The following is a 118,839-nucleotide window of genomic DNA, read 5'->3' on the forward strand; positions in this document are numbered from 1 at the left end:
TATCTTCGACCTCAAATTGCCTCACCATACTGGCTGAAAGGAAGAATCAGTCATGGCGTATCAGCAGGCCACATCTCCAGTGCACAGGATGCATGTATGTATATCATTATCATGACATCAGAATGCATCAACACCATGGAGCTGAATAATGACTTGACTTACTGGCAACTGGCTTCATACGCAGTCAGTCAAGCGCTGGATGATGGACCAGGTGCACCTATAGAGAAGCCCATATGATGGGCAACTCATCATGCATGCCTCATTTTGCACTGAGGAAAGTCCAACATGGACTGAAACGTCTGCACTTTTGCTCATCTTTTCATTGTCTGCACAGCCCTGTAATGTATTGAAGAGAAAATCCAGAATCACAGTTGAATTCAGGTAAAAAAAAAAACTGAAATATGAGCATGACACAGGAATGCTGCCATCCTTATGAAAAAATCCACATCTGAGATGGAAAAAACAGACTGGGAAAAAGAGCTCCATTATTCAAATTCATGTGTGCTACAAATAGACAGATGCATACCAGTCAGTGTGATCCCTGGGCTTGCTTTCCTTTGCAGGGCCTCATTATCTGGCAGTCATATGTAGTCATTTTAAATTGTACGCAAGCTTCAGAGTGGTCAGTTGTCAAACAGCTGCAGGAACACGCTGTTCGTGTGAAGAATGATCTGCTCTCAAACCAGCTTTTTTGCTGCCGTGCAACATTTTCTGTTATTTCTCTTGAGTCACTTAATTTTTTTGTCTGTTAAACCTCTGAGCTAGGGAGGACAGCCTCCTTAATATATTTGCCCTCAGTCAATGGCTTTCCACATTTTGCAATGCAGTGAGCAATGCGATAGCTTGCTGGGGTAACTTGACTGATAGCAGGACGATGAGATGCGGGTGTTTGCTTGCTTTCCATACCTGCACATTTGAATTCAGCCTTGTCTGCCTCATCCTTGACAGCATTCCATGTTTGGTCTCAAAATGGTTGGAATGCCAATGCTTTCTTACCTAGCATCTTCTACCGAGGTGGCTCTAGCAGTGTTATGTTTTCTTCCTGGGTGGAGTAAAGCGGGTCTTTGCAATATGTAGGGGTAGGGAATAAACCCTCAAAATACCATCAATAATAGGCTGCAATGCTGCAGTTGGCTGTGAAAGAGGTAATTTGGTATGCAGATGAGAGGGCTCCAACATTACCAAAAAACTCTCTTGCACACTTATAGACTATATTCACATGATGGCCATTTTCCCACTGATGTCACAATCTCAGTGGGAAGCTCAAATGCTGAAAATGGCTGCAGTGTGAATAGGATCAGCTGCTAGTGTGGCACTGGTCAAGCTAAAGCATGCTAATGGTGGCATGCGTGTCTAAGGCTGCTGACCCGTTACAGACATATGATCACATTAGGGTCCAGTTAACTCCATGAGCTGACACACCACAAAAGGCTGGTGACAAAGAAAAGTAGTGACGCTGTGTAAATAAAAACAGAATGTAATCATTTGTAAATGAACTGTAGGTAAATATATCGTCTCTGTACTGTTTTCAATTCAGTATATGTCGAAAACAATTAGCAAGTTTTTATTGTTTTACACAGTGTCCCAACTTTTTTGGATAAAAAGATAAAAACAGGTTGTGTTCCTTTAATGGCTTCTAAACTGAGAGCCTAGAGGTTGTCCAAAAGTGAAAATTACAGCACTCTGTCAAGGACAAGGACACAAACCAAAGAGTAATGGCTTAGCACCAACTTTGCTTTTCTTCTGCCAGAGCGGATTGAATTATTATGTTCCATAAAAGTTTAATGGGATTTCAGCTGGCCTAATATATAAAAGGGGGCTGCAAGACTGAGTCGCTGTGCTTTGGTCCTTCGTTTATAGCTTTGTGCTTTCTGTAGCATCTGAGACAGGATTGCTGGGCAGGAAGCTGCCAAACAAACAGCTGAGTGGACACAATGTTTCATCGTTTGGATTTTGATTCACTGGCTGAGGCACATTCAATCACGCAGCAAATCACATTTAGGCAAACATAAGCACACCTTTTAATCTATGGCGTCTATCTCTGCCATGAGCTCTGCTTTTCACATTACGATGCTGAACAGTGTCATTTAGAAATGTTTTTAGTGCAGGTCAACGTCTTAGGGTTGCAAATTCCACTTAAAACTCTATAGTCCAAAGTGCATCTCTTTAACCCCTAAACCCACTCAGCTCATCAACATTTTGATCCTACAAAGACATCAAGTGAATTGAGATTTCATGCACTTCTGTATTTACAGCCAGGCATTTGAGGAGCAATGCAACACAGTTGAATAAGCGTATTAGTTTCTTGTTGGATATCATTTGTAAAATTCCAATAAAACTGTCAGGAAACACTCACGTCATGCGGTACATCGTTCGGCTGTGATGAAAAGGCAATAGGCCCTCACCCAACATAATCAAAGTTTCTCAGTGGTCCTTATTGTACCCATATACTTTGCTTCAAACAGTTTTTCTCCAGGGCTACCTCCTCCCTTGTATTTTGAGTCCTGCATCCAGTCAAGAGAAAATTACACTGTGCAGAAAGGCTAAAGGTTCTTAGTCCTGAGAAGCCTGAAGTCAGGCATGTTGATGGTTCTGGAGGATGACCCCTGTTTAATGAGTACCCAGTGGATTTTTTTTTGTGTGTGTGTTCAGTTGTTCTTTGAATATTTAATATTTCTCACTATTTAAAGCATATTTCTCTTTTAACTGCACTTTAAAAACAAAAAAAGAATTCCAACAAAAAATATTTGCAAAGCCATTTGGGTATTTTTCTGGAACCTGCACTGTTGCCTTGCTGCTGCCTTCTTCACCTCTTTTATTAGCTTTTACAGCTTATTTTCCACATAAAAGGCAGTAATATAGTGAATATTATGAACTTACTTCTGTGTTAAACTTGTTGCCGCAACATCCTCAGTGGGTTGAATGTGCAAATATATACAGAATGAATGAATCTTTTGCAGACAGCAGTGGTACAACATATTGGTCAGAGATGTCTGAGTTATTGGCAGTTCTTTACGCAGCAGTTTTTCTGTCTGATTCCTGATGTGCTTCATCTACATTCAGAAGCAGAGAGTCCCAATTCAATCTTAAGTAAAGTGGCTAGGTATTCTAACTGCAAGACTTCTCGGAAGAAGTCTCAGAATTGTGTTATATATGGACTAGGTAATATATAATCATGACGTTTTAAACATTATCGCCTCAAAACACAAAACTCTTCAGGACATTTGTGCATTTTGATTAGTGTGCTGCTGACATCTGAAAGTGATTGATCAATGTGGCTTTTTTCTGTTGCCTACTTACAGTATTCAAGCTACAGTTGGATTAATGTTTAATTTGTGCCACAGTAACTTCAAAAAGTTCAGCCTTTCACTAATGAAAGTGTACACAAAGTTTGTCACGATAGTGAAAAAGAAGACGCAAAGACAATATGTTTGGCAGCACTTCAGAGTGCTCATTTTTCTCTTTTCACAGTGATCTTTTTAATTCCAACTAAGCAGAAACGAGAAGTCACATTTCTAGAAATGGACAGCACAGACACAATATTACAATATCTAGCTGTTAATGACTGCAAAGTAAGTGGTGACACGTGGATATTCTGTATCGCTGAAAGCAGCTTGCAGGATCCCCCAGAGTGCACTTACCTTCAGCCCTGTTTGCATGATTAATGAATCGACCAGCAGGATGGGAACAGGAATAAAGTTTTTAAGAAGGAGGCACAAACTAACATTTTTGATGTCTCTCTGAAAGTCACAATGCTGAGCAGCCATAACTGTCTCGACTTCTACATCATCCGCTAAATGCTAACCGCTTTTCAAAAGCTGTGAGATGCAAATTTCTCTTGCACACGGATAAAAAATACAACAGCTGTGAAAGATAGCCTATCATTTGTGCCTGTGTGCTAGCATGGCTTCATTGCCTGGTGGTTTTCTGCTGCAGAATCAGCAGTGCTTTCATTTGACAGGAACACCCAGAACCACTGATATGAACCACATTTAAATACAGTATAAAATATGGGTGCAGGGGAGGTGCAACAGTCCTCCTCAAGTCGAAAAAGCCTCATATAGCGCTTGTCCAAAAGAAAATGATCCCATTCAACTTCACTTCTCATTCAGCCTGCATTCACATTGCAAGTGAATTTGCATTTGGGTGAACAGATGAAGCTGTTTTCTGTAAACTACCACAGAAATGTCTGCATATATATGGACTGTAATGTGGCAACATAAGGCTGAACTGACAGAAACACTTCAAAAGAGAGAAAAGAAAGAAAGAAAACTTGGTAGCCTGTTTTTCTGTTTGTCTTTCCACATTTCCGATATCATTGTGGACTGGGACAATGGACAGAAAAGTGTAACGAGAGAATGAAAGGTAGCAGGGCTCACAACAAGCCATCAGACACAATGAGCTCAACAGCATCACTTATTTAGCGTCAGTGACTACATTTACCTGCACTCTAGTTTTCCACTATTGTTCCAAATACGATTATATTCCGAATTTGAAGCAGGTCATGTAAACAGCATATTCCCTTTGGATATTTCAAAAGTAGCATTTTCTAATGAGTATGTGCCTCAGTCGGGGGTTTTACCGCACACAGCCTCTTGTCTGTTTACAATCAGCTCTGCGTGTTGCCTTGCCAACAGTTTGCAAGGGTTGGATAGCGATGCATACACAAAAGAAAAGCCCGCATTTCTGGTCGGAAGGAGAAACACAGCTACTCGTAAACATTATGAAAGACGTGGATATCAACAGGTGCGGAAAACAGCTGCATGCAAACAAGATTCATATAATATCCATTAGCCATGCAAACAGCTTATCCCTAATATTTTATTTTTTGGAATAAAGGCAAGAAGCTGAATATTTGTGCATGTGAATGTAGTCTTGTGTGTCTGCGGCTGGAGTTATGTGAAGCCAGCTTGTATCTACATTTTGGTTTTTTTGGCCCTTGATCCGTTTGATGGTATTGCAATACCCCTCAACACTGCTTTTCCTCAAAAACAAATAAATGAATAACAACAGCAAAGACATACCATCCAATCTGTGGACTTCTAGATTCACATGGTCATCAAAAACATGAACCTATGACATGGTGATGGCTACACCAGAGTCATAGTGTCCCTTCATCTGTCGTATTCTTGCAGCTAGCATGAGCAGCAGGGCAGTGGCCACCTCCAGGCTGTAGGAGAGCCAAGCTGCAGCCAAGGACCAGCCGAAAGACACGTCCACGTTGGCGAGGTTCTCTGGGGACACAATCTGCTTGAACTCTTCCATGGCCTGGTTGGAATATCTGATGTAGGTGCTGACCCCAGTCAGGGTAAAAAGACCTGTTGGTACACAGAAACAGACAGATGGCACCACTGGAAAAACCCAAATTCCCCTGCACCTGGAACATGGAACCGGATCCATTTTGACGAATAAGGCAGGAGACCCTCGAGTTGCCTAATTACACACCATAATCACCATGATGTATTAAACGTAACCAGTTTTTACAGTGAGGTCATTAAGTTAATAATGCGATAATTAACACATTTTTGCATGAGTCAAGGATGGCATTCGATAATAAAGACTTGCTAGTCCAATAATGAGAAACAATTAGTATAATCTCAAAGCATTAAAGATTTAAAGCAGTTTTAAGAAACATTTATCTCAATCACGTCCATATTAATCCGACATGGTGCTTCTGAATTTAATCAGATCATTTGCTCCACAGGAGGAACCTGTGACATAAATATGAAATTTCTACTGTGCATCGTTTTTGACTTCTTCTTCTTTTCTTCCCGTACAGACAAATGAAGCCTCTCGCATAACCATTACCTCAGAGGTGGACTGAAAGGAATGACACACTGCTGAATGTCAACTCCAGAAGACCTTAAATATCGAGTAGTCGCCATTACATGAATAGTTCGGACTGACCTTTACTGTGGCAACCACTGTGGAAGGCACAACCACTACAGACTGCACAACTGTGTGCTGGAATTAACCTCTGTTAATTACTGTGGGCTTCTCTCTCAATGTCTATCAAGTTGTGGGCTTAATTTGCATGTCAGCACACCAGAGAAGAAGAAAAAGCCAGAAAGAACAGTCTGTCTTGCAGTCAGATGTCCATTGCGGATGATTATACCTCCCACATGGGCAAGATCTCACCTCTAGTTCTGGTCTACAGTACATTAATTATGTAATTATGTGAAGGCTTACATATACAGTTCCACTTTTATAGTTCCATTGCACTTTAAAGCCTGAGCTGTTCCTGCTCCACACAGTGGATCTGCGAAACATTTAGTATTGTGCTAACTTATTAAAGCAAAAACATTTGGAGTGAAGGTGTTTTTTAAACAACCTTGAGTTGTAGGTTCACGGCTGTTCAAGCTGAGGAAGAAGCAAATATTGTCCAAGATGGAAATGTCAGTTATGCCAGATGTCCAAAGAGACAGATTAATCAGCGCTGCAGTACGTGATGTGAGTGTTCAGAGTGGGATTTCAAAGACCTATTGGCACAGAACTCAACATAAAACTCGTGTTTGGACATGTTATCTCTCTTACTAACATTTTCAAACTCAGAAAAAAGGTTCTTGTGTGTTAAATAAGAAAAAGGGGAAAAAAGAGCTGAACAAAATGTTGAAATCCATTAACCCATTTGCGTTTACTTGATGTCAGAGGTGGTTTTGGAAGTGGATGAGCTTGCAGCTCTTTTGATGCAGAGATGTGGACAGGACATTCGGTGCAAAGCATGAATTTAGCTGTCTTCTCTGCGTCACATGGGAGGCCAGGCCTGTCAGCACAGATGATGAAGTATATACAGTAACACTGCCTTCTATTTCCATGACAGATTCATCCATCCAACGTCATCCACACCCAAATCCAAATTCAAGCTCCTTCCCTTTGAGTTCAAAATGCATCATTTGATGGATATTCTACTTATTGTGGCTGGTCAACAGCTGAATTCGTCATGGTGAAGGAAAGAAGCAATCTTTCTGTTGCTGTGCTGCTTATAAGCGTGTCCTTCTAATACTGCCATTTAAGGGTTCCACAGATCAGGTCTCCTCGCTATATAGACCAAACCTAGAGCTGCTCAGAGGTGGACTCTCCAGGGTGATACTCAGTTCTACCTTTGAGCTCCTACAGTGATGGACAGTGGCAGACTCAGGTTGTCTCAAGGGTAGGGGTGAAAAAAAAAAGCATGCTGCATGAGGTGAGGCACTAGTGCACAGAAAGTGGTAATGCATTTATGGTGAAGCAGTTTCTAGCCTTCAGATTTCAATTTAATGATTTTAACATTAAATACTAATTTTCTAGCATGTAGGCCAGCCTATATGGCACTGCATCAGGTTTTCTTCACTGAAAGGGCACACCAGGGGGCTCTTTATCACATTCTAACTACCACAGGTTGTTTCATTCATTTCATATTTCTGAGCAATAAACGCTGTCTTCTATTGTGTGACACATAAAAGTGTTCGCAATCATAATCTAGTGACACTAAGAGTCTACAGCCATGCTAGCAGCTCTGCGAGGCAGCACTCTTGCACAGTGGTGCCTTGAGCTGAATACAAATGCTAGCATGGTAACATGCTCACCAAAGTTATTACCATTCATCCTGAGGGGAGCATTACATGTGTGTTCCAATTTCAGGCCAATCCATCCAATAGCGGCTAACATATTTCAGTCTTGACCAAACAACTGACACACTGACATTGCCTTCCTTAGAGCTGTGTCGCTAGCATGGCTAAAAAAAAAAAATGCTCAGAAACTCAGTAGCGCGTCAAATGTCAGGACTGCACCATTACAAGATCACAATGATATTTTAGGAAGATGTTTTTTCCTCTTTTTTTCTTGCAATGACCTGAGAAAGAGCCTGCCGCTGATTCCAGGGAGAAATCTGAATGACTCGTTTAATCAGGGACAAATTCTCCTGCAATTTCGTGCCACTTCATCATGATCAGCAATCACTGCTGTGATCAATACTGGTAATTATGTCTGTATTCATAGAAAAAAGTGTGGTTTGATGTCTAGTTTCATGTCAAGACTCATCCGGAACCAGCTTACAATCATAATGTATATTGTGCACAAAAAAAACCCAATTACATCATAAACTAATTATCTTTATTCACACCTTTCTATAGCGCTGTAGTGTTTGAAAAAGGTGTCAAAACAGAACCCATTTAACATACGGGAGTCCCTGTCAGAGCAGCACGACTATCGCTCACAGCACTGCAATAATTGTGTTTGAATGCAGTGTTTTAAGGTGTCCATCTCCTTACTTCCTTAGAAAAACCCCATATCCTCCCACTCTAATAACACTGTGAGTGAAAAGATCAACTCGCCGAATGGGATTTTGAATTTAAAATGTAGCTGTGGGTTCTACCTTTCCCAGCTTTCTCCAGGATACACAACAATGATCACAATTGTCTCATAGGTCAGAAGGCTAAAATGACATTTTAGCAGTAGACTTAAGTCAGAAGGGAATCAAAAGTGAGAGGGAGCACTTGAAATAAGAGATTTCAAGGTTTTCTAGGATAGTGTAGTGTGATTAACACACACTAAGGCACCTATATGTGTACAACGCGCCACCCACACACTATTCTTACACACTGATGATTCCCGTTAGAGCTGCCTACACCGTGAGCACTCAGAATTGCTTCAGATGAGAAAAAAACAAACAAACAAATAGTAAAAACAGACTTACTGCCGAAGAGAAAGTAGGATGCTGTTCCAGCCAGCAGGTTGGGACGGCTGGCAAACGAGCTGACGAGTCCCAAGATCCAGCCAAACACCAGCAGGACCAAGCTGAGGGGCAACACGATGACCACCACCTTGTGCAAGCCTGTAAAGCACATACAGTATGCACACACAAAAGCATGATGGTTACTGTGCTTATAGATTTTAAAGGACTATGCTTGTTACAGAGCCTTCATTACAAGTCAGCTAAATTAACACTGCTGCTGAGTACAACCATTTTCAAAAGCAGTTCTGATTTTCAGATTGATTTCTGCCGTCCAGGGAGGCGTTGGTTTTCATTGTCAGCAGGGTGTGAAAATCAAACATCAAACATGTTAAGATCTGCTAAAGAAAGCTTCTCACAGTCGACAACTTATTGCATTTTATCGACAAAGCCGCAAACAGGGACAGTTTCAAAAATCACACCATCCTTCGTTAAAATGTTCATGTTTGCTTATTGTATGCCTTTTGGATTAGATTTTCTAACTGCAAATTTCTGCTCTAAATCCACTTCATCCTGTCGTGCCATATCAGTTGATAAAGAAAACCAGCACTCACCAAGAAGGTGCCTTTCTGCCTCTGACAGGCTGGACATATTTGCTGTGAAAGAAGGGATGACTGAGCTCCTGTTCACTCCTGAAAATGCCAAGGGAAAAGGTTGCACACGACAGGACGTGCGGTACTGGATACCAAACAGTGTCAGTTTTTACCCCAGAGTTGCACAATTAATGATATATCGAAATGTAACAAACACATTGCATGAGTAAATTAATCAAACCAATTAAAGACATGACACAGAAGACACACTGTATGACATTTGTTCTCAGCCCTGCATGTGTGACAGTTGTGTGCCAAGAATTTCAGTGCATCCTCCATTTTTTGTTGATACTTCACTGCAGGTGAGTGCTGCGTAAAGAGCTTCAAACTATGAGGTGTGTCATTAAATGGTATTTACTGGGTGAACTGTTGGTTGCACTAGCCACAAACTCAACACCTCTGGGAGCTGTGCAGCCAAGTATATTCTATTGCAGATGTATCCAAAAAAAAAAAAAAAATCCTCTCTGCAGTGTCTGCAGAGTGGCTGATACAGGTGTGAGGGGTTACAATTGCTAAATTTATACTTAAGAAGGGGAAAACTGCAATATCTTACACATGTGATTGTCCTGTGTGGTGCAAGGCTCACTGAATGTAAACTGAAATATTCAATAATCTAAATGAGGAGTTACTAATCCAGCTCCTAGCCGTGGTTATCATTTATTCTCCAAGATAAAAGCACAGAATTGAAATTTACCACAAGCAGTTTTTGCACCTGAGTTCTCCAGTGGAGTGATGAGGGACAAATCAAGGCAATCGCTTCTGCCGCTGACAATAAACACGGCAACGGAGCAACATCACAGACCCATGATCCATGAGCAATGTTCAATCCCCACAGCATCACATGTAATCCACTACATCGATTCTCCTTTTGTGTCAACATTGGCTCGAACACGCCTGATTCAGGAATTACAGACATTGTAAGTTCATTCAAAAATAATTCAGCTTATGATTGAATCTACGGTGTTTTTTTTACGTACAGTAGTGTTGATGCGACATGATAAAAGCTCCTCAAAACGACTCTATAGACTGAGAAGCGGTGCAAAAGTTATTCAGCATAAATGAGGGCTGTATCCAATTTTGTTACAGCACAAACACCATGCTTAGGCTATACAGACTGTCTGAATAAAAGCTCATACAAACTACAGACTATAATGTGCAGGCTTGGGTTGTCCTACCTTCATTAATTCTCCACAGTCCAGAATGTGAACTCAGGTCGTCTGGACCTGTGTGGTTGGGTTTATTCACATCGATGATGTACCAGTAATCAGTCCCAATAGCCACAGCGAGTAGGCTAAAACTGAGCAAACCTGTAAACCCAGCACCGAGGACCACCAATTCGTACCTCATTATACGGAGTCCACACGCAGAGCGCAGGCACTGTAATACACAGTTAAGTTTTTATTTATTTTTTCTTCACTGTAGTTTACATCGACGCTCCAAAATGCGCGATGCGTAAAAGCTCTCCATCTGGGTTCATCCCTGTAAAATGTTGGTTCTCCATGGCTACCACGGTCCTAAAATGCAGTTTAAGCTGGAAAGTGGGAAAAACACCGCAATCCATTAATTGTTTCCAGTTTACTTTAAAGGGAAAAAAATGAGAAGAGAGATGTGTCTCTGAGCATCGGCTCACGGTCAGGCAAAAGTGTCCGCCAGTGGCAGCTGCGCTCCTGGACTGATCCACAGAGTCAAGTTAAGAGGAATAAAACACCATATTTCCGTTGTGGAATTCCAAAATAAAACCACGACCGGGAAACACGCGGTGTGAAGGTGCTTAAAATTTATTTTTTTAATGCAAAATTTTCACATCCGGCCCTATTGTAGTTACCTCATGTTTGCGTGACTGTACCGTTAGCCTATTTTCAACATCAGTGTCCGGAACTGTTATATACACAACTGTAGGATCACACTCCTGTCCCTGTCATTAAAGTAGCTAGTAAATGAAAAAGCAACCTAAACATGAGGTAAAATACCCAGACTTCCTGAATAAAAGTCGAAATTTAAGGGTTTAGCACATCGCCTCTTATACCTACACTTAATGAAATAAACATAGCAGTTCATCGGCTTATTTGAGAAATAAATAAAAAAAAAATCGGTTGGTATAAAATCCTGAATCAATCAGATAATAACTTAAAAAACTCCGCACTTTCTGACCAGGCACTTAAGTCACCTGTCATACCGGAGGGGTCCTATAGGTGGGGCAACTCAGGTGATTGACGTTGTGCGTCCAAGTGGAAGAGCGTGCAGGCTGTATCGTGTTGGTCGCTAGCTGCTCTGTGAGCGGGTGTGTCAGCTAACTTTTTAATTTAAGAAGTTAAACAACAGTTATTGTTAGACGACTCACAAAAAGGTAGAACTATGAAGCTACGCAGCGATGGCCAGCTGAGCTAAGCTAGCTTAGCACCGGTCTCTGAGGTGGGTGTTTGTTTTGTTTTGTTTTGTTTTGTTTTGTTTTGTTTTGTTTACAACTAATCCCTGTCATATGTCAAACAAATCTCGACAAACTGACAAATTAAGCCCAACTATCAAATAAATGAGCATTTATCTCTTTCAAGTGAATAACAGAGGCACCTTTGGCAACATTTATAGCCTGGAGGCAGCGGGCAGGTCTGTCAGCCTCACACGTTTAGAGAATACGTTTTTCACCCCCATTATTCCTTGTAAAACTGCCCAAGTGCTGTCAAGTGCCACAGGGGCCATGAGTGAAAAGCAATTTCCAATTCCTGCCACAAATTCACAATTGGACTGAGGACGTGGCTCTGACTTGGCCACTACTCCAGGATATTTTGAAGCCATTCCTGTGTGGCTTTATGGCTGCTCCACATTGTGCTGGGTTGTTGTTCTTGTCTCACTGGAAAATAAATCTACCAAGTCCTGTTGCAGACTGCAGACCAGAAAATATGTCTCTAGCTGTATCGTCAACGTGTTTTGATGTTGGAGTGGTGTGAAATAAAATAAACACACAAAAGGGAGGCAGAGGAGGATTTTCAACATGCTGTATATCCCTAATAAAGTTCAGTCTACCACACTTTTGGGTGTAATGCTTTTTCATGTTGAAATCAGTGCAGTAAGTCATATGGAAGGCCAAAAATAGCCAAGTATGTATTTATTTCAGGAGGATGAAGGGTTATCCCTGACATTTTTGAGAGTGACATATGGCATTTGCTGTGTTTGAGTCAACCACTACGATGCAACTGAAAGAGGATGTAGCAGCTGTCTTGTTAAAAGGCACAACCAGTTGCTGTAGCACACATACGTACCGGTGCCAGAAACTACTTTTTGACGTTATCATTCCATACAATGATTGTAGCCTTGACAGCCTTCCCAGAAGTTCTCAGTCAATGCAAAGAAAAGGGTGGACAAAGGTAATTTGGCATCCCGATTGCAGCGGCTTTTCATAAAAGGCCTCATTTTACACATAAGACATCAAGCTGAAGTGGTTTTGTCAAATGTAGGATGGCGAATAAAGTTCCTCCAGATTGCTGCAGTTTTCCGAGCCATCAGAACGATTTGTGGCTGACCTGCCTCAGTTCTGTTTGCTGAAGTGCATGTAGAGAAGTCAGAGCGTTGATTGCATGTGTCATGAAGGTGACCCCTCTGGGACATGCCGATGCTATCTTTGGGACAATCCATCATGATTATTGAGTAGACAGTCTTTCATCAGACTAACATCAGTTCTGTTCTTGAATGGATCTTTTTAATGAGGTGGTGTTTTTCTCTTTATCTAAAAGTTTAAAGATGCATGACACATGAAATATAAAACTACCTTATTGTCATTTATACAATATCCATTTAGTTGAGACGTAACTTCAGCGCCTGATTATCACGTCACCAACAGAGACTGATGTCTCACAAATGCAGACAATGATGGTTTTATATATTTTTAGTGTGCTGCAAAAGAGACAGACCACACACACGTATCTTTTGCACAATTTCAAGACAGACATGTTTTTATCCGGAGGAGAAGAGCTGGCTTTGATTGTAGCCCAGTTGAATAGCAGACGTAATTGATAATCAAAGAGATTATGTCTCTGATCCTCAGCATCTGTTACATATTACAGAGACTACGCTGCACAGATTATGCCTTGCATTGAAGACATGCCACCAATTATTCAATCCAGCACTTTTACAAATAGAGCCTGCACCTGTGAACCTGTTTATTTGCAAATTCTTTCATTGGAATTACTGAAATGCCATCTGCGGTGGAAATCAGCAATTAAATGTGGCCGTGGCTCAATTAATTATTTAATCCTTTACATGTTTTCACCTTGAACATCACACGTGTGAACACAAGTATGTTTGCACCATATTTTACAGGCTTAAATCAACATGTTTGAATGTAAAAAGCGTTGCATTTGAATTAACAAGCGTTTCAGTTTAGTGTATTATAGCTAAAATGCTTCATGCTTGGTGCGAGCTGTGCAACACTTCTGCTGGCTTGTCATTAATTGTTAGCAAGACGAAGAAGAGTTGCCATGTCTGTCTCTTAAATTTGAACCACAGATGTTTTTCCCCACACAGTTTCCACAGAGGAGTCATAGCATTGATTTTGCTTTGTGGGAAGTAACATGCAAGTCAGTAAGGGGCTCACCCCTGCTCTGAAACAGCCCCTAGTTTGAATTTATTGAGAGCCTTTTGAAAATTTTGCACCATCTTTCCACGATCCATCAGCACATAGGTGTTGTGCACATAATGCCAATGTGATATGCGCTATGGTTGAACTAGTGGGTGTTCTTGTTTGAGGCTTGTCTTGCTGATGTTATTCTTTGCCCAGAGCTAACTATGGAGCAGTGAAGCATTGCTAAAATGACACAATATGCAAATTATCTTCTGATGCATTTTGTAAATCACATGTTTTTTTCAGATTCATCAAATAAATGCAGCAGAAATTGACCTTCAGCCATATTATATCCAAACTGTGGAGGATAGTATGGAGATGTGTGGGCGGTGTGATGAGCCAACTGAGCGCCAGAAGGTAGAAGGTAAGAATGGGAAATGTGACACCAGAACCAGCTTTTTCTCCTGTTCAGTTTTATCTTTACACAGGGAACCAGTGTGTCACTCTGGCTTTGTTCATTTGTTGTGGGCAGAACTGAATCTGAGTTGCCAGGTTTATCTGTGTCCACCAGTCTCAATGGCCAGCCTGTGGTCATTCGCTGTCGATGAGCTCAGCCTCATGATCAGCTTCCTGAAAGGACTTGTCTCCGTTTTCTTCTGTCTGCAGCTGTGTAATGGCAGGAGCTGGGCTCATTGGCTTTTAGGTGTTTGTAGAATTGTATTGCTCGCTCTTGGATCCTAATTTAAAGTGTAAATTGGTCTATTTTTCGAGGTTGCATCGATTGTGTGTTGTTTCTGTGGACTCAGTACTGTGTGTTCTTACCAGTTTCATCCCGTTTTCAGGAAACATCACTACCACATAGTTGAAATCTGTTTTATTATGGATTTGAATATTTGTAGCGAGGCTCAGGTTGGGATAGGTGCTGAGATTGTTTTATGGCATAGAAAGTCCTCCTTCCTTTGTCTTTCAAAATAAGAGGCCCATAGATGTAATTTGTGTTCAATAGATTTAAACAATAAAGTCTTATCATGTGTTATCTTAAAATATAAGAAAACCTCATCATGTATTTAATTATATTTTTTATTATTACCATATTTGCATCTAAAATAAGATAAGATAAGATATGTCATTGCGTGCAAGAAAAAAGTAGCAGAAAATTTAAATATTATTTTACATACTGAGGGAGCTGTGCAATGCAAAAAATCTGGTGGTTTGTAGTAAGACAGAATTGAACTTGAACCAGATCTCTGTAGCCCACGCCTCACCTCTGCTTGAGGTTAGCAGCTCGAGGCTACATAAGCTGCTATTAGAGTAACACACCTGCATATCCAGCTGAACTGTTGGCCGTTGAGTTGTATTGTGTGAAGGTTTGGTGAAGGAAGACTAAAACATGGGATAAGACAGATGATGCCTCTGGTTCTGCTGCATCAGTTTCATTCCTTTTCTTCTTTTACTGTCCATCATGAGTCTAAAAACTGTCCACTTCCACAAAGCATCCACGTTGACGCCTGTGTATACACTCAGCACTTCTGTGTTATGTGTGTATTTGCTTGTTTCGTGTGCTGTTATGACTCATCCAAGGTGTTGGCTGAACTTCATTTAAACATCATTTGCATGCGAGCTTAGAGTATCCAGCCACTTGTGTAAAACAAGCACCTTCCCTGTAATCCAAAAGAAATCACACTGGACTTGTGTCTCAATGTCTGTATTTCTGAGATAACCTCCTTGGAGGATCGAATCAAGACATTTGTTTGATAGTCCGAGCAAAATGTTGGTATTTTTTGTCCAGAACAAGACTGGCTGCAGCAGGCAGACCTAGTGTTGCAGTGCAGCACACAGAGGAGGAACAGTGCCAGTAATACATATTGACCTCTAGCCATCCAGTTCATCAGAGCTCTATAGCTTTCTGGTTTAAACACAAACAGAGACTCGGGTCAGACAGGTTGGTTAGTCAAAACAAAAGCATTTAATTCAGTTTCAGCGTTCTTTGAGACGTTGTTTACAAATGATAAAATCTTTGGTGCTCTTGTGCTCATTGCAGACATTGCACAATTAAAATGCTTCACCACAGGCAGAGTGTGTGTCGCGTTAAAGGCAAGTTAATCCATTAAAGCATCTCCAGTTCAGTGAGTGGTGTGTAATTATTAGGGCTGGTGAGCACAGCCTTTATGGACTGTGACTCTCTCAAAGAAAAGGTTGTCAGTGTAATCATGTAATTAAACAGAAGAGGCAAAGTGCCAAAGTGGAACGTTTATTGTGTGTGTATGTGAACTGAAACAGAAAAAGTGCTGTTCTTAGTTGCAGATAAATAGTTTGAAACATTGTGAAACCATTGGAGACGCTGATGGTTAGGAACTTCCTATGCATGTAGTGAAATCATGTCTCGTTTTCTTAAGGGCCCAGTGTTCTGCAGGTGGCAGCTGATGTCAGTTCCAGTTTAAAACGTGACGATGTTGAAAGCGTTAACAGATGTCAGGTGGTCGGTTGCAGTTTGGTGGATTGCTAACAGGTGTTTGTGGTCACAGCAGCAGGATATGCTACTTTCAAAAGACATGTCAGTGATTATTACTCCGACAGAGAGTGAACTAAGAGAGGTGCACAATGCCCCCCAGTGGAGTGAATGGGAAAATTGTCTCAGTAGTACCACACTGAGCAGAGAGTCCTCTCTGCCTTTTATTTATGATGAATGTGGAATGAATGGTTGGACTGTGTTCTGCGTTAGCACATTAAAATTCACCAACCAAACAGCTGGCAAGGGTACATTTGACCTTTTTGGTTACAACAGGTCCCATCTTTTTTGAATTGCGCCATGTACTGAAAGTTTTTTCCTGGGCTTATCTGCCTTTTTCAACAGACAGTATGACTCATAAAAGCAATTACTGACAACATTAATGATAGTTCAGTTCCATTTATGTCCCCCAGTGAGCCAACATGCACTGTATCAGGACCCTGGAGCTAGCAAATGTAGACTGAATATAGTAATCATTAGTCATCAGTTATTAATTACACTGCTTTTCTTTCTGTGTCAAAGTTGGCACTGTGAGATAAGATTATATTTTCAGCATCACAATTATTGTCATATTACTGAGCCCTAACTATAATATACCCTTTTCACATACAATAGAAAAAGCCTTGATGATATTAATAATATGAATGGTGGCTGAAATCATTCATTTAGTGTCAGGGTCTTGGTATTGTACAGGCTGCCTTAGTGTCACACCATCATGAGTCACGTATCCATATATCCAAAGGTAGTGTGGATTTTAGCTGAATTTCCAGAAAATCTGAGAAAGAAAAACATGAAGTAACGTGTATTTCCATCCACTACAATTATGAAAATGGTAGGAGTTGAGCACAGTGGGATAAGTAGTAATTCTCCAGTTGGGTGGGCACAACAAGATGGCGCTATTAAAAGAACCCAAGTTGAAGCTCAGGCAGTGGAAAACCATGTAGAAAACATGATTAAAATATGGCTTTACTGTTTGGTTCATCTGTTAATTTGAGGACTGTTAGAGTTTCCTCATTTGTCTATGCATATCTGATGTTTTGGTTGCACAATATTTAGTTTCTTCACTAGTGCCACTCTACTGGGTGAGCTACCGGGCATCCCTGAGATATTTCAACTTTTTTTTCCAAATGTCCTGTCCAGTGATTTACTGAATCACAGATTTCTTTCTTAGATTCATTAGCATACAATTGTAGTCCCAAAGTCAATAAAGATCTTGTCAAGTTTTTATTATCATCAGCATTTTCAAAAATCATATCAGAAAACAAAGATAGTAAAACATCTATATATATTAATACATTCTAAAATATGGCTGGAGGCTCTCTACAGAGCTGATGCTGGATGCATAGGTGACCAAGCCTTTTAGACCTTGCTTTCTAAAATGTTCCTCTATTAATTGTTGCACACATCACAAAACCATTGCTTTAGACGTTACTCGTGAACTACTGCAGATTTTATTTCTTCCTGGGAAATAACTGACAAAAATCTACAGGAGAAACTGAAAACAGGTTCAGGTGCTTTGTGCTGCACACCAACATCTGGGCCAATAAAATCTGGGCAGCTTGTTCCCCTAGCGATTTAATGAGTGTCAAGAGTCTCTAATCAATACAAAGTTCTCCCTGAAAAGGGCTGCGCTGGAGGCTACTGATCACATTTTACAAAAGCAGTGTTGGGTTGAACACTCCAGCATTTTGTGAAACACACTTGTTTGCTGTCACATCCAAAGTTAGATGAGAAGATTCACATCAGTTTCAGTGGGAAGTTCTTGGCCTAGCAGTGCAGAAGAACTGGACACAGAGAGAAGGCAGATCGCCCTGCTATGTAACGTGTTTTCCAACAACTCCATAGCTGTCTGAAGGAGCAGTTTGCTGACACATTGAGGAAATGTGTCAGCAAACTGGGCAAAGGGAGTGCACATAGCATTCATTTCACAAATGAAATTCATGGCATCCTCTCATCTGACTGTGGGCAAATAGACGGAAAACAAGCATTATTTTAAAGCAACATCATGTCACTATTTAATCTTGAAGTAATACCTTCAGTTGTAACAAATGCATGCACAGTTGTCCACATTTACAACAGTAGTATATAAGCAACTTGCACGAAGAAACTGTCTGGGCACCAAATGGCAAAAATCACCAATTGTTACATAATGTTGCTTTAAGATTTGTATTTGCATGTGCATGATGTTTTGTGGGATGTCACTGCTGTAATGGCCTGATTAGTTTTATTTTATTATCTGTTATCTGAACCCATTATATTTTCTAATCTTACCACGCAACTCTTAGCATGAGAACAGGGTATAAAGGGATGTAGAGTGCAGTATGGTTTAAGGCCCCTAGGCAGAACGTCAGAGAAGCACTTTCTGAGTTACCACCTGGTACATTAAATTGATGTATTCTTCATCAAATGCTTTAAATATGCTCCCCCTTTGATTTCTCACATGTCCCTGATATGGATATATGACATTTCTGCTGATAGTCTTTGTTCCCGAACAACTGTCTGATCTCTGTAATACTACATGTGTTACACATCTATCTCAAAGAATGTACTGCAGTGTTTGCAGTGATGTTGGATTTTGTCCTCTTTGCTAAGTATTGCAGAGGTGCCTGAGACAGTACGGTCTGTTTGCTTCAGTCCACTTCATTTGCTTCATATTGTGCCTTTATGGAAGCTCTAAATGGTCTATTAAGATGAATGAAAACACCGCTGGCAGCAACCATTCATGTCTTTGAGGACAATGGTGCGTTACCTCCGTGGTTAGAGTGACATCACTGATGGTTCTTATAGAACATGTCAAAGCTGTAAACAAACACGATGGGATTGTTGATGCAGGTTACAGAAGTAAGATCCAGATAAACGTAGATGGCTACAGTCATCTAAACCAAATGAAGTTAATTTTGTGTCTATAAATATCCTTTTTTTTAAAAAAAAGAAGAAGCCAAAAGATGCAGCCACACTGATCCATCATTGTCTGTGTTTGTGTTTCCCTGCTTTGCAATCAGAGTATGTGAATGTTTTTCAGGACTGAAGCGTCCTTCACCGCCAGATTTATATCCCATCTGATAAAAAGACAAATTGGAAGAGATCTTCTCAGATTTTGGAGATATTTGTTCTATTTAGCAAGTGGAGTTTAGCAGCAAACAAAGCACTAAATGCTCCTTTTGTCGCCATTCATGGCCATGCTTTCTGAATAGGCTAAACAGAAAATGTGTCATGCGGCAACACTCTTTAACACAGTTCCCGGTGAATGACTGGGATAATCTTTCAGGCACCGCTAGTCATTTTCACTATTCACAAATGAAGCTACATTCAGGAACATTTCCATCTTGCGCTTTTTCACACATGCCATGGCAATGCTGCAATAGATTGGGCAAGGGAGAGTCCAGCAGATGGTGGTAATGCCACACTGTTGGATGCCAGCCACCATAAAATTTAACAGAAGAAGAAGATGGGGCAAGGATGGATCTACATGTACACAGCCCAAGACATCTTTTGGTGGAACATGGTGGACCAGGAGACGTTTTTGTCTGGTGCTCTTGTAATGGATTTAATATTCAACAAGTTTGCGAGACAAGTTATCTTTTTTTGTGATATACTTGGAGCGTCGCAGATTGAAATGCGTTATCAGTGGGCTCTGGTGATTGGTTAGGTCGCTCCACATCAAATTGTCTTTTGTCAGATGGATGTAATCTTTTATGTGCTTGTCCCTGCAATGTCTCTGCTTTCATTCATAACACAACTGTACTGGCACTTTCCCTAAAACTGTACTAGGTGGGAAATGGACGGTACAGATTTCCCTGAGTATCGATCCTTGCTCACATTCACACATGACCCCATGCAGGGAATGTTGACTGAGCAGTGTGGCTGCCCTCAAAGATATTTGGTACAATAGCTATGTTGAATGAAGTGTGCCTGAAAGATTGGACGGCCACTGTCTTAATCCGTAATCACACATTTTCGCCTAGTATGTGTTGTTTGATGTAGGCATTGTCATTTGAAGGACAAAACATTTAACATACATAAGAAAAACCACACATACAGTATCTCCCTAAAGTGTTCACTTCTTCCCAATTAAAAAAAGAAAAGAAAACATGGTATCGGGCACCTGGCAGCTAGTATAAAAACAAGCAGGATAATGTAACCCAGTCAGTCCGCTTCATTTGAGCTGATGGAAGCCAGTCCTACACCCCGTCCTTCTTGCTTCTCTTTGAGGACCCTGATTGAAAGGGATCAGTACTCCCAAAGAGAAGATGCATCAACGGTTGTACCGTCACCCATGAGCGTACCCCCTTGGTCTCCACGAAGGTACTTGCCATTGGGGCCCTTGATGGCGATGCGTCCATGTTCCAGGAACTCAAGGAAAAAATCCTCTGGTTTTTCTCCATCTGAGCACACTAGGCCACTGCTAGAGACATACCAGAACTTTCCATTCACGCCTGCAGGAGGATATCAGTGGATAATATGTTAGCCATTTGTTTGAATTAACATCCATTGCTATTAAAACTGGATACAGATATATTGATTGTCATGCAGAAATCCAATCAAACTGCAACAACTTCACAACATTAATTGCGCATTAGAAAGGCTTTTTGGCAGAAAGGGTGTGACAAAAAACGTTGGCATTTAAAGACCTGGGAATGAGAACAGATTTGAAATTCAACATGTGAGAACACTAACTTCTTATGTTGTAGGCGCCATCGTTGAAGATCAATGAGAAAATGTCATAGACAGATCGATTTGCATCCAGAGTGTTGGAGTTTTTGTGGTGACACACAAAGCCATTCTCTCCACTAAGGATCAGCATGGGGCGGTTGATGAGTTTCATCAGGAATAATTCATCATCACCTGCAATGAAGGACAAATGCTGTTCAATTATTGTGCTTGTGGTACAGTACTGTACCTGTGGTGGCATTTTGAACTCAAGCATTGAATCTTTAGTGGCTCGCCTGAAAACACTTACCCACTGTGTCGCTGACAGCTGAGAGCTGCCCGTTCTTCTTTGTACACACATACTTTCCATTACTTGCTTTGAGTGCCACCCTCTGTCCTCGCCACTCGATGTCAAACATCGTGTTGACCTCTCTGGGAAAAAAAGACATGGATGGGCATGTTGGGGAGATTTAGGGAAGACGTGTGTGAAAACATGGACGAAAGCTCCTCCTTCTAAGCTATAAAAGCTACTTACACCTCTGTGGCAGTAGACTGGATCTCTCCGTGAGTCACTAGAGTCCAGTAGGATCCACCATTGGTCCTGAACATAGACTTTTTGCTCTCCTTATCAATCTCCATCTGAAAGGTCTCCATGTCTGTCTCCACATCCTGATTGGCTGAAATGCTCACTCCTGGTAACAAGGGATCACAGAGACATCCTTGATAACTGTGCTTGTGTTGAATAGAAATTATGAATTACAAAGTTGCATCCTCTTGAATGTCATTTACTCTCCCAGGCATTGCAGAGGAGACTTGTATGCATAATGTAGTAACCCAATGTTTGATTACATCCATGCCTTGGCTGTTGTGCCACGTAATATATCGTGCTACCTAAAATGAGTCATCCAAGGCTTCTGTCTCCTCCTATAGGCAGCAGGGACCATACATAAATTTCCCTTCTGAAACTGTGTGTACGCACAAAGACAAAAATATGCACATGCATTCTTGTTTCACAGATTGTGTCGCACCTGCAAGGTTCTTCTGTAGCATCAGAACAGCTATCATTCAGCACGACTGTGCCAGTGACTGTGCCACTTATTGAAATAGACTTTAGAAAGTGCTTCACAATTCAGGATAAAAATCTAAATATTAACAATATAATACTAATTCAAAATCAAATTTCTGAATCACCTTTGATTTGACAGAATGCTGTGTAGACTGCAAAAGTAATGATGCAATCCATGAAATTAAACAGTTTTCCTTCAGATCACATCTCTCACTTTATATTTGATCTCTGTGTTATATCAACTGCTGTCATCTCTGGAAAAGTGTGTGTACTTTTAGTGTAGTATGTGTGAGATACGCACATTCTCACTCCATATTATTCTTCTATAAATACCAGTTTTTGTGTGGTAAATGGCATGTTTTTCTTTTTTTTTGTGCGTATTGTTTATCTGGCTCCAGGTGCTGTTAGGTCACACCGCATTTTATTTGGCAGATTGATAAAATGTGCTGATGCTGTCATGTATGTGTTAATTAAAACCTACAACAAAAAACACATTACATCTTCATCCATTAATTTATTCAGCGTGTGTGCTGAATTATTTTGGTGCTTGATTTTGTGCAGTGCGAGTCAACACAAGTGTTAAAATTGTTATCCACTCCAGTCGGGGTGTCATAATGTGGCACACACAAATGTATGGTGCTATGGCATGGTGTTGCTTCAGGGCTATTCTGATGAGTCTCTAATTAGTGATCTAATGTAAGGGTATGGCCAAGTACAATAGCTAATGCTGAGATGACACACACTTTGACCCAATTTTCAGTTTTACTTTCATAGATTTATGGCATTTAATTGTACTTACTGAACACATTGAGGTCGCAGTGTTTTTCTCACCCTCATCCATTAATCTTGAAAGGTAATGATAAAAAGTTGTGTTTGCACCGTCACAGAAAAACTTAAGTTTTGGTGAGGTTGCAGTGGAGAAGTGAATATGCTGCAGGATTGGCTTGGAATTTGTTTTGCTCTTTTTGCCCCAGCATGAAAACATACCATTATTGGAACATGTTCCACCTTTCAAGTCTATAAGGTGTATAGAGTTTTTCGTACTGAGAAAAATAGATTTTTGGTTGAGGATCACAGGATAAATAGCCTGTTTTGTTGCCATCTTCAAGCTGTGGATGTTTCCATGCGTTGTATTATGAGCCTTTGCTCTTAAGCAAATTCCATGGAATTAGCTTGTGTGATTAGTTTTGCATATAACAGCAGTTCTGTGAATAAAGCTAAAACCAACACAGAATAACATCCAGAATCTTTCCAGTTGGTCAGTTAGTGCCCTGTTCTCCAAAACTGAGTGCCTCACTTCTAGTCAACCTAGTATTATATACTTAATCCACATGTATTACCTCTGTCTGGTGGGGTGTGTCAGGTGGGGGAGAATACACAGACATGTATAACTTCACTGTGTCTGCTGTAGTTCAAATTAGATGCCACAGAAATATCCTTCAACCTTTCTCTTAAGCCTGTTACAACCCTAATCCCCCACAGTCACCCCTCCACCCTTCCCGTTCATTCGCTTGCTGTAATTCCCTGAGTGGTGAAATGCAAAGCTGCACTGCAGGGCCCACTAAGCAGCTTTCAGTGCCTTGTTCCTTAAAAAACGAGGAACTGCCACAAGGCCAAACACTGCAGTTATTTGATTATTTGCCCTATATTATGAGGATGGCATGCCAGGTTGTTGAAATATTGCCAGGAGAGTGACCTTTTTAATGCAGAACTGTATTCTACAATATGGCTTGTAATAACTGCTAGTTGATTTAATTGAATTTTAAAACCTTAAAAGCTGCATCAGAACACCGTTTTCTCTCCTGTCCCCCCACGTTGTTTGCTAAATTTCACAAGGTGGAGCAGATTGCATCACGCAGGCTGACAAGAGACCTTGTAACTGATCTGTCTGGTAAGACTTGGCTGTAACTCTTTTTGCAGCTTATTGCCACACTGGCCAACGACAGATTCACATAATTTGGAAAAATTCGCCTGATGGGTGATGGTGATAGTGAGTAGCTGCAAGCCCTGAAGTCCATTGATGGTAATTGACACCCAATGGGGCACAGATCTGCCCTGGAGTCATTTGCACGCTGCTTAATCTTCAATGGACACACAGTGGAAATGACAAAGCCCATTACCACAATTACCTCCCCAGTATGGCTGTCAACCATTCTGGATCCAGCATGTAGGCAGCAAAAGCAACGCTTTTCTCTTTAGTAGCTGATAGATGTCACTGGTTAGCTTTTTTGGTTACTGTAATGGAATTCACTTTATGTCCACAACACCCAGCAATGATACTGCTCCATTCAGGACTGTACTGTATTCTTAGTTGGCAAAAGGCACACTGTGTACTCTACTTTGCTATGTTGTTTAGATATTTTAAAGCTAGACTCATAGCTAACCTCAATACCTAAATTGAGTAAGCTAGAAAAAAATTACACAACAAAAAAAACATTTATCTTCGCAACTCTATTTTAAAAAATAGTGCGCTGATTTCTGAAGGATCTGAAAGTGGTCTCGTCTCACATACTAACACTGTGGTAAAGAGCACAAAGACTGCAGCTGCATAATGATCGCCAATTCATAGTGGTGGAAATTGCTGTCATTTTGTCAAAAGCATCCCCCTATGCATTAACCACAATGTTATATTCATTCAAGTATGAACTAAGAATGAGAAGCAGATCTGGCTATGTTTAGAAATATTTTTTCGTGCCTATTTACTAACATGAACAGACTTTTACCTTACCTCATTTTGAATAGATTCAGGTTTCATTAAAATGTATTAGCACACAATCAAATTTCATTCTTTTGCCTTTCAACAATGAAAATCATTTCTGTTTTAATATTCGTGAATGCTCAATACTGGATGGTGAGCGTCTTGTCAAAATCAAACTCTCTCTTCTTACCATTACACAAGAAGGAGATGTGATTACATGAAAATATGCTTTTTTTTCTGCATCACTGGCTGATTACCTTGCTTGACAGAGACAAATCTTTTATTGGCGGCTTGAAAAACTACTTGTGGGTGACTCTCCTCGAGATCAAACAGCTCATCTTTTCCGGGCTTGGAGCATCGGCCAGATCGCAGCGTTCCTGTGGGACCCACTGGGGTCAGATATTTCCCATCACAGTCCTTAAATGCCAGCTTCCCAGATTTCAGCTCCAGTGTGAAGCTAGTATTATTGGTGTTCTCCTTCACCAGTTTGCCATCATTGCTGAGAAAGCGGCTGTCACAGGTCTTCAGGCTGTACTTGCCGTCCATGTATACCAAGGTAACCAAGGAGTCCACTCCCCAGGGAATGTTGCTGTCCACTGAGATCTCTCCATCTGAAGCAGACAGATGGGCATAGCGCTTCCGTGCTACACTGAGCAGACTGGCCTGTGGGTGTAAAGCCAAGTGGACGGCCCACAGCTCTTGTTCTCCAATGGCTTGGGCAAAGCAGGACAGGTAGTCAGCCGAGCCTCCAAAGTAACGCAGGTAAGGCTCTGACTGCAGTGCCCAGCGACCATCAGATTGGGGGACAATAAGGAAACGACAGTCAGGGTCAGGCTTCTCTGCCCCACATGTGATCTTCCCATCTTTGTCAGAAGCAAGATAGCGTCCCAGGTGGCTGCGGAGGAACACTACTTGACCATCTTGCTCATCCTGCTCTAAGGTCCAGATCTGTTTCTTCTTCAAGCTGATGCCCGAGGCATTCACCTTGAAGCCGAAAGCCTCAGCCGTCAGGTAGCGGTTCTCATAGTTGATGAGGCCAAACTGCAGCTTCAGGGCCCTGTTAATTCCGTTTGGGGGCATGCTTGAACAGGCCACACGTAAAGATTGCCAGTAAAGAGGTTTAGGACAAACAAGGGAACGGGTAATGAGGGAAAGCAGGCATGAGACTGAAAAGCAAAAATAAAATGCTTGATTTCTCTCCTCTTCTGTCTCTCAAGCCGTAAATTAGCTCCGCTGATCTCCCTTGACAGATTGTGCAGTGTTCCTTCCTTCTCCTGTCACTTTCTCTCTTCCCCAGAGGGTTTGCACAGGCACTTGCTCTCTGTTCCTTAATGAGTTAGGATTAAAATCAGCAGGACAAAGCACCTCAATCCAACAAGCCGCTGACGTCACATGCCAGTGCACCAACCGCGAACCTCCCCTCCTCCCTCTCCTTCTCCAGTACACACTCAGCACAGATTCATTCTCTATCTATTCCATATCTTCCCCCTTTTCTCCTCCACCCCTGTCTTCCTTTCCTGTAACTCACACTGACACACTCATTTGTCAACCTGACTCCCTATTTGTTGTTCCTCTCATATTTAGGTCCACATACTAGTAGCCACACCATCCAGCCCAAGGATTATCCTAGCTTTGATCTGCTGCCGAGCCACAGCCTAATTGGAAAATGTCCAGAGAGTAGAGGTGCTTTTGGTCGCTCCCCTGCTTCTCCTTCTCTTTTAAGTCCCTTTTTGAGCAGATTTTGTCTAAGATTGAGTTTTTCATGATTCAGTTCTTGTAAAGATGAACACATTTTGAACATTTCCCATCAATAAATAAGCATTCTGCTTGTTAGGATGTAAAGATTAGAATTGGATTCACAAAGGGCCTCTTTCACATTGCATTGGACCAAGGTTAATGTACATGGTTGACTGATTTAGAAGCATAGTCTTAACTCTCAAAGTAACACAAAGGTTTCTTTCTGAGAGATATTACAGCAGTTTGCCACATGCTGTTCCAGAGAGACTATATGAGAACATTATATTTGCTTCAAGTGTGCCCTGCGATCGACTGGCGACCGGTCCAGGGTGTACCCCGCCTCTCGCCTGTTGACGGCTGGGATAGGCTACAGCACCCCCCGCAACCCCGAAAGGGATACGTGGTATAGAAAATGGATGGATGGATGGATATTTGCTTCAAGTCGGCAGAGATATTTAAATATTTTCAGTCTGCAGGCTTAGCTGAGAGAAATTTGAATAACACACATTTGAATGTGCAGGCATTGCCCATTTGCCTTTCCTCCACTTTCACCCTATTTGATTCTTAACCTCTGTCTTTCTGATCCTTCCAGACCCACCTTTGTTATTCCGCCAGTCGATTGATAACAGAGAGCATGACTCCATGTCACATGACCTTTGTCACACTGTGCACGAAGATCAACCTTTGTAAGAGCATTACCACCCTCTTTCATTTCCTGGGGGTGTTGAAGGTAATGCCAAGGAGAACTGTGTTCAAAAGTGTTCAAACTATAGCACTAAGCAAAATTGTTAGGGTATTATTTCTACTCCATAATCTGTAAGTGCTGTAATCTATTAGCCATAAGACCTCAAAGCTGAAAAAGAAGCAGTTTGTTAAGCACAAACATAATTAGGAGGTCGATGTGTTTAAAGTAGCTAAAGTTTTGTATCCCTTTTGTTGCGGTTAGGTTCTCAGTGTTTAAATCACTGTCATTGTCACTTCTTTGAAGAGAACATCTGCTGTTTTGTATTGAAAGCCAGTCTAGGTGGGTTAGCAGCCAGTATGTGTCATCAGAGGTGTTTGTAGCTCAGATCCCATCCCATGACAGCAGAACTTGGCAGGGGGTCATGCACCATGTATCTTGGTCTGTTCCAAAAGGCCATACTCAATGGTGGGCTGAAAAGCCTGCCGTCATAAGTCCCTTTGACACACGCAGTCAATCCAGTCGATTCAGGATCAGTTCCTGCATGGTCATGTGTGAATGGGAGCAGGGATCGAAAAATCTGTATCACCAATCTCCCGCCTCAAGACCTAGTAACATTTCAGAGAAAGTGCCGTAGTGGCTGTATTGTGAATGAAAGCAGTGACACAGCAGGGGCAAGCACAAAAAGGCTTACATCAGTCAGACAAGCGAACCAATCACAGGACTCCGCTCTGGAGATATTTGAATCCACAACGCTCCAATGCTCTTTTAATGTAGCCAGTGTGTTTCTAATTCAAGCCGATCATGAGAAAACATAATACACAACGTTACAAGAACATTGGCTCCACACAAAAACAGCTCCTCGCCAGCTTTGTTCCTGAAAATCTTCTGCCAGGTAGACGTACGTACAGCCTGGCCCCATTTTCTTTTGCTTCTGTTGAGTTTTGTAGCCTTTGGATTTAGTGAAAATCTCGAATGGTACCTTGAACATTATCCCAGTAATTTACCAGCAAATGTAAATGTGAGCAAGAGGCAGAAGAGAGGGTTAAGACACAGTAGTGACACGATGAAAAGAGACAGAAATGATTATGTGAAGAATCATAAAGAGACCTTGACACGTTTAAACCGTATCTGCTTTCTTTCCCATGCACACCTGTCCGCTGGCTGGGTGATCATGGCTGTTGCATTGTTTAGAGAGAATTGTGGGACTCAGCCCTCCGATTCAGATGTCAAAAAGATGTGCCACGAAAGTAAGCAGCTGTAAATGGATAAAGGAATAGAAATCATTGTCACACACATAGTACTTCATAGTTACACTCCTGATTATACTTGACAGCAAAATATATATTGTTATAAAAATTGAACATAAAGAAAGATCCGAGTTCTTGCAAAGTCGTACAGTGTGAGTGGAGATCACAACCTCCCTATTGGCATTGTGATCTTGACATGCAGTACTAATTCAGTACAGTACAGTTTTAAGTTTATTGTGGGCTGTGTTAGCTCATATTTCCTTCCAGTGACCTGTGTGGTCACTGTTGGATCTTAAATCAGTGGAAGTGGCAAACATTAAGGGTGCTCACACTGCACTTTTAACCTCTTAACTGTCATTTGAAACTACTTTGTTCTCTTCATGTGAAAACATATTTCTTTTTTCCCAAAGCTTAAACATATTATATTTTTACCTCAAACAAAAAAATGTCACGAAACATTATTTTTCATGTGTTTTCACCCAGTGGTCACTGGGGGGCAGCATTGTCTTGTGCCAGTACACAACAGTGATTTACTATTGCAGGTAGAAGACTGAGGTCTGAATGAGTGTAATACAATGCTGCTGTTTGTTTGTTTTGTTGTTTTGCTTTGTTTTGTTTGTTCCCATAGTGACATTGTTAGGTGTGTAACTTTTTTTCAACATATGACATTGCAGTCCATGCTTCTTAAATGATTTGCAAAGACTCAAATCAAGGTGAATTTAGTAGTCACACACTAGAAATATTGCACAATCTGTGAAAACCACTGAATTTTGAATTTGAAAGATGTGACCATTTTCAGGCACCATCTAGTAAAGGACAGTATAGAAGTTTAGGCTCCAGTCTTTGTGAAGGTTGACCCATACCAGGAAATGAAAGTCAGGATATCTCAGCATCTGATTGCAATGATTTTGACTATTGGTTTTTTGTTTTTAAATCTTGTCTCTTACAAGTCCCCTACCTTTCTGGAAGTGCAATGCTAATTTGATCACTTTATTTGCCAGTCATGGGAATTTTGAAAAATACCATTCACCAGTGAGATCACAATCAATACTGTAATTAATTAGTACAAACACATTATAAGTCCTTGTGTGAGTGGTATTTGTTTTTGGATGTCAAATATAATACCTAATTATCTATTTTGGTACACGGCCCAGCTTTCAGTTATTTTTGCACTTCTGTGCATATGCGCACCATGCTTACGTGGTACAATTGATTCATGTCCAGTAGATGGCAGTGTTTACTGTAAATTCTAACTTGTTTTCGCTCACAAATTTGGCCTCCTGTGTTCACTGGGTTATGCTGTGAAATGAGAAACATTTCATGAGAAGAATGTCACTCATTTTCTCACAAGCTTCCTAATAGAAAATAGTTGCTTGGCTGGGTGAGCACAAAGCAAAAGCTGAATTAATTCATGACACAGTGCAGCAAATTGATTTCTGAGGGTGCAGAGGAGAGAATCTCCTCGTGTCTTCCTTTGCTCTTCCTGGACAGGACAGTAACTCAGTCATCCAGTTCATATACTTATGTGTCAGTGTGAGGACACCTGAGCAATTTTCTTCATTGACAGATGATAGACTATTAGAAGAGGCTCAAATAAATGATCAATAGTATTGCAACTTTTTACAAATTAGTGCTTGAATGGCATTTATATTTGAAATACAAAGTGTGTTAAATTGTAGCAAAAATAATGAGTTGTGAGACTGTAAAACATTTTTGTCTATACTTTTTGGGTCCCAAATAGATTGATCCAGATTGAAAGCATTATTCTAAGAATTGAAAGGAAAGTCTGAACAGATTTCTGTGCCGCAGGTGTGATTTGATGACCTGGTTTTTGAGATCTTTACTCAGCTGCCCTCTCCTGCTGCTTCTTACAAACACAAATCAGAAAAGAGCCAGGACGGTGTTGAGAGGACGTACTGTCACTGATAGGCCATGAGTCTCTGATGATGGAATTAATATGCAACAAATGAGGACAGTCTTTCGTCTGTCCTTCAGATGCCCCCACTCCTTTGCAAGTCTGGGTTGCCTGGCACTCCAGGAACCTTTTGAGCAATAACTGTACGTCATTTAAACCGTGGTGGTCCAGTGCCCACGCCAAATCGCATATTGCGACTCAAATGTCTTTAATTTCTCTTCATCTCCATCTTTCTCACTTGTCTTCCTGTCTTCAGATCTTTCTCTCTCTTCTTCTACTATTTCTCTCTCCTCCCTCTCTTTCCCTATGTCGCATCCCCCGCTGGATTTCCCAGTTAAAAGCAAGTCAGAAAGAATAATAAAACCTTTGCTGTTAGCTCTAAAAGAAAATGATTGAAGGAGGGAAAAAGGGGAAAAAAAATGAGTCAAAGGGGCTGGTTACTTGCAAGTACACAGAGACATGCATGTGCACGCACGTAGGCATACTGTATACATGCACTCACACACAGATCAAATGGTGAGCTGAGGTCTCCCCCTAGGGCATGAACATGGATTAATGTGTCGAGCGCGATTATTTCATTTATAACTGTCCTGGACCTTTTCAGATAAGACCATTTTTCAGGTTGCCATCCAATAGCACCTTTACTGCATCTATTAGCCTGCCAAGCACTCAGAGCTCCATTTAAAGGGCCAGCACCCTCCCTGTTTGTTAGCTAGAGAACAGTCAAGGTTGACAATAGTAAATTGAGCCCAACTAATTCCCAAATGACTCAGGCACAAATGTTTTAAGTAATAAGAATAATGACACTTCGGTACACAATACATCTCTTCACAATGAAATATAATCAGTACCAATTCAGGTGAGCTTCTGACAAAGTAAATTCTTTTTGCTTTTCTTTAATATTTGTACAAATTATGGCAAACCAGTATAAACCCATTGCATTTTGCCTTCTGGGGTTGTGTCCTTGAAGTGGCTGAGTGTTCATGAGATCTTAACTGTATAACTACCACCCCCATTGCTCGTGTCCTGTATACAGTACACAGGTCCAAAAAATGTCCTTTCTTTGCTCTCTCATGCCCCCTTGAAACCCCCCTGCTGCCCCCTCTAAAACCAGCAGAGGAAAACAGTCCATGAGACATGCAGTAAAAATAAAATATAAAATGGCTGCCTTGGCTGGGATTCTCCTTTCTCAGCAGCTTGGTGCTCGCTGACCCCATTAATCCAGGTGTTCATTCATCTACAGGACGATCCTCCCACAGGCCGTTAAAGGCTCACCCCACTGTGTTTGCCCAGCCCCAGCCCTTCCCAGCCCTAGCCTTCTCACTCCTGCTCTACCCAGTGTAATGGGGGCTGCCAATGAGCTAAGTATGGGCAGCCATATAAATGAGCCTTGGTAAATGTCAAGCCTTTTAATACTCAGTTGTAATGCCACATTTGTTTTGTAGGCTGTCATTTGTTTTTAGAGTGAGCCAAACTTGTTAAACCTCCCCCTCCCCTGCTCATTTTCCAAGGAGTGAAGACAGAGCTGGTCATGCAGAAAGAGAAGGTGGTATAACTTCATTGGAGGTTACATCGTTGTCAGTGCAATACATTATTGACAAAGATACCTCAACTCTCATGGAAAGCAGCCTGGAAATAGGTAAGCAAAGAGGGGAAAAAAAAAAACCCAGTTTCTCATTGATTAAACTGCAGACTGCTGGACACTGAGCGCAGCCGTGCACAGACTGGGCTCTCGTTTCGATGCAGACAGGGTGAGCTTTAAGGGACAGGAGCGCTCATGTTAATGTCATCCTTTGCTCACTGGCTCTGACAGCAGGGCAAATATGAGGCCTCAGCTTCTGCCACTCTGACAATTCCCTGTCTCTTTCATATAAAGAGAATGATCATGTGAATTGCAATGACAGGTATGTGTGTCTGTCTGTAAAAATGTGCTCGTTTGTGTGTGAGCTAATGTCTAGGTGGATGTGAGCTTGCATGCGTTGCTAATACCCCCTACCCATGTGTGTGTTTTTTGTTTGTGCCTGTGCGTGCATGTGCATGCATACATGGTAATTTATGCGCAAACACATGTGTTTCAGCGTCTCCACATGTTGGTCTGCTCACTCAGAGGTTTATATACAAGGTCTTCCATTCTGCAAGAGCCAGACATACGTCACACTGCATTTCTCCTCCTTCACTTTTTACTGCATTCCCACACGCAGAGACTGTAAAAGAGAGTGATTTACACAGAAGTGCATAAATACTGTGAGCTGGCGATACAGTCTATGCACTATACCCCCTTCCCATGCTAATTCAAAAGCTCCAGTTAGTCCCAGGTTCCTTTAAGAGGGTCAGAGGAGCATGTTTGTTTAGCGTCCCAGCAAATTCTGTTAGCAGGGTGGTTAGTACAGTAGCCAGGGGGTAAGAAAAGAGGAATTATCCAAAACCTTCGGGATCGTCACTGGTTTTTAGATTAAAATCTTCACCTGTTTGTCAGACTTCTACTATACACTACTCATGGCAGCATGTGAGTTCGATATTGGCATATAGGAGACTGGCTAGAAGACAGCAGTTTAGACCAGCAGTTGGAATAGAGGGGACAATGTGTGGGAGGAGAGACAACGATGAAGAAAGGAGAGGAAGCCCTTATTATGGAGTGTGAACTCAGCCAAGCTGTATATCCAACGTCTGTCTCCATAAGCCCTGAGCACTTGCTATGTGTTCATCTGCACAGAGAGATGCCATTTGTCCTTGCGTGCACACTCACACACACACACAAACAGACTACGGTAGCTTGTCTGACAAATTGAGCACATTTGTTCACTGGAGAAATTTTCATTGAGCAACTGGGTCTTCTCTACGTCTCCTGTTGTTTCTCATTCAGAGGTTTCCTCCCCTCTTTCTCCGTCTGTGGGTAGATTGTTTACACCAGGAAGTGCCTGGCATCCTCTCACTTGGCACTGGGAGACAGTGACTTGGCTGGTGCCGGTAGCCCAACATCATTCACAGTCCCAGTGCCTGCTTCAATGTAATTCATGTGCTTTCGGGAGACATCCTTACCGGAATAGAGAGCATTTTTGTTGATTATTCCGTCTGTTTTTGATTACATCCTGGCTGGCCTCAGAGAGCGAGCGGACAATTTAGCTATCATTCCTAGATGGGTTAATGGGGCCCAGGCTGGAGGTTTATGTTGGGGTTCAAAACAGTAGGTTGGCTGAGATTTTCAGTTGTTACGGTAATGATTACTGCACACAAATGTTTTTTTGTGGTATTTCTCCTCCATGTATGTGTGTGTGTGTGTTTGTGTGTGGACATGCAAGCTCTTGCTATTGCTGAGCTAGCTGCATGGATTGCCATGAAACTTGGTACACACATTCATGACCCCCTCTGGATGAAGTGTAATAATCCTGGTGATCCTCTTACTTATCCCCTAGTGTCATGATCAGGTGAATATTTACATTTTTCCAGTTGTTGATTTTTGATAAAATACCTGCAAAACAAATCGCATTTCAATGAGCCTTGGCTGGTTAGCTAAAGTTTGCATAAATGTTATCATTGCTTGGATTCTGTGTCAAATTACCTAACTAATGGAGAAATGCAAGTTTTTGATGAACTGGTTGGAGGGCAGTGCCATGTTTGAATCATGGCTGAGGCTCGTCTCTTGAAATAAGTGCACTGTTTGTGTGCCAGAAGGCGATAAGCACAGATTTACCTACCTATAAATTTCAAAATAAACAAATAAAACAATGTCCTATGGCGTTCATTTCAGCTCGACCTACATATTATTTTCAATCTGTGAAAATGGCGTTGTGTGTGCAGAGTTTCTGATTGGTGCTGTTCAACGTGTCATCGAAGGTTCCAATGTCTCAGACAAATGGAAGAAATTCCGGTCACATATAATCTGATTCTGGACCTTATTTTCCCATGTTTGTGTGTCCAAGTTACTAATGGAGACACCAATTTTTTTCAGTATCGAGCCAGAGTGAAACAGCCGTCAGCCACACAATGAGCTGCATTTAATTCTTCTGGCTGTTTATTTACCGTCAATTGTTGTCCAGTAAAGTGTTTGTTTTTGCCACTGACAGGCTCAGATTGTTATTCTAAGTGCCTGAAAACATTATGGAAAGGATCCCTACAGAGATACACCCTTTTTGTTGAAGAGTAAGATAATTTTTGTTCAACCAGAAACAGCTGTTATATTGCTCTCGCCAAAGCCACCAGACTCCATTCACATCGTATAACACACTTCATTCAAACACGACAGAAAGAAAATATGTCACCAACTCACTTGGTTCAACTTTTTACTGTTCCAGCTATCACCACTAACTCTGGTTTGGTTGAAATAAACTCCTAGTTCACCGAATTGGGACAGGAGTGAGAGAGATGGCGGATGTCAGAGAAGCAGCGGGGGAAAATGGCTTACAATCAGTGTATAGTAAATCTAAGTTAAAGCATGTCGCTGATTAACCGGTGAGAACTGAAGTGGCAATCAGCTCTTACAATGAATGGAAAGGGTCTTTAAAAAGATTCCTGCATATATTCTGTGCTAATTAGCAAATGTTAGCACACTAACACTAAATGCTACATTACAATGGTGATCATGGCAAACAGTATACCTGCATGGCATCAGTATTGTCACTATAATCATGTTACCATGCTGCTCTTTGCATTTAGCTCAAAGCACGGATGTGCCTAAATACAGCCTCACAGAGCCACCAGCAGGGCTGCAGGCTCGTAGTCTTGTTTTCACAAAGCTATATGTCATCAGATGTTTAATCCATCTCATGACTGTTGGCCTGGCCAGTCCCTGTTGTTTGCCCAGCTGTGATTTCAGACACACTGTAAAAGAGAGGATCGTGGTGTCTTTAAGGTGCAAACAGAATTTGTGCCCTTTGACCCTTAAGATGGATGTTGCATGGTCTGAATAGTGCTTCCTTCTGCATAAGTACTCCAATTGCTCTGTGCTGAAGTGCTAAGCCTACTGGGGCTGTTTGTGCTGGGTAAGCTTGTATTTCCTTGAGCATGCACCACCTGTCAGCAAGCAACGCCGCTATGTGTGGATGTGTGTTTCTTGCGTGTGTTTATGTGTTCATGCATGGACGTTACAAGTGCGGCACAGGCCGTGACTAGCGGCACAAGTCAAACCTGTATGTTGTTTTTCTACTGTATAAGAGTAAGAGGTTAGCACTCTCTTGTTAAGGACCTTTTAGACAGTGTAATTGTATTCGAAAAGCGTTTGTGCTAGTGTGTGCTTATACTAGTGCATGAGCGTACATGCAGCTTTCCCAGGGGGCTACCTGATCCTATTACATTATCCAACGCACATCAAAGGGTTAAGAGCTGTCTGCCTCTATAGTCATTAAGCCCTCTCTTAGCCACAGTAAATCAACGCTGTGCCCGCAACAGCTGCTCTGATCACCTATTAAAACTTCCATAATGTGCCATGTGTACAGAGTCTGGCCTGTAAGCTGACACTGGCCAATAGGCCCCAGATAAAGGCCATCTTGAGCCTCTGATCTGGTTCCTATGGTCAGGATAGCAAGGGAAGTGGAGCTGAGTGGGCAGAGATGACAGAGAAGCCTTGCCGCAGGGCTTGAAACCATGCAGGATACAAAACAGATATGCCCTGTACTGTAGATGTATTTATATCTCAAGGCACCAGACTGTACGATGTTATCAAGTCTTTAGCCCAGTTGGTTGAAGTCTTTAAAACTTAATATATTCAAAGCTGGAGATTTCCAAAGCAAATGCCTGGTAGCAGCTGAAAAAATACTTTATCTGATCTGATGGGAGCTATACATTAGGGCTGAGTGAAAGAATGCACGCACACATGTGAAATGCTTCTTAAAATACTAAAAATACCGCTGTCTATTGAGTCCGAGCATGGACGAGAACACACAGCAGCTTTCTGCACCCGTTTGGCTTGCAGCAGAGGAGTTGACCACAGGCTAGCTTCTTCCACCGATCTGGTCAGGGAAATTGTGTGGAAATCAATAGCAGGACTTGCTAGCTGGACGACTGTCAGTCTGTGCAGAGGCGCGCACTCAGGAGGCCCGTTTCCATGGAGACACAAACAGGGCATGAGACTGCCCTCAGGTGATTTCTCCGTGTGGCTCCACCAACTGAATTGGTCCATTTAGGTTTCATTTTCTTTCTTGTCTACATCTTTCTCTTTCTCTTTTTCTTTCACTTTCTCCCCTACTGTTCAGCAGCGGGCCCAGAGCCTGACTTTTCTGCCTCTGTCTTTCATTCATTCACTTTCTCTTTCTCTCCCACTGACAGGTGGCTGGGCTAAAATTCAAGAGAAGCTATAAGGTGAAATTGGGTCTCTGTACATAACAACTGTCACAGGCCATTCAGGGCATGGATGCTGATTTGCCTCTGCCAAGGTTGCAGAGATGTTTGTCAGTTGATCTCATAGCACGGCCCATGCATGCTGGGCTCTTCCCTCTCCTCTCTGACAGAATTTCTCTTCACCTTTTTTTGTCCTCACTTCCTCCCTCACACATGCAGATTGTTTTTCAACCTCTCACCTCTTTATTAAGCAGCCCGTGCATGGAGGTGCCTCTGTTTTCCCGCATCACGAGGTACATTTCGTGCTTTGAGTTTGTTTCGAATTTAGCACACCAGCCCCAATGGATTTGTTTGAAGAAAATGAGAGATGTCTCCAAAATGTCTGATCAAAGCCTGGCTTAGTTGCCCAGGGGCTTCAACTCATGTTGATAAGATGTCCAAGTGCCAGTCATGGAGCTTATGACTGCCTAGTATCTAAGCAGATTGTATATTTTTAAAGTGCTAGATATATTTGAGGAGGAGAGGAGAGGAGAGCAGAGCCATCCAGTGAAGGACATGGATGTGTTTAAGGGCTCTGGCAACCGGCGCTGGGGGCCTGGCAGCTGGGCAGAATTCTTTTATATCCTGCTATGACTGGCACTTTTATACACACACACAGGCATGCATGCATGAGTTCATGCTCTGTCTCTCTCTCTCTCTCTCTCCCTCTCTCTCGCTGTACGTCTCTCTCTTTAATACGCTCACTCAGCGCTCGTGCCATTATACATGCTGATATCCCTTTTCATCGTGGGTGAGGCTACTACAGAGCGAGGCCAGATAGGAGAAAGAGGTTCTGTGTGTGCATGCGTGCGTGTGTGCGCAACAGCTTAAACTGCTGCACGCATGTGTCTTCATCACCCTGAGAGGTTTGCGATGAATGTGCGACAGTGCATCAGTTGTTTTCGACCACCTGCATCCCAGGATAGGGGAGATTTTCCTCTCCATTTCTAATTTCTTCTCTTATTTTTATTTTTATCACGTAGCTCTCACAGGAGCACAATAGATTAGCCCTACCTGTTACTCACATGTACCATGAGTTCAGTCTTTAGGCTGATGAAAAAACGGCATTTTATTGACATCCTGGTGACTTTTCTGCACAAATATCCATGTTAGTGTGAATTTAGACTCAATCGTTGCACCGAATGAATGCAGTTAGCTAAAAGGGAATAGAACGGATGCAGGGAAGTTGGGCTAAGGGAATTATTATAGCAATATTTTTATATTTCTGATCAAAAAAACAGAAAAATGAAACCAAAGAAGGTCCTTGTAGTGAGAGGGAGGGGGATCTTAAGCTCTTTGATCAGTGGCGTACTCACGTGTGAAACATGGATGATGGATTTTACACCGTATACTGTTACCATTTTGTCATTCATATCACGCAGCTCGGAATTAGTGTACGTTCGGAGGACGAGATTGCACCGGGTCTTTAAATGTGTAACTTATTGTATTGCTGACGTTATTAATCTTTTTATATTTGAGGAGGCACTGTATGCCACGCTAAATGAAACACCTCTAATCATGCATACACAAACACAGTTTGAGAGGAAGAGACACACACGCACGCTGATGCCAGTTCGCATATTAGCAGTTGTATAGACATGAAGGAACATACAGTATATAGAACCAGACAGGCCCATATTCCACTGGCCCGAAGCAGAAGCCATTGTATTGTGATAAATGGAGTGTCTCCTGTCTCTGTAGCCACAGGGCCCTGCAGCGGTCCACTGGGAGCCTGGGGATGCTTGGTGGCCTTTCTCCCTGGTTTCCTGTCTCCTGACTCAGCACCAGCTGTGCACACCAGCAGGAAAAAGAACATGCAAAGGGTAAAAATAATTCACTGGAGATTCATGGTATGGTATGACCCTAAGGCAGTCAGTTAGACAATAGACTTTCTTTTGGCTGACAGCAAGCCAGGCAAAGCATTTCAGAGGAAGGATCATCATGCTCCATGGGATAATGGCCCCTATGGATGATGTCATGTAGGAGTAGGATATATAGGGATATATTGCTTACAGAAAATGTGCCAAAATGATGAAAATGCAGTATGTTTTGTAATGACATCCCATAAAAGCCCATTTTCACTGTAAAGATGTTTGTGCCAGTTTATTCTAGATCATCTGGATATGATTGCTGCTTGTTTAAATCACCACAAAACGGAGACACTTAATCAAAAGCTGAACTTGGCAAATTTGTCTTGCGGTTTGAAGACAATCTCTGACAGTTGCCCTGGCTGACTCTATGCCCAGAAGCCACTCTGGCATTGAAGGAGACTGAGCTTTATGGCAACAATGGCAGGCGTGCCAGCGGAGCCAGGCAGTCATCATGGTAGCGACCATGGTGGGCTGTCAGAGAGAGCTGTGTGGCAGCACTGTGTGGTTGAAGCGCCCGCTCTCTCCATAATGGAACAGCTGTTTGGAGCGCGGTGCGCCAGGGCGCTAGAGCACAGAGTAAATAGAGGAGAAGAGCAATGTAAACAGAGATGGGATGGCGGGAGCTGCTTTCCTGCTACCGTGAAAGGGGGTAAACACCCCAGAGAACTAGATGGAGGGGTTGTCAACACAGGAATGCACAAACACTACTACACAGGAAGGTGTGGAGAGAAAGGGGGTTGTATTGTGAAAGAACTTAACAGCAGTTCTACTCCAGCTTCAGGTTCCCATACAATACCTGACCTCTATATTTATATTTTGATGAGATGGATAGTTAGAAGAGTTGAGACATAACCTACTAAAGCCAGTGCTATTCTGTGGGTTAATTGTAAACCAAATGCCCTTAGATTTGATTTTGGGTGCAACTGATTAATTGAGCTCAGAGCTGATCTCCCTTCTAAGAGGGCCAAGGGTCTTTATTATTTATGAGATATAGAGCCTTTCCAGCTGTCCTGCACTTATAAATGGGATTGTGCGAGAAGGTGCCTGACCCCTTTTATGACAGGCTGTAACTTTTCCCCGGTTTTTGTTGGGTCAGTAGAGTACTGTGGACAGTGAGTGTTGGCACAGTATCGTTTCGTGATTCGAGAGGGACGCAGGAAGGCATCCATGCAGGTTTTACGGTAAATTGAGGAGTCACAGGTGACAGCCAGCCCCTCTAACTATGCAGACTGGTTCAGCTGACTACTGCTGCCCTCCCGTCAGCTTCTTTCTTTTTACCACAGCCAGGTCATGCGCACAAAATTGAAGCTGGGAAAGATTTGATCTTTTGGGTTCAGACACATTTACAAACAGCATTCATCCGCTGATTACACAGTATTCTGCGATTGCTGCCAAGCTGGATAAATACATTAAGAGTGAGCAGTTTAGGCCAGATACATAACTGAGATAGTTTGAGACCATGTGGCTATTGAGTCCCCTTTTTCGCTAAACCTAATCTCTCGTGGGGAAATTCGCACGTGGACCACCCTCCTTAAATTGTGTACTCTAATGAACATGCTGATTTCTCCTCTCTTTTCATTTTCCTTGTTCATTCATTCGTTCGTGGACACACCACTGCTGTATGACACAACAGAAAGAAAGACATGGCAAAGTGTTAGAGGGATGAGTTTTGGATAAAAGAGGTTGTGACACAACCTCAACCCACAAACAAAATGAGGGAAGACCCTGATAATGAGTCATGCTTTTGCAATTTTGTCAGCGTCGTGTAAACAGGGTGGCGATATTACATCAGAGTTTGTGAGCAACATATGTAGCGAGGAGCAACAGTAATCCCATGTAATACTGTGAAAAGCTCTTTTAGCATAGCTGATACAGAATCTTTACAAGCCACTAATAATGAGCAACAGAGAAATGGATTAGGGGTGGCATGGCTGGATCTGGGCCACGGCAAGCAACACACACCACAGTTAGTGAGTTGACTGTGTGTCGGCATATGCGCCTATGCAGCACATTAGTCCAGCATATCCCTATGAGGAAATGTAGGTATTTGCAAACAGCAGGTGGTTCAGCATTCAGTTCACCTCTGAAAGCCTTCCGTAATACATGCTGTAAACATGCACACGCTTTGAGCTTGTGGAGGTTTCATGCGCTTAAAGTTGTTTAAAGACTCAGCCTTGAATCCATCACTAAACAAAATTATGTTGTTTACCATTAGATCTACTGAAAGACTCCCTAACTTCCCTGTAATTTTCCTTTTTGCAATTACACTTTTTGTATACGCCGCACTACCGTATTTCTCTCGTATGCGAGTCTGACTCTTCAATATTTGTCTGAATCCAAATGTAGACATCAAAGACGTTCTCTGTTTTTCGCGCTGAGGCGGCACTTTTACTTCACTCAGCAGAGGAATTGCTTGAAAGCTTCTGTTAGAGTCCGGTTGAGGTTACTCTTCAGTTGCTGTAACTGCTCCATAGCTGATATCCTCAAAAATGAATGATCAGGGCTTCAGTGCCCTTTAAGAAGAAGCAGTCAGCGCCTCAGTGATCTGTTTGTCCTGCTCTCTTCTCCCAGCACCTTGTTAAGACCCAAGACCTCACCTCAACCCCACTCCTACACACACACACACACCATGCTGTCTGTCCCCTGTTCAACCCCCTCACAGTCAGAGGCCAGACAGGGTCAAGCAGAGGGCGAGACATTTATGAGGTGTAGATATTTGTGCAGGAAAGCATTCCTCTTGTTGACACTGAGCAACACAGTCTGGATGCTGAGCGAGCTGATCCAGACAGGCACTGAAAAGTGAGGCTGTCCGACCAGTCTGTCGAGTGAGAGGTAACAGAATCCAGGTTATAAACTTTAAAATGAGGAAAGGAATAGAAAACTTTTGGGCATTGACCTGTTTTAGTGGCTTTATTTTTCCCATAGATGCATCATGTTTGGGTAGCTTAATTCAGAGTGCGTCGTTTGTGAAAAATATTGCAAGTACACCTTAAATGTCCGTATTAGATCCCTGATGTAACTTGACTCTGTCGAAGCACAAAGGAGTAATGAAGCCAAACCCTCTAAAAACATGATAATAACCTAAACACCCCCACACACCCACTTTTAACCCCATCTTCAGCTCCAGTGGTGGGGAGAGTCAGCCCTACCCCCATGCTGCTGATGCAGGAAGGGCCATGGCTCAGACACGGGGCAGTGGCCATAGTCAACACTAAAGGTTGTGGTGGTAAACAGAGCTGTTTGTGTTCACTGGGCCGCTGTTGGAGATGACTGATGTGCCCATTAGCCCCTGTCTGGGCATTAGGGGGAGGGGTGGTGGTGCTGGGGCTCTACGCAGGACAAAAAGACCCCTGGGCCGTCAGAGAAAGGTCACTGACCCATATTGTGTCTCCTTCAGGCTTAGCCAGTGGTTGTTTCACTCATTCAGGTTACAGAGATTGGCTTTGTCAAAGCTGACGAGTATGTATGCAAATGGACAGATGCTGTAGGTTATGGATGGTGTTTTCGGGTAGAGGAATATACCTGCTGCTCCAGGCACTGAGTTGAGAAGGATTCATGTTACTGCTGGCATTTATTACACTGCAAAATCCTAAGACTACAGCATGTCCTTGATTTTTTTTTTTTTTTTAAAGAAGAAGAAGAAGAAGAAGCATAAAGGTGTTCTTCATGCTTGTTGGGTGTGCTGTAGTGTGGTTGGTGTTCCACTAGAGAGCGCCCTCCTTTACATCTATCCTCCATTTACCAGATGTAAAAAAATGCATATTATAATCCCTTTATTTTGACCAGAAACAAACATCAATTTGAATAAAATCTGTTTGTTTATTAGGATATTTATTACTTTTTAAAAAAATGTGATCCTATACCACAGATTTATTTGTAAAAATTGCAGCACAATTACAGAAATTACACATTTACAAATCTTGAAAACACAAACACATTAATGTTGATAGGCTCGTTGAGAGGTTTGGGACAAAGTCCTAGTATTAGTTAGCTTTTGGGCCCATCTCATGGTTTTCTACCATCTGAGAGATAAACCAACAAAAAACCAATTCATTTTAAAAGAAAATGGGCAAATGTATTTTATCATGAATCACAAAAATTCACATCTATCTCTGAATCAGTCAACATCATATTTACAGAGCTTGGCAGCTAAACCCAGTAGGCTTTATTTGATGCTGTGACAGATCTGTCTCTATTTACTAAGGAACTCAAAGCCTACGTAAACTTAGTTCAGCCAGAGACACTTACATCAAAGGATTTATTGCAACAAATAAAAGAATTTGGCAGAAAATGTGGCTTGTTCTTGCTTTACAAATGAATCCGAGTAGCCTCGAAATTCTAAGGGGAACACATTGAAACTCCCCAAGGAGTTTAAAGAACAGAGCCCAGCACACAGATATTAATATGTGATATACATAATGCACAACGAGGCAGGAGCTGGCATCGCCGTGTTGAGTAATAAGAAACTAGAACAGGTGGAGGCTGGGGGATGGTTAAGGGAGAAATCAGGCGTGTGATATAGGTAGATATCAACACTATATTCAGCAAAGGCAGCACAGATGATCAGTTTGTCATAAAAGCTCCTTATTGACTTGCCTGATTGTTGTAGTCAAATGATACTGATCAGCTGATGACATGCAAGTGCTTTGCCTGAACGAGTTACTCCAATTGTGCTAATGGGTACATTTTGAACTTCCTGGGTTTTTTTAAATTTCTTTTAGAAAACCAACAAATCTACCTTACATTTGTGGAAAAGGGTACCAATGGAAGTGGACTGGGTTAGTCTGTTTTTAAAATATTGTCTCTTTGGTATCAAATTTTTGTCTCTTTGAATGACAAAATACATTTGAGCTTTTTCTTTCAAAGGCAACATCTTAGTCACATTACAAAACTTCATTCAGACCCTCTGAAATGTCTCACCCTGTTTGTTTCTGTCACCCACAGTAAGCAGTGGTGTTCTAACATTTACTCCAGCAAAATCAAATCACACACACACTGTAATTTGTGACTGTGATAACATTTTTACTGCTCTGAGGAATTTGCTATTTCTGTGTCTAAAGCAGAGCAAAATAATTTTTGCAATTTGATAAAACTGAGTTTTGAAAATAGCAGTAGGTGCAAAATGCTAGATTTAACAAATGTGTTGATGGGAAATGGCAGGTGCGGTAAGATGGCGGGTGCAGTAAGATGAAGGGGACACAGCCAGAATAACAGAATTAATTCACAGAGGTTTGTGGATGAGAAGAATCCAGTGTTGCTTTATTTCTTTTCACTAGATGGCCTCTACAAGACCAGTTTTATTTAAGAAATGCAAATGCGACATCACACCAAGAAAAACAATGTCACATTCTCATAAAGCGCTCTTGGCATGAACAAACAGCAACATTGACAATAAATAAAATGTTGGCGAACAAAATAAAAACTTTGTGAACAAAGAATACTCAGGATTGCATATCAAACAAGACAAAAATAGACAAAATGTACTTGGCACAAATTAAATAAACTTAAGTAATTTTCAGATTGAGTGAACCTACTCTATGTCCATTGCTTTGTGAATCTGATTGTCCTTCACAGTTAGCATTGAGTATGTGCGTGTACTGTACAAAATAGACACAGATGGCTGATGAAACTAAAATAGACTAATTCCGACAAATTGTCAGTACTCTACATCTTACTTTGTCAGTACCTTGACCTTCATAATCACACTCCCAGGTGGCCTTTTGCTGCATATGTTTGCACTAAACAAAACTGCAGGTACATGTGCAAGAAACCATTGTCACAATGCAAAGCCAATATGTATGCATATAGTGGAGGACAAGTCTTCTATAAGTTACCAGTGATTTCTGATTTGAGTTCAGTACAGGTGCTTGACATAGGTTAAATTTAAATAAAGGAAATAAAGATATTAAAAGACACTTTGGTATTTTAGGTCATAATGTGCTGAGCTATGCATTCTTGAGTGCAATGCACATTTAGCACATTTTCATTAAGAGACCCAGTCTTGCTCTAAATTGATTTGTGTGGACATGATTATAGTGATGCCAGGACACTCATCACACACAAATATTGTGTCAAAATTGTATACTCATTTAATTAATCTTAAATCATTTTTGACCCGTGATTGCAGTCCAGTGGGATCTGCCTTGTGATGATGACCAACTGAGAGTTACATAAATAAAAGGTGTGTTTAAAACAGAATAACAAAAAATGCAAAGTAACAGAACACTTTTACAAAAAGCCACATGACCTATTTTTAAACAGAATGACCCCTCTCTCTCAGAAAGTGAGTCTTGTCCTGTTATAGACTAAATCCTTCTGTCTTTGTTTGTGCTCTGTCTGTCTCTGTCTGTCTCAGCAGGGCATACGCAGTGCAACACTAACATCTCCAATCTTGACTTCCCAAAGCAAAGGAAACACAACGTAATGTATTCTACACCGATATAAAAATAAATCAATCGCAAACATGGAAAGATACATCTCATATATACAATAAACTCCTATATAAAATAGCTTTTATGTACATATAGACAACAGACAGCAATACAATAATTGAACTGTACAATGTACACCTGAACAGTTAAGACAGGTGAGAGGTACTGAAGTGTATGGCTTGATTGGGAAAAATTCAAAATATTTACAGACATCAACTTTACATCCTTTACATGTTTTTAACTTCCCTGGAATGAAGAGGTCTAGGGAGAGCCCCATGCCTCACTTTCTTTTCCATTCCCTTCGGTAAGGCTACCTTGAAAGAATTGGTCCGCAGAGACTATTCAGCCTCTTGATACTTTGCACAGTCAAATGCACTCTCAGCTCCCCTTTGGTGACATGTGATAGGAGCTGGAAGCATGAGTCTTAAAACCAGTTATGAAGCTGTCAATCACATGGATCTATTAAAAAGAGATTAGTTAGACGACTGTAACGCCATTAATTGAATTTGCCCAGGAAGACCCAGACACTACTATTCTTCTTGAAAGGATCAACCAGTTATCAACATCCCCTTCACTTCCACAAAGGTTAGATGCCAGTAGACTCCAGTGTGTAACCTCAGACAGAACTGCTTTGGTGCTGACATTTAGTCCATGGGTCCTTGAGGCAAACCCAAGGAACACTTTTTGTCTTCCAAGCCTGAAGGGTCTTGTAGGTAAATTCATGGACTTTTATCCTTCCTCCATAGGAGTCCTTCAGTAGTGTCCTCATGGAGGTTCAGCACAGGATGGAAACCCCTTCAGCAGTGACCAACTGACCAGTGGTGGGGTCATACGTTCCAGCCAGGTAGTAGAGGTCTGGGGAGGTACTGTTCGGCTTCTGATTACGAGTCAGACACTCATACTCCTCCCTGCTCACCACCTGGCACTTATGAGAGATTGTCTGGACGTCATTCTCATCTTCATGACACGACTGGTACAGGGCATGCTGGATAGGGAAAAGACAGGGTTAATTGGATCATTGTATGTATGAACCAACAAAGAAAGACCAATGTCACGTGAAAGTTTCACATGCTATAAACAAATAACAATCACCATTAAAATGTAACCCTCATCGTGGCTCACCTTGCCATCTCGGTGCCTCTTGCCTAGCTTGGTCTCTTCAGGGTGGTAGAACCACTTGACTTTGACCACCATGCTGGAGGTCCAGGATTCCCAAAAGTTCTCAATTCGACCTACATATGGAAGGTTAGGGCGTCCAGCTGAGAGGAATACAGCACAATCTCCCACTCTTACTGTGTCTCTTCCTCGCACGATGGCCTTATAGAAAAGCTTCCTGGCCTTGCCCTTTAGACCTCGCCGCTGTGGAAAACCAGACACTTTGACCAAACTTCCTTGATGATGATGATAGTAATTACCTCTCTTGGCCTCTAGTGATTTAGTATTCACGCTACGTGAACTGATACTATGCAAGAAAAGAAAGACAAATGCTACATCAAAGGTATGCAGTAGAAACATTACTATTCTCACCTGCGTAGGGTCTCCTGACCACCTCCACATTTGTCGTCCTGCAAGGAATGCAGACATCTTGGGCCTTGGAATAAATGAGGTGTCATCTGGAAGCATCCTAGGTTTCTTCATGAAATCCTTAGATGGCTTAGAGGTGGAGCTAGTGCATTCTTTCCTCTTCAGGGACTTGCTGCTGGAGACCTGGTCTGGGGGACCTCCTTTGGCATTGGAGACAGCCACAGCTTTGGCCACAAAGGAGTGCTGGTGTGACCTTGAAGAAGTGGAGGGTTCAGAGGGTTGCAGGAGCCCCCGGTGGGAAGACAGACAACTCTGAAGCATCAGTGTGGAACTGTCCTCATCCTCTGAACTGTAGGAGGAATCATTGTCAGAGGAACACAGGCTTGAACTGGAGAGTGACCCTGAAGAGGAGGAGCTTGAAGAACCAGAAGAGGAGGAAGAGACAGAGAGACGAGACAGGAAGCGGCCAGCCGTCCTTAGTCCCCCTGAGGCCGCAGCCAGTGCAGCCCGCCTTCTCTCTTCCTCTTCATCATCCAGATCGGAGTAGGAGCTGTGACACTCTCTATGGTAGCTGAAGCCCAAGTCGCCATATTCACCCAGACGCAGAGAATCGGAGGGCTTTCTTTGAAGTGTGGTTCCTTTCACAAGAAGTTCTACCCTAGAGGCACCACCCTTTTTGTTGTCTTTAACCAGAAGGACTGGGTGAGAGTAAGCCTCTGTCCTGGGCATGCCACTCACACTGGAAGATCCACCTCGCAACAGCAGAGCCTTGCTATTCTTTGTTTTAGGAGATGTTACTCCTTCATGATCTAACTTGACCAGGAACTCTTGCCCAGACTTCCTGCTCCTTGGCATAACAAGCTCATCTTGCCTGCGCCTCTGGTTATACAGCCCACTTCTAGGGCCCATAGATAAACCTGGACTTGGCCCTGTAGACTGAGAACAGAAGGAGGAGTAGCCATTTGCAATGCTGCTGAAGGAGTCCACCTCAAAGGAGCTACTGCTGAAAAGGCCTTTGGCTGGGGTAGATGCCAGTGGCTGGGTCTGAGGCAAGGGGAAAAAGTCATCCTCCTTTCCTCTCAGTGCCTTCTTGGGTGACCCATTGAGCTGAAATAGGTTGTCAGACATCCTCTTCCTGGTATTGGCCAATGAAGGCCAACCCAGGAAAGGTGAAGGATTTCTGTTGGCATTCTCAGCCTGCTGCTGCTGTTTTTGTTTTTTCCCAGAACCCTTTGGTCTCCCTAGAATGAAGAAAAGTCATGTTTTAACAGTACATCGCAAATTAGAAAACATGACTGTGTCTCATTTGTAATTACTGTACACTGACAGGTTTATTGGTACAACTGTCCAAAACTACAGACATTAAAATCTTTTTCAAGGCTATTTGTGTTGGATTGCATAGCTGGGCAGTGTAGAAACACACAGAAATGTATTTAAAACTTATGAACCCATGGTTGTCAAAGATTGCTAAACAGCAGCCTAAATGAAGACATTTTTGTCTAAAATTCCACATTTGGAATTTTTTCATTCTTACCTGGTCGTCTTTTGTGAACAGTTAGAGTTTGGCTGTTGTTTACTGTATTAATAGCGTTGAGTCTGTCAGATAGTCTGTCACTGATGGGGGCCTGCTCTAGACTAGAACTTCTCTTGGCTGTTGCCCCACTGGGTACCAGCAGGGCAGGAGATGACTCCCCACCTAAAGGACAAGGAGTAAAAAATTGTTAGCATTTACCTAGAGGTAGACAATGCAACGCAACATAAAAGGGCAAATTCCCAGTTATACAGAGGGGAGACACCTACAGTGAATCTGGTATCCTGGGGGCAGCAGGCGGATGTTTGGGAGAGAAATCTTCCCTCGGTCTCCATCATCAAACTCTACCATCACTCCTCCTTGTTTCCCTTCATCAGACGAACCACCTGCAAGAGATAAAAATGCACTTCCTCATGTGAGCAGGAAAATGGGCAAATGAAGTGTATAAATACAGCACAATATATAGTTAAAAATACAGAAGATACACAAGGAAAACAGATCGAGGAAGCTGATGTCTCACCTCTGCGAACATATCCTGGGTATAAGCAGCGTGAGCGTTCACTCCAGTAAGCACATACCCTGGTTCCCTCACTAAGCACAGTCTCCGACTCTGGACGTATATCCAGGACCTGTGGGTCAAACCAAAACATCATTAAGATTCATTTCAGGCTGTACACACACAAACATACATGTATATACACACACACGTACAAACAGTGTGAGAGCCATGGAGCATTGTGCATGGGCAGTCACTATGCCACGTTTCCAAGCGGCACTTATCTCATGCCAATGTGCCAGTCAGGGCTGAAAAGAACGGAAGCCATGATGCAGTAAATCCTGACTTGCTGAGTAATACTAAAGAGGCCCTGAATAGAGGGCTTGTGATTGCAGGTTGCCAGATCCTCCCTCCAACAATGCAGGCAGCCCCAGCATCCGCCGCTCACTGGGGGCTCTTTCAGGTTGCTTTCATTTACTGTTGCCATGGCGAGGGACCCTTTGACTGATGAGGTGTGGATGTGGGTGTATGTGTGTGTGTGCGCATGGGGAAGAGAGAAGGAGCGTGGTGAAAATCGGGGTATTGGTGTCAGAGTAAAAGAAATGGCATTTAGACTAATTTAAAGGCAAGAAAGTGGAAGTATGGCATAATTAGAACCAGCTGCTATCCAACGAGTGTTTAGATAAGACTAAAGTTGCCAGACGTGCTTGGTGTAGAACGGCCAGGAGAATTAGAAAATGGCACCGCGAGCAGGCTTTGTGGGAAAACTAACATTGATCAATATGAGCAAGCTTACATATAAGGAGACAATCAGTCTGACAGTAAATGGACTAACGTATGTGTGAGGGGAGGGGAATCTTCTAACACCTGATTTTGTGGAGAATTGGATGCTGTGGTAATTCTTTGCTAATAGGGAGATATAAACAATAATAGCATGCAGATCTCTTTCAAGAGTGTTCTTGGAGTTACACCTAAACAAACAAAAAACTAATACTGTGCAAAAAAAAAAAAAAAAGGAAGTGAATTTGAAGAAGCGTAATTGAATCATGTGCACCTGTGATGCAGTAATCTCACCTAACTTAAAACACATGTTTCCAGAGAGGTGAAATAACACAAGGTTTCAAGTTTCCTCTCAATATTTACTGAATATTTGATCCCGCTTTAATTGAAAACATGAAGGTTATGGTGAGCAATACCTCATGTCTTGAACTGAAAATGTATGCCAGCTATGTTTTTCAAATAGCTCGTGCTGCACTTCAACATAACCAACAGGAAATTCAACCGCTGTGCATCTAGTCAAACATCACTACATTATAATTCATGCCTTTGGGTGAAATATGATCACAAAACCATTTTAGATGAGGTCCCAGTACAGTTATCATGCTCCCTTGGCAGCTTCTCCTTTCCCCTATTAGAATGACAGCAAAAGCCATTAATCCAAAGCACAATCATGCCAGTTAAACTCTGCTCTATTCTTCCAGGGTCATTATCTCCGGACACTCCATTGTGTGCAAACACAACGTCCTGTGCCCTGTTTGGCAATAGCGAAGACTTATTTCCACAGTTGGAAAAGATGTGGGTTTGACGGCATCGCTTTAGGTGACCCAGCTGTTATTAGTTCACAGAGACCAGCATCCTCTCAGTGCATAAAATGGGACAAAGGTCACCTGCTGCAGCAAGCACTAAAACTCTATTCTGAATGCAAAGCACACCAGGAAGCACATGTTACCTAAATACAAATGAATACCAGCCAAGAATGTGCTGTGGTTTCTACAATGTATAATTATGTCTCATTACACGGATGACTTAGGTAAACTATAATTGTATCTTAACATGAAACTGAGTGAGAGTTACAAATCTTGTGGTTTCAGTAAAAAAGAAATCTTAACCACCCCAGATGCAACTGAAAATGCTAAAGGAGTGAACATTTTTATTGTGAAATAGATATATGTCTTAAGATAGCTTGATAGCCCAACACTTTTGTATCACTCCAGGTCATCATTAGCTAGCTTCTCTGATGTTGTGTCTTGTCGACCTGAGCCTGAAAACAACTCTGTTACAGGGATGTAAAGTCCATGTCATCTCCCATTTAAACTTCAAAATGTGAACGGATCCAGGTGTTTGTGGGATTATCCCACCCACACAAAATCTGGTTTAAAGGACGTTCACAGACACACACACATAAACCCAAAGACCCTGCCTCCCATATGTTCATATTCATTTAAGGGGTTTAGATGGCTCTCAGCGGTCCTCAGAGGCAGTGAAGGGAGGGTGAGAGAGAAAAAGCAAAGGGACTGAGAGAATGGCTGGAAGGCAGCGGAGAAATGCAAAGAGGGTGAAAAGGATGTTTAAGAGAAATAGACGTGTTGAGTGACCCAGAAGACCAAAGAAGTGATGGTTTTCCTCATAACAAAGAACGTTTTAGTGCAGCGGGGAGAACTTACAGCTTCCTGTAGCAGTTGCTCCAATGAATAGATTCTTGGGCGGTTTCCTCTTTCTCCGTCGATAACAATGCTAAAGCTAGAGAAGAAGCACAGCAGAGAGAGAGAAAGATGAGGCTATTTTCAGATGCTTGTATTATGCTTGCCTGGCTCCCATGTCATATGTTACTCCCACTCTGCTGTTGTTATAGCATCTTTTTGCTGCCTGAGCCAGAGGAGCTGTATTGATACTGAGCTCAGCATGGGGCAATGTGGGGTTTGCAATCTAAGGATGAAACACCTAAAGTGGGATCAAAGAGACAAGAAAAGAGGCAAAAATTTGGATACTGGTGATAATTTCTGGGCCTGTTGTGCAAAGTTCTTTTCTTTTTTTTGTGATTGGTAAGATTTTGCATTGATTTTGACCCCTGTGGACAAAAGCGGTACTTGCGTGCATGTTTTAGAAGAAAGATGCAACTTATTTTAATGCTATTTTTGCTTTTTAACCACAGGTGTTTGCACGATGCCTGGCGATGAGGTAATATATGTATTTGTGGCTGTGTAGGATTAAACACTTTGATCTGACGGTGAAACAAATGCCACATTTCCACTAGCGCAGTTCGACTCTACCTGGTTGTTTTGTGTTTCCATTAGGGATAGTACCTGGTACCCGATACTATTTTTAGTACCTGCTCTGGCGAGGTTCCAAGCGAGTAGAAGCGATACTTTATGTGTGACGTCAACAGCCTGTCGGCCACTGATTGGCCGGAGAGTGTCTTCACTGGTCTGCGACGTCCAGCACTGGAAAAACAATCCCGCCCCCTCCATTGTAACGCTGGGCAACAGCAACCGCTGACTTTATTCTTTATTCTCACTCGAGGGAAATGGCTGCTCGTAAAATATCACCGTGGTCCGTCGACGAGGTCCAGACTTTTCTGGGTTTGTGTGTGACAAAAAGCCACAAACGGAGCAGCAAATACAACATCACCTCGATGTCCTCCATTGTTTGTCGGCTCTGTTTGCGTCGCGTACAAATTGACGTCATGGCAGTTTCGCGCAGCCGTGGTATGACGACCCCGCCTACGTTGAGGAGGTACTATGAAGTACTCAATTGTAATGGAAACTCAACCAAAACAAGTAGAGTAGAGTAGAACCGAGTCGAGTAGAGCTGGAACTGTGTAATGGAAATGCGCCAAAAGTAAACTTTGTTTTCGGCCTTGTTTTGTATGATTTAGCCGGACATCTGATCTAGGGACAGGCATTGAGAACAGCTAGGCATCACTTGTGTTATATAATAGAATTTAAGACAGTTGAGGTATTTAGATGAAAATTAGTATTGCCTCATCTATATGTGCATTCAGAAAACATCCTGACTGCTTACATGTCTGGGAGCTCCAGAGTGTGAACCCTGGCAGCATATAGAAGCTCATCCTCCTTGGAAACCAGCACCTTCAGTCCATCAGTGAGGAGTTCTTTGGTCAGGACACAGTTAGGGACTGTAGAAGGAAAAGCAAACATCACAAATGATATTTGAACATCACTGAAACTGAAATCTGCTGCCTGAAACAGTGTTGCAATACCAGTGGTATTTCTTACACTCAGAGCTTTTGTTGTTGTATAGGTGGCTGCTGTCCTCCTCTTCTTCTGAGAAGCTGCTTCCATCCATCTGAAAGCCCTCATCAGCCGCAAAGCTCTCCAGCAGCCGACTCACTGCCCTTCCCTTTGGCTACAGGATGTAACAGAAGGGATGGCCAGAAGAATAAATTGATGCAGGGATGGATAAAAAATAAAGTTGGAATAGAAAGTGTGACAGAAGAAAGAAGAAATTGTTTAGCATGCTACTCAAAGTAGCAATTAACCGCAGGGGACTTCACAGCGCCTGTACCATCTCCTATCAGTAGCCATTTTACTCAAGCATTTTTTTCACTCTGTCACAGCAGAAGGTGTGAGCCACCCCCCCTTCCCACATCTCGTCTCCCATCCTCTCCTCCCCTTAGATTACTCAGCAGGAGGTTGGGCTATGTGCAATGTGCTAAGTACTTTTAATAGTTCTACAGTAACTTCCTCAGGGTGAGAAATCTAGGACAGTAAGACATCACCAGAATTGATAATAGAATGAATGAAGGCTGGCATTTTTGTAGGATTGGATTCTGTTTGCATGTGCCTTCTCCTTACTAAGGATTGAGTGCATTGTGAATTCACTGTGGCTGGTACCTGCTGGTCCTTGCTCCTTCGTCCCCTGCTGCCCTCCTCGCTCTGTAAAGACGGCGCCCCAACCGACCAGCAACTTCTCCTCTGAGGATGACAAGATGAGTGAGCGAGAGTGTGCCACGTCTCCACAGAGACTCGGGGGAAGCAGGGATGGGTGCAGCGTTTGTGCACATAAATGATCGAAAATAATTATGTGTGAAAGGATTCGCACAGTTACGATTTATTAATTTGAGGGAACATATTTTGTGAGAGTTATTAATTCAAGTTTTCAGCTCACACGCACTAATTAAACTGATGGCATTAATTAAAATTAGTGTGTACAAATGATCAAAACCTGACAGTGTGTGCTTCTGTAGGACTAAATATAACTTTCAGTCACCAAATGTTTCTATATCACCCATCTTTACACTACCATGTGCATTTCTGTGATGACAAACTGTATGTAACTTAACACCAAATGGTAAGAGCACCTGTTACTGTATGTGTGGTTGTTTTTATGCTTGGTAGCGAGATATAATCATCTGACATATCTGGGAGGCTGTGATGGCTGAAAACCACTTAGACGAGACTTTTCTTGGTAATATCATGCCGAGACTATACCGTTAATTTTGATCTGTCCATTGCTGTTTGTTGTAAAATTATGTTAGCCTATAAAATGTAGCCAGTGGTCAGTTTTTCTAATTCAGGATATGTAAATTTCTTACCTTATTGATTGCTCCTCTCAGCATGGTGCTCTTGCGGGTTGCCCTCTTTAGCCTCTCGCTGGTGGTTGGGAAGGTGGCCAGTCCCATGCTCCTCCGGTAGCGGTTGCCTCTGGTCCCAAGGCTGCCCCACCGGGGCTCTTTAGACCTGGGTACACATGGCCTTCTAACCCCTTCTGACCGGTGATCTTCATGGTAGTCTTTGACTGCAGTGGCTAGACCCAGCCTACAGGGGGGCTTCTTCCTTACTTTGACCTCCCCTTCTGCTCCAGACAGACTCAGGGAGCCTGTGGAGTTCAATTAGAGAAACAGATTTAGACCAAGCTAACAAGCCGGGAGGAGAAACACAAAACAGATGCTTCCCATGAAGATGTGGGGCAGCTTTGTTGATTCATGAATCAGTTTCAAAGGACGGTCTTACCATAAAGCTCCTGTCTCTGTTTTTTGTTCCTGGCTTTCTGATTGGCCTCTAGTTTTACAACAGATGAGGGACTTGGACCTGTCACGGAGGAGCTAGAAGTGATGTCTCTCGGGGGCTGGGCTCTGTAGTCTTGACCTTCGTCAGTATCATAACTGCCTTCCTCTTCTTCATCATCTGTAGTAGATAGAAAACAATATAACACAGATACGACTATTGGGTAGGTTTTATGAACTTGCCGCTTATCAAATTCATCTTTTAAAGTCATTAAAATCCAGCGAAGCTATTTAACTCACTCTCCATCATTTCGCAGGCACTTCATTAGCATTTAAGTAAATAGTTTAACTGTTCATAGAAATTATGTATGAAGTGCCTCTCCTCTGTGGTATTTCCTGGTGTGGACTTACATGTTACAAAGCTGGGAGTAAGTTTGTTTGTGTGTGTGTGTGTGTGTGTGTGTGTGTGTGTGTGTGTGCATCACTGCGCTTTCTCAAGCAGCTCTTTGACCCAGTCTTCTAGTCTCCAGGGCTGTCAAAGCCTTGCACAGGCAAGTGTCCACAGCTGTGGTTGCACATCTAGCCCAGACCAGCAAACCAGGCCGATCGCCGAGGTGTCAAATGTCTGTGCACACCCCTGTCTGTTACAAGGCATTTATCAACACCTATTTACTCACTTCTGAGTAGTTTAAAAGTGATTTCCAAATTAACAAATGGCACACTTAAAGCAGCATAGCACGTCTTAAAAGGATACCCAGTGATTCAGTGTGTTATTAATACTCTCATCCGACATGAATATTTCAGGGGTTGTTTCTTTGGTTTTAACTTGAAACAGGTCAAATGTGCTTCATGCACTGCAGCCCTGTAGCTCATTTTTTTCAGTGCCACGTTATTTCTGTAGGGTGAATGTTTGTTTAGAGTGTTCCCATCAACCAAAAACACCCTTGTCACGTGGCTGTTCCATCATACATAACACTTTCATTAACCTGACTCGCCAGATGGTTTGTCATCTGAGAAGTCGTCCTTGGAAACAGGCTCTTTGAAAAAAATACTTGGCAGGTGATTGGATAAACCATCTGTCTATCTCTGTCTATCACAGGCTAATTTCAACCAACGAGATCAACAAACCATGCGACGCAGTAGGATAGCTGAAGCTAGTCGGGAGAAGATGTTTTTTCTTTTCCATCGAGAAAAGTTTTCATTTCTGTTCTTTTCTCTTCTTTCAAAGAAGAAATACCATTTGTGATATTACTGATGCTCTAGTAGCATCTATGCTAACGTCTTTAGGAGCCACCATTGTTGTTTTTGAACGAACAGTCGTGCTGTCATCACACGCCATGCTCACCTGTACCTGCTAGTAGTGCCTCATAGGATGCTTATTGGCCAAAACCATTGTGGTTCATCCACAAGCACACACAGTAACTTTTAGCCTGGTGAGATGGATTTTTGCATCGTGTGATCTTGTAATCTAGCAAATCCAGGTCCTTGCGAGGTAACACTTTCATTGCAAGCCACTTCGAAAATCCCCAGTTCGCCCACAAGTGAGCACAGGAAAAGATGCAAATTTCATTCAGTAAGGGTCCATATGAGGAGCCATGGCCAAGTCTTTCTTGTTGTATAAGGGCAATGTTTACCAATAAGCCATAATGGGTTTCTATATTAACCATCATTGTACATGTCTCCTGTCCAGCTCCTGTCAGCCTCACCTTGATCAGAGGAGTCACTCTCTGCAGGGGAGCTCTCTCCCTCCTCCATTGCCTCCTGTCTTTGGCCACGGAGAACCCTCGCTCTAGGCTGGCTCAGACGGGAAGAACCCTGTGTTAGGGTGGTGGATCCCTTTTTTCGTCCACGACGCACCAGTCCAATCCAGCTCTCTTGGGGGCCACTGTCCACACTGGCTGCTGAGGAAGTTTGGAAAACCAATCACAGTTCAAATGAAGGTTAAGAATCGTCAGTGGAATTGAACAGTGTGAGATTGAAAACGCAGCGCTGTCCTTGTTAAAACAGCATGAGGCTCAGTTAGTAGTGTGATTGCCAGTATCTACCTGTGTCGCTTTGTCCCCCAGACTCTCGCCTGGACTCAGCTTTGCTTGTGCCCTGGCTTCTGTGTCTATGCTTGGGGTTGGAGTTGCAAGGTGAAACCTCCTTGTCCCCGGAGCCTGTCCCTGAGAGATTCTTTTTACCCTGGGCTTTCTGTTTGAGCTGAGTCACGTCACTGGCCAGCTTGGAGCTGAGCATGCTGTGAAGACTGCTTTTTCTGCAGCCCTGTGCTTTTACCTGCTGCAACAGAGAGAGATGAGAGAGCCAGAGAGAGGCAGTTACACTCCCGGTCAGGGCAGCCGCAAAAGCATCAGAACGTTAGAGGAAGAGGGCTCTCGTTTGCTCACACACAGAGAAGAAAAAGGAATCGTACAAGCCCCAATAAAAAAGATATTAATATGGAGAGCATAGGATTTGACTCCTGAGGCTAGCACCTAATTAGAAATAGTGTGCAACAAAGGAATATATCAAACACAAAGAAACAAAGAGTGGCCTCTTTCATTTCTAGCTGCATAGAGGACAAAAGGGAGGAGGACAAGGGGACCCTGACCTGTGTGCTGCTGAGTCGCTCAAAGCCTCGACTGGACAGCCTCTTCTTCCTTCTCTGGTTATCTCCGCCCCCTCCGAGGTCCTCAGGCGACAGGGCAAGCCCCGCCCCCATCGACCTGCCAGTCAAAACAAGGGAGAGGCATTCATTAGAGGAGAATGGCGGTGGTTTGAAAGAAAAAGAGGGGGTAGGACATCACAGGGGAAAACAGAGTTGAGTCACCTCTCTGTGGGATCTAATAACTCTCCTTTCTCTGTCTGATGAGCAGAATGACAAAAAAAGGACATGGAGAACCCAGTGTCTGAACCACACACTAGAAAAACTAGGATCTAACAAGGAACGTGGGATTGTTTGAGGGCAGTGTGGCATAAGAAGCCTTAACACTTTATCTAGGGAGTGCCTTTGCAGCCTGTGAAGCACTGCATAGCTTTGAAAGATACAGTAAATGGTTGGAAGGCATTGCATTTGTATGCAGCTCTATTGTTCTCAGTGAACATCATAGCTCTCCAGTTGCATTTTCATATCACCGCAGCACACTATTTCCCCTACACTGAGCAGCATCACAGGCCAACCACTCCAAATGCCCTTGAATTTCCCTCTGGAAGCCTGCCCACAGACCACACCGACGTGAGCCAGGCCATGCTCAAACAAAAGATTAACTTCCCCTCTCCTAGTGTGCGCACAGCCAAGGAAATCAGTCACATTCACAGAGTAAGCAGGGTTTAAATGTGAAGTAGATAAATAAGGCACATTCAACATTTCATGTCAGTTCTTTGTTCGCATATTGTACCACATGCAATTCTGTAACTACACATTGTCGGGAATCAAAAGTGTGTGTGGCGTCTTTGTTCATGTGTAGTCAGCATAGGAGCACAACACTTGAACAAATAGTTTGTAGGCAGGTCTCGTTTGTGTGTAAATCTCATAATCAGTGTGTGTCAGCGTGCATCTGTAACAGAACATGAAAGGAATGAAGGCGTTTGTCGGGCAGTGGGGCTGTCTGCCCACTGACTGACAGGAGAGTGACAGAGGTGGCACTGCAGTGTGAGTTGTCCCTGTGAGGCAGATCCCGCCACGGCTTGCCTTCCGCTGCTGACAAACACAATATGACAGAGTCCCTCCCCTCTGTGGGGGGCTGGTGGGGCTGAGCGTACAGCGACTAATTAAACAGAATTGATTAGCAGGGTTTGCTGCCGAGCAGTAGTTCTCTGCTGCCTTCCCCCCAATCAAAGCAGCACCACAAAGGACCCCAGTGCTCTACCCACAGGAATAACAGAGGCGCACGCAAAAACAAACAATGCCTGCATAAATGCTCATAAGCACACAGCTACGTCCATACATAATTGCACGGATGCATAGAATTCACAGGCAGGGAAGCTTGAATTTATCGCATATGCAACCACTGCCACACACACACTCCCAGTGGTTAAAGCAAATAAGGTGAGGAAGGAGATACTAGAAGGTTGGGCTGTTACCCACTGACCCACTGCCCTTCATCATAGCACCCAAGCGTCAGCCTCTTGTAGGGGCATGAGTGGCAGGTGCAGTACATGCTTTTACATAACCCTGCCATGTAGCTCAACATGGGGCTAATCAGTCCCCAGTCTGCCTGTTTCTTGTTCAGATACGTTGTGTCATTCTCTGCTGCATTGCACACACACGTCTTCAGAAACAAAAGGGTGTACACCGTGGCTGCTTTGAAGAAAAGTAAAAGGACCAGAGCTGTGGCTCACTTGGCTTAAATTTTAAAACAACAGAGAGACAGGCTGCGGTTTACTGTACTCCAGCCTGCAGAACACCCCAGCACCCCCATGTCAGCCCCCACCCTCCCTTCCTCCACTGCACTTCGCTGCGGGGCCCTGGCCCGTTACCCTTTCATTTGGGTGTCATTGTCACCCAGCATCAGCGTCCCCACTCCGATCAGTGCTGGCCTGGCAAGGGGGCAGGGGTGCATGGGTGGAAGGAGAGTGGAGGTGACATCGCAGAGGGGCAGCTGGGAACACTGTGGACCGCTGCCCAGAAACCACAGTGAGAAAAGAAGGGAAAAGAGAAGATGGAGAGAGAAAGAGAGAGAGAGAACACTGTGACATTTAGTGCTCTGAGCCTTTCCAAACCCTGATGACAAGGCTAATTGAAGCTTGACAGCAACCTTTATCCCCTAGATCCTGTTTGGCCACCCCCACCAAACAGCAGTAGTACCCCTGTTTTGACAAAAGCTAACGCTTGCACTTTTTTAAATATTATCAACTAATTTTGAGGGTCCTTGTTCCTTGAATATCCTCCCCTCCAATCTCTTTATCTCTGTCCCCCTCTGTGTTTTCATTCAGCTGTTCATTCCTCTAATTGTTTTCTTTTTCCCCCTCACACACACATGGACAATGTATGAGAGCTCTAAATGTCAGCTTATCTCTGACCGCCTGTGCTGTCTGACCATCATGTTATCCTTTGGACCCCTGGTGACCCTGTGGGGCTGTGGTGTGTCACATTCCTGCTGTTGGGACAGATTACAGGAGAATTCACAGTACTCTAATTACATCCTCTGCCTGTCATCCCCCCCAGCCAGCAGCCAGCTCCCTCAAAACCCATCCCCGCTGAACACAACATGCACTACAATAATGCTACCGGGGTCTAAGATCAGCTGGGTTGAAGCCCAGTGAGGCCAATGAGTGCTTTTCTCAGTAAGTGTAGTCCATATATCAAGCGTACACAAAAATTCTGCACTTGCAGACGAACACTCAGCTGATACCGATTATGCTGTTATACAATTAATGTCAGTGTTGATAAGATTAGAAGGGGTTCAAGTGGACTTCCTTGAATGGTTCAGCTGTGTTCTCCCATTTCCTGTTTATGCCAGGGAGAGGCAGTCCCTCTATACCAGTGATTCAGGGGGGCTTATCAGGCAAGACTGGACCACAGCCAGCCAGCGTAGATGGGCTGAGTGATACTCACTTGACTTTTCTTTGGCCCTCAGATGAAGACACTGGACCTGTGGTGAGGGTGGGTTTCCGCTTCCTTGGCCGCCCCGGTCCTCGCCGCGCTGGGCTGCGAGGTGTTTCCTCCTTCCTGCTTGCACGCAGAGGTAAACACACAAGCAGACAGGCTCTGAGATACTACACGCAAGGGTTGTTGTAGCAGAGAATACAGTAAGAAAACATTTACTTTTGGAGGATAAGGTCATACTCACTGATGATCGTGCTTCCTCTGAAGTTTCACCAGCTCCTTCTGCTTCTCTTTGTAGCGACGCTGTAGCTCAGCCAACTTCACACGCATTGCAAGCTCAGGACCGTCCATTGTTTCCATGGTACCTTTGGCCGGGCACACCTGAGATACACATCATTGGTGGTTATTTTTGACATTAAAAAAGCTTAAAAAGTAAAACACATTTTTAACAACGTTATCTATTCATTTAATTAAATGAAAGACATTAAAACCCTGTTAGATTTTTGTGATTTTGGTAAAGATGATGCAGGCACACTGTAGTTGCAGTCTTACTGGTTCATTGCGAGGCGTCCAGCTGCATTTCCTACGTAAATTGAGGATCCTGCGGGCTGGGAAGGGTCGCCCTGAACCTGTACTGCTGCCCTCCTGGGAGCCCATCTCCAGTGCACGGGCTGTAGCCAGGGTAGCAAGGCTCTGGAGGTCAAACATCAGCAACTCCTCTTCTATTCCAGAACAAAAGAAAAGACATTGATTTGGTTTATTGTGTCCACGTGCATGCTTGATTTAGTTTACGGTTGAACTGAGCTCATTTCCTTAAAGCTCAGAACGAAACAAGAAAAACGGGGAGTTTGTGAATGTGAGTGGTACATGTGCACATTCAGCACTGAAACCGCTACTTTCGGCTGATTATTTCAGCAGTAATGGTGTGATATAGCAAATAAATGCTGAGGAAGAAAGACACTGAGGGAAATTGGACGCATTAAGCCAATATGAGGAAGCAGCAGCATATCGTTTCAGAGGTCATATCAATGTGGACTCACCAGATGCTGCTATGTCTGCGGCCATCTGGGCCAGCCTCTTCTTATACAGCCCTACCTGCCTGTGGCACTGACTGTACTATCTGCCATCAATGGACTGAGCTAAAGGCTGAATATGAGGGGTTGCAGCCTAGTCACAGAGATGGAGAAACATAAAATTTTGTTTACCTACTAACACTGTCTTGCGTCTTAACATATATAAATAAAAAACGCTGATTCTTCTTCTCACTTGTTTCAGTACTTGTTTTGGTTAAGACTACTGTTGTGACTCGACATGTGCCACTTCCCTGAGCTGTCAACAGTATCACATCACAAAGACAACATCACTGACTCTGGAATCAGTTGATGATACCCTTTTTATAGAACCCTCTTTTGGGAGCAGTTAAATGCATTAGGATGCTGTGGTAAACACAAAACATCCTTTTGCATGAATAAAAAAAAAACACATGGCGCTTTGAAAAACAAGGAAGCTTTTAAAGGCACTTTAAAACAATGGGGTCTAATTAGCCAGGCAATGCTCCAGGGTGCTGAAAACATCGACTGCTTTTGTGATTACACACTAACTTTCAGTAACGTGTTGTGTGTGGGAGAAAGGGAAGCCAATTGGTGTGTCTCTTTTTTTCTTTCTGTTAAAGTGTGTCTATTTGCAATTGCGTGTGTGTTTTTATGTGTGTGCACTTGTGCACACGTGTGGATCAAACAGCGGCAGGATGGAGAGACGGATCCCTGAAGGGAAAGAGAGGGAGTGAGAAAGGGAGGTGCACACCCCTCACTAGTAGTTCAGCCCTGTCCTCCTGCTTCTTCTCCCTCTCCTGAGGCCTCTGCATCGTTAGAACAGCCTTTTAGAAAATAAAAGTGCCTTTAACACACCAAAGAAGAGGAACGGCAAGCAGGCATGCAGACAGCTTCTCTGGGGACATGTTAGAATCCACCAGAGGCTCTTGAGACCAGCAGGAAGAGAGGAGTATCTGGGAGGGAACACAGAGCGACACAGGCTAGGCCTGAGGGGGGAGTGGGAGTTTGTCTCAGTGGACGCAGAGGAAAAGGAGGGTAAACTACGAGAGAGAAGTGCATTCTGCTGATATGAGTGTGTTTCTGTGTGCATGTAAATGTGTGCAAGTAATGGAGGACCCACAGTCCCTCACCCTGGCTTTTCCCACAGGTGCGCTTTTGCTGTTGCAGCTCCAGATCTGCCAGCTCACTCAGAAGCTCCATACCCTGGTGGGGGTTGGGCTGTGATGGGGCAACTGACGGTGTGCTAAGAGGGAACAAGGGAAATGGAGGTACGTCTGTGCAGAAGGCAGCAGCAATCAGCAGCTCCAGACTCCAGTAGCAGGGCACAAGAGGTTTGTGGGGCACAGCGACAGTTGCCTGGCTTGGGCTACAGGCGGAAGTTGAGGCAGGGGAAAGACAGACAAAATCCACTGAGGTGTCATCAGGAGTCATCTCCTTCTTGCTGTCCTTTGTCCCCTCCAGGGCCGGGGACTGAGTCTCCGGGGCTGCAGGGGAAGCAGGGTCAAGCTCGATGATGGTGGGCAGCTCTGGATCCTGCTCTCCAGGCATGTTGACCTTTTGAGCATGCTCCACCTGGCTCTCCTCACCCACCGCCTCATCATCCTCTTCCTCTTCCAAGGTGATGACAGCTCCTGGCCTTTCAGGCTCCTCTGTTGAAAGGGGGACTGGACAGGAAGCAGCCTCGCACACTGGGCTCTCAGCAGGAGGGCAGACCAGGACATCTTCCTCAGCGGGCCCCTGCTCCTCCACCTCCTTTTCTCCAGGCACATAGTTGGCTGCTGTTACTACTGCTCCCTCCACCTCCTCCCTCTGTTCCAGAACTCTCTCAACCACTCTTTCCTCCTCTTCTTGCTCCACTTCCTTTGGTGGGAGAGGCTCTGGGAGGGGCCTGACCACCGCTTGGCACTCTAGCTCCTCCCCCAGGCTGGAGAGGGACTGGGGAGCATGCTCAGCAGGCTCCACTTGGACTGCTTCCAGGTCAGCTGGCTCAGCCAGTCGAACATCCTGAGGGGAGGGCCCGCTCCGATAGCCCATGGCAATAGCAGGGTAGGTGTATCCAGGAGGCAAGTCTGTGGAGAGAAAGTATAGATAGAGTCATAAATTGTAAATATTGGCTAAACGATTCTGGTAAAACCTCCCACAAAGGGCCATTATTTTGTGATATATTATCTGAAAGCACACTTTTTCTTAAAGTCGGCCTTACATTTAGGTGATGTTAATGCAAATCTGAAATCCTTACACATCAGGCCCACTCTAACTTAACTCCCTCGTCACCTTTGAGGTCAAATGGGATGAAATCCAGGAAAAGGAAAACCACTCTGCCTTGATCTCTTCGCAGTAGGAAGAGTAGCAGACCACATGCAACCTTGTGTGAGTGTGTTATTTGAAGTGGGCCAGGCATTTGGTTTATCAGAGCACCTGACACAATTCCTCTGGCGTGTGGCGGCAGTTAGCCAGACATTAATGATGATGAAGAGAGTGCGGGGCCTGTGGAGGTGGAGGGCTGCTATTGAGGTGTTTCTCAGTCATTACTGAGGTAACGGTACTGGAAAGCCCCAGCTCAGCCGGCAGCCATTTTCTGCAGCTTTGAGCTGTTCAGTCAATCAGGGGCTTGCCAACAGAGCCACCCACACATATTACCACAACACCAGCAGAAGAAAAGGATCATTAACAACGTTGGCTATTCCAATTACCACTGTGTATAATGTAAAATGTGCTGCTGTATCCTAGAATTCACTGTCCTTTTTCTGTTGCTGTCTCAGAGTTATTAGGCGTAACATCTGTCACAAGCAGCATCCTAAACTGATTACAAACAACATGTCCTTTGAAAGCTTTCATCTGATCTTATCAATGTAGCTCGTACTTAAGCCACAGCATGCAAAGTATCAAAGGCAGACAGAAAACTTTGATTGTCTGCGTATAGATACTTTTGGCTTATGCTTACCAGGCTCCAGAGACTCTGGGTAATCCTGCGGGGGCTGTCCCTCTCCTCTCTTGTCCTGGGATTCGGCCCCCTTGGGCATCTGAGGTGGGGCAGGGCTGATGGCAGGTGAGTGAGGGGCTGCTGCGGCAGGGCTGGGAGCAGGGCAGGGTGTAGAGGGAGTGCTTTTGGGATGTGCTCGTAGTGAGGGGGACTGGCAGCACGGGGACAGGTGAGCAGCGCAGGCCCCAGGGGGAGAGGTGTTCCTCTGAGGTGGGTTGTAAGCATAGGGCTTGGCAGGTTTTGACGTTCTAGGCTCTGAAATGAGTTCCTCCAGTTCAACTGATGGCTCATCGGGCCTCTTCTGCATCTGTGGTGTTAAAATAAAGTTATTTTAATTTCTCTAGCATGTGAATCTGCAATAACCAATTCCTTGCAATCTAATCATTGACACAAAAAGCAGCCTATATTCAGCAATTCACTCTATCCCTGTGAGAAAATCGGCATATCCCAGAAAAATATGAGGAGAGTTAAAAATAGACTAAATACTCGTGAAATTTAAGTCATGACTCACTTACCCTGCTTGACTTTTTATAGATAGATAGTTAAATAGATCTGTGTTAATCAAACTCTCTTCACTCTAATGCTTTGTGCACAGTTTAACTTTAGAGTCACCTGTGAGTTGTGAGTGGCGTGATGCCGCATGTCCATGGCGTGCACAGCTCTGTGCTGCTGCTGCTGCGGCGGCTGCTGCTGCTGCTGCTGCTGTTGCTGCTGCTGCTGCTGCTGCTGCTGCTGCTGCTGCTGCTGCTGCTGCTGCTGCTGCTGGGTTTGAGACTGTGGTTGTGGTTGCTGTGACTGGTGGCTCTGGTGCTGATGCTGATGCTGGAGCTGTTGGTGCTGCTGGAGAGCGTACAGCTCCTGTTGCCGTAGAAACTGGGAACGGGAGTACACAGCAGGATGTTGCATGTGGGAGGGAGGGCCCCGGGTGCCATACACAGGGGGCCACAGCCCTGGCTGCTCCATCACATCTAATGAGAAAAAGGAGGAGGAATGTGACAAAGGGGCTACCTTAGAACAAAAAGACACACATGCACATACACACTTAGGCAGCCTTTTCCTTTCAGATTCAACACTGTGCGCAAACACACTAGAATACAACATTGTGTTATCCATATCTCTCATTATCTACCTCCCACACACCCATTTCAAAACAGTGAAACCATTATGGATCATTTAAAAATCATTGTATTCACATTTTATAGCAACGACATAGACAAATCTCTTTTAAAAAAAAAAAAGATTTTTGACTCCACAGAACAACATCTCCCCAGGCAGCAGCAATCCCACACTCTCCCCCGCTCTGAACAGAAAGCTGCTTCTTAAGAACTGCCTTGAGAATTTGCCGGAATGCTGGAAAAAAGTCATGACAATGATGAAATGCGAACAGATGATGATGGTTCTAAGTTGATTAGAGGCCAAAATACGAGGCTGGAAATGCAAGTTTGTCTCGCCGGAGCATTCAGCGTGGACTTTCCGCAGAAAAGCCCCACCTGCCCAGCCAAACCACAGAAAAAGGTCTGCAAAAGGGTCCAGCAGGAAGCTTAGTTCCCATGTCTGTGGACAGCCGTTTTCATTATGTGGCTTTAAGAACCAGTACAACGATGTGGGTGATGCGCTATGACAAAGGTCCCTCTTGAGAAGTGGTGGGCCTACATTATAGGACCCTCAAAACTGGTATTTTTCCGGTCTCTCGCCCTCACTCTCCCCTCCACCCCCCTTTTTCCTCGACACACCAAAAATCCTTGTTCAGAGACATAAACTTGGATACACAAGTGTTTCCTGTGGGAAAGCTTTTGTGGATGCACTTCCTTTCTCGGCTGAAACTCCTGCAGAGCACAGAAGGAAACGAACCGTTGAAAATTGTGAGCTAATTAAATGTCACAGCTTGTTCACTGAATATGTGTCTACAATGAGTTTTGAGAAGTGATCTTTCCTTCACTTACACACTTCCTCCAGTATGGTTCTTGTGCGTCTTTGTCTGTTGGGGTGGGGGGTGTACACATAGAGTAGAGCTTTGGATGAGTACCCTGACCCTTTCAGAACCCTATTCCTGCTGGGCCAAGCAGGTGGTGAGCAGGAAATGTTTGAATTTTGGTGTGCGTGTGCATGCATGCTTGTCTGTGAATGAGCCCATTAAAGGAAAGTTCATCAGCAGTCTTCACAGGATCACTATGATTACTGGCAGTTCTTTTAATGGTAGACTCAGATGTATATGTACACTGAAATAGACTAGTCAGCAGGAGGAAAAGCTATGGAATATTGAATACATTTGGTGAATTTCTAATTTATGGGGATTTACGCAGATTATGAGGGCAAATACATACTGTGTACATGTGAGGCTGTACATGCAGAGTTGCTTGGCAGACTGATTTGTTCAAAGTGCTTTATAAATATGCTCAGTTTTACAGAGGAGAAAGCAAGGTTATGGCATACCCAGGTGATGGGTGGCAGGGTGGGTGGGAGGCTCAGTGGGTAGGACCACCAGCTGGCCAGAGGGGTCCTGAGGCAGAGGCAGGACTGGCTGCAGAGGCCCTGGCATGGCTGCAGAGAAACCTGGGGGCAGATTCTGGTGCAGGGCTGTGTGACCTATACCTGCTTCAAAGAAAGGTTGTCACTTTAGATTTACACAAATCACATTCTCACTGTTACAAATATACTGTCACTACAAATCACGACATGACCTGATCGAACTTGAAATCATAATCACTAAATCATGAAATCAAGTCTAAACTTAACTTGGAACCAGTGAAAAGATGCTAAAGTTGAAATGCTCTGTTCTCTTCACCACAATGTAAAAATCCTGACTGCTGAATTCTGCACAAATTTGAGATGACACAGAATTCTGGAGGCATGAGAGGAAACTCAATATTTGCTGCTGAGCAAGATTATGTAAAAGAATAACTGATCTGCATGTCTGCAGAGCATAAAAACACCTTTGTTTTTGACCTATTCCATAAATAGGAAAAGCAAGACTGTACCACCTTCATTACATGATCTGCAACACTGTAAAAAATTAAAGTAAATGATGTCGCACAGTTGGATGTGTACAATTTTAGCTTCTTAATTTCCAAAACTGTGAATATTCTCTTACCATAAGAGTGTCCTGTCATCCAGAGGGACGGGCTTCCAGTTCTTGGCATCCAATGGTGGTGAGCAGAATGTGCAGCAGGATCTCCTAATTGGCCAGACTGAAGGGAAGTCCCACCTGACACCATGAGATGGGAAGCAAGGTCTCCATGACAGCTGTTGGAGGGGTGGATTCTTGCAAACTCCACCCTTTCCTTATTATCCCTGGCATCAGGATGAGACAAAGATAGGAAATACAAATGAAGACCGGTGTGCTCAAGGTTTCTAACAGTAACAGATTTTATTTGGGTATTTAGTGGATTTGGTTATGGCTTAATATTTTCATCAATGACCTTTTTTTCCATGACTAAGACGAGAGATGATGAGACTGTGATTATACCAACATGCAACGTTTTAAGACTAAAATTACATGTAAAAATAGAAACTTTTTTGTTGACCAAAAAAGAGGAAACAAAGTATTACAGATTGTTTTTTTTTCTGTGCAGTACCTCTGTGTCCTCAGCTGCACGCACTGTATCACCATACCATATCAGGACTACAGCAGCAGCACACAATGACTAAAAAAGACTAAATGTCAACAGCTCTCACTGACCAAAACTAGAAAGATAAGACTTTCAGTCAACTAAAACACAGAGGTTGACCAAATATGATAAAAACTAAAAAGGACGCTTCACACAGTATTGAGACTAAATCTAAATTAACACATGGCTTTACAGTTGCTTACCTGATGTATGCATCCCTCTCTCTGTCCAAGCAAGTCAGACCTATCTGCTCCCCACTCATCCTCTTCCTCTCTTCTTCGGTGCTGGGATCTGAGGGATACATGGAGCGGGGCGGTCCTGTGAGACAAACATTAGCTTAACCATTAGCTTTCACCACTGCGTCCCCCTGGTGAGGACATATTCCCATGTTTCTCACCATTTCTCAAAGCACTACCATGATTCACAACAGACTTGGAGCACTGATGGTGATTATTACTTTTTAATGTCATTTTAACCATACTGTAATGTACTTTACTGTATTCTGTCCCCCAAAATAAAATTGTCTTAACATGTTTGCTAGGACTTTTGCATAAATAACATTTTGATAAAATGAGAGCACTACTGTGTGCTGTTTTCAAAGTGACACCATGAATGGATGAGCAGTGAGTACAGATCCAAACAAGGACGCATACAAAATGTGCTGCTAACTGAGCACTGTCGCTTTATTTAAAATAATAATGCTGCATAATTGATTTTGATAGGTATCTAAGTTTCATAAAAAAAACAAGACTGTGCTGTTATGTTTTGTCAAAACCAAACAAAGACAACAGGTGTTTGTTTAGCAGTGTTGATGTAATGTAAATTGCTGTTTGCTCAGATTTTACTTCTTGGAATTCAAATATTCTAGTAATATATGTGAAATTTATGAATTTGTGCTTAAGGGTAACAGGAAAGATGAATAATACAAAACTCAAAAGTTAGATAGGCATGGTTTGACACCAGTAATAAAAGCCTGTGGGAGTTACATACCATACAAGATACAGCATAGCAAGCAAGCACACATAAATGCTCAGTGCCACCATAATTTTTCCAGCTTTTTCAGCTTTAGGCCTTGTTTTTTTATATTTCTTTTGTTTCCACAGCTCGGTCATAAACAGGTCACTGATAAGGAAAAAATGTGTTTCTGTTTCCTTCACCTCTGTTTATGAGGCAGTGACCTGGACTTCTTACCTTTCACTGAGGGATGTACCCTGCCCTGTCGGCTGTTGGGATGACCGTCTGCTGAGCGACAAGGTGGCTCCCTTTGTCTGGCCACAGCCACTGCAATTCCCACCGGCGGCTGCCGCACCTCACTTTCCCCATGACCTGCTTCCCCCATATCCCGGCTCCGCCCGCTGTAGTCAGGGCGCTCGTTGTCATTGGCTGGGCCCTTTCTGGAAGGTAGAGTCTGTTTGTTGCCCTGCAGGGCACAGCTCCCCCCAGCAGGACCTGATTTGAGGCTTCCGAGCCCCCCAAAGGGGCTCTTCTGGGAGAGGAGCAGTGGCTGTTGCTGGTTGCTGTACTTTAGTAAGCTTTTCATGGCACTGCTCTCCCCCTGAGTTGGGCCCTGGGGCTCAGGTTGCTGCTGTGGCTGCTGCTGTTGCTGACTGAGAGGGGGTGCAGGGGGAGGCTGGGGAGGAGGTAGGCTCATTCCTGTCTGCTGCTGCTGCTGCTGGGAGTGTTGCCCACCAGTGCTCCCTAACTCCATGTAGGACTTCCTCTGCTCCTCCTCAGGTTGTGACATGTGGTGGGATGGCCTCATGGCCCAGGACGGCACCGGGGTCTGCTGGTGGTGGTGTTGCCCACTGCTGTTACTGTAACCATAAGGAGACATGTCCATCTTTCTTTTCAGCTCCTGACTAGTCCCCTGGTTCAGCTCAGCAGGAGAAGGGGCATCTGGGCCAGGTCGACCATGCTGCTGGTGGCGTATCCTGGCTACCTTTTGGCCATCTCTCTGTAAGGAGCAGCTACCTCCAGGACCAGGGCCATGGGCTGCTCCAGCACCACTATGTTGACTCATGCTTTTACTTCCAAGTGGGGAGGAGTTAGGTGGTGGTCCTGGATGGGAACAGTCTCTGTAAGGAGAAGTGTTGACAGAATGGGGGACCGAGTGTCCAGCCTTGGGCCCCTGGGGCAGTGAGGGTCTGAACACATCCATGTCCACACCACTGTTGATACACTCAGCACTGCGTGATCGTACAACTTGGTGCTGCTGTTGGGGATGTGGAGGCTGTTGTAGTTGGGGAGGTGGAGGAAGCTGTGAGGGCTGAAGGTGTTGGTGATGGGACTGCATCCAGTCTGGAGTTTTCTCTGTCTTTCTGTATTGGTGCTGTTGTTGCTGTTGCTGTTGCTGCTGCTGCTGCTGCTGTTGTTGTTGTTGTTGTTGTTGTTGTTGTTGTTGTTGTTGTTGTTGTTGTTGTTGTTGTTGCTGTTGTTGTTGTTGTTGTTGCTGCTGCTGCTGCTGCTGCTGCTGCTGTTGTTTTCTGTGCCAGCTACTGTGGTGCCCACCACCTCCAGTCTTTTCTATTACCTTGTCCTTGGCATTGCCGCCTCCCCCTCCACCACCCACACCCTGGCAGTCAGGGTTACCAAGCTGGAATGGCCCACTAGATTTGTCCCCCAGGTCTGCCACAGATGGCACAAATGTAGGCCCGGTGACTTTAGGTTCTCGCCCCACATTGGCTGGCCCCCTCTCATGTGAGGCAGGGTTGGCTAGAGGAGCAGGAGGGGGTGGGCAGAAGAAGTCTGGGTGGTGATGTGTATGGTGGGAATGATGTGGGTGGCTAGGGTGGAGCTGAAGGCAATGGAAGCCCCCTGGGTGAGGATGTGTATGGGGATGAGCATGAGGATGTGGATGCGGATGCGCCCCACCAGCAGCAGAACCCATGTGTAAGGGTGGAGGTACAGAGTAGGAAAGAGAGTGGTGGAGTGGTGCCTGACCCCTTTCAAGACAGTCTGAAGGTTGTTCACTGATCCTCATCTCCCTACTTACACCCTCTTTAGTGCAGCGACTAGTGCCGCTTGGCCCCATGTGTCTGCCCTGGCTGTTGCCCCCGCCCCCCATACCCCCAAGGGCTGTGCCCTCCCCCCCACAGCTGGACATGGAGGCCTTAGCCCCTGCTCCAGTTCCTGCATCTCCATTTTGCATCTTGCCATTGTGCAAGCAGGCACTGAGGGGTTTGCCCATACTCTGAGGGTGTTCCTTGCTGTACTCCATTGCGAGTGACGCCTTGTGCCTCTCCAGGGCTCGACTGTTGACCTCCTCCAGCGGTAATGGATGCTGTGGATAGTGTGGGTGCTGCTGATGAGAGTGAGAATGGTGGTGGTGTGTGGGCTGCGGTGGCTGGTGGCTGTGGTGCTGTTGGTGCTGCTGCTGCTGTCTCTCCTTTGCCTCCTGTTTGCTACTGGTCCTCTCCTTGTCCTTGACAGGTACCACTCCTCTCTCCACAGAGCCCTCTTTAAGACCCTTATGTAGACCTGTCCCTACACCCGGATCTCTGTCTCTGCTGCAGGACCCCTGAGAGTGTCCTGCCCTGGACATTGGTGGCAGACTGTGATTGGCTGAGATGAGAGGTGGCTGGGACGGGAGACCTCGAAGATAGAAGTTCTCTAATTGAGGAAGGAAGGCAGGCCAGTAAAGACAAATGCATTAGTCAAGAAAGGAAAAAGCATTGACAGAATTAGATTATTCAGCCCTCATCATAGCATCCCTAGGCATCCTTATATCAATATCCCACATCAAATTACACCATAGTATGTTGTATAAATTGGATTTAACTGTCTTATTTCTGTCTGATTACATTTTAATCATCTCACGCCTCACCTTTTTGGGTGTCATAGAAACGGTGCTGCCCGTAGAGAACTCCACTGTTGGCATGGTGATCCAAGTGGCTCATGGGAAGGAAAGTGTGGGCCAGACTCCCTGAGAATCGAGGATACCCTGGAGCTGCTGAGATGGATAGCAGAGAGAGGGAGGGAATTGATAAGACAGGACAATAACCACCAAGATGCAGTTATCCAGACTAACCCAGCATAATCCTTCAGGTCCAATGCAGCTGGTGTTGTTCATACGCAAATAAGTACTGGCTCTGCCTGTCATGTTTGCCTTTCCTGCTTGAGTTTAGAATGCAAACAATGCAAGACAAGCTTGGGGATTGCTGTAATGTATGAAATTTGTCTTTGAAACACATGGCTCTTTCTTTATCTCCCTCTTAGAACTGGCAGTGGCACCTCTATCCATCTGAATTGAGCGATAAGGGCGGATTTGAAGCTAGTGTTTACAATGAAGAGCGAGTTGAGTGGCTGACCTTTACTGACCTACATCAGGGGTAAAAGGACATTTGGATGTTGGGCCTGTAAGCCAGTCCACCTGGGCTTATTACATCAAGCCCATCTGGAGGAAATTTACACCATAACCAAACACAAAACTCATTTTGCAATGGGACATTCAAAAACACAAAGGACTTTGAAGGTGGAGGAGAGAGAAAACATGGATTGAGATGAAAGCCCATCGTAATATTGGGACAAAGAAACACCATCACTATGACAACCCACCTCCACTGCAATTGGGTAACTACAGCATTTAAACAAATCAGCATTAATCGAATTATCCTCTCTTCTAGTGTACAAGTAATTATTGCGCGAAAGATATTAAATAATTAAATCAAGGTACTGTAAATGACAAAACTAGGGCGGTATGGGTGTATGATGAATTGAACAGTGCTATATAACTACAGTGGATTTAGCATATTACATAATGTGATACTAAAAAAAGTTATGATTAAACCGGTGGCCCCCTGTCGACTCCATGCTATGCATATGAAATAAATAAGGAAAAGAAAACTGACCGATATGCACCATGAGTACATACACCAATGTCAGGGTGGGAATGAAAGAGAGGGAGGAAAAAAAGAGGAGACCTCATGTAGTCTAATTTCCTATTAGTGCTTCTTTTCTAACCCATCTAACTGTGACCACATACAGGCATCTCAGTGACCTCCGAGTCATCAAGAGAAGTCCAGGTGTTTCACGTCTTCTCCACCCTGCTTTTGCACCTGTCTCACCCTCCAGCCCCACTTTCAAACACAACTCACAGACGGAGTGAAGGAAGGAGGAGGGAGATAAAGAGAGGAAAACATGGCTCTACAAGCTAAATGAAAGACAGACGTATTTGTGTTGGCAAGCGTGCGACCTGATCCCGGAAAGCGCAGATGCAGTTCATTTGGTCGTGTGTGTATGTGTGTGTGCGTGCTGCGCCGTGGTTTTAACAGGAGCTCCGAGTGTTGAATGTCTCACTTTCTGTCGGTGGAACAATGGGGCCGGTGCTGTGAGCCGGCTCTGGGGAGGGAGGAGTGTTGTGGTGGGCTTAATGACCCCGTCTCAGAGCGGCCTCCGCATGCTCCCATCTTAATTAATGAAATGCACAGAGAGGGCAAACAGCCCTGCAATAACACAGGAGGTGCTGCTTTCTGAGGAGGGCAATGGGGTGATAATTACATACCCTCACTTTTTCTCTCTTTTTCTTTGTTTCACCAATTTTTCTACCTCTTACTCTATTCGCGCTCTCCCCTTTTGTCTCTGGCTCTTTCTTCGCTGTCATGATTAATAAGCACACACATTTATGCCAATTCATCTACAGTAGGGGGAGGGGGGGGATCCTTTGTTTAAGCAAGACGTTTTTCTCTGATTTTGGGAGGGAGAAAAGCAGAGAGCTGTTTGGCAGTCTTTATCCAAGCTGGGAGAAGAGCTTCTTTTTTTCTGCGGCAGCATGTTGTTTGTGAGCGTGACGATTGACGGCGTAATCCCTTTTCACAGCGTGGTCTGGCTGTGCCCGATAATGCCAGCCCGCTCAGTTTCAGCATGCCCTCCATTGGGGCGGCAAGAGGGGGACTGCTGGGCACGGCAGAGCCCATTCAGCCATTAATCTGGCCAGGACAAGGGAAGCTGCTGCTGCTGCTGCTACTGCTGCTGCTGCTGCTGCTGCTGCTGCAGGCGACGTGAGCAGGGTCTTAGTGCAGTCTGCTGACTGCACAGCAGCCTCGCTCCCTTTCTCACACACACACACACACACACACACACACACACACACACACACACACACACACACACACACACACACACACACACACACACACACACACACACACACTTCTGAATCGGCAAGTGAATGACAGAGGGGAGTTTGCAGCGCATGCCCTCCTTTCCACAGACAGAGCAAGGGCGAGAGGCAGAACAAACAGAGCTGCATCCCAGGGAGGGATTTCCAGAAGTTCTGAAGGTATTTCTCCCAGCATGGTGGGTTGAGAGAAGCAGGCCGACAGGGAGGACAAAGAAGGGGGCTGGATATAGAACAGCACCTAGAGGCAGAGGCAAATTAAGCCTGCTGAATTAGAGGCAGACGTCAGAGTGTTTCGTTTCTCTGTAGCATGGAACCGTCCTCTTTCCATTCCTGTCCACTCCTCTTATACCTGCTCTGAAACCACCAGCCCATGCAACTGCTCACGAGGGCTTCTCCGCTCTCGCTAAAAGGCAAAACCACATAAACACTGAATTGTGTATACACTGAATTGTATATCGTCTCCGGGGCGAATGGCTGTAACATTTCAGAGATGGAGAGAAGGAGGCCAGAGTGAGTGAGCATGGCAGAGGAAGACCAAGAGGAGAGGAGGAGCAGGCTTAGCTGCCTGTCAGGTCCGCTAATTGAGAAAAAGTGACAGAACCATCAGGACACAGAAAGGGAGGAGGAGGGGTTTGATGGAGGAGGGGCAACGGCGTGGTGGATCTCTTCAGGTTTGACTAATTGAAAGGAAGGGATGCAGGCTGGCATGAGAGAGAGAGAGAATGAAAGAGGCAGGAGTATGGAAGAGAGGAGAGGTGGTGGTGGTGGTGGTGGTGGTGGTGGGGGATGCAGCTTAAATCCCACAAAAGGAAAAGCTAGCAACTGCTAACAGAAGGAAAGATGGACAACTGAAGATAGGCTTGGAAAGGCGTATCAAACAGAAGTGGATTAGACAGGTGTGTGCAAGCAGTTGTGTGTGTGCATGCGCATGTGTGTCTATATGTGTTGACAGAGATATGAGAGTGTGATTGTTTTTGGCATAACGTAAGAAGTCATTTGGACCGCAGCCAGCTGGCCTCAAGCCTGTGAGGAGCCCGCAGGTTTTTTTTTCCATCCATTTTTCTTTTTAATTTTTCCACTCAGTTGATTCAGTGGGGTTTATTCAAATGTGAAAATAAATCTTTCAAAAGCTCAGAGGGCCTAATCCATTTTACCAGGTGTTTTGAAAAACATTTTACATTACATTTATTAAAACGGTCACTACACTACATCTGTCTCTGTCATATACTGCCCCCCCCCCCCTTTCTCTCTTTCTCTCTCTCTCTCTCTCTCTCTCTGTGCATGAGTCCACGTCTCCCCTCAGCAAATGAACAACAGACAATCCCATGCGTGGCACACACAATGGCTCTTACTGTATTTGGCAATCAATCTGAAGAGAGAATCTTAAAACAAAAAACCTCTTTTAATCCGCACTACCCTCTGACATCATGAAAGCCACTAATGGTTTGGTTCTTGGCACTGTCACCTTACACAAATATTTCAGCATTTGTAAGACCGTAGACTGGACACTTTTCTTTTCCCAACACTATTAATCTTTAAGCAAAAGTCAACACAAGACTTGTCTGTACTGACCCCCTCTGTCAAAGCTAACTTGATCCACAGGACCATACCACCACTATTATGTGGTGACATTATTTATAGGTTTGCTTAACGTGTCACTTAGCTAATGGTTTGTCAATCATGCTCCCGATAGAAATGTGGTCTGTATGCATGACTTAACTGGCCCTCTTTAAACATACTCACACTGTGTCCACACTAATGCGGATTAAGTTGAAAACATTTGGCTTTCAAACACCAGAAACTGAGCTTTGACAGCTCTTTCCTAATTGGATTGATTAGGTTGTGATTAGTTTTTGGTGCAAATCCAGATTCAATGTCGTATCCAGGAAAACACCACATTTTTGAGAAAGTGTTCTCATTCACTTACTGGAATAAAAACACACCAGCCACGTGTATCTTTGTGGATGAATTTGGTTGCAGACATTTCTACACCTTTTCTATTAGAATTAAACATTCAGAGAGGACTGTGCAGACTTGGGGAAGGCAGTCCTTAAGCGCTTTCTAATTATTAATACATTTTATTTGGCTTCTTTTCATCCCTACCATTTCAAAAGCCTGTGATTATTGTATAGAAAGAAGAATTTGTTCTTAATTGACTTACCTACTAATAAAAAGAAGTGTTTATCCACACTAAGTGACTGCTTAGCAAGTGACTAATAGGTGATTGCTATCTATTGCTTGACACACGGTATATTTCAGCTCTTTAATCGGTGAGAAACAGAACAGCAGAATAGCAGAGACAAAGACATTCTGCACCATGACAGGTATATGCCACAGACATGGGGATCATACAGTAATCTTCGAATAGAAAATTTGAGCTGCTATGCTTGGATTTGCATGCAAAGAGCCACTTTAAAAACACACTTGCAAAGGAAAAAAAAAAACAACCCAGAGAATATCTTTAAGGTTATAAGTGACACGCTAACGCGGCAACACATGCACGCACAAGTCAGTGCCTGCTCTGCTGCTGGTGGGGTTCTGCTGACACCCGGAGAGAGGAGGCGAGAGTCTGGGTAATTGTGCCGCTCATTTTGATGACTTGCTTTTTATGCAAAACAGGAAAAAGACAATATGCAATTATCTTGAGGAGGGAACAGCTGAATGTGGTTGATGAACAGTCTGGATTCAATCATGCTCTTAGTGCGTTATATGCAATTAAACTGCAATAGAGATAATGGCCTCCATTGCCAACTGAGTAATAATCCCAGTCATAATCACCTCCATTACTTTTATTAGGCTTGGCATTATCATCATCACTCTTATTAATATTATTCTACTTTTCCACAAGAAGAAAATCTTTGACAATGAAACCCTGAAACTACAAGGTAGAAGAAACATGGTTGATTACAAAATGAGTTTTGAGGGAAAATGTTTCCGACTGATCTGATGATAGAGTTGATCTCTCATTCAGATTTAATCTTCCTGTCTCTGTGTTTCTTCGAGGCAGCCTGGAGTTTCACCTATTCTAACCGCTGTGGCAGCTGCCCACTGACTCAACCCCTGGTGGCCATGGGTGACATGAGAGCGAGGTCGGGGGAGGGGAGGAAGTGGCTATGAGGCACCCAGTGGCTTAACACACTCAAAAAAACAGACAGCATCTCAGCTGCGCTGCACCCAATCAGCCCCAGCCACACATCAAGCAACTGGGGCACCGCTGATCAGTGACCACAAATAACAAACATTCCCCCCTGGCGTCCCCCCCATGGACTAACAGCTGGGCTATTCTTAGAAAATAAAGAAATAAATGCAAGAGGGCTGAAATAACAAGAGTCCGTCGACTTCACAAAGGCTGTGGTTAACTAGATAGCATTGGGCGGCCATCGCATCGTGTAATTAGCAAACAATTATGAACGTGTAAATGTTAAAGTGACAGCAGTGGAGTCAACGGAAAGCAGCCCTCGCATTAATATATCAGTGGGTGGTGTTGGTTAGGTTTTACATTTATCTGTCATCCTTAGCTTTTGAATTCCCGAAATACCCTTGCAGATTAATCTCTCTGCTTTATCCTCGTCTGACTTCCTGGCTGTAGCTAAGCAGAAATGTGAGGTGTTGAACTGATTGTGTATGTGTGTTTACATTTTCCTGACTGTGCACATGTGTGTGTGTGTAGTAAGGGTTTTGTAATGCTGAGTGCTGGGTGGGAACCACCCTGTTAAACCGTGATGGAGACACCAGCTGAAAGCTCTGCAATCGCTGCAACTTTTTACTGGCCTGCATTTGCGCGTGCTGTTTCTGAGAGTGACATTCCTGCTGACGTGAATCGAATACCGCAAGATTCCTTGGCTGAACTTTTGACCCTGTGTCCCCAAAACCAGGGCACAGCGCTCCATCCCAAACATGCCTGGGCCTATTTCAGTGCACAAATAAAAGGGCGGGAGCCTGGCTTCTGCTGGATGATTACAAGCTGTGCTTTGGTGGAAACTTAACACGGCCTAAAAATACACAATATCAGAGTAACAATACACCCTGCACAGCTTTGTCCCCAATACTGCTAAGACGTGAATATCTTCTCATCCAGACAGTGTGGTCGGATGAGAGAATGAGGCTGTGGGTATGTGTTTGCGTGATTTGAGGTACCTTCATGCGAATGGGGGAACCAGATTTGCGAGGCGCTGGAGTGGGGTCCGCCCCGGAAGGAGGGTGAGGAGGGCGAGGAGGGCGGCCGGGAAGGGTGAGACGGATGGGAAGGGGGGGTACCCAGACTACTGGCCAGAAAGGTCCCCATGAAGGAGGCGGAGGAATTGCCCATCAATCCACTGCCTGCATTCCCACAGGGACAAAGGTAAGCAGAGAAAACATGGTTAGAATTAGAGGAGCGCATGAACACTGTGACCGTGAGTGTGACCAAAAAGAAAGCAAACTGCATCAGATCTAGATGTAGATGTAAAAGGATGGAGCCCACGGGCCCTCTGGGTGGAATCATTAAGCCAGGCAGATTTGATCGCTGCCCTGCAGAGAGGGTGAATGAGTGTGAGTGTACATGTGTGAGGGAAGGAGTGTGAGACTCTCCTCCCCCTCACTGACAGCAGAGTCCTCTCCCCTCGTTTTCTCTCCCCTCACACCGCCTCTCCCCATGGGCAGACAGAGGTCTCATCTCACAGCTGAGTACACACTTTCTCAGGCTCTCTCCCTCTCGCTCTCACACACTTTTGCTCCTGCTCCCCAGTGTCCCTTTCTCAATTTCTCTCCCTCCCTCCATTATCTTATGCTCTCCATCTCTCACTTCCATGCCCTCAATCTCTCTTATGGCTCTGCTCCATTTCACCTCCTCTCTGTCTCTCTTTCTTTCATTCTTCCTTTCTCTCTGTGTGACTCTGACAACCTTGTGCTCTTGCTTTCTTCCGTGGTTCCATTTTGGCATTTTACTCCTTTTCCTTCCTCCCCCTGCTCTGTCACAGTGGCCCTTTCCTCTCTTTCCCTGCTCTGTCCCATCTCGATGAGCAGAGATACACTACGTGCATTCTTCATCCCTCATTAGCCCCTTTTACACAGCCTGTCCAAGGAGGAATGTTGTGCCGTGATCCGGCCTCGCTGTTCTGTATAAAACGTACAAACACAGAATCTGAGGGGCATTGTTGTTCCACCATTAAGCCGGCAGCAGAGGTAGTAACCATGCCGAATTGAAGTCTTTGTAAAATGCGTGAGCCAGCAGGACGGGACAGGTGGGTGCTGTTTTGACCGAAAAAAATTGGGGAGACAATAATGTTGGGGAGGCCACATTTTTGAGACATGTCACACATCACACCTTTTGCTTCCGAAATGCTGGCATGCTTTCTCTAATCTCTCACTGGGGCAGCATTATTGTTTGGTGTGAAATAGCAAAGCCGGTGAAATGACGGTGTCTTCTACACGGCAGTATTGCGCGGTCTCTTTTTGAAAAGGGGTAGAGTGTGTTTGTGTTTTTTTCTGGCTTTATCACTTTCTGACACATAGCATTGCTTTGCTTTGTTCTTTACCATAATGATGGCACCAGCAGAGCAATCTGTCCCTGGCTGGCTGAACTGTGTGTTTAACAAGACTATGATGAGTAATTGACCATTCGTAGCAACGCCCGTGTGACTGGGGGCTGATTGTCTATTATGCATTGCTGGGCAAGTCGGAGAAAACACACTGATTAACCACTGCTTAAATTACATTCCCATTACGCGCCCGCCAGTGCACTTGAGCAAGGGGCCCGGGTGCCCGGCTCTTTGCACATTCATTTCCCCCAAGTCACACTGCCATGAAGTCTCATGCATATGTATGATGATGCCTGAATGAGAGCACACATGCACATGCTTGCACAAACACACACATTGGTGTAGCATACATTGTGCACACAGGGCAAGCTGTGATAACGAAGGGGAGAGCAGCGTGGTAAAAATTCATTATCAGCCTCTCATGACACGCTGATCTAACAAGGAACGTTGTTTGATTTGATTTTCTTTAAGCATGAATCAGTCCAAACATGAATCGATTCTTTTCTGGGAGTGTGAGAACAATTGTGTGGAAGTCTTAATCAGCCAGGCAATGAGTGAGCACATCCTCTGGGCAGACAGCAGGGATAAACCCATCAGTCTGCTGCCGCTCGCTCTTGCACCGAATAGCCTATGGCTCATGGGCCAGAGCACAGGAGCATACAGAGGTGCACACACACATACACACACTTCCCTCATAGAAATAGGCATGGACATGCAATCTCGCACACATGCAGACACACATCTGTCACACTTTGCACCACAGTCCCAGACAGGTGGAAATCCCCCAGAATCCCCAACCTTACAGAGCTTTACCTAGAAAAACCAACCTTGTCTGTGTGTGTGTGTGTGTGTGTGTGTGTGTGTGTGTGTGTGTGTGTGTGTGTGTGTGTGTGTGTGTGTGTGTGTGTGTGTGTGTGTGTGTGTGTGTGTGTGTGTGTGTCCATGTGACGGTCTGTCACAAACTCATGGAAAAACAATAGCAGTCTCCTTTGTGTTTAAACAGCACACTTATCACTGCAACTCAAAGTAGCCTCTGAAATTTGGCCACAGGAGAAAATCTGAAATGCGTTATGTTCCTTGCTTCAGTGTTTGTAATTAATGATGGTGTTTTTGTTGTTTGTCCTTTGTTTTATGGATTGTCCAGCACAACGGGAAACCTGCTAGAAAACTTTTTTTTTTACCTACAAGTCAGCCTTTTGGGTCAAAGTCAGCGAATTCAATTTAAACCGAAACTGATTTGTGTGTGTGTGTGTGTGTGTGTGTGTGTGTGTGTGTGTGTGTGTGTGTGTGTGTGTGTGTGTGTGTGTGTGTGTGTGTGTGTGTGAGGGATAAAATACCAAGCATCCACTACCATTACAAACATTTGCTGGAATAAAGCACACAGAAATGATGAGCATGACTTAAATATCTTCAGGAGGCAGCCGCGTAGGAATGGGTGCTATAGCAACATCGCACATGTCAGTAAGAGGTAGCCTCACCCCCCGTTCTTTTTCTGCTGCCACCTCCTATCACCCCTGACCCTGTGGAGCACTCCTGGCAGAGCTCTATGGAGTCTAAGGTGGGGTTCAGGGGCAGTGAGGGGTGGATTGTGGCCAGCGTGCTCACTAGGCTCACATCTAGTCCCCATCATCGAGACACCCAGGGCTCCTGTATGGCACCGCCCTCCACATTGCACACTCCTCGGCCCTCTCTTTCTGCCTGTCGCCCCAAGGAACCCCAGCTTTCCTCAGTGCCTCCGGCTCACATAAATCAGCTAATCCTCCTGCATTATTAACAGCCTCGCCCCAGAGAGAGAGAAAGGGTGAGAGAGACATAGAGAGTGACAGCGAGAGGCTGTAAAGCCCTCTTCACACACCAAGAGAGGAGAGAGCCTCTGCCAGAAAGACAAGGAGAGGAGAGGGACAATACATAAAAAGGGACTGTCTAGATGTCAGGCAAGGGGATCTTTGAAGTTTGAGCTCATGTTAGGGGAGAAGGGGATTGAAGGAAAACCATGGGAGGATCTCAGATCAACTCATACATACAGCCCTTCCCACAACAGCACCAGATCAGACCTCTCACTCCCCCTTCCCACCAAATGATCTCCGGTTCATGAACCGGTTACGTTCAGGATTCTTGGAACCCTGGTGATATTTAGTGAACCAGCCCCCATTTCCACTGGTTTTGAGTGGAACCATTGTGATTGAGGATGCGTCATCAGCAGAGGGCGTTGCACAATGTACAATAGAAATAAACAATAGTAGCAAGATGATGATCGATTTCCGGCAAGCTTTTGCAGACATTTGTTTTTTTACCAAAAGCATGCATCAACTACAGAGGACTTTTTCATGCCAGACAAATGGCCTTCCCCATCCTCTCTCTCCAACCTGTAGAATATGACATGGCAAGTGATGTCATCATGGTTCACACTTCAGGTCAAGGAGAAACAGCTATCCTTTGGTTCCAGCTGGGAACCAACTTTTCAGATTCCGAAACAATTTATTCTTGGTCAGAATGCTCCAAAGGGCTCAAAATTAGGTGTGCAAACCGGAACAGAACCCGTTGCATGTTGCTGGAAAAGGTGATCAGTGATCCAGTTTGGTCACTGGGAAAAGGGCGGATTTGGTCCAGTCTGAGCTGTCGTCGGTATAGAATACTAAAGTAGTGGCCTTCACCTCTGTCACACTGGCTCTTGCTGACTCCACAGCCTGTCAGTCAGTAAAGGACCCCTCCCTTGGGGTCACGTCTGCTGTTTACCTCCTGCTGAGAAATATACTGCACATGGTGCTGCACAAATCTCTTGCAGTTTGCTCAAACATCATTGTACCACTGTTGAATCCAAGGCATCTAATTGGATTCCTCAAACCTATTTAAAGCCAAATGAATCAGAGGTGTTGGTGAGAAAGCGCACAGGCTATAAAACTGGGCCTTGGTGTTGGGGCAGTTTCAGTTTGGGTGCCAACCAAAGCAGTGCAGAACAAGTGGAGTGAAGGTCCAAGGCATGACAGCACCAGTGTTGGACTCACCACAACTGTTTATTTAGCAGCTTATTAAATGGTGACATGGATCCAGGGAGCCTGCCACTGCTACACCAGCTCCTTGTAAAAGTTGTGTTTTTTTTCTGCCTGCATTTTTTTTTAAACCCTGTTTATTTATTTCTCTGGTTCTTAAGTGGTGCCAGCAGTGCACTTGTATGGGCTCTTAAGAAAATCGGGTCATGTGCATCCTAATCGGCGCCGATCCCTGACAGCGATGGAGATTAATCCTATTAGAGAATTACAGGAGAGGGGAGCATTGGGATGAGGGAAGCCCACCTCCCTCCCTGACATCTAAACATCCCACCCCAACACCCTCACTCACTCAGCTGTGTTCAAATGGGTTGAAATGTACAAACACACAAACGAACGCAAATATCCCAGAACCTCTGGAGGTGGAGGTGTTAACTGGTGCTACTCCACCCACGCTCCAGTGTGGGTGTGTTGGGTGAAGGAGGCCAGTTTGTGCACAACAACCAAAAACACACGTGCATGCACACACAGCAATGTGGGCCCAAGCAGAGGCCTCCATGGACGGCACTGAGTGAGCAGCAGGCGGGGAGGCGGAGCAGGGAGACTGAAGGCCCAGTTGTCATGGGAACGAAAGAGAAACAGCGCTGGAGGCAAGGGGGCTGAAAGCTAGCCATAACAACAGCAGTGGGCAGATGCAGTTGGTCAGTGTGCTGCTCAGCAACAGCAGCCCTTCTAACCTACCTTGAAACCCCACCCAAGCTAAACGCACACACACCTTTCTCCTGAATGTAATCTGATTTCATTTGTTAGGGTGCGGAGAGTGTCATAATCTTTGCCCTGTTTTGGTTGCTAATCTGCTCCAATGAGCACCCCTACCCATTAATGTAACTCCAGGGTGAGTGGTTGTTTGGTGTCTTAATAAGGAATTATACAATAATAGGATGTAAAGGGATTCGTCTAAGTGTGTGCCAAGCAGTGACGGGAAAAAAAAAAAAAAAAAAAAGCTGAGAAGACAACAAGCACCCACCCACAACACGTTGTTCTTTTGAATGCTGGGAATCAGATCAAAATTTCCTCCTGGAGAAATACACACCCATTCACATGCACTTGTGTGCTTGGGCATGCAAGCGCGCACACACACAAGCGCAAATCTACAGCTATGCCTATTGTCTAAGAGAAGATGAAGTACAATTATTTCACCGCGTATCATATTTCCCTGTCTGCTCTTGAAAAGTGAGCCAAGGTAGTCCGCAGTTCTCTGCCTTATCTGCAGACGACAGCCTGAAGGGACGGATGGACGTGTTGTCTAGACAAGGACACCAGACAGACAACGAGAGATGAGAGTGATGGTGACAAGAGAAGAGAGATGGGGAGAAAATTGCAGGTGTGACTGCATCAACCTGTTCTCCACAGCTCAGTGATCAGGAAGCGCCAGGGAGGGCAGGATAGAAGAAGAAGAAATGCCAGAAGATATAGAAACACACACATACACGCGCACACACACACACACCACTGGTTTAATGCACCTCCTTTCACACAAAGAGTGAATGAGCACATGCCAGTTGAGGTTGCACAGTCAGCGGTCAGCGCCATGTGGCAGCCAGGCTCTGGAGCTGTTCACAACGCAGACTGAATGATTACAGCTCACACACTCTCGCTCTGTCATGTCCTGTGACAAAAAGCACACCCCCCTTCCTTCTTGTCTCAAATAAATTAAATCAATATCAGCAAGAGTTAGATGATCAAAGGCAAAACAGGAAACATTTTCTTTTCCAGGAGCTGCTTAAAATCCAGCATGCAGTTGAAGGAGCTGTCGCTGGCACTGCTTTAACTCTGACACAGCAGGACGAGACACCAGAACATGAATTGTAACATTAGAATTGGATCACTGGTTCCAGACAAGTTTTTCTCCTCAAGCCATTAAGAATTTCAGTGTTTATGTGTTCTTAGCTGTGAATCTTAATGGTTTGGCTCTTAAACACTTGACTAGCATCAGGAAGGAGCAGGGACTGAAAAGAGAAACGACAAAGATAGACGATTGAATGTTAACTTACCAAGTGAAAACATATTGAGCAGGGTGTCTGCTGGTAAGAGTTTGACTCCCACTCCAGTGTCTTTCTCATCAGACTTTCCTACCGATGTAGTTCCATGTTCTGCCCAGGAATTCAGACGCCCAAGACGAAGCCAGCCAGACTTTCCGCACACATATTCACTCATAAACACACAACTAAGCTTTTTGACCCTCTCTAGTAACGCAGGGAAGCTGGATTGGATTGGGCAACTGTACACACCGGCGGCCCCAGACAGACTGCACACGCTACCCTGGAGGGCCGCTGACTAACCCAGCGCCTACTTCCTCACAATAAAACGCAGAAGGAATTTCAAATGGCTACTAAAGAGGGGGGATTTCCTTCAAACAAAGTCATCTTGAAAACATTAGCACAACTAGTAGCCAAATTCTTCCTCACTTCGGAAACAACTGTAGCAGAAGTTTTTCTTTTGTTTTAGTTGTTTGCCCCACTGCTTTATAAACACTTTGTCTTTTTTGGTTGGTGGGTGGTTGAATGGTGGGGCTGAGGGAGACGGCCCCCTCTACAACTCCAGTAGGAGGCTGGTCTGCTCAGAAGCATTCTGAAGCAAGAGTGAGAGCGAGCAGGCGGTCCAGTCCTGGAGCTGGGCCCAGTGCAGGGGTGGGGGAAAGTGCCAGCAGCGCACGCCTCCGACACTCTCCACACTGCGTGCCTGTGGAGTGAGTTTAGTGGATGTGGTCAGTGCGGGGGTGGGAGAAGTGGAAAGGGAGCGGGAGAAACAGTTGGAAGAATGGATGGAGGATGAGAGTGAGTAAGATTGTCTGCACTACAAGGCAACATCCAGAGGAGGGGTAAGGGGCGCGAGTTTAGACTAGAAGCGTAGATAAGGGTGTGGGGAACTGTGAGAAACTTTGAGAGCGAAAGAGCAGCAGAGAGTGTGTGTGTGGGAGAATGTGTGTGTGTGTGTCGCCAAGCATATGCAAGCCTCTGTGTGTGCGATTGTGTGTGCGTATGGTGGTCGTCTCGCTGAAGCTGACAGCCTGTGTTTGCAGAGTGGCTTTGTGGTCAGCCACTCGCTCACGATTGAAGCGATGGCAGGGCAAAAGGGAATCTGGGAATTTTTTTGCAGAAGTGCTATGCAAATAAAGTTGGCTCGGGGAGGTCAGCCGAAGCACCCCGCCCACTTCACCCAGCTGTTTATACAATATAAAAGTTGACATGATAGGGATAAGAGATTCTAATCCTAAACAAATTAGTCCAACTGGCTCGTCCTGGCTTGGCAGAGAGCCTGAAAACAACAATGGACCCACACAGGCCATGATGCTACAGAGAAAACAGATAGGAGAAAATGTCTCCAAGGGATATTTTGTTATAGTAGGGGTGGAACGATGTCAAAGAGCATGAACACATCCCACCAATATATGTTTCTCTCCAACTATTCTCCTTCTCGCCCTTCACTGTTTGTACAGGAGTCTGCAAAAACACCAGCTTCCTTGACATGTGCCACTGCCTGGACACCCTCCTCAAGGGTATTCCGCCACAATTTTACCGCAATTAATAATTCATAAAGCCTCCTTTTCAGAGAGGGTTATCATTGTCATAAAGGTGCTTCACCTCTAATCTCATCCCTCCTGTGCCAACAGTGGTGTGAGGGGGCAGGGGGTGGCCAACGGGAAGAGATAGCAATGTCTGGAAGGGTTCCTGCTGAAGAGGCGTTTTATGGGCACTGTAAATAAAGAGCTGGACACGCAGCACCGGTGCAGCTATTTGCCAAAGAGCAGGCCAGGAAGTGTGTCGTTTAAAGAGACAATAAGACCTCTGACTGTCAAAGTAAGAGCTGGCTGAGGGGTTGAGCAGTGTGTGTGAAGACCACAAGGGAAGAAGAGGCTGGGGTAAGGGTGAAGAGGTTAAGGGTAAAGAACAGGGCAGGGAAAGCGGCTCAGCTCTAACGCCAGATAGAGTAGCTGGGACGTTAATGCCGGACAAAAGGTAAGTCAAAAGGTAGAGTCTTAGGTTCGGGATTGTCACTTGGACCTGTGTTTAGGTGTGTTCGCTGTAATCAATGTGAAAGAGCAGTTTGCTGAGTCACCAGCCTCATCCATGGAGAACAAGCAGACATTCCAGGCTGAGACACAGGAGGTGGGAGGACAGATTCGAAACAGCAGCAGGACCAGGCCAGGACAAATGAGCTCAAGGCCTATTACCTTCCTTTTACACCCACCCACACATGCACACTCACATTCCCTACTCCCACAACACAGACTTAATAGCACACACAAGAAAAGCAATGTCACAACAAAAAAATCACTACACTCTGGTTTTAATTTCTCCCATTCTGTCCTTTCTCTGAGAACTTAAAAATGTTCATGATGTAACAGGAAGTGCACATTACACCACACCAGTGCACTTTTCCTTGGACTGGACTCTCATTACGAAGTGTTTTCTCTCTAAGCACCATCTTGTTATTTCCATCAGCATTTTACTTTATTAAATCCCCCTCCACACTACTGACTAAAGCAATTGCTTTTTTGTCTCTTGGTTCAGATAAAATGCAAGTGTTTCTTATGGAATGGCCAATAAAGGCCTGACATTTTGCTGACTGCTTGCAGGGCCAGACGCACTTTGTTCTTTGTACACAGGGCAGCTACACACTCCTCAAGGAGAACCATTTGTTATCTGTCCAAACTTTGGTGAGTGTGCTCGTTAACTGACCCATTGTTACATGAGAGCGTTTCAGGGCCGTTTGCTGCGTTCCGGCTCTTTATTCCTGAGGCATGAAATTGTGATTACCATAGTGGGGCTCATCCATCTCATTCTCTCATCCACACACGCACGCTAAACATCCGCATTTTATTTTGCTTTCTCTTCCCCTCCATCGTCGTCTCAGTCTTGCTCTCTCATGACACAAGCACATACACGCATGATACACACACGCAGCAACACACCCAACACAAAAAGAGCCGCCCACAGCTGCGTCAGGCCATCTCTCTAACAATCCAATCTGTTTTCTTTCCCATGATGTTTCCCATTGGCACAGGGAGGAGAAAATCAGATTTACTCCCCCACAGGGCCCATGCAGTTGCACTGATATGGAAAATGATTTCAGTGCTGCTTGAGCCCATAAACATTATTTTGGTCTCCCCTGTTAATGACACATTTCTTCCCAGCATTGTGGATCTCACAGAGGAAGAGATGAGTGTAAGGGGGGGTTAAAGAAAGGAGGAGGAGGAAGAGAGGAAAGGGGGAGGAATCCTCCAGGGCCTCGCATACAACAGGGGAGTCCTTCACCCCTTAAACTGCATCCTGACATCCAAGACTTCTCTCACCCTCTTCCTCATGCAGAAACACACACACATACACACACACACACACACACACACACACACACACACACACACACACACACACACACACACACACACACACACACACACACACACACACACACACACACACAGCTAATCAACCATGCAGGAACTTAAATTGTCACGGCCTTCAAATAAAGCCCAAAAAAATCAGAGCACAAAGATATCCCCGCTGGAAAACGAGCAGAGTCAAAGAGGGATTTCTCACCTCTCTCTCTCTATCTAGCTGTCAGCCTGATTCCAAACACACTGCATTTGGCTCCGGGGCTCAAAGCAGTCCCGCTACAATTGTGTCATTGAGCCCACATATCTTTTATTGGTGGTAGCAGCCAATATAGCAGCCCCCCTCCTCCTCTTGAACACAGGGATAAAATTTGTACTTTTAGTGGTAAGTTACAAACACTTTCTGCCCGAGGCATGTTGTCAACGAGAGGAGCACGCTGTAGCCTGCAGTCCTAAACACAAGTCATTTAATATGATGGTGTTAAGAGGAGACTCGCAACAGGCCAATAGCGAGGCACTAAACCTCCCATTTGGCATCCATTAAAACCCATCTGCAGGACCAAATACGAGGGGGCGAGCAGGAAATAGCTACGTTTGATATGACTAAAAACTGTCCTCCACTTTTGAGCGTTCATAGGTCTCTCAATCTCCAGATTCAACTACGGGATTTTCATGGTTCTCCTGTTCCACTGGAAACATCACATGGAATGCTCTGGATCTGGTTTGCTTTACAGCTGATGACTGATCTGTCTAAATCCATTGGTTTTATGTTCTGGCCATGGGGATGGATGGGTGACTAACGCCGGCTTGCGTGCCATGTTTCTGCCGACGCAGCCAGAGCTCAGCCAGCCAGGTCACGGACACAGACATGTCTGGTAGTGGGAAAAGGCAGATTAAAACAAGTGCTCAGCACTATTCTCTCTAATTAGTCCCCTGTTAACTTTTGAACTTAATTGGTTAATTGAGATGTGGTTAGACTGGGCAGGTTTCCCCTCCCTCAGGGTGACCATACGGCTCCAGTATTTTAGCCTGGCACTGCCTGGCACAGGAGGTGGCTGCCTCCCTCTCACTCTCTCTCTTTCTCTCTCTCCTTTTGAGCATCCCACCGCTCCAGTGACGAGGAGTAATGATGCCGCACAGGAGGCAGTAAAACTGTGTTTTGCGAGTGTGTTTTAGCAGAGATTGTGCCCATGCACTGCACATATGCCTGTGCCACATCAAAGTCGCTCCTTGACTACCCAGTCCTGGGTGGTCTGAACCTCTCTTCTCTCAACCCGCAGAGCTAGATGGGCTACAGAAAAGTGGAGTGTGGATGTGGGTGGATGTTACCTCACCACAGGCAAGTGTGTTCTGTCGGACTCAGAAGTCAGTTTGCTTTGGAGGAGACATGAGCAGCGTGAGGATGGAGAATAAAAGTGCGGTGCAATACAGACGCAGATAAACACAAACACAAGCCCATAGGCGTCACATTGCTTGAGTCTCCCCATCTCCTCTGGTTGATGTATAATGATAACCACAACACCACATAAATCTGCAAGCAGCTCGATTCATTGGGGCAGATTTTGCCTGCTGTCTTCCCTTTTTCACTTTCATCCCCTCTTCTCCCTCTGCTCCTTCGAGCCCCATCACTCATTCCCCTTCTCAGTTTTCCCTTTCCGTCCTCACACCCTCTCCATCATCCCTCCATCACTCTGCCTCCTTCCCCCTGCTGCTCAGCTCCATATTTCTGTCCTCCCTCATCACCTCGCTCTCTTCCCTCAGTTGCCGTCATCCGCGTGCTTCAAAATGGAAACACTTTCTCTTCATTTTTTGGGTTTTTAAAAACCGCTTTCCCTCCCACTCCTTCATCCCACTTGTGCTCTGTTTCTCTGCTCTTGTTCGTCCATCAGTTTTCGTGAGGCCTGGGAGGGTAATGAACGTCTTGTTTTATGGGGAGTCACAGGTTCACCCCTCCCTCCCTCCATCAGGAGCACCCATAAATCAGCATCCCAGCATTCAACTGGCAACCAGGGCTCCTCGGAATGTCCCATTCTTGTCCTCCCATCTGTGTCCCGGCGCCTCCTTTAGGTCATGGAGAGCAGTGCTGGATAAGAGGGGTCTGGTGGTTGAAGAGACTGCTGTGCTGCTGTCCTCTGAGTTCTCGTGGATTGGCCTGTAATATGATAAAGTCCTGGAGTGATGTGTGTGAGAGAAACAGAAGGCAGCTCCCTGCTCTGGCTTCTCTCCGTCTGATGTAGCCTGTCAGAGGCGCAGAGACAGAACAGTGCAGATAACGGAGTGGAGAGCTGCCACGCCAGCCAGCCAGCCAGCCAGCCAGCCAGCCAGCCCAAGGTCTTTCTGTAGCCCTGAATATAATTTGCTGCTGGTTCACAAGGGGAACAAAGGAGAAATGTTTCATTCTTGCAGCGTTGGCCAAGACAAATGCAAGCATTTTTGTTCTGATAACCTACAGACAAGTGCGGGGAAGGCACCTGGGTAGCCAAGGCCAAACGATATACAGTATTACCTTGTAAAGAACACACTGTATAATACACGTGCATCTCCTTGACTTCTGCTGCTGCAAAGCGTCTTAGCCATAAGGACAATGCTTCAGCTGGCCCATACAGATAACCACCGTCCTCCCCGCTGTAGCAGTCTACACTTTCAAGTGCGTGCAAGGTCAGCCAAATCACACAGCTAATTCTTTTTTGAAACCCATCTTACAAACTGGGCTTTAAAGTTGAGTTATGTCTCCCAACTGCTGACACTGGTCATCCATGGAATGCCGCTGCAGGGGCCTGCTCAACATCTGCAGCAACACACTTGGGCAGAGATGAGTAAAATTAGGAGCATTTCCTGCAATCTGTACAGAGGAGAGAAGGTCATCCTCACCCGATCATGAGCAGATGAAGTGTAACATAGAGCAGGGCAGCCATAAAAAGCCTCTCCTCTCCTCTCCTCTCCTCTCCTCTCCTCTCCTCTCCAGCTGGTTAGCTTGACATAGGCCTTTAACAGCTAGGAGTACGGAAGGCACAATCCAAGGTCAAACCAGGGAGACAGAGGGGAGGGATATCAACTTGATCAACTGCTCATGGCTTGTCTGTCTGGCTGGTTGGCCGCACAGCTACCTTTGCAGTCGTCTATCACATTTGCAGTGATCACATCTAGTCCACTGGACAGGTGGGCGGGCCAGACGGTCACATGTTACATGCCCTTGCCCTGTATTGGTCTGCAGGTCATATTCAGGACCAGCATAGGAGGAGGGAGGCCTTGTGTGGTTACAGGAGGCTTGCGGCATCTGATCGAAGTTAACAGATGTGTTGCAGCTGCTCGTTTTGTTTGCCGTAGCACATCCTTAAACACACCCACATGCACAAATATACACACAGTGAAAGGAACAAAAAAAATATACATGTTAGGAAGCTGCAGATTTTCGTATATTTTCCAGCTGGCCATGCTCAATAGCACTACTGCCAGTGTTTTGGCTCGCAAATAAAAACCTGACATCCCCATGTAACCATTAAAGTGACTTTGAACAGTGTGCCTATGAGTGCACATGTTGGCTTTTCTTATTTTTCTTTAATATATGCTTAGCTCTGACGGCCATAAAACATGTCAGCACCTACGTGTTGGGCCAGAAAGCCTCAAGCTATGGGACTGTGACAGGTCTGACCAGTAAAATGATTTGGGGAATCTGTGGAGGGAAGACAGTGAGTCATGGTTGTGCAGTTAAAGGGAGGAAGCATGAGGAAGCTGTAACACAGAGAGTAACCTCAGCTGGGTGTCCTCATATCCACGGGAGAGCAACAGCTTTCAGCAGGTTATCGCAATGCCAGTGTGAGCCAAACTCAGTCTAGACCTGGCAGAGGCCATAATGGATAGAAGGGGAAGCAGAGGGGGATGGGGGGAGACAGGGAAGAGAATAAAGAAGAGTTATTAGGGTGATGTGAGGCAATGAGGGGAAGAGAGCTTACTGAAATGTTTTGACACAGAAAAATAGCAAATGTGACACAGGTACTTAAACAAGGGCTTGAAAGGCAAACCACCGCCATCTTTCTTTCTGCACCCTCTCTCCTCTGTCCCCTCCCTTTCTCCCTGCTTACACACTCACACAAGTGATAGCTGCAGCTGCAACTTTCACAAACTGCTCATTCACCAAAGCCCGGTGGCAGAGCTCGTCTCATGACTGTCAGGCTGGCCTTCATTCCTCGTCATGCTGAGCGGCACAAGCAGATTCCAGGTCCTTCACCCAGATTCCTGACATCCTAAACACCCCATTATTTCCATGAGCTCACATGGTCCATGGCCCATGGTAGCATGAACAGCCCACGCTGGGACCACAACAGTACAGTCCTGTATTATCACTTATGCATTGTGTTGTGCTATATTGGTGCCGACATCAGCAGCAGCTTTGACTTGTCGAGCCATGTGACACATTCCGTCACAGCTGGTGTGTGTGTGATTTGTGTGTTGGAGAGTGTGTTTTCTATCTCCTTACTGTATTTGTTCTGGCACAGTGTTCTATTGTGGGGCTGGGCTTTGCACTTCTCAGATAAGAGAGCAGTTATGTCAACACTGGGTGCTGTGAAGGAGCCGCCTGGTCGTGTTGATATTCTACAACACTGATTATTTACTCTGACCACAGAGTTCAGCCATCATCTAGCCTCTAATGCACTAATGACCAGAGGCCTCCTGGGGTGGAGCCCCCTCCTGGCTCTGCTCGGTACTGGCTCTCAGCTTGTCAGGTGAGAAGAAAGATGAGGGGGCTGGGATAACTAATGGCTTTGAAAAAGCCTGAGTTTAAAGTCGGCTGCCAACAGATTCTGAAAAAAAGGTTGACGAATGCTTCTCACAATACACACAACCCCTTGTAGACTCAGGCAGCATGAGTCTGCATATTGAGCCGAGCTGAGCAGCCCTATCAGTAAAGAGCCAGTGGAGCAATCCATGCATAATTAGGGAAGGGGGGAGGGGGTTAATTGACTTCTTTGAGAAAGATCCTGATTTCTATCAGCCAGTCCCATAATCATGTGAGCCAGGGCTCTCATTAAGCCCCCTCCCTCATTTATCTCTCTTCCCCTCTAACCCTTTACCCTCTCCCTCCCTTTCCTCTCTCCTCCCCCGCTTTGAAAAAAGGGTGAAACCCCAACCACTCCTGCTGTGTCCTCACTGGGCCGGGAAAGGGTGAGGCAGATTTATAGTTAGCACCTGAGTGAGTAAGGTGCGTGCTGGCACACAAACACATGATTAGTGCGCACACACACACACACACACACACACACACACACACACACACACACACACACACACACACACACACACACACACACACACACACACAAGTTAAGGCTCCAGACTGCAGCTGACCTGACTGTGACCCCGGTGCAGCACTGTACTGGCTAGCAGGTATTAGCGGCAAACCTGTGTGCATGTGTCCCTGTGGCCAGAGTCTTCTCCACACAGATGCAGTGTTGTACACAGGATTCAGGCCTGATGTTTTTTTTAGTGTTGTTTTTTTTACTATTTCCAACAATATTGCTCAAACTGTGCAGCAGGAACAGCAACATAACAAGTGCATTGAATTATTTACAGGCGGAAAGTATACACTGCCTAATGACACACGTCCGTACCACAAACAAAATACATTACGCTGCCATGTCAGCACCTATGAATATTTACCAAAACATATCCACTAAGACAAGGCTTTGCTCAACATGGTTTTAACCAGATACAGAAAGAAAGCAGCTCCCTCCTGGCTGCTTTCCTTTTCTCTTCCCTTCCTTGCTCATTTGCTCTTCCCCTTCAGCCTTTGGAAGCTGTGGAAGATTTGGGGGGAAAAGCTGAATTCCAGTGAGAGAGAGAGAGAGAGAGAGAGAGAGAGAGAGAGAGAGAGAGAGAGAAAGGATGACGTGGAGAAAAGAGATGAAAAGTGACAAATGAGAGATTTCCTTCACAAGCTCATAAATCAGCAGACGCAGGCAGGGGCAGTATGAAGCCTCCTTCAAAAGGCCCAAACTTTTTTTCCTTTCACAGCCAGCGCTAACCACCTCTCTCCCTTTACATGTACCCAAACACACACTTACACAAACATATGTGCAGAATCACATACGCAAGAAACACACTTCCCCCGTTCCCTCTTTGCACACTCTCCCAGATGGTGTGTGCTGGAATGGCATCCCCATTGCTCTCCGCCAATCTGGTTGTGGCGCAGTGGCCTGGCTGGCTGGCACAGAAACACGTCTCATAAAATCACTTACAGTTAGGAGTGGTGCCGGCTTCAAAGTGGCGCGCCTTCAAACCAGCCCTGTTAAAGGGTCCAAGCACGCGTGCTGAAATAAATCCTGCTCATTCTGTCACATAAAAACACACAGGGTGGGGGGGCTGTGGGAGGAGGGTTGGGTGGTGCAGCTGCTACTACAGGTACGTGGGACAGACAGACAAGGGAAATGAGCTCTTCAGAGCGTTTGCTACATGCACACAGTGGGGTGCCACACACTGGGCGAGGATGTGGGAGAACAGAGCGCAGAGGCACCCTGCTGGGTTTGGAGGTATCTACTGAGTTGGTGGGGAGCAAAGGGAGTGAGCAATGGCAGCAACTGTCAGCAGACCTTATTCAGCTCCAGTGTTTGTGCAAATGAACGTGGAGCGTCGTTGAATGCAAGATTAAAAAGCACCGCAGTGAGACTGGACATATGTGTGTGGTGGAGGGAAGGCGGCGACTCCGGCCTGGTTGGAGAGCCGGGAAGGCTCAGTCAGTGGTGAGAAACCTGAGCCCTGTGCAGGACGGTCCCAGAGACTGTCGGATTGATGGAGATCCAAAAGGACTTAGGATCTGCTTTCATTCTGAATGTTCACCATCTGCTTGGCTGGAAAGAGAACCCACGGAGCTGGAGAAAACTCTGTCAACTGACAGATGAGACAGTGAGCGTAAAAGTGTGTGTGTGTGTGTGTGTGTGTGTGTGTGTGTGTGTGTGTGTGTGTGTGTGTGTGTGTGTGTGTGTGTGTGTGTGTGTGTGTACTTGTGCAGACAGTGTGTCAGTATTGATCCTCAAAGCAGCTCCACTTTCTGAAAGACGATCTGTCAAATGGGGATACACACATTTACACACACACAAACCAACAACAACAAAAAAATAGGCGTTATAGCTTATAGCTTAAAAAAAAATTCTTTCTCTAAAATAACAGACATCTGCAGCACCATCACATGTTCCAATATGCAAAACCGTCTTCCCCTTCCCACACAGCTGCATAGTTTACTCCACCTCCACCATGCCGGTGGTATTGATCCATCCAGTTTCCATGTGCACAGACAACCCTGGTCTGTTAATGCCATGTTACTAAGGATGACCACTTCTCTCCTCATACCTCACCAGTCTGTCACACAGTAGCCAAGACGAACAAACCCTCCACATCACCAAAATAAACCAACACGTCCTGTTTTGTTTCCTAACAACCGCACACGATTCCACATGTGCGCAACCGAGTCCATTTATGATCCCCCAGCAGCCACGGTGCACTGCTGACCTCCTGCACGAAAACGCCTCCTGTCGGCCTCTTGTGTAATCCCTTGAGTAGTCTGAGAAACACTCCCGCCTATCTATGACCCATCAGTAACCCAGGAAGTAATCAGTGGAGATGCACAAAACAAAATTCCTGTCGCTGTGTGTAAAGTTCTCTCTGACCTCCTGACCCCTGGAGAAACCACAATCTTCTGTACTCCTTCTGTCTCGTTAAAAGAGAGATAACACAGGCCTGAGGGTTTGATGAAGAAACAGCAGATCCACTCCCATAACTGTCATCCCATATGCTGGGAATGTGATGCGATTTACAACACTTGCCAGCAAAACAGTAAACCACAGCTTCTCGCAAATGGGGGCGTCTGCACACCTGAGAACAAGCTGTTCCACAAGCAAAAAATTAGTAATTAAGATTATGAGGGGGAAAATGAACACAGCTTCTTAAAATTCTTACCCGATTATTTATGCAGCAGACTTACAGTATAACGCTGTATAAATCCATCTGTGTGTGTTATTATTATGATTACCGTCATAGATATGTCCGCTAATCAACGTTGTAATTGAAGCAGGTGGATTGACGACATACCACAACAGCCCCATGCAGAAGTGGAGAGGAGAGAGATGGATGGAATATAAAACGCCCAGGGCTGAGGTAGAATTAGGCACCTGCATCAGCCCCCCGTCCACCCCCACATGCTGCCCTCTCAGCTGCATGCCACTCTGTTTCCTCTCTCGCTCCTTTTATACAATCTCTCCACCACACAGCTCCTTTGATTGCTCTTTCCCGTGGGCATACACACACACAGACACGCACACAAATACAACACATGCGCACACAAAAGCACATTTCTTCCGTAATGTTCACAGACAGTTGCACCAGCTGAGTTTTGATTTGGAAGGAAAAGTTGCCTCCACTACAAATAACGACAGGCACTCAAGAAACAAGCAGAGCGCAGTTATCACACGGAAAACACACACACACGCAAACACACACACACACGTATGCAGGCAAGCAAAATGCATAACTCACAAAAACATGCCAAAAGCACAGAAAACCACTCTTAAAAGCAAGTTTAATCACAGATATACACCACCCACACACAGCAAACACACACTCACACGTGCATCCACACACCCTCCCATTATGCTGTATAACCAAAAGGCATTCAGCCATTTCAGCAGTGTTCTGAGAGCTGGCCAAGTGAGAGGTCTGTCAGTGCATTAGCCAGCATGTAATCATAGCCCAACCTCACTGCAATTAGAAGTGGTTCTAATTCTTCACTGGAAACACTGCCTTCTCCCTCCGCTAATAGTTTACTTTACTCCAACAGCTGACAGACCCAACCCTGCCTCCCCTCCTCGGCTTCCTAAACACACACATGCACACACGTACGCAGACACACCCACAGCTGTAGCTCGTCTGTCAGTATGGGAGATCAAAATGGATCCTGGGAATAGTCCCCAGCCGTGTCCCACTTGTGCCACATCAATCCCAGGAGTCTTTAGGCTGTGCCACAGTTCACCTCTGCGGTGGAGCTCTGTGAGTAAAGGCCTCGTCTCTGCCTTCCCTCTCCGCTGCCTTCAAGGAAAAAAATTTCCTATCTTACCAAATGTGACAGAGAGAAATGACAGCGAAATCATGAAACAATTGCAAAAATAAAAACCCGAGAGCTCCTAAAGGCCCTCTGTAGATGAGGCAGGCGTGTGAGAGGAGGGTGGCGAGGTAGTGCTGGGGAAACGTTAGCTAATGAAGACTGAGGGAACGCTCCTATACTGATGGTATTGCTATTAGCCTGTGAGCCGGTGCACTTGGGTGTCACTTCAAAGCATTCTCCACTATTAATCAGAGACTACCCGGCCCTCCAGCAAGGGCCCCGCTGGCTGTGCCGCTAACTACCCCCCTCAACATCAACACAATGGAGCCATCATTACAGCCGTTACGCTACGCCTCGGCCAGACAGCGCACCTTTATCTCGCCATATACGTTACATTCTCACGGCCAATTAATTTACCTGCCATGTCTCTGAATACAGGGGGTGGAGTGGGTGGTGGCGGTGGGGTGTATGCAAGCACACATTTCCATTATGTAGTGGTTTATGTATTTTGGAGGGGGATGGGCAGCACCTGGCTCAGGTTGCACCTCAGCGAGCTGTGCATTTCGCCTAGGGGGCTCTTTATGAAAGCACCTGCAAGAGGGTGCAACCTGCCTGCCCCAGACCCACAGGCCCAACCCTGCCCTGATCTGGCTCTCACCTGACACCCCCAAGCGGGCCAACAGCCAGCGCAGTGTCTCCCTGAGAGCAGCCACACCCCCCCCCCCCCCCCCTCCAGGGCCCCTGGCTCACAACAGCCACTCAGCTGGATATCAGCCACCAAGCTTGAGGATTAACTACCACACTGGCCCCATCTCTTGAATGCTAGATACATTTTACACAATGTTAATCCTCAACATCAACTCTTTCTTCCTTTTGTTTTGACTGTTGTGATGGACAGCACTTTCAGCTGGGTCGAAGCGAGAGCCCGCGGGGCAGGGGTGAAGAAATTACTCTCTTTTTATCGGGGTGATTGTCAACTGAATGTATCAGCCAGGCTAATGGGGGGAAAATACATCGCCTTGTGTGCCGTTGCTCGCGTCTCGTAAATTTGCACATTCATGTTACATGAGGATGAGAGGGCTTACGATACAAGACACTCTCCCCCTCCCCCTCTGTCTCCTGGTGTACTGTACCGAGAGCCTGCAGACTGTAGCAGCGCTGAGGGGATGAGATAACCGTTCACCATTGTGAGAAAAGGCTGTCAAAGCTTTGTTTTTCTCTTGCTCTCACTCCCCCCCCCGTCTCTCTCTCTCTCTCTCTCTCTCTCTCTCTCTCTCTCGTAAGAATATAAAAAAGCTGGAGCAGTGGTTGCAGAAATAGTCCTGTTTCTATAATTAGATGTAAACAGACGAACCAGACTCTCAAGCTCGCTCTGTCCCACTGGCCCCGTGGCCTCCTGGGAAGCAAGATGTGCGAGTGTGTTTGACGTGCAAGTGTTTGCGTGTGCATGTCGGTGCGTGCGTGTGTGCCTTTGTGTGCGTCTGCTTGCAATGCACCAGTAAGTGTATGACAGCATGTGACAGTGTGCATCTAGTCTTGCTGTCGCGCTCCTCTCTTTCTCCCTGCCTGTCTCCTTCTCGTGAATACCCACAAACCCTCACTCAGCCCCCCCCACACACACACACACACACACACACACACATTCACCAGAGGGTAGGTCAGTGGCGGTGCATGGCGAGCACAGAAAGCTAATGCATGCAGTACCAGTAGACAAACACACATCTGTTGCTGAGGAGCCAGTCATTTGCCCCAGATCCCCAGGACACTACTGTATCAGAAAGAGGAGGCAGTGTAGCCTAGTGGTCACACCAGGCAGAGGGGTAAAAAAAAAAAAAAAAAACAGCATAGTGAGGTGGAGGCAGAGAGGGACCCACTCTGAGAAACATAGAGGACAATGAATGTAAAAGAGAAGGAGCGGGGGAGGGGCTGCAGGGAGGAGCAGACAGGCTATGGACATGGATCATCAAAGAGGGAACATGTAGACATGAAAGAATTTGTAGCGTAAAACAAGTGATTTGACAAAAAAAAGGCAGAAGGGGAGGGGGAGAAGAGGATTTTTGTTCTAATCAATGTCAGAGGGAGCAGAGGATATCCACGGAGGAGAGAGGGAGCAAGAGAGAGGAAGACAAATGAGGAAGAGAGAGAGAGAGAGAGAGAGCAACAAGTCCCCTTTGGATTGAGGACTAGGCAGCTGGTTGGATGGTCCCAAGAGACTTATTAAAATGGAATTCCTGATGCTAATCTTTGTTTTCTCACAAAAAGGGCTGACACATCCTTGAGAGGAATAGTGCATGTATATTTAATGGCAAATCTCTGCATATATTTAGTAGTGCACCTCGTTGTTTAGTTCTGTGTCACCACCGCCCGCTGTTTCACTGACAGTCACCAAATCCTGGCCCATTTTTGGAGATTGCCTGCCCTCAGTCCACCACATCTACGTTTACGGACCCAGGTCTGCTGTACGGGAACCGCTGATGAGTTGTAATTGTTTCAAAATGTGACGTTCATGTTGCAAGAGAAACTTCAACCTGTTCCTTTTGGACAGGCACCCTGCACGCAAAACTGGCATCTGACAGATGAAAGACTGTGATTTTCAGAACTCCTCTTACGTGCAGAGAGTGAGCACATCATTAGAACACAGCACAAAGTGGGACCGCTGCACAAGCTGCATCACGAGCATGAAATCCTGCCAGGAGCGCTGGTGGCAGATCCAGCAGGGACAGACTCAGACGTTAGAGGGTTAACAATGCACCTGTCTAGGCTTCACAGCCAACCACAGGGTGCCTCAGCTCTAGTGGGGGGTGTCTGGAGAACACGGCCCAACACACACACACACACACACACATGCATGCAAACCCAGCCGCCCACCCAAACATAACCACACACACGCTCATACACACTCATGTGCATACAGCATTGTCACTGACCACAAATCTGCTAACAACAATAGGGCAACGGCCCTTTTTTGTTCTTTTCACTGAACGATTACAATAATAAAATTTAAATTAAAAAACAAGTAATCTGGATTTTCTGCTTGAGCCGTTAATAATGTCTAACAGCTGTCACATGCAATACGGCCATGCGCTGAGGTGGGCCTGGGGCTGCCTGACGAGAGGCAGCCTGATACTGAGAAAGGGAGGGAGAATGAGGCGGGGAGAGAGAGAGAGACAAAAAGAATGAGAAAAAGAGCGAAACAGAGAGAGAGAGATCCAAATCACAAACAAAACAGCAGTGGTTGACTTTGGGCAAATGCATCAGTCTATTCAATCTCGCAACAATATATTTCCAGTCCAGCTTTTTTTTTTTTTTTTTTCCCTTCGGTGTGTGTGTGTGTGAGTGTGAGTGTGAGTTCGTCATGGGAAGCGAACAAAAGACTTTCTTGGATTCTTAATGCAACTTCTCACTTCCTTGTGTTGAGCGTAAAAATAGATGGGCAGGTTTTGAAATCCAATGCCCTGAAATCCGATACAGGAAGGTATTACCCTGCCCGTCACTCTCACCCGTGGGTCTCCTTTGTGTTTGTCCTGTGTACACACCCCGTGCTCGAGGCGAGGGCTCTGTGGCACCATGCCACACGGTGTAGTGTGGGTGGCGGTCTGTTTGAAGAGCCTGTCTCTGAGGCAGCGTGGCCACTCACTAGCCAAATTCCTCTTGCAAAGCCTTTTTTTTTCTCCCCCCACTCAGCCTTCACTTTCTGTGGACAGTTTTGCTGATGAGCAAAGAAAAACAAACTGATTATATAATTTATCCGACATCAAATCTGTCACTTAAGTCACCTGAGTGTACAGAATTTCAGATGCTATGACATATTTTGAGGACAGCTCGTTTCATGCCCCAATAGTGACCAGAGTTTTTAATGACACTGATGCCTGAATCTACTTGACATATAGCGAGCACATTGTTCCCCCTCTAACCAAAAGTATTTGCTTGCTCTTTCAAAAAAAAAAAAAAAAGAAAAAATTGACTGCCCTTGCAAGTCATTTGGGCTTCCAGTGGGAGTGTCAGGGGAAGGTGACAGATGGCTGCAGCACCGGGCAAGGTGCTATTTCAGCCAGGTGTACGATGCCAAGCAACACCTCCACTATTCAGGGGAACTCCTGTGACATGGCGTCTGAACCGTGTCATCCACAAATGAACCCGACAACAGGCCAAGGTTCTCACTCTGTTTCGCAGAGCTGGAGCGAAAGCGAGAGCGAGCGCACAAGGCCCGAGCCAAATGGAACTTGGCCTAAGACCCATGTTCTGTCACTGTACATCCACCATGGTGGCTCCCGGATACAAGCAGCCTTTTAATGTAATATTTAACATGGGTTATTCAACACATCAGTTTTCTTTTCAGGCAGGTGAGGCTCACCTCTCGAGTTTCCCTCACCAAATCCACAAAACTGTTTCGAGGGATAGGACAGGCGCAGGCTTTCAGTTGCTCTGGGTGCTGTGCTGCTAAATAATTACGCTGAGCACGCAACACACTCCAGCCACCGCTCTTGTCTGGGGTCAACAAGGATGGGGGGGGGGGGGGGGGGGGGGTAAAGGCAAAGGGAAGCTGGGTACAAACTGAGTGCTCAAAACAGAAGAGCTTCAAGGCCAAGAAGGAGAAGAAGAAGCCTCCCTTCCCACAAACAACCCACTCACTGAGGTTTATTCTTTAAAAGACCCTGGTTGTAACCAGGCCTTTGCTAACTCCACCAAACACCTGTGTTTGTCTTTGAAGCGTCTTCCTAACAACCACAGACCCATGGGATATTCCAGCAATGAGACGTTCAATAAAAGTCTCAGTAAAGTTATTTATTCCCCTTTGGAAAAAAAATGGGAGAAGGCAGACAGCATAGCTAACCTTTGAAGGGGGAAGCTGCTCGGATATCCAGCTAGGACATAAAAACCAAGGGAATGACAGGGACATCCTACCAGAAAACAATAAAGGGGGTGGAAGGGACTGTTTTTTATCTTTAACAGCAGCCGTAAAACACACACAAAGCTGGGGTCTGCAACAATGGCCCGGGGCAGGGGAGGGTGGCTAAAACAGAAGTGGCAGGAAGACCACCGCTTCCCAGACACAAGGGTCTTCCTGCTGGAAAGAAAGGAGGCCGAGAAACGGAGGGGAGGAGAGAGAGGACAGCTGATGGAAAGGGAGACAGGGGAGATGCAAAGGAAGGGGAGGCAGAGCGAGCAAGATGACACAAATATGACCTTTGATTACATGGGGTCTTTAGAGCAGAGCTCAGCCATGGACAGCCCCTGAACCTCCTGCTGCTTTCACACAGCCACACCTCAGCCAGAGCACGCTGATCAGAACAATATGGCTGAAAGATGAGCCCCCAGCCATAAATGCCAGCAGTAAAGACAGCTCCACTGTGTCTCCTCCTTTGACACTATCCAACATCTGAATCCCAGCCTCACAGCCAAGTGAAGACTGTCTCCAACTCTGCGCCAGAGCCAGCGGGAGATAAAATTACTATTTCAAAGTCCTTGTAAATGAACTGGCTGAATTAAACCGCATTAGATGAGTTTACAGGTCTGTGTCTCACTGTATCAGCGAGCACACGGAGGGAGAAGTTGCTCCAATGTCACATTCCCAGAACACAGTGCAAGTGCAAACTATAAACCGACCACCTGACATGCATTACAAATGACTGGCTTGTAGTAGGTGAAGATGGACAGAGGCAAATGCACACTGGCAGAATCTCCACCGTTTCTGAGTTAACATGGTTCAGTGGGCAAGAAGGTAGGAGTGTGTGTCTGTTGTTACCTAATTGCAAACTCACCAGCGTGTGCAAAAGAAAGAGAGGAAATGTCCTCCCAAAATCTGTTGAAATTCTGTAACCCAGCAAGGAACAATGCCAAGGGGTTGGGGAGGGGGGTGTTGCAACCGCCATCACTCTTTTCAGCAGCGAGGGTTGACGGGAGCGCTCACAATAAATACCTCTGCAAAGTCAGAGGAGCCCTTTCAAGGAGCCACATCAGAAACCTGCCTCTGAATGCATTTTTACATCAACCCTGAAATATTCATGCTCTTTGTAAAGTATTCATGTGAACCAGTGTGCAAGTTAGTCCCCGGGGGAAAAGTGCGGAGAAACCGAAGGGATCCAACACACTCAGCAAACAACATTCTCAGTTGTGCTAATGTTGCTAGCATGCGGGACACTTGAGGGGACACTAATGACCTGCCCTGTCAAGACAAACAAGAGTCTGGGACCAGTTTGGTCAGACAACCTACAAGCATTTGACTGCTCTTACATAGTGTGACTGGCCTGTATTCATTAGGGAAAAGTGACTGACAAAAGACCAAAAACAAAAAAAAGATCTCATTTACATTTGCTTGATGGTGTGATTACATAAACAAAGTGCAAAAAAAAAAAAAAAGTGGAAATCAAAAACAAAATTTACATGTTTTTCTCATATTAAATCTGGACACAATGAATGAAAACAGGTTTGTAAAGGTAAAAAATTGTTTTGTTTTTGTTTTGTTCCCTGTGTCACGTGGATTACAAATGTGCGTTGTGTGCTGTTTTGATGAATTACCATCTTAAAAAATATATGCCATGAATAATTGTGAATTATGCCTCATGCCTCATCCACCTATTAGCATCATGACATTCTTGACATTTTCAAATATTATTAAAATAATAAATCAAAGATTGCACATCAGCAGAGCACAATAGCCGAATCATTCTAACGGCGCCTAGAGGGAACTCATGCGAAATTATTCTTCGTGTTAATTCAATAGAACACCTGAAATGCAAAGAATTAAGTCATTCTGCAAGTCTTGAGGATATTAGATAGACTTCTCTCCAGTCACACCCGTGTGTTAGGGACGAGGCTGGGGAGAACAATAAACCACCTGTGCTGCTCATTGAACAGTGATGACATTTGGAGGGGAGGTCTTCTTGTTGGTGCAGCACAGCACCATAAAAGAAACACCAGATCTGGCTGAGGGGAGCACCTGTGCCCTGTAGCCAGCATTAGCCTTCATACTCTCAACAAAACATCTATAAGAAAGAATAAAATAAAATAAAAACATACGGATGCAAGGCACTCTGTGTGTGTGTGTGTGTGTGTGTGTGTGTGTGTGTGTGTGTGTGTGTGTGTGTGTGTGTGTGTGTGTGTGTGTGTGCTGCCAAAAGCAAACATGAATGGTGAGAGATGAATGGTGAACGGCGCCCATGAATCCTCCTGAATGCCTAATTATCCCTCATGTTTAGCATGATTTTGCAAATGAATTCAAAATCCTTACAGACACAATGATTTTTTTTTTTCTTTTAAACATGTTTTATTCGCCTACCAAAACACTGCCTATCAATTTGATGATATACTTTCAAAATGTGAATAAATAAATAAGAATGTGACGCAGGGTAAAAATATTGTCAGGGGTTACTTTGATGCTGTATTTAACCACCTACAACAGCCACCTACACTGATCATTTTAGCTGATATACGTTACATAGAATAACTTTAAAAGGTTAGATATTCCTTGCTTTCCGCTGACCCAAGATTCCTCAGCTGCTGCATCATGAAGCTGTGTTTTTAGAAGCCACATTAGCATATTTTCAAAGGAAATTGTTTCAGAAGTGTTGCTGTTTGATGCAATCAATATGCCACCGTGGTGACTTATTTAAATGTCTTTTGTTCAACATGGGTGGACAAAATAAAAGCAACAACTGTATATTGTGATCTAGTCCATTTCAATGCTGCACTATAAATATATTTTTGGTCTTTTTTTAATTTGAACACAAATTTAGGAAGACTCATTTATTTTATTAAATCCAAGACAACATCTAAACACATGGCTTCAAAAAAGAACTGAAACACAGTCTGAACAAGCATAAGCATCACCATGTTTTTTGAATTTTAGCAGTTATGGCACTTTCATGTGTTGCTTTTATTGTGTCCACCCACTGTATTTTAAGAAATAACCCCACTGTTTTATGGATGATCATGTTCAGCAGTTCCTACACTGAGCTGTTACACCCTGACTGCTCTATGTGGACACAAAAGCGTGTGCTCATGTTTGTAAACGTGCACGTTTGGGTACCACACAGGATACCCAAGTCACTTGTTAAACCTGATGCATGCACTGTGAACACATTTGCACCCCGACACTTTGAAGCCCAATATAGATGGAGGATTTTCTAGCATTGCCCCTCTTCCTCCAGCACTGGAAGCCGTGCAGACCTGCTCATCCAGCTTCTCCCCCTGCTTGCTTATGGCCCATGGGCTTTGGCTGAGCGATGGCACCGGTGTGACACTCATCAATGTAACGTGAAGTGACGAAATCTCATTTCTGATTCAGCTCCAGAGCCAACGGGAAACCGGTGCCAGTGTGCCCTGTCCAACCTCCAGCGTGCAAGCTACAACAGATCTTAAATGGCATTTTTAAATACCGTGGCATTTACCTAACTTATCAAATGGCTATTTGTTTAACTAAGATGCCTTTATTACCTCTGAGATGTTTAAACTAGAAATGTTGATTCGGCTTAATCAAAACGCCTGATCGTGGGCCCTTGTGGAAATCAAATTTCACCTGATTTATTAGCTGATATCTGAATAGTGAAACTCTGTCAACAGCCACACCTGAGCAACCATTTATTTAAGGGACAAAGCCCCGTCTATTCTCCTCTTTTGTGCAAAAATAATCAGCTTTACACCACAGCACACATGCAGGCCCAGCTTATTATTCACGCTGATAGATGGACAGGATTTAAGGCGCAACCTTATGAGAAGAGCAACAACAGGCAGCTTTGAGGCAGATGGATGCTCCCGCGATGGGAATAAACAGCATTTCACCAGCGACATTCTTGTGTTGCAAACCCCGCGTAGATGTTTGACTAACCTGAGTGGGGAGCCATTGGTATGTGCGAGGGGTAATATTTTCCCGGCGGGAAGTGACCGGCGTGCTGCACAGAGCTGTGGCCCGAGGGAGCGATCCGAGAGGCGGCCCGGTGCACCAGGGCGCCCCGCTCTGATAGGAGGTGCGCCGGAGCAGCGAAATCCCGTCCTTCCATTCCGAAGAATGTTGAGTAATCCGAAATCCGGATAGGGCAGGTCAGGAAAATCAAATGCAACCCATATAATAATCCTTTCCTTCAGATCTATGTGTTGCATTCAGTCGATCGCAGGCTTCCCCAGCCGAAAACGTAGCCCCCGATCATCTTTTCTGTCAAAGGAAACGGAAATCAAAGCAATTTTCATTAGCAAGACAAATGGGAAAGAATTACACGATGCAAAGTACTGACAGTGCACTATAGCCCCACAAAATGTAAGAGAAAAGAAATAATTAGTTCCGCCCCATTGAATGCCTTTCTGTCATACCCAGGTTTCTTTTGCATGAGGCTGAAATCAGACCTTTCGACCTGAAATTGATGGAACAAAATAAGTCACCGCGGACAGAAACGGCCAGCGAGGCGTCCAAAAGCCCACTGAGCCGGGCTCACATTCAGCTCTATTGATCAGCCTTGGATATAGGCCTAATATGCATCATATGGAGAAGAGCACTTCATATTCCACAGACTCAGGCACAACGAGCACATTTTGGCTTTCTGTATGTCCCTTTCTATTTAATAATGCTCCTCTCGTATCCAAACAATTAATTCAACTACCACGTCAGCAGTTGCCAGCTGTCTGTCTCTCTCCAAACCATGGCAAGCACATTAACATGCAATATATGCATTTTTTATTTTTTTCCCCCCTGATCAAATCGTGATTGCTGCAACAATCCACAGAGCTTCTGTCAGAGGAGGAAGTGCGCTGTCCTGTTTGGGTGGCTTAAAAATGATGGAAACCTACATCTCAAGGTGAACAACGCTGCCTGCCTTCCTGCTCCTGCTCGTCCTATTGTCTCGGATTGATACAGGCGTCTTTCCAGCCTCTGTCCATCCAGCTCTCATTACACCTCACACCACTTTCACATTTTACGCTGCAGTGATTTTAAATATAATTTGGCGCAAATACCACATATATTATTTTTTGCACCATCTGCAGTCTACAAAATAACCCAGTTTATCATAAAACTGGGGAGAAAAAAATGCAGCGTACATCGACCAGTTTGCGGACCTTCAGGCACGCAGAACCTGGATTGTCAGTTTCTAAACTTTCGAAACAAATCATGAAGAAAGAGGCCTGATATCTAAAATAAGGATATAAGTAAAACATCGCTCCATAACAGAGATGCATCCTGAAAGACATGGACTCCCCCCCCCCCCGTGTGTGTGTGTGTGTGTCTGTGCGTGCTTGCACGTGTGCGCGCCCCCGCGTGTGGGTGTGTGTGCATGTGAATAACTGCACTCTCACTGTCTTCATCTGCCTTGACCTATTTCAGGTCAGGTAATCAAATGGAGTAGTAAATACATTAAAGGCTACATCCTCTGCCGTGCCTCAAAATATCATTATATAGTCGAGATCAGAAAAAAATAAAAATAAAAATAAAACGTCCGTGTAAAATGAAAATAAAAACCTAATTCCACCACACAAATCCACGTTTTTGTCTTTACAACAATCATCTAAACGTGACAGCCCATTTTTGTGCCTCAGTGATAGCTGTGAGTAATTAAAAGGGAAGCAGGCAAACAGAAGGCAGCTTAATTTTACAGCTCCAAATAAGAAAATAAATTAATAAATCCTGCAATACTGAAGCTTATATGTCTTCTTGTACATTATAGATTCTCAAATTGGGGGCCCTGCAGGGTTTCTCAAAAGGGTTGCAGGGGGTCCCCAGCATGATAAAAGCATTTTACCATAAATTAAATTATCCCTCCAGTATTCCCTAAAATAAAATACAATAAAAAATAAAATAAAATCTAAACTCTACAATGTGTAAGAATGCGCAGGCATGTCATATGTGCTACTTCACTCTCAGCGCTATTATCTCCCCATGCAGCCAGTTACAGCCCAGCCTACAATTCAGTGCTACATCAACAACAATAAAATCCGTCCATACGGAGCTCCCTGGGACAAAATCTTATCAACCGAGGCTTCGAGAGCTAATGTGTGTGCATGCATGTGGCCCCTTAACGTGAAACCGTTGAAGTAGCCTTGCTGTTGCATGCATGATAGCCGAGTCTCCAGTTTGTGGACTGTACAGAGATCCAAGGTGAATGGCCGCCCGTCAGGAGGACTGCCTTTGTCTCCATACTGAGAAAGTGCTTTGCAGTCAGCCATTACCTTCCCCCTCGCCATGCTGTTGCGTTCAGCCCACTCTGTATGCTCACTAACAAGCGCAGAATAAAGATTATTCAACATTTGAGACATTGGGACGCGACTGCTGCTGTGTAAATGTTCAAAATGTGCATGCTCTCGAATTTATTTGCAGTGGCGTAAATCCTCACGTTTGTTTTTCCTTCATTTTAAGCTTAAATTCGCCAATCTCCCTCTCCAAATATGCGCTACAATTTAAAAAAAAAACAAAACAAACAACAGCAACGGTGAAATAATCGACGGCCCTAATGCAGTTCATTAAGCAGCTGTCAATTTCATTTGCAGAAATCCGATCGAAAGCAGAAACGCGGATAATAAATCAAGTTTTGCTGTGTGGGTCGGACAGGCGGCCCTCCGTGGCTGAGCTGGCCGGCAGGGAGTGCACCTCGGCCGGTCCGGGTGGAAACATGTCCCCCGTCCCATCGGTGCAAATTCTGCGTTTGGAATTTATTGCAACCTGACAACGACCACAGTCTACACCCCACCGGCAGGTTAATAAAAAATATAAACATGTCTGAACAATTAATCAAGGGCTCTTAAATTTTGGCCAGTTTTAAAAAATAAGATAAAAATACGTATTGCGCTTCTAAAAATACGGACTAATTAAAAATAAAGCATCAGTAAATAGGCTAAGACGTCGGTCGATAATCAAATATTTTATCTAATTAGAAAAATGCTCCTATCGTCAAAATGTAATGAAACTATGAACATCATCACTATTATCAATACTAATACTAATAGGCATACTACAACTACTAATGTTGATAATTGTATTTGTAATTTAATTTATTTATTGTCAGCTCAGTCCGTTAATTCATCGATTTATTCCACATAGGATAAACCTCACAGGCCTCTATACTCTTTGGTTATTTTGTAAATTATAGCAATGTACTGTGTATAATAAACAGCATGTCACACGTAGCATTTTGGACTAAATACAGCTGCTATCATTTTCCAACGAGGACACACGCCTTAAAATATTTTTATTTAGTAGAAAAAAAACCCCGTAAAGTATATAAAATTACTACTTACTGGTATGTTAAATCCTTGCATAACAATAAATTATAAAATCACAAAACACAGGGAGGGAAGGAGCAAGGCCGAGTGCGACGCCCATTTAAAATCAAAATCTGAAATAAACCATGTGGCTAGAGTGAAATCCTACAATATTTCCATCTGAGGCTGAGCTGTAGCCTTCTGGTTCAGTCTATGGAAGCAGTGGGACTGGGGCTTCCGGCCTGGCTGGATCGCGGCTCGGATCTCCGAGCAGCGGTTTCTCTCCCGGTGCAACTGCGTACCTCGCGTCTCGGGGCAGGGTAAACACGCTCTCCCATTGGTCGGAGAGCTGTATGTTAATGAGCTCGTGCCGCCCGCCCGGAGATACGGAAGGTTCTGATTGGCCGGCAGCACGGGCCAATGGTGTGGTGACTGGCAATGCTAAACAGAGCGCAAAGCGCCAGATTTAAAGCACGGGATGGTCGAAATCTCACAATAGAGCTGAGAGCATCAGGAGCACAGCTTCAAATAGACGAGGAAGGTCTGCAGGCAGTGCTCATAATGATGTAGATGATGTAAAAACAAAAAATGCAAATCAATTCATGCATGTTTTTAAAAACCAAATGGATCTTATGTTACTCAGTGCTCCAAATATACGGCCTATATGACATTTACCAAGAGTGTTCAGTTTGGATGCATGTCAAAAATGTGCAGATAGGCTAAAAAGAAAGGTGTTCATAACATCTATAGTTAGCGGCCATAACAATGGAAATAGCCAAGTGTGAAACCAAACAAAAATGAAATTGATTTTTTAAAGGTGCAGTTTCGTTTATGTGTGTTTTCAAGAAGACCCCATTCTGACTTAGATTAGTTTCTAATCTAAGTCACCTAAATTACCCCCCTTTAAAAAAAAGCGGGTAAAAATAGATAACATCTCAGCATGTGACCTGGAGATTTAAGGCTGTCACTGTAGCACTAAAATGTGGAGTGCTAAAAAATAAAAGTACAAATTACATTCATCCAGTAACGGTTTAAAAACACCACTTTTGAAATGTTCTCAATATGAATCCAGCTGAATAAATGCAGCATGAAATTGGAGTAGCCTATCTCTGTTACAGGTTAATATGTATTTTTTAGCTGTCACCGAAACCCCCCCTTCAAGAATTTTGCTAACCATTCAGGGCATTTACACACATCAAACACTCACTGCACTTGTCTACATTTTCTCCTTTAGAGCCACTGGAGGCTTTTTGACAAATGGTTTCAAAGCCAATTTCTTGAAACTCTACACTGAATCATGCAGACAAGACAGTAATTCCAGCATTTCCCTCATGTTATTACTATGGACTTTGGTTATTACATTATGCTAAATGTTTACAAATGAACCCCCCTATATGAACGCTTCTGATTGGCTGGCACGGTGCCAGAGCATTGTCAGTCACAGAATGTAAACAAGACTCTGATTGGCTGTTGGCCAGTCCGCATTGGGCTGTCTGAAAAAAAAAAAGGCAATAACTGGCCCTGCGGTTTCAAGGCTTCCCGGGTTAGATGATGAAAGGGGATAAGAAGAGACGGTTTCAAGGCGCTCCAAAGGCGGACCCCTATTGGCCCTGAAGCCATATGAGTCAAGCGTGAATCAAAGGGAATACTGCAGAGAGGGGGAAATTATATGTTGGATATATAAAATAATCGAGGTTAGTTTTCGGATAAATGCGGACCAGCGATGCTTAATCATTCTGAAAAGTTATGAAAACAAGTGAAACTCGAAATAATTCAGGTTAGAAGCTGCACGTGAGGGTGAAAGGAGAGAAAGAGGCTCCGGTTGTGGATCGCCCCGCCAAAGTCCGCTTTAATGGAGAAAATCTGCATGGAGTCTCTCACCATTTTAAAGCGTGGCTGCATGAGGTTTGTCGTAGTGGGGTTAGTGCGGTAAAAATAAAACATAACAGTTTAATTTGTTTGATGTAAAATTTGACGTCGACTTAATCGGATGATAGCGTTGCATGCTGTTTGTAGCCTTAATAGTTGTGGTCTGGCTTTTAGTCGGGAGTGTAAAATGTTTACATGGAGGCAAGCGAAACGGCGGATGGCTGCATGAAGACAATGTGGAGGCGATCGTAAATGTGATGCAGCCAAATGATTTGACTTTTTCTTACGGACAGTCCTGCATGAGCCTGTTTTCATTCCAGCCATTTAACAGCATTTTCCATCCCGTTTTTTTTTCTTCTTCTTTTCTTCCCCTGGAAATAGAGTCCCCACCCCACCCCCCCACCCCTGATTTTTGGTAAATGAATAGCTGCCACTTCCTGATATACAAAAACATTTACTTTGATTTTATTTTTTAGTACATTTTTGGCTTTGTAAGAATAATAAAGAAGAGGTCTGTCTTCACTTGCTTTCATTTGGTTATTTCTCTACACAGCTAACTGCATTAAACTGAGTAACCTTTTTTTATTCCTCGTTTTTTACTCTTGAGTAAATGTTTTCGTTTAACTGTCAGATCACAGGCAAATAAAATATACAAGGAGGCCATTAATATTGATGACCAAAAAAAAAAAAAAAAAGGATTTATGTTAAATTATTTCCACATTTTCGTGTGTGTTAGTGACCCCTGACCCACATTCACATTTAAAAAAAATATTTTTTAAAGCAGTTTACACTGCCTGACAAAAATCACAAATCTCTATTTAGTCATTTTTATTTATTTATTTATTTTTGGGCAGACGAAAACTCAAACTGGCTCGGTGTGATCTGTCAGTGCTCGATGTTTGTAGCCTGATGCATTCACCGAACTTAGACCTGCATTAATAAAAGGAAATACAAAATATTTCTGAAATCGTCTTTCCTTGCACAGATGAATGAATTTAATGGATTTATTTATTTTTTCGTTTTTCGGTGGGGCCATAATGTGATTTGCCACAGCGGACACTGTGCTCACTGTGCACTGCCCTGTGTGAGATCTGACAAAAGGTCGCCTGCTATGCTTCAAGACTAACTTGGTTTTTAGCAGAGGGTGTTGGAATTTCATCCCATCATGGGCTCCTCTCAAGTGACTGCATGCAATGAGAAATAGTCAAAGAGGTGGTTTAGGTGCGCGCGCACACACACACACACACACACACACACACACACACACACACACACACACACACACACACACACACTCTCTCTCTCTCTCACACACACACACACACACACACACACACACACACACACACTGGGCAGAGTAATAATTAATGCGGAGTGAGTGATTTCTTATGAAAAAGACCAGTTTTACAACAAGGATTGTCCTTGATCAATGAAGCGTTGATGATTGACAGTGTGTGCCCCGTGCCCCCCCCCCCCAACCCCCCCCCCCCCCCCCCCCCCCGTCTCCAGACGGTGAAAGGGCCTTTGGACATTACCGATAGACAAACTCATTGTCTACATGCGCTTATTTCCATACATGAAATAGTCACCACGAGCCTGCATCACCACCTGACAGTGATGTCGGATTCATGTTCTGAAAATATCTGCGATTGTTTTAAGTTTGAGACGAAAACGCGTCAGATTGCCTCGTGGTTAAACTTGTACGGGCAGTTTAAAATAGATTTCCTTCATTACTGATGCAGCTGCTTAAATGCTCAAAATCTCACTGCAAGGACTTAATATTGAAGAGATCGTATTTAAAATAAAAAGCAGCCCAAATGGGTGAATGCGCGGCTTGGGATTGGTTTTATGCGTTTAGTTTGCTCAAGTTAAGTCATGAAAGCGCGGTGCCAAATCGTTTGGAGTAGGCTGACAACGGGTAGCCTTTGACCTCTATGTGTGTGCGCGTGTGTGTGTGTGTGTGCGTGTGTCTGTGAGCATCCGTGCGTGCATGCGTGATCTGATTGAATATCCGTCTTTATATTAATTGAGTCATAAGGAATCACATATGCACAGGTGTATCTTCACCCTACATTAGATACACAACACTTACATTCAATAGATCACATGTTTTGTGTAATCTTACAACAACATGAAGCGTTTTTTTTATGTTTATCATAGGTGGATTGGCATAATCTAGGTGTGTGTGTGTGTGTGTGTGTGTGTGTGTGTGTGTGTGTGTGTGTGTGTGGTGGGGGTGCTACGAAAGAACTGCTTGAATTGTAGTGGCATATGGCATAACCAGAAGCCTAGTGAAGGCTGGCGCTGTTACACAGATCTGTCTTCACTTCAAGGATATGATCTTACCACCCTAATAAAACTGTTCCTTTTATTTTTAGACAATTCTCGCTGAGATGTAACTCTCCCTAAAGGGCAACTCAGACACATTTCAGTTTTAGCAACAGGCCAAAGAAAATCTGTTTTAAACCAGGTGTCATTAATTCACAACATATTTCCTCTGACTGAAAACAAAGGATCATTGCGACCATGAGTGTCTACAGAAGACAGTGCACACAGGCGATGCACAGAACTGCGACATGCATCAGAGCCCATAAGTGGAGCACCAAAAATAGATAAATAAATATCTATTGACTCCTCACAAATGAATAAAATAAAATGAATAAAGACAATTTTCCCAATCAAAATATCCTGCTCATACAGGGCAAAAATGGAAGCTCCAATCATTTACACAAGCCGACAATCCTTTGACATCCTCTGGCACATTTGTCCTTCTTTACCTTCACGCAGCCACCCAGCGACGCTGACATCATATTTTAACCCCGTCATTACCTCACTGGGCATTAGAGGAGGCCAGGAGGCCATTTCCCCTTGCAGTCCTTCAGGCCCACAATGAAAATGACAACATTTGCAAAGTCCATCAGCAGAGAGAGGCTGTTAGTGGAATCTCTCTGTTTATAGCAAGGAGCAAAAAGTTTTCAAAGGTGAACTCGTGTGGTTATGCTCATGCATGTGCTAGAAAACCGAATTATTGCAACTTGACCAATACTCATAGATCAGATCAACAAACTGCTTCAGTGTACCAATTTAACCCATTTGGACCAACTGTATAAGAATGTACAAATCAGCCTTTCTTTGATGGTGGTGTTCAAATACCTGCTCCGCCAGCAGCTCTGTGTACACATTGATAAACAGCTTTATTGAACTCTCCATTGAAATAGCCCAGCTGATCATAGTCTCAGACTATCATACACATTATGTTCCTTGACCGAGTCTTGTGATTGTGGTTGTCGAACACAACCGTCGAAGGCTGAACTGCACAAGAGCAACACTGTGCTTCTATTGTTAACTCATCAGCCATGTTACCCAACATCTACAGTGAGGGGTGCTGGGGGGTGGGGGGTGGGGGGTGGGGGGGCGGTGAAGGGGTTGCATGATGCTCCCATGGTCATGTGACCAAGATGGCTGTTGTCACTAAAAAGCTCTTGTTTGAGAGAAGAAAAGGGGGTTTGTGGTGTGATTGATTTCTCCCCCAGCTGCAGGTTGGAGGAGCATTGCATAAGCATCACATGGCTGGACTGAGCAGCGATCATGTAGATCAGTGCAGGGTCCCAGTTCTCAGGTCTGTCCTGAAGTTAGTTCACAGAGCCCCTGCATTCATTTTACATAACTCATCTTCTTCCTCTCACGGCACCCTCAATGCCTGTTAGGGCTGATGTATTGGGATAGTCTGATTCCTCTTGCTACTGTAGTTTGATAGAGACATAACACCACAGGGTTTCAGCTGGCAGTGAAATGGTGCAAATGAAGGCCACTGTATTCATCCTCCTTATCTAGTGATGTGAGCGAGGTGGTGTTTCGGCTGCAACTTGACTGGTAGCAGACTGCTAAAATCCTTTGCAAGCAGGGGAGTTCAGAAACTAAGGAGACCAGATTATCATGAAATTAAGAATTGAGTGTAAAATGTATAAATTACAGCTCAGGTACTCAGTCACAAAGTCAAATTATTTGATATGAAGACAAAAATGCTTCATAAAAGTATCATAAATGTCCATATAGCTGGATGGCTTAGAGGAATAAACTATAAATCAGCTGTAAAAACTTTACACTTGTGCAACAAATACTGAAAACTTCAGCTTTGCCACCAAACTTTTGTATTGAAACCACCGTGACAAATCTAACAATTAGGCCACTAATGTGAACCTCAGAGTAGACTCGACAGCCAGACACGTTTGATGCCAGAAAATGAAACTAGAGTATCACAGTGACAGCACCCTCCAATCATCCACCTCTCTGTAAACTGTTGCTGAATCAAGAAGGTGCTGAGACCGGGCCACCAGTTACTGATGAATGATCAATCGGGAGTCAGTGATTCAGGCCTGGCAGCACAGCAGGCTGCAGCCCCAACTAAGAATGTCTGGCTCACTTAAAAGGTAGTTAAAAGCCTTACATGTTGATGCTTATCTACAGTAACAATGGCAGCAATAACAAGCATGCAAAGGGCTAAAAGGCTCCTGACAACAAACAACTTCTGAACAATTCAAACTATCTGCTTTTGGTGCAATGATTGTAAAGTAATAAATAGCGAACTAATGCACGACTTTTCTTTTTCTTCTCAGCGTCTCTCTCTTTCCCTCTGTGTCGCTTTGCTCCCTGCTATAAATCCAGCTCAGGCCTCCTACCAACGCATTATTTTATATGACACGTATATGCTTTTCACATGAAGCGTCCAATTAAAAATGTCCTCTGCAAGGCCTAAAACAGTTTTCCTGGTTGCCATTGTGCCCCTCTATAGCAGATGGCCGCTCTGTCATATTAATTTCACATCCCAATAGCCGATTGTGGTTCCGACATAAAAGTGATGAGCAGTATTTCAGCGTCCCGGCTGATGCGCTTCCCAAAGATATGGGAGCCTTTTTATGGATCTTCAAATATGCAGTTATCACTCTTGCTGCCCACCTGACAAGCCGGCAACGCCTGCCAAAGATAAAAGTTTAACAATGCTAGATCACCGCAACAATGTCTAAGTGGGGGAAAGAAGAAACAGCAGCAGGCGCAGTCAGTTCAACGAGCAACATGTGCTCTGAAACCAAAAGTGTGACCCATTAACACTTACACATGAATGGCTTTTCAACCTCCATTTCTCGGGATAGTTTGAATGTTAATTTCTGATTTGCCAAACAAATGGACAAACACGAAGCAAGCGAAGAGAAGAGAGATCCATCCTTTTTCACTACAGGCTCCAGCAAAATCCAGTGTCTGTCAGCAGGTCAGCCATACAAGTAGGTTGTCTCATTCGATTAAACCACCAGATATGCATTGAGATTTATATGCCAACAAACACAAATGCAGTCCAGACGCAGGATTATGTTGGCTGATTATTAATCTGTGCCTCCAGTGCATGCAAATATATTTCTCTATGTCCTTTCTTTTTCATTACCATTTATTTTCAGAAATGTAATATCTTTGTGCTTGTTCAAAATGAAGCTGCATGCATGTTTCTGCACATGCCTGCGCGCATTCAACACATGTGCCTGTGCATCACTTGCCCCTCTGACATGGATATTGCAAAAGATATAAGTTGATATTATTGTTTGGCTGAATATGACCAGGGAGCCATGTTCTCTGTTCTCAGGAGGACATGACACATGGCCTAGGCCAGAGGATAGAATAATGTGTGGCAGAGTGAATGGCTGCACATGCTCATTAGTATCATTAATCACAGGGGACAGAGATGCCTAATGATAGAGGGAGGAGGGACTTCACAGAGGGAGGATATGACAGAGATGAAATATTCCTCAAGAATATTAACATTTGAAAAATATAAGTCGCTTTCAGATTAATTTAAGTTTATCTATTTTGGGCACTCCTGGGTCTGGCAACATCGCAGGGATTGCTCGAAACAAAAGGAACAGTGTAATTAATAGCAGGCTTAATTGTCACTCTAAATTGTCATATAATTCTAATTTTACTGTGCCGTTCTCACTCGGAGTGTGAGGGAAAATTGGGCTGAACCAGTTCCCTTGTGGGGGGAAAAAAAGGGATCTCTGTGGGGGATCAAATGGGGTGTGTGACATTTTCTCACAGACGTTTGATTGTGAACTGAAGGATTCCTCTTATGGGGCTTCCACCGTAGTATGCAGCTAATGGGAGTAGCTGAGCCTTGAACCAGATCTCGGGGTGGAGAGTGTCAGTTGTAGTTCTGCCGGCTCCTCCGCAGCCTGTTCGGTGGGAGCTAGAGGCCCCAAGCTTGGCCGTCCCTCTGCAGCGGCAGAGGCTCCGGGGATAGTCGTGCATGGCGAGGGCAGGCTGTTTGATCAGCACATATTTTTAATTGGCTCCAGGCACCCTGGAGTGTCAGCATTGCCACGGAGTAGACTCCTATTGCACCTTTCCTAATTAAAATCATTACAAATTCCAGGCGCATCATAAAGGATTAAATGAGACTTGTGTGTGTGTGTGTGTGTGTGTGTGTGTGTGTGTGTGTGTGTTTCATCCATTGGTGTGCCTGTGCATGGGTGCGTTGTCTCCTTGATAGCTAACATGTATAGCTTAATTGTTTTTCCCTTCAGTAATAGTAAATGAGGGAGGGCTGGCTGTAATCCTGGTCCACTAATCAAATTACATGAGAGAGAGAATCTCTCAATATATTCACACTGAAACACTGCAGAGGATTTAAGTTTCTATATGTCTCCTCACGCTAACTGAAATTAAATATGAGCACCAAAAACTTCTACTTGAGGGAGTGTTTAACCTGCAGTGTAATGCCTTTTATTGAATATTCACATCTGTCCTGCTGTGTACAGCGGCTTTAACGAGCGCTGTTTGTCTTATGCGAAATAACTGATGTCAGACAAACTGTGCAGCTCCTTGGAGAATTATTTTTGAAAGGCTCGGAAAACAAATGGTCTCAAGAAAACCTGCATGTAACTTAAGCGGATGTTTTATTCATCTCGTCTTTTATGGAAACAGAACTCTTTCAGTGTGCTAAATTAGACATACAGATGATGAGGATATTGTGTAGAAGCTTGGTGATCTTGCTGCTATACTGTGCTTTAGGGAGCTGGAGAGGGAGTGGCTTTAGTCCCCTAAACAAAGGAGGCTTAAATCTCTTAAATATCTACCACTGCCATTTTGCCCCAAGGGAGCATAGAAACAAGGGAGTGTTTCTTTGGTCTGATATTGGAAGCTAGAGTTCATGAAGGCAAACTGCAAGTGATGACTATGGACGTATTTTAAGAGCTGGCTCTGTTGAAAAACATGCGCCTAAAGCCTTAACACACACCCTGACACAAACATTAAAATCATATGACATATGACAGAGAAAATTACTACAATTTATAAAGGTAATAACCATGTCTGACCAAAGTTTAAGATGAATATCTCAGTCATGAGCCATTACGAGAGCCTCTAGCATTCAGGGACAATACATAAGTGTTGGACAGAGGCCTCAGTGTGCAAGTCGTAGCCGATAGTTATGGCAATAGAGAATGATAATGTCTCCCGTGTAACACAGCGAGATTTCTATTCACATCAATAACCAATGAAACTACAGCAACTCATATAATAGTTAATGGATACTATTGTCCAGCAGTGAATGGACATGTTATGGGTAGGCAGACACAACAATGAACAGTGTGCAGACGCCAACTCAAGGTTCACTGTAACTCTTGTGGTTGTGAGGACTAAAGTAGTCGCAGATCAAATTGTGTAAACAGAGAGAGATCTGCAGTGTTTTTGACTGTCAAAACTGGGGAAAAAAAAGCAGTGCGGAGATGGGTGAAGTATAAAGATTCCCATGTGAATTAAGTGTATTTAGTGATTTATATCTTCCCCTTATTCGATCAAAGTTTTCAGAAAAAAATTAAATACAATTTGGGAGATTCTTCAGTCCAACAGGGCTCAGTACAGAAAAGGTTTGGTCATTCGAAGCCATTGTGGGGTCTCAACTTTCTTGAGAAAATGAAAAAAATCCAACCACATACTTTGGAGAGCTATATTTGTGTAACATGATCACTTTCGTCCTATTGGCTCAAGAGAGTTAGACAACAGAGAGACGTGGCAGAGGGAAGAAAGTGAAAAATGGATCGGAAAGATGAGTGAGGGTGGGGTGTCTCTTCAACCATCGCCGTTTCCTGTCCGGAAAAGTCCATAAATCATTTTCACGTCTTCGTGTCATGGCTTACTTTGCCAATAACCAGAAGTGTGGCAATGATGACACAGAGGATTGA

At 44.4% G+C, this 118,839-nt stretch overlaps 3 protein-coding genes across 10 annotated transcripts; all 3 read right to left on the bottom strand.

The window, feature by feature from the left end:
* Positions 1–3,428: 3,428 nt before the first annotated feature.
* Positions 3,429–10,977, bottom strand: LOC139343783 (transmembrane protein 235). Its single transcript, XM_070981580.1, has 4 exons — positions 10,479–10,977; positions 9,265–9,342; positions 8,675–8,812; positions 3,429–5,318 (listed from the first exon to the last, which is right to left on the bottom strand). The coding sequence occupies exons 1-4, from the start codon at positions 10,648–10,650 to the stop codon at positions 5,074–5,076; spliced, it is 633 nt and encodes a 210-aa protein (XP_070837681.1). The 5' UTR covers positions 10,651–10,977; the 3' UTR covers positions 3,429–5,073.
* Positions 10,978–17,578: 6,601 nt separating this feature from the next.
* Positions 17,579–26,085, bottom strand: fscn2a (fascin actin-bundling protein 2a, retinal). The gene is made up of 5 exons (XM_070981912.1): positions 25,039–26,085; positions 21,553–21,709; positions 21,328–21,449; positions 21,045–21,212; positions 17,579–20,803 (listed from the first exon to the last, which is right to left on the bottom strand). The coding sequence occupies exons 1-5, from the start codon at positions 25,859–25,861 to the stop codon at positions 20,598–20,600; spliced, it is 1,476 nt and encodes a 491-aa protein (XP_070838013.1). The 5' UTR covers positions 25,862–26,085; the 3' UTR covers positions 17,579–20,597.
* Positions 26,086–43,259: 17,174 nt separating this feature from the next.
* Positions 43,260–109,038, bottom strand: LOC139342878 (BAH and coiled-coil domain-containing protein 1). Of its 8 annotated transcripts, none has more exons than XM_070980147.1 (29): positions 108,779–109,038; positions 105,387–105,710; positions 77,702–77,884; positions 71,270–71,395; positions 68,638–71,055; positions 67,650–67,764; positions 66,930–67,129; positions 66,272–66,430; positions 64,451–64,806; positions 63,800–64,145; positions 61,986–62,924; positions 60,356–60,525; positions 60,048–60,184; positions 59,813–59,926; positions 56,867–56,981; positions 56,322–56,556; positions 55,983–56,177; positions 54,284–54,457; positions 53,866–54,149; positions 53,165–53,245; positions 52,547–52,676; positions 52,332–52,446; positions 50,975–51,050; positions 48,555–48,663; positions 48,304–48,420; positions 48,038–48,199; positions 46,507–47,744; positions 46,102–46,338; positions 43,260–45,964 (listed from the first exon to the last, which is right to left on the bottom strand). In XM_070980147.1, the coding sequence occupies exons 2-29, from the start codon at positions 105,556–105,558 to the stop codon at positions 45,755–45,757; spliced, it is 8,913 nt and encodes a 2,970-aa protein (XP_070836248.1). In that variant the 5' UTR covers positions 105,559–105,710; positions 108,779–109,038; the 3' UTR covers positions 43,260–45,754. The 8 variants fall into 8 exon arrangements, with proteins under 8 accessions (XP_070836248.1, XP_070836251.1, XP_070836252.1 ...); XM_070980150.1 differs by having other exon boundaries at positions 56,322–56,553; positions 66,272–66,433; XM_070980151.1 differs by having other exon boundaries at positions 55,983–56,174; positions 66,272–66,433.
* Positions 109,039–118,839: the final 9,801 nt, after the last annotated feature.

Source organism: Chaetodon trifascialis, chromosome 15 (genome assembly GCF_039877785.1).
Source record: "Chaetodon trifascialis isolate fChaTrf1 chromosome 15, fChaTrf1.hap1, whole genome shotgun sequence".
NCBI lineage: Eukaryota > Metazoa > Chordata > Actinopteri > Chaetodontiformes > Chaetodontidae > Chaetodon > Chaetodon trifascialis.

Coding starts and splice junctions, on each gene's coding strand:
- LOC139342878 (XM_070980145.1), bottom strand. CDS start 105,558: ATGGAAGGACGGGATTTCGCTGCTCCGGCGCACCTCCTATCAGAGCGG. Junction 66,434..66,929: donor GATGACAGGACACTCTTATG/GTAAGAGAATAT, acceptor CTTTCTTTGAAG/CAGGTATAGGTCACACAGCC. Junction 54,150..54,283: donor ACAGAGACAGGAGCTTTATG/GTAAGACCGTCC, acceptor TGAACTCCACAG/GCTCCCTGAGTCTGTCTGGA.
- LOC139343783 (XM_070981580.1), bottom strand. CDS start 10,650: ATGAGGTACGAATTGGTGGTCCTCGGTGCTGGGTTTACAGGTTTGCTC. Junction 8,813..9,264: donor GGCAGAAAGGCACCTTCTTG/GTGAGTGCTGGT, acceptor TGTGCTTTACAG/GCTTGCACAAGGTGGTGGTC. Junction 5,319..8,674: donor ATCCTACTTTCTCTTCGGCA/GTAAGTCTGTTT, acceptor GTGTACCAACAG/GTCTTTTTACCCTGACTGGG.
- fscn2a (XM_070981912.1), bottom strand. CDS start 25,861: ATGCCCCCAAACGGAATTAACAGGGCCCTGAAGCTGCAGTTTGGCCTC. Junction 21,213..21,327: donor AGCTGTCAGCGACACAGTGG/GTAAGTGTTTTC, acceptor CCTTCATTGCAG/GTGATGATGAATTATTCCTG. Junction 20,804..21,044: donor TGGCGCCTACAACATAAGAA/GTTAGTGTTCTC, acceptor ATCCTCCTGCAG/GCGTGAATGGAAAGTTCTGG.